This window comes from Magallana gigas, chromosome 8 (genome assembly GCF_963853765.1).
Source record: "Magallana gigas chromosome 8, xbMagGiga1.1, whole genome shotgun sequence".
Classification (NCBI taxonomy): Eukaryota; Metazoa; Mollusca; class Bivalvia; order Ostreida; family Ostreidae; genus Magallana; species Magallana gigas.
Window position 1 is genome coordinate 43890697 of NC_088860.1, and position 134614 is coordinate 44025310.

The 134614-nt window shown below is 34.5% G+C and overlaps 3 protein-coding genes and 1 long non-coding RNA gene across 8 annotated transcripts; 2 read left to right on the top strand and 2 right to left on the bottom strand.

Annotated features, from left to right (window-relative positions):
- Positions 1-14738: 14738 nt before the first annotated feature.
- LOC105330680 (oocyte zinc finger protein XlCOF6) lies at positions 14739-19029 on the bottom strand. Of its 2 annotated transcripts, none has more exons than XM_011432548.4 (4): positions 18893-19029; positions 16477-17272; positions 15948-16144; positions 14739-15794 (listed from the first exon to the last, which is right to left on the bottom strand). In XM_011432548.4, exons 2-4 carry the CDS (start codon positions 17225-17227, stop codon positions 15066-15068), a joined length of 1677 nt encoding a protein of 558 aa, XP_011430850.3. In that variant the 5' UTR covers positions 17228-17272; positions 18893-19029; the 3' UTR covers positions 14739-15065. The 2 variants fall into 2 exon arrangements, with proteins under 2 accessions (XP_011430850.3, XP_065924333.1); XM_066068261.1 differs by lacking the exon at positions 18893-19029 and adding an exon at positions 17696-18258.
- LOC105342939 (GRIP and coiled-coil domain-containing protein 2) lies at positions 19002-57440 on the top strand. Of its 4 annotated transcripts, none has more exons than XM_066068258.1 (29): positions 19002-19115; positions 20072-20140; positions 21002-21086; positions 21673-21749; positions 22448-22552; positions 22901-22984; positions 23576-23680; positions 24267-27830; positions 29000-29119; positions 29751-29870; positions 30274-30462; positions 30645-30752; positions 41072-41197; positions 41446-41608; positions 43733-43833; positions 44192-44254; positions 45478-45492; positions 46005-46184; positions 47768-47847; positions 50061-50114; positions 50409-50531; positions 50750-50852; positions 52546-52776; positions 52937-52972; positions 53136-53199; positions 53592-53680; positions 55351-55494; positions 55998-56106; positions 56375-57440. In XM_066068258.1, exons 1-29 carry the CDS (start codon positions 19110-19112, stop codon positions 56464-56466), a joined length of 6405 nt encoding a protein of 2134 aa, XP_065924330.1. In that variant the 5' UTR covers positions 19002-19109; the 3' UTR covers positions 56467-57440. The 4 variants fall into 4 exon arrangements, with proteins under 4 accessions (XP_065924330.1, XP_065924332.1, XP_065924331.1 ...); XM_066068260.1 differs by lacking the exon at positions 45478-45492 and adding an exon at positions 45523-45537; XM_066068259.1 differs by lacking the exon at positions 45478-45492 and adding an exon at positions 45706-45720.
- A 9800-nt stretch (positions 57441-67240) lies between these two features.
- On the bottom strand, positions 67241-72884 carry LOC136271020 (uncharacterized). Its single transcript, XM_066070085.1, has 2 exons — positions 72521-72884; positions 67241-72006 (listed from the first exon to the last, which is right to left on the bottom strand). The coding sequence occupies exons 1-2, from the start codon at positions 72882-72884 to the stop codon at positions 67241-67243; spliced, it is 5130 nt and encodes a 1709-aa protein (XP_065926157.1).
- Positions 72885-120394: 47510 nt separating this feature from the next.
- LOC136270690 (uncharacterized) lies at positions 120395-129027 on the top strand. Its single transcript, XR_010708520.1, has 3 exons — positions 120395-121877; positions 125920-126008; positions 127562-129027. It is a non-coding gene; the product is annotated as an uncharacterized lncRNA (long non-coding RNA).
- Positions 129028-134614: the final 5587 nt, after the last annotated feature.

The following is a 134614-nucleotide window of genomic DNA, read 5'->3' on the forward strand; positions in this document are numbered from 1 at the left end:
CAGGTAACAGCATTAAATTAATGAGTAAAAGATTTCATTTATTCTACACAGGAAATGCATTGGATAATCACATAAACGTAATGACTCTGGAAATGAAAAGCAGATAATTACACAATTAATGTTGTAGTTCTCCGCAAGACGTGAAATAATACCATGTCACATTGATATAACTAACGTTCTAGTCCGAAAAGTGTCGAACCCCATTTCACCAATAAACTTTGATAAGATAATCATGTGAAAAAAATGACAAAAAGAAAATAATATTTCAGAAGTATAGTTTAAAATAGAGTTAGAATAGAACCGTGACGATTTTGTTTTGCGATATTTTCCATGATGTTCAGTGTATATATATAGCCAAAGCCCGTGTACATAACTGTGACTGTCTGAATACGCAATATATACAGTGCACGTATAGCTGTTAATTATGACAAAATTATGACACTTCCGGGTCATTGCTACAGATAAACGTGATGAATACCTATGACCTATGTAGATTTTCTATACCTACGTGTAGGCCGATTTCTAGACTTTGATTCAAGGGATATGCATTATCTAGCTATATAGGGTTCTATAAATTGTGTAAGAATTCAACTGAATACCTATAAACATTATTTTGAAGATGAAGCTGTTTTTTGAAAGCCATAAAACATCATCATGTTTAGATCTATATGACCAAGCCCCGAAGGCATTTTTGTATATTTGGTGTCAATCATTGAGACAATTTAAATAATCTGCTATAGTTACATGTAAGCTAGAACTTTTGATCAAATGTTTTTATCTCTATTGCTACAATCAGAGAAAATAAATGTTATTTATGTCTCTGCTGCAATATTTTGGAAGCAGAGATTACCTATTCGTCTATGTAAAAACCAACGAATTAATTAAACGCGAAAAGGCTACTGCCGTAACCTATACATGCTATATACCGCCGTGTGACGTGTGTCTGTAACAAATCATGTGTCGATAACGTTTTCTATTCATAAAATTATCACGTACAATACATTTACACATAAAATTAATACATACACTGTACATTCAAAATTTGTCTTAGCGTAAGCATAAATAATAGGCTAATCAGATCCAAGTTTAGTAGTGATGATCTAACTTAAACCGGATAGAACCGGTTTTCAACGAAATACGTACGTTAGTAAACAAAGCGCCGATCTACATATATATTCGTCCGCAGTGCGTCATGAATTTATAATAAGACACTGTAAAAAACCCAGTATTTTTCATCTGATTGATATTCTTTAATGTAAAAATTATGATTAAACTTTCGGGTTTTATTCTTTATCAGAAATTGATTCAAAGTTTTTGAAATTTAACCTGCGATATCTTAGAACTATTTACCCTGCCTTTCGCGTAGGGATACGATTCGAGAACACTATAAATACCATCCCGAATATTCTGTTGACTACGCAGAAGGCATTCGATGGGGAACAAGGAGGTTTGGTTGGTCATGTGACGAATTCGTGTTTTGAAGGGGTTCTTTGGCTTCTTCAGATAAGTAACTCATTGAAAAAGTGTCGTGGTGCTATTTAAGTCTTCTATTATTTGCCATGTCTTCTTAATTTGGCTTCAATATTAGGATCAGACTTTTTTTGAGTTTTCAAGATGGCGGGCTTCATTTCATGGGATGCTAAATGGCTGACATGTTGGATTTATTTTAACGGACATCATGATTTTATTGTTTGATAGCTTCTATAAATAAATCTTTGATTTTAAGAAGTTTTGTGATGTGTTAATAATGGGTTGAATGAAAGATTAATGGCTACCCTTTTTAGGGTAGTTGGTATTTCCGATCATTTCTCTGATGCCTTTTTCAGTGAAAGCGTTCATACAATTGTATGGGAAAAGAAATCCCCGTTGATGGCGAAAGCAAGTATTACGAAGGATTGTTATAAATAAGTACACATGTTGCAAAGTAACAATATATTGTTTCTCATTTGCATGCAGACATTGTAGCCATATTTTGTGGCTTTATCTTCCATGTGCGTCTGCTTTTAGTACTTTCAGATCCTTCACTGAATATTGAAAAAGCATGAAGATGGTAAAACCTAAAAATCATAACTTGTAAAGTAATAAGTTGTTAAGTGTTTTCAACAAACGAGATAAAAAGCAGCAAATTAATTTGCGCAGAGTTATATATGAAATATGTCTTTTATGAATGAACTTTCAGACATCTAGAAAATTCTTGGAAGATAAATAGATTGTTGATTGAAATGAAAAGCACGGAGACGGTGAAAAGACGTTGAAAGCAAGTATAATGCAAGAATTTCAGTGTCCTGAATAATGAAACTTGTATGTAAGTAAACTCTGAACAGCAGAGATGCACAGACTTGTTTTTATAGATAAATATCTCAAATGCTCACATACGTAAAAGGTAGTAGTATATAGCACAAACGAATTATGCGGAAGAGAAAGGACATGGTGATTCAAGTAGCCATGATGCAAGTAAGCCCACTAAAATCATGTAAGTTGAGTAAACTAAATCTGTTCATTAATGATGGTACGCTAACCCGATTAAAGTAGATTGTACAATATATTGAAAATCGAGTTAATTGGATTAAATTTGGGAGCAGGGGACACCTTTTTCTGCAGGTACATTTTGCAGATCGTGTGAAGTTATTTGTGAAGACTGATAGACCATTGGTAAGCTGTTGATGCTAAATCTAACTGGTTTTAAAGGGTTGGGGGAGAATGTTCAAGTACTGGATATTTTTTTATAGAAGGCAACGTGGATGAAATGCAATAGCAAGGTATATTTAGATTATATAAACCTGTCCAGTCCATTTGATTCTACTTGCTCAAAGCGAATTCTTGATGTAACCGTGATCGGTAAGAGCAATTCCTTGTAATTGTCTGTAGACTAGATGAAAATGAATGGGGAAAATACAAATAGAAGTGCAGATAAGATAGTTGCTTTAAATTTTGTAAGTGAAATGTATGTGAATATTAAACGCCTACTTCATATGTTTGATAATTTAATTCATAAACTTTGTACATTGATAAATTTAACAGTGGGGTTAGGGTGGGGTAAACAATATATTTGTGAGAGAATTTCAGAGCCGTGTGAAAGCCACCATTTCAAGTAGAAGAGTACGTGGGTGATCGACTTCCCAATGCTTTAGTCCACTTTAAAATGAAATCCATAGAACGATCCAATCGTGCGACGGTCCAAAGCTTTGATGAACGTAAGCAGTTGTCCGGTTACTGGTACATCATTTATTACAAAGAATAGAAGTTTTTGAGCTGTCTTTAAGTATTCAAGGTTTAAAATCAGTAGTATTGTGGTGTTGCAAAAGGAAGATTGTTTTTGAGATAATTAGTAGAGCTCTCCGACGCTGAAGTTAAAGACGGATAAAGTTGACCCAGCCATGCCAAGGTGTATTGGTGAACATGAAGGTGAAAACTACCCTATAAAAGAAATATTTGGTGAACCATTTAATTTCATTGTACTGAATTTAAAAGATAAAACTTCAATTGGGGGGATGAAAGTGGGGAAGTGATTTTTATCTAGTTACAGATGACTTGAAAGGAGACCTCACTTTGGGTGAAACGCCCATGTTGATGCCCGAGATAAGTATTTCGGCGTACTTGCAGTTGGCCAGTCGAGTAATGGTAACCCTTAATATTGCGTAATTTTTGAAAGATGTTTATATTGAAAATGAGTAACTATATGTTTAGAGTCTCTGCTAAACTTCTAGACAACTTAATATCTGCAATTAGGTCAATGAATTAATTGATTTTTTAACGTTGGGAAGGGGGGATTATGTGGCTTTTATGTTAGCAATTTTCAGATCCTTTGGGAGTGGCCTGTGATGGTTGTGTATTGCATTGAACCTGGAAATTTCTCATAACCAAGTCTTGGCAGAACGAGGTAGTTTTAACCTTGCATTGAAACTTCTTGCTAAATAATGCCATATTATTAACTTGTTTATCTTGTATATACATATATATCAATTGATCTGCCTTAAAATACATTTTCGAAGTGTAACGTTCATAGGTGAAACAAAGTAAATGTTTGCATCTTATAAAGGGGGTTGGGAATACTAATGAAGTTGTTGCAGATTTGGAAATGCTGCCCATCTAGCCTACTGTGATTCCTCTAAGAGCTATAATGGGAAAATCTTCAAAAGGAATGGAATATATGTTGGTTGCGGTACTTTTGCAAGTTTAAAATACATACTTAGTATATTGTCTATAGAATGGAGAATTTATTTGAAGAAAAAAAATATGAATTGGTAAATACATTGCAATGGTGTCTGATTGTGCATATTTTGGGGGGATTTGGGGAGTGGTTCTTAGTCTTGCAGACCCCTTACTGAACCCTTGACCTGGTAACCTGATAATTCTGACGAGCTCCTTGTATTGAAAAATATAGATGTCCAAAAGACAAGGTCTCAACGTTCGAAGTGTTTTGGGTATTGTAAGTCTTTAAAAATGGTGGTGTGTTTTTTGCATCTTGAAAAGTGGTTTCTATTTAACTAAACTCGTTTTTAAATTAAAACTGTAACAATCTCTATATTCAGTAATACAAATGTGTGCGTTGCAATGTGTGTTTTGTTCAAATGTATCAAATAGATGCTGTGCCTACCTATTCCTAGTGGTGATAACACCAAGTCACAGGTGACCAAGTACTTAAGTACCGGTATATATATTATCTTTATAATCTGCTTGTAATGCATTGATTGAATTATTTTTATGATAATGACTTTCTCCTTGTATTAAGTTCATTGGTAGAATGCTTTTGGTTTTTTGGTCTGTACAGTTTTTAGGTTCAACAACATGCCCATTTAGCTATTGAACACCCTTACAGTTTTGAAACAGCTCACCTAAATTAAACTTTGCCTTTCACAACTGATTTAAAGCTTGTAGCTTGTGTAAACCGGAAACTTGTGAGTAATGCTTGAATGTTGTTTAAAATCTTCTTAGTAAATCTTGAATGATTAATATAATTCTTGTAGAAAATCTTGTTTGCTTCATTATATATTTTTCTTGAACTGTGTATTTTTGGGGGGGTTGGCACCATGCTTTACACATTTTTTCAGTGTGTTTGGTACTGTGTGACCGAGTGCATATGCCTGGAATTAAACTGGTGACCTTAGCTGCTTGTGGGAGCTGCAATGTTAAAGAACGGCAACCCAATTCTAATACGCCTAGCACTGTATTGTTGTACCTGTCCAAGAAGTAGTGTATACTTGCCCCATTATTTTTCACTTGTGTATGTAAACTATTTATAGTCATTTTGTATTTACCGATCTCATTGAAATGATAGTTGCATTTTACAAGTATTTTCCTTTTTGCGAAATTCTTATCACTGTGTTACATGGCTAGATTGAAATTTTGAAGTTGATTCTTGTTTTCTGAATTTTAAACCCATTTATAACAATATCATTTACTTTAATTTATATTGTGGTTATTAAGCACTCTTTTTTTTTTACAATTAAGCTATTTGGTTTTGAAAGTTACTGGCATGATATATTACACCATTTCAGCTATGCCTGAAAGGAGGTTTTTTTGCTAACCTATATTTTTAGATCTAGATGATTTGGACTGCCAAGATCTTATTAATGAGTATTGCTGTGAGGACCTGCACCTAACTGTGCTTAGTATGTACTCTTGTCCTATAACCGTTTATAGCAGGATATATTTGATGCAAATAATTAATATTTATACTTCTTTCTCACAAACATCTCTCCTATCAATTTCATGTGTGGTATTGAGCAACACTATTTTGTGCAATTTTTTCTCCCAAAACTTTCTTTTCAGAAGGGACTATTAGACTTTCAGATAGATACCAAATTAACAAGGGGAGATATGCTATTAGATAACCAACTTAATGTAATTTTTTGACAGTTGACATTCATTGGGGGGTGGGTATTATTTATGGAGGAACAGTATTGATATTAGTTTCAGATGAGATTAGTTCTCTGTGAATTTGAAAACCGTAGCTGTGTCGATGTCGCTGGATAAGAAGCACTTTTGCTGCCCAAAACAGACCTAAGGTACTCATTATCCTGACCACCGAGCTCTGTAAGCTTAAACTAGTACATTTTTTTTCTACAGGTTAATCTCAAGTTCTTTATAGTAGTGGGGGGAGGGGAGTTTTGATGGATGATATTTACTTAGTTTCCAGAATTCTGTCCTATCAAAGACCCACAAAGAAGTTGTAAATTTAGACCCAGTGTGCTTTATTGAAATACTGATTGAAGAAATGCCATGGATTATTTCACAAGAGTTGGCAAGTTTGTTTATTGTACTTGTGAACATTTTTTGTAACAATTTTTACTTAACTGGGGGGAGGGGAATTAATAACCACTGCCTGATTAGTTTCAGAACAAGACGTGTGTTGATGAATACTCAGCAAACCCTGTAAAGCTAGTCCACCTTTACCATAATCTTCACTTAACCAGGAAAAGTGTCCAAATGGTGGGATTTCTCTTCATGATCTAGAAGAAGTGTAAATAATGCCACAATTTCTTTTTTTGGTCAAAGCTGATAAAACACTGCCCAAGTTGCTTGTGTATCAACTGTTGCAGGGGGGAGGAGTCTGTTTTTCTTGTGTTTTAGGTGCACTGTAATGATGTACGACCTGCAAGTTTAAAGATTTTCTGCACTTCATAACCCCAGTCCACTGAGTAGCTGATATGGGAGGGGAACAGATGAGAAATGTATGGTAGTGAAAAACGTCTCGCAGTCAATATTGAACCCAAGAAGCAAAATGTCCACCAGGTTGCTAGGGAACCAGCAAGTTTCACTTAGTTTTGTAGGAACGGTGATTCATACATCACAGGGGGGACAATTGGGCCTTTTTCTCCCATGCCTACTTGCACACCTGTATCCTGCAGAGCATGGATCCCTGACCAAAGTCAGTATTAGAGCAAGATCTGCGCCTGAACAGGCAGATTGTCCACACACCTGACTGACCTCCAGGCTAGGTCCACTGGCTATAGTCTACACCATCATCCCAAGCTGTCTAAGTCATGCCAGGTTCAATTTACTATTCATCCTTATTTTAATCTGCAGCACTAGTGAGATTTCTTTATATTGCAGTTGATCAAAATGTTTAATTTCAACATTTTTGATATGTCTGTATTTGAAGACAATTTGGAAGGGGGGATGGGGTACTTAATTGGTTTTGCTTAGCTTCAGAAATCAGGTACTCGGAAGCCACCAGTTACCCATCAAGCATCGAACCCGTAAAGTATAATTGTAAAGGAACCAGTTGCTGTGAATAATATAGAAGCAAAGGACAAGAATTTTGAATTGATTTCACTCGTCGCCTAGTTATTTCCCTTGGATCAGAATCATAGTGCAGCTGTTTCAAAGCCATAGCTCTGGTAGTGTAAAAATTGTGATTCCTAAAAAAGTTGCCTTTTTTTTTTTCTTTTTTTTTTTTTTAGAAAATAGTAATAGTCATCAGGTGTAGAAATGATGCAGCATATTGGGGGGAGGGGTTCTTAATTCTCCAACATGTTTCAGAGTGGGCCACCGTGTAATGGGTTTCCATATCGTGAACAAGTCTTTTCCTGTATGCAGTTGGAAGAAGCATGAAAATGATTACAGAATCAAGTGTTTAAAGGAATGCCATGTTAATTGTCCATACTCACCACGTGTGTGTAAGCCAAAAACACCTCGTTTCTTTTTGGTTAATTTTGATGCCTTTTGTCGTAGAGCATGTTCTTGATGCTTTATTTACAGAATAGAATGTTGGCCATGGAAGTGTTTTCTCATAATTGTCATCAAGGTTAAAGAAAGCTTCACTGGAATTTTGTAATTTGATGCCTCATATCAACCCGAGAAAGGGGGGAATGAAATGCTAGTGTTATGGAATTAGTTTGCAGAAATACCACCTTCACAGTTTAAAGTATAGGAGGAAAAGTCTCTTAATGGACCCATGCAGTTCCTTAGTTTTTGCTGAACAATAAGAAAAACCAGTCAAATGACCCTAAGAAAACCACAATAAATAGCTCCTCTCCATTCAAGTTATGAAGATGGATACTAGTGTAAAGATATTTTGGTGAAGTACATGGAATTAGAGCAAGTATTTTTTTTTTGGATTGAAAATAACTCCACAATTATTTTTATTAATTGGACAATGCACACCATGCTTTATCATGTGTAGGGGGGAAGGACGTTTATTTGAATTTTGCAGAGAGAAAGTGCTGTAGGAAAGTATGCTGGATAGATCAGAGGGAATTTATGAAAGTGAAAAAGCGCAGCCTTCCTTGATTTAGTGAAGAGGTATTGGTGAAATTGCAAGTAGAAAATAGGCTTGAAAAATTTCCATATAGTTTAGGACACAGCTCTAACTTATTCAGGACAAAAACCAAGTTAATGCAAGACATAAAAGGTAATGACATCCTTCGAAGAAAAAAAATCACTGTCTTGAGGGGGAGGGGATTATCATTCTTTCAACATGTTTCAGAAGCCAGTTCATGTAAAGGATCTTGGGGCCTGTTATCAATTCTTCTAGATTGCACTTAATGAAGAAGTAGAAAAGGACCCTAGGACTTCAGATGCTAAAATGTTCAAGTGGATATGTGTGTAGTGAAGACTAATTATTATTTTTTTTTAACCATTATGTGATTTGGAGAGGATATTCTTTCAACTCTTTTTACAGAAAAGGAAAAGGTTTTCAGATATTGCATAGTAAACAACTAGGTAACGCCCAAATGCTTAAGATATCTCTACATAGTGAGCTTGGAAGGACCCACATTTCCATATTTTAGAGAAGTTCAGAAAGTCCAGCAATTTATCCAGAAACTATCTGGCAAGTTCAAATGTTCATTTTTTAAGTAATTTGAACTCTGGGGGAGGGGAATCCTAATTCTATTGAGTTAGTTTCAGAGACAACTTCATGCGCAACATTTAGGATAAGTGTGAATTCATTCTTGAATGGACCTATGCAGTTCCTAAGTTTCATTATACCAAGGGGGAAACCTGCCCTGTAAAAATCCCATCTCCAGACCCCACCAATTGAAAGTAATGAAGATGGAAAGTGTGAAGAACCTAATGATGAAAGCCCAGGAGTATTGCAAGTTTTTTGTTTGGATTAATGAAAAGAAATGGTTTAATAAACTATGCAACTAAATCTTCAAATATAAGATATGGAAAGGGGGGCATATCTTTTAAAAATTTTCAGAGAAAGAACCAGATGGAAGTGTTTTAGTGACAGTCATTTTAATGGGAAAACTACAGAGGTAACCTTCAAGAATAATAAATGAAGATCTTGGGATTTACTTTTTCAACCAATGTGATGCAAGAATTCCCAATGAAAATGTAGGACCATAGTTTTCTTGTGTAAAGTCCAATATGCTGTTTGTGCCATAAATTTAAAGGTAAAAATTCGATATCCAAACCCTTCATTAGACCAAGTAAAAATTTTCAACAGTTTCCCAAACATCAGAATTGCTTTCTGTATTGTTTTGGGGGGAAAGGGGAGCCTAACTTTGCCTGCCTAGTTTCAGATTACAGTTTGTTTAATCGAAACGCCACAAAGTAAATGGGATTCAAGTCTGAAGTCGTTGATGGGACCCCTACAGCCCAGCTGAAATGTCAAGATGTAAGCTTCTATGGGGATTATCAAGAAAGAAATGGGAAGAAAAGAATATGTAAAGTTTTGTGAAGATCAATGTAATACAATTGTTTAAATCAGCAAGACACCATGAGCTCTTTATTTGATCATAATGGACATCTTAATGGGGGGACGGGATGCCTAACAATGTCAACTTGCAGAGTTCTAGGCCCATGAAGTTGAATCAAGTCGGCCCAGTATGTGAAGAAAAATCTCTGGAACTTGGTATGAAATATGGTATTGTCATCTCATTAAAGAAACAACTAGTAATAGCCAAAATGCCATAAAATACTACATGAATGAATTAGAAGAGAATTAAAGAGGACATCAGATACTTAAAGAATTCATAAGAATATAATACAGATCTATATTTGAAAGCAATAGGAAGGGGTTTTCTTGAGAATTTTTGTAGAAATGAAGGAACAATGAAAAGACGTGGCTGTAAATCAAGGCAAGAATCTTAATCGGAAGAATGAATAAAGTATTTCATCAGGTGAAGTGTAGTGTTAATGTGACCATGTAGTTATTTGTGACCTTGCTTTCCTGTGTTTTGTTTTTGGATAATGAAAGCTCTTGCAGAAAATTAAAGAGTAGCCCGTTTGTGAAAAGGACCCATCATCGTGTTCCATCGTTATTGTTAAATAGTCAAGTCTACAGTTCCCTGTGTCGTGAATACTGTCCAACAGGACCTATTGTGAGTGTCCTAATTTTAAAAGTATAGAATTAATATGGTATAAATGCCAATTATTATTAGATTTTAATCGTTATTTAAAATTTTTGGGGGGTTTGGGGGATGATCAAGTGTGTCCAGTTTTTTGCAGGCAAACGAGTTCCTAGGAACAGAGTTTGAAGAATGTATACACTGTATAGTCCATCATTCATTATTTGGCTTTAGTAAGAGTTTTTCTTTTAACCTGTATCTACGTTGTGTTTTAGTTAAAAACTTTAATGTATAATCCAAAGATCATTACATAGTAAACTGCTTTTCTGTTATTGCTTATGATGCAAAGTAAAGATCTAACCTTAAAAGCTTTCCTATTGTATTGGGTTTAAAGTGTTTACATTGAGATTTTTCTTTCCTCCTTTAATGTACACTGACTTTATTGTGATGTGAATTAGATTAGGGGTTGGGTATGTTTGATTTGCATGTCTACAAGTAGGATGGACTTTTCTTGACAAGCATTGGATGTAGATCAGCTGAATTATACTCCCTGCTGCTATTGCACAGCCCTGTTTGTACAAAGAGCTACAGGTATTCTCCTCTTTTCTCATCAATCACTTGTATCTGTAACAACACAAACCTAATTTGATATTCGTTGAGTTTAATAATAATCAATCCCTTGCTAGATTTTTTTCTGTGATTGGGTTTTAGAAAAAAAATTTGTCTTTAACTTATAAATTGTGCTTTTACATGTATTTATTCAACCAACATTAATACTTTCTAAATAATTCAACATGCATGTTTTGATGTTTTTTACACTTTATCAAACAAAATAATTAGATCTTTTACCTTTGTATTCAAGATTTAATATCTATGTTCACTAGTAATGATAATGCCAATGTGTTCAAAGATTAGCAATGTGTATTGCGTGTGTATGTGCCATTAGATGCTCTCTTTTAGTTGACAACTTGGGTGCTCTGGCAATTTATCCTCACCAGAATGTAAGGAGTCTGTGATCTAGCGTCTATGTGTACTCTCTCGTTGCCTACACAGATCTTGTCCCCTGTATATCCAATCCAACACTGTAACATGTAATCTTGTGAGCTGGTTTCTGTATAGTGTGAAGATAAATAGCATTAGAAATGATTCTGCGGCTTGCTGAAGTCCACCATTTAATTTTACCCTATCTCACCACTGGCATTTCATTTTTCACTGTTTGTTGTTATACTACTCTTTAATATTTCTTTCGTGTGGAATAAAGTAGCCTTGGTGTATAAAAACAGTTAGTAATATTTATCTTCTCTGAACTAGTACTAGCATGATTTACGAAGTGTTGTATAATTATAATGCATAGCCATCACAAGATTGGTGGGGGAAGTTATGGTTTTACTGTATTATAGTGCTAATTTTATTTTCCACTGATGTTTTTGAAGGTACATGTAATAATACTAAACCATGTTGTAGCATGAACTTGCGCTTGAAACAAAGTTAAATGATGTTACCTGCTAAGTTTTCACTCCTTTGCTATTTTCACTGCTTTCTGGAAATATGACATCTACTGAATTATTGAATATTTTCTCCATAGAAACTAATATTTGATTATGTCAATTGTTGCGTTGTAATTTGACATCTCTAAAATTTGTATAATTATAAATTGACTATTCTAGAAATTGTCCTAATTAGGACTAAATTTAGGAAACAAATGTTGATTTATCAAACCATGTGTTTACATGTGATGAAGGTTTTACTGTTTAAAGTGATTTGAATGTGTCTTGTTCAAATTGTCCCATGGTTATTGACCACGGGACTTGGTGCTTTTATTTCTGTTTGTTATTTTGACAGGGTTTATGCTTGGCCTCAGTAAGTTTTCTTGTGAAACATATTCCAATTCAAATTTGTAAACATGTCACATGGTGATTTAAGTAGCCATGTTGTTGGTTTAAATTACTCTCTTTTCTGTTCATGTTTATTTATCTAGTTTTTGTTTAAGGGGTGAAATAAATGTGTTACTGTGTCTAAGGGTTAAAACATGTGGTAGTGTGAAGTGGACTGTCCTGTTAGCGAGTTGCTCTCTGTATGAGGGATTAGGATAAGGCTGTGTTTCTGTTACAGATCGGAGGCCTCGGGTGTGGACGCAAGTACAGTATATGTGCCTGGCAAGATATATACGTTAGGTGTTTACCCCAAAGATCAAAATTTGGCATGGTCAGAGAGTGAGAAAACACTTGCCTGCTGGTCAGAGCATTGGACAAATCTCACCTCCCCCTCCCCTCACAGAGGGGAGTTAGGGTTGGGTGACCGGCTCGCAGCATACAACTGACCACTTTTTGGTTCCCTCGTAATGATAAAGTTAAAGATTTGATATAGAATTAATGTTTAAAATTAACAGAAACCTACATGTAAATGTTACTTACAAGTAAAAGTAAAGTGTTTTGATTGAAAATTGGTCGAAGGTGTAACTATAAAAATAATTTTAAAAATTCAATTTGCATTACAAAATTTTTCTTCAAAGTGAATGTTGAAAATATTAATTGTTTTAAACGTACTATGAAAGTACAACTCTGTTTTTGAAAATCTAATGAAAAAAAAAATTGATGCAGATTTCAGATTGTATTGAAAATGAAATGCTAAAATAAAAGATATATAAACTGTTACTGAATTGTTGGTTTTTCTGTTAAAGTATGTGACCATGACTCTCTTGCTGGCTTGGGGGAAGCTCTCTCCACCATTGCAATGCATGGCATTTTCAGATATAGTCTAGAATGGAAAATGTCCTACATTAAGTGGTGTTTGAGCATTGCCTTTGATTCAGAGAGGAGGGCCTTTGTTACATCATTAATAACATGGCATTGTATACAGATGTTGGGGTCTAATGGCAATTCAAGCTTGTCGGGTACCAAGAGAAAAATGCAAGATGAGGGGGAGTACAGGGCTGCGTTCAAGATCGTAGCAGCTAGCCTAGCCGCTAGGTCGTAGATATCTAGGTCTATTGAACGGACCGCAAGGTTAGCCACTAGGTCTCGGATTTGAAGTTGGAAATATTCAACTAAGGACTAATTACATCGACAAAATTTGTTAATTTCAAGCGGAAATATACATGTTAAAATTCATTATAACTTACGGAGTGAACAAAATATCGCTAAATAAATAGATTTCAGGGTTGTTACAAAGTGGTAACTGAGGTGGCCATCTTGAATTTAATGCTTAGCTTAAATTATTTAGGCTACGAATATCTACGTAGCGGCTAGGCTAGCTTAACGTTCAACTACCTAGCCCTGCGTAGCTTCTACGATCTTGAACGCAACCCAGATAATGTGGAAATTATAATGGTACAAAACGTACTGGTACATTATTTCCAATACACGTACTAGAATACAGATTGTGCTAAATATTAGAACTGAAAGGAAGGAGGAAGTTTAGCTTGATCTACAGCCAATCTTAGAAATTGTTTTTCCAAGACTTTCAAAAAATAGGTCGGTTGAAATAAAAATGATTGACACTTCTCTTAAAGAATTTATCAAAGTTGTAATGCAACCATACACCTGCATCCAATACCCAATAGAATGATAACATATTTAATGTTGATGATGAAATGATCGCACTGTGTTCGGATCCTCGTTTAGAATATAAGGGTTTTTTTTTTATAAGATTTGGTGCGGTTCATAGTGTAGACAATCGTATCCTACTTGCCGGATTGGCCTCGTCAACACAGTACCTGTAAGTGCTAGTCAAAATCTGTGTATGAGAGATAGGGAATTTTAGTGAGCACTCAACAGATCAGCATTGAAGACAAGCACTTGATCCGCTGAACTGGCCTCTGTGAAACATCAGGCATGTTCTGCATAGTAGGTTCTAATGTCGGTGCTTGCCAAACCATTTATGTTGGGGGTTTAGGGAATTTTGGAGAGCACTCGCAAGCACCTGCTCTACAGAACATGCTTCGGGTCTACCATGATCTCTCCTTATACCTCAATCAGTATATTACTGTGGAATCATTAAAAATTTGTAGGAGCAAGTTTCATATGGTTTGCGTTGCAGTTTTTCCATTGGTTCTTTTGATTTAATGGATTTACCTGTAATTCTATGAAAAACAATTGTTTTTATTAATTTGTTCAGGACTTGCATTTATCATTTGATTAGGAAGCCCATTAAGAATTGAGCCACTACAAATTTCAATGATTCCACAGTTCTCTGCATCAGACCAATTTGTAAACAAGTATTGTGAATTGTGAGAAGTGGAGCGGATCTGGGAAGATGTCCTACGGGGTGTAAACAAAAAGACAGACAGAAACATGCACTTCCATTAATTCCTTAAATACATCCATCTACATGCAAGTGTATATAATACAAGTACTATCACTTTTTCATTCAAAGAAAAACATGAATAAACATTTCCCTCTACTTGCGATGTTTTGCCAAAAGAAATGATAAGAGAGTAGGGGTCTAATAAACCTTCGCTGTATTTTTTAGGAATTCAATTATTAAAAACATGTAGGATATTGTTTTAATATGTTTATTTTTTCAGTTAACCGCAATGACAGATTACCTGGTACATGTATGTTTAAAAAAAACCAAAAAAACTATTGCACTGTATTTGAGGGTAAAATAACACTATCAACAGCATTAACTGCAAGGTGTGCCATATAACAGGTCTATCCACAGCACTAATATAAGATGTCATACAAGATGGACAAAGATACAGGTTAATTTTTGATTGCCTGATCTTATTTCAAAGAACATTATCCATGACTTTAATCATGAATTACTAAGTAAGTTTTTCTAGCATGATGTAGAGACTATCAGCTGTTGTCCCTATAAAACTCACTAGCTGGTCATGGCCTCAACTGAACTTTCGGATTCATTCAAACTGTTTTCCGCTGAAGACAAATTATTTTGTGCCTGGTCTTCCTCGTCTCCTACATATTCATCATATTCATCGTTTTCTTCATCGTCATTCACATCACTCATTTCCTCGGCCCCTGCCAGTAAGTTAAGGTCAGGCTCCGAGTCTTGGATCAATATTTCAGTGTGATTTTCATTGGAGTTCATAACACGACTAACCATCTTTCTAACATGGCGGTTCATGTGGCGCTTCAGCACATAGCCCCGGCCGAATCTCCTTCCACATACCTCGCAAGGAAAGGGCTTAACTTTTTGATGAGTCTCAAGATGATGGTAAAGAGAGCTTTTGTCCGTGAAACTTTTCCCGCATTCTTCACAAGAAAATGGCCGCTCGCCACTGTGAATTCTGAGATGCACAGTCAGTGCTCCCTTCTGTCCAAATCCTTTCCCACACTGGCTACAGATAAACTCCTTCATGCCATCATGAACCGTCTTCATGTGGCGGACTAGGTTACAGCTCCATCTGAATGCAACCCCGCACTCATCGCACCGGTGGTCCCGCTCATCCGTGTGGATCTTCTTGTGGGCCCACAGGTTCCGCGAGTCACAGAAAGCCCGACCACAGACATCACACTTGAAGATTCTCTCCCCAGTGTGGGTCCTCATGTGAGTCTTCATGGCCGCTATCAGATAGAAGGCTTTACCGCATACCTTGTAAATAGAAGGAGTTCACAACATATACACAAAAATAAAATTTACAATTTTAAATAAAATATTATACATATTCTTTTTAAATTTAAAAAGAATATCTTCTTTTTCAAATTCTGTTTATCAAACACATGAAGACTCTTGTATGAGGCTTACCTCACACTTGTATGGCCTCTCTTCATCATTGAGGTGAATCCTGGCATGTTTTCTCATGTCGTACGTACTGGCAAACATCTTCCCGCAAGTCTCACAGGAAAATGGCCGCTCGGAGCTGTGACGCTTCACATGTTTTCTCATGGTGCTGGGGTCACGGAATGCCATGCCACAAACCTTACAACAGAATGGCTTCTCTCCTGTCAAATACAAAAGATTTAACATTATTTTGATGATTTATAAATAGATGCCTTACTTAAAGGTGTTCTAACAGTGCAAAGACTATAGCTGCTGTGTAGTTGGAATTAAATATGTGTAATATATATACACTTTTTAAAATAACAAAATATGGTGGAGAATTTTAATGTTCAACAGATGTGCTTATGTATACATGTATTAATAATTAATTTACATTATAGTACAATAATATCAGCCACTATTAAGCTTTTAAAACCAAGTACTCGTGATTTAAATGAATTTTATGACAGTGATTGTATGACAACAATTAATTCATGAAAAAGCAGTCACGTACCTGTGTGAATAGTTTTGTGTCTTTTCAGAGTGATTTTCTCTGCAAACGATTTGCCACATTCATCACATGTAAGTGCAAGCTCTTTGTTGTGGATGCGGTTGTGTCTCTTCAGTGATTCGTACAGCTCGTACGCATTGTTACAGAATGAGCATTTAAAGGCCTTTTTGTCATCGTGCTCATATCGCATGTGAGAGGAATACAACCGCCGTGAGTCAAACACCGCAGAACAGTGGCAACAGGTGTACATGTCGGAGATTCCGTGAACTTCCTGTATGTGTTCCTTCAGCTCGCTATGCCAGACTTTTTCATAACAGTGGTCACATGACACCTTTCCCCCGCATTTTCTGACTGGAGTTGCTGTCCCTTCGCCATCTTCGCTCAACGAGTCTTCCCTGGTTCGCCTTCTGCTGGTTGACTCACTAACAGTAAGCGAGCAGTTATCACCACATTTCTTTAGGTGGAGGAGATAAGTGTTGCTGTTACTGAAGTCTTCTCCACACATATCACAGTGGTTATCCACCTCCTTAACCACTATCCGTCTGGGCGGATTCTTCCGCCGGGATTTTCTAATCTCATTATCCACATGAGTTTGAATGTTTTCAATTGATTCTTTTGGAGATTTTTTATTCTTTTTTCCCACATGAACTTGAATGTTTTCTGTTGTTTCTTTAGGACAGGTTTGCTGGTTTTCGGTCGCTTTGATGAGGCTTTTAATTTTACTGTCTAGCTCTCCCTCTCTGTTCTTTGACATCCTCACTACCGTGAGGCAGCTGACAATATTTTATCCAGCCCTGACCTGGAATAGAGTTTAAAAGCTAAAGTTAAACATATAATGATATTTTGAGCACAAATATGTATGTTTATAATATATAGCGGTCTGTTATATGCAGAAACTACATTCTATTTCTCTTTGTAGCTATAGATCTCAGGAATTAACACAGCCAATTTTACTATTGTGACAGGTCTCTAACTTGAGAATGACGAGGCTCTACTTCAGAACCTTTCATCTAAACTGCCCAATCATGCTCTCATATACTGACTGGGCTAAGGGGTTCTATAATTGTGCTACCTCTATATATATATGCTTGTGTAACAGGATGGGATGGACCAGACCGGGACTCGCACCTAGCTCCCTGAAACTTCAGTCAGGTGCTCTGCCAACTATATGGTGCTTGTATTTGAACCAGTCTGATTTTCACATTCTTATATAATCTTTTACCTCAACAAGGAGCAGCCCAGGCTCTTCCCTAGGCATGAGTTAACCTGTCAGTTCCAGGGGTTTGTCACGGTACCAAGTGTAACCGATGGGAGAAATGATGACGGACCAGACAGGATTCGAACCTGGGCCTCCTAAATCTCTAGTCAGGTGCTCTATATATATAGCTACCAACTGAGCTATCTATAGCACCGCTATTCAATTGAACCGGTCTGACAGTCACATTCCTCCCCCTTAAATAATCTTCACCCTCAAAGATGCATCTCCAATTCTTCCTTTGGCAGGAGTTAACAATGTCAGTTACAAGGGTTAGTCGCAGCTAGCAACAAACAAATGTATTAATGGAATGGAAAACTAATGACGGATCAGACAGGGATTTGAAACTGGGTCCCTGGATCTAGTTAAGGTGGTATGGGACACCTCCATATTGTGATGTCTTGTTTATCGAATTAAACAATACAGATAAGTATAATGTTATTGACATACATTTTCTTACTAAACATTGTCATCCAACAGCCTAGCGCAGTGGGTGAATTTGAGCAATTCACTGCGAACCTGCAGTGCCCTGGTATATGATCAAATCAATCGTAACTATACTCAAATCTGACCATCACACATATGACAGTAATTAATATTATTTTACTAATTATATATAAGTTTATGTACCGTAATTCATTATATATACATATGATCTGCATGTAAGGAAAAGTTATTTTAAAAAAAAAGGATTTTGCATTACAAAATTGAAGATAAACATATTCCACCTTACTTCAAAATATAATGATCGAATTATAAAAAAAAAAAACATTTACGATAAATTTGATGTACATGTGGACTGCTGTGGTTATGTGGAGACTTACATGTACATTCACTTGTGGTTACCACCTGCCCAGCCATCTCCCCCCCCCCCCCCCCCCCTCCCACACACACACACATGCAATTAATTAGAGACCTTTATTCAGGCGTTTATTGAATTCAACAAGTATGATATCTCAAAATCCCATCAAGGAATAAACCCCGAAATCTGATAAAGCTTGTGAAGAGACATGCCGTATCCTCATAAACTGATATATGTAGGGGATGGGTGGGGCATATGTGATCATCTACCATGTCTACTGTGGTCGTGACTTTGTTTCAAAAATGTTATAGTAAATGGCAACTTATCGGTGATTAGCATAACAAAACAACATTATACATTACCCAGAATATGACACGTCTCGGGAAAAATAAAAAAAAAAATTGGCTGGTCGAGGGCATATGTCAGTGTCTGTCAATCCGGAAATTTCTGTGCGCAGCTGCGGCTGAATATTTTTTACTTCCGCTCACGTAGAGCAAAATGACAACAAGACAAGTTGCAGACTGTCTCTCGTGTTAACATGCCATGTGTTATATTTTAACGGGACATATTTGAAAGATTATGGCAGTAAGTTTAAACACGGATTTCAATTTTCTTCGGATTTACCGCTTGTGAAGATAATAGTGGTTGACAAGACATGAGAATTTGTAAGGTCTAACGTCATCATTCATGTTATATTATCCTATTCGGAAGGAGTTCGACATTGACCTATGCTGCTAGTATTTATCATGTGCTATAGAAAACTGGAATTGAAAATTGTGTTGTATGTATATAATTACCGGTTTATAAGCAGGGATTTGTGGAATTATTCCTGACCTATACTCTCTGAGTCTCTCCCAATGTTCTGCTTCCACCACCCCTTACTTAATATTTCGATAATCAGAAATACCTAAGTGCCTAAACTATATTCATCCACTAGAATAAAATAAAGTCCAGATTATCTATTTAGAAACACCACCTCTATAGCTACAGGTTTCAATACAAAGTCTATGGGGACAGGGACGCGCGTATATACTAACGTGTTAGTCCCAAGTATTTCTGAATGGAGAAAAGATGTTAACATTTTCCAATATAAATCTCCATAAGAAGATTGTGTTAATTCTTGTTAATTAATTTCTCTGGGTGAAAATAGGTGAATAAAGAAATCTTAAATTTTCGCCCCTACATAAATTTTAATTGTACAGCTTCTTTGAAAAGTATGTTTATTTTCATTAAAATTCAGTAAAATGTGATGGAAACAGTAACCTGAGCTGAGACAGACTATACTATAACTAATCAACCTTCAACCAAACCTATCTGTGCCTTGCATGATACCTAATACACATGTATTTTTATGTGTGCTTCAGGTATAATCCTGATCCAAATGCATAGATTAAATTAAGACCCAAGTTCCAGTGCTTTCAGAATTTTTTTTATAAGTATATGAAACTCAGAAAGGACAGAAAGGTGAAAGTAATATTGTAAAAAAATTATAAAATCATTATATGGTGTGTAATTTAAAACTTTTATTTTGTATTTTACAGGATCATCCACCTGAGGGTGGAACGCCAATGGAGGCAGAAGGTGGGGCTAAAAGTCCAGCAGCCTCCAAGGTACTGTATTACTCAGCTGTCCAGCCTCACGGCTTCATCTTATCTGAAAGTTATGCATCTCAATACTCTCAGTGAGATAAAAACAAGATCATAATGGTTTTCTCACACATGAGATTGCTAATAAAAAAACTTTCAATTGGGTTCACCTAATCACAGAGACCTTAATTTTTATATTTTATGTACAGCCAAAAAAAACCAAAATCTTAAAGATTAAAAACATACCTTTCTTTCAAATTTTGATATAAGATGGTAAGAGTTTTGGAGCTTTTTTTGCTAATTACTGATGAAGATTCAGTATAGGAACATAGGAGCTAATTAAAAGTTTGTAAGGCTATATGATACAGTCTACTCCCAGTAAGGTCCTAACAAGATCATAATGGTTTCCCTATACATGAGGATTTATTAAAACACTCTTGATACTTGATACTCACTTGTATAAGATTTCCCTGTATTCAATAAAGGAATAAGATACTGTCTTGCATTAGTCCATTTTAGATTTGCCCTCTTACAATAAGAGCAGTTGGTACAAAATAGAAATGGCCCGGGCCAGAATCCTGTTGTTCATGTTGTAATTTAAAGTACTTCTGCAATTTGTTCTTCTATATGTCTGTAGATTCCTAATTAAATGCAAGGAGTAGATGTCAAAGTAAACTCACAAGAAGCACCCCTTGCAAATTTTAAAATCTCGCTTTTATTTTCTGTGAGTTGAGAACTATAAGAATTTAGGATAAAACTTCTTCGCTCGAGATTTTTTTTTCTCGCGATTTGATACAAAACGGGGAAATCGCTAAATTAAATGCTCGGGTAAAATAAGGAATCTACAGTATTTCCATGATTCACAGATTCAGTGTCTATTTTCAGCTGGACAATTTGTCTCGAGATGATCTGACAAAATTTGTCAAGAAGCAGATGCTCCTTTTGCAGAAAACCAGGGCAAAGTGTGATGGTAAATTTCTTCTTCTCTTTGCTTTATATGAGTGTACTATCATTCTCATAAAAAAAATTACTATGTGTTTACAGGTAGATTCTGTTGACTGCACATCTATAAATACATGTTTTACAATATTAAATATTTATTGATGTTTACAGTTTACTATGGATCGTAAATGATTTTGACAGTTAATACTGTAAATTCCTAATTAAATGCGAGGAATTAATATCAGCGTAAAATCGCGAGAAGCATCATTCGCGGATTTTAAAATCTCGCCATTATTTACTGAGAGTTGAAAATTATAAGAAATAAGGAGAAAAGTTCAACGTTCGCGATTTTATACTCTCGTGATTTGATACAAACCAGTGGGATCGCAGAATTAAGTACTCGCGTAATATAAGGAATTTACAGTAATTGTGAATGCATGGTTTTAAAGGAAAGAAGTTATTGTTATTGAAAATCTGGATGTGGTAGATGTTTGAGAAGTCATAGAATAAGTTTTGATATGCTAATGAGATTGTTTACACTTTTAGAATAAGGATTTTGTTTTTGGTCAAGCATTTGATATAATCACATCTTACGTCTGTCTATGTTGATTTAGAGCTTGCAAAAAAGGTGACACAGTTGGAGTCTCAGAAAGAAGGTAGTGGGGAGAATGATGATCCGGATAATTTGACGGTAAGGTCAACCAACAATGACATTAGGGTCGGGGTAAAGTCAAACCACTGACAACCGCTACAGTGTCTATGTAAGGTTAGTTTATGATGACCAAGATAATTTGAGGATACGGTTTACTTTTGGTGACCTAGATAATGTGAGGGTAAGGTAAACTTATGGTGACGCTGATAATGTTAGAGTTAGAGAACAGAAATTAATGATGACCAAGATAAGGCGAGGGTAATGATAGCTAAGGGTAAGGTCAACATATGGTTAAAATAATTTGATGATATGGTCCACTGTTTGTGACCAAGGTACATGTAAATTGAGGGGCTGGTCAAAGTTATAATTGAATTATAGTAAAGTTTGATATAATTTTGATATTCCACCACGAAGACGGTGACCTTTAGGCATTAAATAAATATTCAAATGGCACAAGATCATTTGTGTCAGAAGCCTACCAAATTAGGTATTTAATATGCATAAAAGCAGAGTTAAATTAATATATATCATGATATATGTTGATGTATGTACATCCATAGAATCAGATAAATTTATTTGTATCAGACACTTTATTGGTAGACCTGTCAGAAATATTACAGTGTTTATTGAACAAATGAAAGTAAGACCCTTTACTGTTTTCAAATTATTTTATTATTAAGGGGATACAAAATGATTATTACTTATTTTGACAATATAAATTAATGTGTTTGTTTCAGAATCTGAAAACAAAAGTCAAGGAACTGGAGGAAGAAAAGCAGGAAATGTTGACGGCGTACAATGCTGTACAAACCTCACAGGAGCTGGCGGCCAGTAAACTCCAGGTACAAATTAAACAAACCAAACCTTAGGCACAAGTTAACCAATTTTATTGATTGATAATTAACAACAGGTACAAGTCGACTAATGATTAATGAAGATGAAGTCAGTGAGCTCCCCTGCTTCCTATGATTCCACTCCATAAATAAATTAAATGAATATTGTTTACCTATCATAAGATATACTGTAACTTTGTTAACTATGAAATATAAACTGTATTTTTTTTTTCGTAGAATAGGTGAAAATGAATTTTTATTTTCTGTCAAATGGCTGTTTATTCTGTGTTTTAAATAGTGAATGATATACATGTAATTTGGCTTCCTGTTGAGTGATAGTGGGTGTTCTGTTTGTAGGAAATGGAAGAGAGGCTGACCAATGTAAACAGAGACAAAGATGAAGTCTTCAAAGAGTTGAACCTCTCCAAGAGAGAGAAGAAGGTACTGTCTTCCTGTAGTCAAGGTAGCATTGGGTTTGAAAAGAAGTGGTAAAGAATAGTAAGATTTCCTGAGTGTATACTTGCATGTTTATGATTGTACCAAATAAGGGAAATATGAATGTATTGTTACATGTTCACAGTGTCTACAATATTAGAGAATTCTGTGGAAAACTCAAAAGTACAGAACGCTAAAAAGATTTGATTAAAATTTTTTTTTTGGGGGGGGGGGGGAGGGACTACATGTAAATAGAAGATAAAAGACTTCCTTGTGATGCTGCTCACAGTAGAATGAATGAAAATGCTCTCAGGATCTTTGGACATTTAAATGGATTTATATGTACAAATTTTACAAACACATTAACAATTTTACAAACACATTAAAATCTACCTAATCAATACAAATTTACATGATCTGAACAGTTTTAACCAGTATCTATTTTTTACATGTTTACATGTGTCTGAACACACAAACCCTGTTTACACATTTGTCTGTACCTATGCACACCAACATGTATCTATACACATAAAAGAATAGACATTGGCTTCTATAGCTGTGTATTTGTTATTCTATATCTGTGTATTTGTTATACAGGAGCTTGAGGACCAGGTGGAGTGTATGAGGATGAAGGACGAGACACTCAACTCCTCGCTACACTTCATGCAGCAGGAACAGAGCCAGCTTACTGAGGAAAATAACGTAAGTGTATACAGAGCCAGCTCACCAAGGAGAATAACAAAAGCAGTGTATACAGAGTAAGCCAGTGTACGCTAATAACATAAACAGATCCTATACTGTAGAAGCACATATTTTTGTTGGGTTAAAATTTCATTGTCTTTTAATCGAATAAAATTTTGTTGTGATTTAATTTCGTCATATCGTAATCTCCAAATTTTATCACATATCAACTCTGTATCTATTAATACATGGGTTAAAAATTCGTCATGGATATAATTTTGCTGATTTAAATACTGCCAACGAAAATAATGAAAAAAAATTCTCAATGAATACTTCTGCCTCTACAATAAATACAATTAGTAAAACCAATAGTAAGAGGAATAGCATTTGTTTGGTGAAAATTCCATGGGTGTAAAGTTCCTCGATAATAAAAAGTTCTAAGTTTTATCCTATTCTTGTATTCAGTAAAAAGAATGAATTTTAAACACAGAGACTAAATGAAGAATATTAAAAATTTGACCGTAAAATTGAATTCTTATGATCATGTGATACAAAGACTACATAATTTCTTTCATTTTAATCTACTACATGTAATTATGTTTTGTAGAAACTGAAGGAACAAGTGACAGTGCTTTCAGATGCTAGGGATGTTGTGATGAAGAAACTGAAAGCCATGAAACAGTACCAAGTCAAGAGCCAGGCCGATTTTGAGGAGCAAATTCAGCAGTTGACGGAAGGAAAGCAACAGTTATCCACCCTGATCGAGACTTTGGAGAAAGAAAAGCAGGAGGCAGTGGATCTAGCTACAGAGAAGGACAACCAGATGAAAACTTTGACCGAGGAGGTGGATAAACTCAAATCCTCAGTGGAAGAGAGAGGTGAACAGGCACCACAGGAAGATAACAAAGAGGAGATGGTGCAGCAAGTAGAGAAGCTGGAATCACTTTGTAAGGAGCTCAGAGAGGAGAATCAGAGTTTGGAGCAGAGGCTGAGGGAACAGAGTGTAGAGGTTGAGAAGTTCAAGGCAGAGGTGACGAAGAAGGAGGAACTGTTGGTCCACTCCTCAGCAGAAGTCGAGGGGTTGAAATCAGACTTGAGTTTTGTCACTGAAGAATTGAAGAAATCTCAAGAGCTCTGTACAAGTGAACAGAGGTTTAAGGAGGATCTACAGAATGAAATTGATAATTTGGAATTCCAGATTCATGAGCTCATGAATGACAAAGAAGATGAATCTCAGAAAGAGGCTGCCATTCAGAAAGAGGCTACAGAGAAACCTAAGAGCAAGGTTCAAGAGACTGCAGCAAAAAAGAATGGAAAGCCTAGTCCAAGAGGAAGTGGGGCTATTCCTAAAACTACTGACATTAAAAAGAGGCTGCAGCAGATTGCAAGGGAGAAAGAACAGTTGGAGCAAGAGATGAAGAAAGTTTTGGCAAAAGATGAAAGTCTGTCTTATGAGATCAGTGAACTACAAGAAGAGAAGGAGATGCTGAGGAATGATGTACAACAGATGAATGAGCAGCTGGGAGAATGGGAACACATGATGCACATGCTGCAGGAAGACAAGAACAGAATGATGCAGGAACTGGACGAAGCAGATGCCAAGGAGAAGAGGATTCTGGGAGAACTAGACAATGTGAGGGAGGTACTTGGAATGGAGAAACGGAAAGAGAGGAAGGTGAAAGAGGATGATGAGGAAGAGGAAGTGGTCGATGATAATGATGATGATGTGTTTGAAGCTGATAGTGGCCCGGGGATTGTTGTCACTGAGCTGGAGAAAGTAAAAGTGAAACTTAGTGAACTTGTATCTCAGAATAATCAGCTAAAGCAGGATTTAGATAGTGCATATGCCAGTAAGGGTGACAGTACTGTTGAAATCCAGTCTGCCAAAAGAGAGCTAGCTACAGTAATATGTGAGAAAGAATCTATTGAGAGAGAAAAGGAATCATTGTCTGTGATTATCAAATTGGCTCAAGAAAAGGAGCAGGATCTCTCAGAGGAAAATAGTAACCTTAAAGGGGTTATAGAACAGAATGAGGAGGAGAAAACAGAGCTCAGAAATAAAATCCAAGAACTGCAGAAGGACATCAGTGAGAGGGAGAGTGAAAAACAGCAGTTATTGAAGGCAGCAGAAGATTCCAGAGAAACTTGTCAAGAAATGGAGGAAAGAGTAAAGGAGAGGCAAACTTACACAGAGGAGCTTGAAAACCAGATTCTGGAAATGTCAAACAATTTGGCAGAAGCCAGGAAGAAACATGAGCAGTTCATAGCAAAGATGGAGGTAGAAGGAGAATCCAACACGTCAGTGCTGCAATCAGAAATCTCAGATCTGAAGTCAAGCATTGAGGAGTTGGAAAAGGAAGTGGAAGAAAAGAAACAGGAAGTGGAAGAAGTGAAAGGTCAAAGGTCAGAGTTAGAAAGAAAATTCCTGGATGTGTCTGAAGAGTTAAAATGTCTGAAAGAATTGTTTGAAGTGTGTGAAAAGGAGAAATCAGACTTGGTTACTCAGGTTGAGAACTTGTGCAGAGTACAATCGGAGAAAGAAGACATATCAAGTAAATATGAAAGTTTACAGACAAACTTGAATGCAATTGAAACAGAAAAATCCCAAATGATTGAAACAATCAGTCAACTGACTAAGGAAAAAGAAGACAAGGATTCATTGATAGAAAAGTATTTAGAGAATGCTAAAGAGAATGAACAGCAGATTGAGACTCTAAAGAATGAACTTCAGTTGTTGACTCGGAATGCTGAAAAAGTTGTACAAGAGAGCGAAAGTGAAGAGAATGAAATAGTTCAGAAACTTAACAGTGAAATTGAAAGATTGAAGGGTGAATTGTCAGATGCTCAAAAAGAGTTGGAAGATCTCCAGGAAAGATACAGAAGCAATGAGTGTGAGATAACAGAACTCAATACCAGGCTGAAGGAAAAGGATGCTCAGAATTCTGAACTGAAAGCTTTGTTGGATGAAACATCTGCAAAGGTTGAAACTCTGAATGGAGAAATATCTAGTCAAAAACAACTCAAAGATGAACTACAAAAGACCGTGGAACAGAATACAAATGAAATTGATGAACTGAGGTCTTGTTTGCAGAAGACAGAGATGGAAAGAGATGAGAAATTAAAAGTGGTAGAGCAGTTACAGAGTAATCTAGAAACAACTGATTCTGAAAAGGTGGAAAATGTGAAGGAGGTTGAACATTTGAAGTTGTCTTTGAAGAATGCAGAGGAAGAAAGAGATGAGAAAATGAAGGAAATCGAAAACTTGAGAAACAGTTTACATTCTGCGGAATCAGATAGGGATGGACTGAAGGAACTCAGTGAAAGGTTTGAAGAAGTGAAGGGTCAAAATGATAAACTTTTAGAAGAAGTGAAATTCTTGACAGAAGATTATGGAAAATCTAAAGATGAAAGTGATATTCTGAAGGAAGATATTAAGAGACTATCAGAGGAAATCAGTAGTATTAGAAGCGAAAAAGACAGTCTATCCTCACTTTTGGAGAATCTAAAATGTGATAAAGAGGAGATAGAAGGTACGCTATCTCAAAAGTCTGAGGAATGTCAAAAACTGTGTGCTGAGAAAAGTGCCAAGGAGACTGAGCTCGAACAATTGCAAAATCAACTCGACGAAAGTGTGAAAACATTCCAGGAGTTACAGATTAAATATGATGAAAGTGAAAAAGAAAAGACTTCTTTTGGAGCAGAAATCCAAGGACTTAAAAATGAGTTGGATGAATTGACACAACAAAAAGCTGTGGTCGATGGTTCTCTAAATGAGCTAAAAGCTCAGATTTCAGGAAAATCTTCTGAAGAGAACTCAATGTTACAGGAAATTCAGAATAAAATTGAAATCATTCAATCGTTAGAAGAAAATAAAATCAAAATGGAAGCCATGAATAAAGAACTTCAAAGTGAATGTGAAAATTTAAATAGTTCAATGGAGGAGAAATCCAAGTGTGTTCAGGATTTGTTGTCAAAATTAGACCAGGCAGAAAAAGACCTTGAATCTCAAAATACAGCTAACAAAGAACAGGCTGAGTTAGAAAACAATCTCAGGAGTGAGTTATCTGCCCTTAGTGAGAAGATGGCAGAGTTACAGAATGTGAACAGTGAATTAAATACACAGCTCCAGGAGATTAGAGGCAAGGAGACGGAAACAAAGCAACAGTCAGAGGTAAGTCTCTCTCTCTATCTCTCCCTCCATCTGTTCTTTGTCACTTTCTCTGTCTTACTCTCTCCATCTTCTCTCTCTCCATCTGTTCTCTCTCTCCATCTGCTCTCTCTCTCTCTCTCTCTCTCTCTCTCTGCAGTTTGTACTTTCTTTTCTGTCTGACAATTCTTATCTGTACACTGGTAGATCCAAAAGATCAATAAGGTTAATAAGGGAATTTTGTTTAAAACCTTATGTTCTCCTCATCATGTTGGATGATAAGAATTCTAGAATCGAAGCAAAACTGATCCCTATCCCATTTCTATTAGTTATTCTTTAGATTCATCTAAGTTTGTTGGAGGCAGTTGTCCGAGATTTTCTATTTTAATGAGGTTATATTGAATAAGATATTGTGGGTTGAATTAAAAGAAGATGTATGGTGCTTTATAGTCCGAAATATCTGACGTTTTTCTGGCTTTTTTAACGATTTTGATATTTTACCTGCCAGGAAAACGTCAGAACCGGCGCCATTACGAAAACTGGAAATTTCGCCGCCTCCAACTGGAGGCGGCATTCTCGGCCTGATTTTAAATACTTGCGAATCGTATCAAATATTTAACTCACAACATTATCAATAAAAAAATGACTTTACTACTCACTCATATCGCTTTAATGGGTTTTTTTACTCTACAAACCGTCTGTTCAACACATTTTTATCGAACTGTCCGGCGAAATTTGAGTCACGTGACTCGTTATCTCAAAAGACAGCAAAAATACGGTTGACTGTAATTGTGTGCTTCTATTATCAAAATACGGAATCATATTTAATTTTGAGCGATATGAGTGAGTAGTAAAGTCATTTTTTTATTGTTAAGTTGTGAGTTAAATATTTGATACGATTCGCAAGTATTTAAAATCGGGCCGAGAACGCCGCCTCCAGGAGGCGGCGGCGAAATTTCCAGTTTTCGTAATGGCGCCGGTTCTGACGTTTTCCTGGCAAGTAAATATCAAAATCGTTAAAAAAGCCAGAAAAACATCAGATATTTCGGACTAGGTGCTTTATAGCTGTTTCAGATTTAGTGTTTTTAAGAGGGGTACCCAGAAAATTCATGAAAATTAAGCCCCCCCCTCCCCCCAACATTGTTATGATTCCATAAGATGGTTATAACCCAACAAATTCTGATCATCACTAGGACTCAACTGAAGAGAATAAAAGTTTGCAGCAGAAGCTGAAGGAGAAGGAGGACATGTACAACAAGCTCAAGTCTCTGGCCATGAAGAGCAAGAAAGAGGCGGGTCAGCTCAAGTCCAAGGTAATTAGACACACACTGAGATTACAGCTCAAGTCTCTGGCCATGAAGAGCAAGAGAGAGGCGGGTTAGCTCAAGTCCAAGGTAATTAGACACACACTGAGATTACAGCTCAAGTCTCTGGCCATGAAGAGCAAGAAAAAGGCAGGTCAGCTCAAGTCCAAGGTAATTAGACACACTGTCACTGAGATTACAGCTCAAGTCTCTGGCCATGAAGAGCAAGAAAGAGGCGGGTCAGCTCAAGTCCAAGGTAATTAGACTCACTGTCACTGAGATTACAGCTCAAGTCTCTGGCTATGAAGAGCAAGAAAGATGCGGGTCAGCTCAAGTCCAAGGTAAATAGAGACACTGTTACTGAGACTACAAATCAAGTCTCTGGCGATGAAGAGCAAGAAAGAGGCGGGTCAGCTCAAGTCTAAGGTAATTACCTCAATTAATTAGAGAAAAATTATTTTTTCTTTTAGTTTTGAATATAATGAGTTATTTCTCTTTTTATACATGTATTGGGATGCAAAACTAAATGTTTTTTTTTTTTAGCTTATTTGTAATTTCATTTAATTTTTAAATGTCATTATAGAAACGAAAAAATTGATGACCTTCAGTTAAAATGTCTTGTTTATTGCTCTGTTGAAAGTATGACGAGTTGATGAAAGAGAAGAGCGAAGCCATTAAGAAATGTGAAGAGCTGCAGCACCAATTGTCTGCCCTTGAAAGTTCCCAGAGTTCAAACTCGGAAGTGACACGGAGCTTCCAGGTGAGAGACGTCTGGATTATGGTAGTCATTATGTCGATAATAGTCATTGATATGTCCGGTTTAGTCAGCGTTGTTGTCTGAATTAGTCATTGATGTTGTCAGGAAAAGACAATGAAAGTTTGAATACAATTAAAGAAATCTTATGTTGATTTATTAGTTAAAAGATTTGGGGAGTATTTTAATATTTTTTTGGACTACAAAGTTAATGACTTACTGAAAATGTGAAAAATTTTATAACGACAGAAGTTTAAAAAAATTAATTTCCACATGACCAGTTATTAATACAACATGACCAGTTATTAATAAAATGTACTGCAATGGACTTTACGTGAAACAATTTGTTAATCTTTACTTTCCTACAAAATATTCCATTATTGAACTTTAAATCTTTTAAATTTTCCAGCTTTTGCAAGAAAAGTATGATAAGCTGGAGTTGGATTTTGACTCAAAAACAAAGGAGTCAGAGAGTTACAGACACGACCTTGAGAAAGTCATCTCAGAGCTGGCTCAGGTCAAGGAGACAGCTGCCTCCAGTAAAGAGGACAAAGGTCAACTTACAAAAGAGATGGACAGGTTGAAAGGAGAGGTCAAGGTTAGTGTCGGTCAGAGGTGAAGGTCAGATTATTTAGTTGTGCTTGTGAAAATGTACTGCATTTATGAAATAAAAATAATTTTTCATGGAGCAAATTTATGATAATAATTTTCAGTAACAAATTAATGTGCCATTTGAAAATCTTAAGATTGGTAAAAAATATTTTTGGTGGTAATTTTCAGAAACAAGAAGGGGTCATTGCGGAATTGAAAGGAAAGCTGTCATCTGCTGAGAAAGAAAAAGAGGCATACAGAATTCAGAAAGAAGAAGTGCTGAAGGACAAGCAACAGGTAAAGCACTCATAATGTGGTAGATAGGAAAAACTAATCGTCCAAATGTCATTAATCTTTTCATGTGTCCTTGGATGTAGGATAATATGTACAGTAAAACACCGTTATAAAAACATGGTTATAATGAATCGACACTGACAGCAAAATGATTTTCATTCCCGGTTACTTTATTACATGTTGTAAACTTGACGGATATAACGAATTACGCTTATAACAAAGTCCCTTGCACTTCATTATAAGTGTGTTTTACTGTAATGCAAAATGTAATTAAGGTCTTCCGTTTCCAACGGAAGACCTTATAGTTTTCGTACGATTTCTTATTAAGGTCTTCCGTTGGAAACGGAAGACCTTATTGTTTTTGCTTTGTTTCTTTTCCTCTATTATTAAGGTCTTCCGTTTCAACGGAAGACCTTATTGTTATTGCTTTGATTCTTTTCCTCTATTATTATTATTATTCTTTTTTTTTTCTCCCACGTTTTCTCAAAAGTGCTTCAGCCGATTTTCATGAAACTTTTAGATCTTTTTTATGACAAAATTTGTAAGAAAATTACACGAGATTTTTTTGGTCGTCACTTCCGGTACCGAGTTATTAAAGATTTTATGTTTTTGCTTGTTCACGATTTTTTTAAAAAAGTATTCAAGATAGGACTGTCAAATTTTCAGAGAAGGTAGAGAGTGAACGGCCGCAGTGCCCTTCGCATATCCGAACGTCCGCCGTCACTTCCGGTCGTCACCGGAAGGAAATGAAAAACCTTAATTTTTCAATTTTTTAAACTTGAATTTCATTTATGTTTTATTCGATAGAGACGCCTAAAACACTTCAGAATATGAAATTTGTTTTAAAATCGATCAAAGCATTCCTGAGATTTTGAGTTCAAAAGTTTTGAAGCGAGAGTCCGCGTAGCTCAGTCGTTAGAGTGTTGGACTTGTGCCCAGGCGACCCGGGTTCCGTCCCCGAGTGCCGATTATTTTTCTTTCCTTATTTTTTTTTCTTTAACGATTTTATCTTTAAAATGGTGGTTTTTATTGTTTTCCGTTTTATTTTTATCATAAATAAAAAAAATAACAGCTTTTTAGTACAAATATAGTTCTCGTTTCTGTCAGCAGTTTGCTTAATTTAGACGCTCGTCGCATCGCCGGCATCAAAGAAATTCCGCCAAAGCGCCCTTGCAGTACGACAGCATTAGAGTTCACTGAGTCGCTTTGCCGGCATCAAAGAAATGCCGTCATCTCCATGATTGTATGCACACAACATTTATCAATGCACCAACGATATTCTACATGGTTTTAAAAGGAGGACATATTAGTATTTATTCACATAATTATATAGATACACGCATGCATGTATACATGCGTTTATTGACATATGTTGCTTATATCAATTTGATTTCCTGAACACTATAAAACACTATGAAATCTCTCTCTCTTTCTTTCTCTCTCTCTCTCTCTCTCTCTCTCTCTCTCTCTCTGACAATCAGGTGACTGCGATACGGTGTGAAAACTGACCACTCTTGTATCTGTGTTTGGGCCTATGTATTAACAGATGTAAACACCGATTGTTGAAATACACTGTTAAAACAAAGAGTCTGATTATTCACTTTTGATTTATAAAAATCATTACGGCAGGGTGGATTGGGATTATAATCATTTACAATCAGTCTTATAAAGTTTATATTGATTTACAAAAGTCTACAAACATGTACATGTTCGCCCAAAAGCGGGATTAGTGATTAAGCAGCGAGGTCAATAATTCATAAATTTCCTGTTATTAACTGATTGCTTATAACACTGATCGTTTAGACATAACACTGGGGTATCGAGTGGATTTGGGAAAAGAGGGGATAATTAACCATGCTACATTTGTTAGATGTATATTATTTTATTTTCCGACTTTGCAGAATTTTTTTTATCATCACACAGTGTTAGTCGGCAAATATAAACTTGAGACAAAAAGAAAAATAATCGATGTATCATAGAAGCAGATAAAAAAAATTAACAATTTCTTTACCATATCGATTTTTGATAAACTCATCTCTCTCTCTCTCTCTCTCTCTCTCTCTCTCTCTCTCTCTCTCTCTCTCTCTCTCTCTCTCAGTATAGCTAGATAAACAATGAATGTGCATATCCGTATTAATTAGCCTAGCGAAAATTTTTATCTGGGTATAATATATGTATTAATTTTTTAAATCGGAATTTGAATTAATAATTCTCCCCTGGAAATAAACCCCGTTTCCAAATCGCCCCCACTTGCATTCAGACTTTTGACGAGTCATCGGACAAAATGCTTTGCCCTGCGTATAATCTCTCTCGGATGGGGATCCGATCACTATTGATGAAATAGAGTGACTATTATTGATGAAATAAAATGTTTTTCTATTAACTTATATAGCAAGTTAAAAATGCTGAGGTGGATTGAAAATACGCTTCTTATAACAACAGTTTCAATCCAGTGTTTTCTCAGACGTCCACGTCAATTTGTTCCCGCCCATTTCAAATGTTTTGACTGTAACAGGTGACGCGCGTAATCTTCTGCGGTCTTTGTTTTGTATCCTTGCTGGTGAGAAAGATGTATTCTTATATGCTTATGACTGCCAGTTTACAAAATTACATATTAATTATATGAAATTCATGCACTTTTTTAAAAATCAGGTTCAGCATGTAAAATTTAGATTTTTTATCTTCTAGATGTAAGAACTGATTGTCTTAAAGAACATATCATTATTTTGTGATCCTAACATTAAAAAAAACGATGAAAATTAGTTAATTAGAAAACATTAAATAAATTTAACGACATGATGCATTGTTTTCCATGTTCCTAATGTTAATGCTATACATATATTAGAAAAGTGAATATTAATGCAAAAATTCATACTAAAGATTTTGAGAAAGATTTTAATTTTCAAATCAATAGTACAGTGGCGTACAGTGCTGGTCAGTTCTCTGTACAGTGCCATACAGTGAGGGTACAGTGCTTCAGTAGGACTGTATAGTGGAGTACAGTGGTAGTCAGTGAAAGGTACAGTTAATGTACAGTAAACGTCAGGCAATGTAAGTCAATTTTTGGGAATATTATTGGATTTTAAATTCAGTAATCTTAATTACTGCCTACTTCTCTCGCTCTCTGTATCAACATTTCAGTGATGATTGTTATTCTTCAGCTGGAGTGCACTTCGCAAATCCGAACGTCTCCGGTCGGCACCGGAAGTAAGCAGAAACATTTATTTTTCATTATTTCTTGTTTTTAAATATTTTTTTCTGCCATATTACAATGCAGACGCTTTAATAAATGCAGAATATGTATTTTTGTTCAAAAATCGATCCACATTAGAATAGTAAACTTTTGTCCAAGCGGCATGGCTTCAATCGCGGAGTGCCGACTCTTATTTCTTCCTTAATTGTGCTTCGATTCAAAATGTTGTCTCTGAAATAATGGACTTTAATTATTTTTGTTTGAATTTTATCAAAAATCACCGTAACATCGCCTTTTCCTAATATGAAGATATGTCTGTTGAAATCCTTAGAGAGGCTTACTGGAATTTTAGAAAGTGTTTAGAAATAAACAAAAAATGTCCCGATAGCCCTTTTAAGGTGATTTCAAACGGAAGACCCTTTCAAACAACGCTTATACATTTTTCTAACATATGTATTTTATTTAGAAATTGTGTAATATGTGATATTTAGAATTTGATATTCTACGTTTAATATAGAAGTCACCGATCGACCCCCCCCCCCCCCTTCCCAATTTATAAAATCATTTAGTTTTTAGGGCCCGATTTTACTTGATCTTTGATCTTGGGCCTTTAATTTCAACTAATTACCATTCTAGATAACTGTACTAATTACCAGACCAATTCGTTCATTAATAACAGAGTTATGAAGTTTTTGGCATTTGAGTTTCAATTGTCGTGTTTGACATGTATTATAAAAAAAAAATTCCCAAGCCCTTCACTCAATCCTAATGAAAATTCGTGAAAATGAACCTCGGACCCCATTCTTATTGTCCGTGAAATATGCAGCGGATTGCACAATTAAGACGAAATTCCTGAGATTAAACGGCGCTGTTTGCCTATACGTTGAAATTAAATTTACACAGTACACCCACCGACCCCCCCCCCTTCTTATTCACAAAATAATTTAGTTTTTCTGGCCTGATTTTACTGGATCTTTCATCTTGAACCTTTATTTTCAACCTAGTTCAAGTCTAGATTTACGTACTAATGACCATGCAGACTTATTCGTTCATTTTTAAGAGAGATATGAATTCTTGGGCATTCGAGTTTCGATTGGCGTGCTTGACATGTACTGTAGAAAAAAATTCTTACTCCCGAGCCCCTTACTCAATCCTAATGAAATTTCGTGTAAATGTACCTCGGACCCCATTCTTATTGTTTGCCAAATATGCAGCGGATTGAACAATTAAGGAGAAATTCCTGAGATCAAACGGCGAGTATAGCCTGTACGGGGACTTAAAATTTACACAGTACAAAGGATGTAAGCAGCCGCGTAATATTTCTGTTGCATGTATATTTCTTGTATTCCGACTAATCTGTATCTACGATAGCGTGTGAACTACTAATGAATGTTAGAACGGGAAATTACTGTCATCAAATTTTTACCGAATAAATTTACGTGTTACTGATTTCGTTATTTCTACATTTAAAAAGATTTTATCAATCCTGCTGAAATAAAACAGGCAAACATAATAGTAAACGACACGAAAAAATATTCTCAACACTGAAATACATGGGTAAAATGCATCAGTCATTGTTTTAGGACTTCCCCTAATTGTTGTTAACCGAATCCGAAATCCACACCTCAAAATTCTATTTTCGATTTATTTAAGACGAAAATCAAGTTCGGGTCTTTTCACCCCCCTCCAGACACACACACGCATCAATATTTCAAATGACCTCGCACTGTTACCAAACCTGAATAGTCAGACATCTTACACGTTGTTTTTATCTCATACAAAAACTCAGCTCCTCTCGAGCTCCCGGGCGGAAACGCCCAAAATTCAAAGACAAATTCGGGAATTATTTCGCGTCAACCATGTTTTGAGACACCTGCAAAGGCTCTGTGTTCTAATCTCCCCGGGGCCAAGATTTCTTCTTTCTCTCTATTTCTTCTCTCCTTTTTATTTAATTTTTCTAGCTAAAATATTCAACATAAAAGGGTTGCTGGATTGTAGTACAAATTGAAAAACACTCTTCAATTAAGATTTAGACGAAAACAGTCATTTATTATCAGGGTCTTCCGTCTTTAGCGGACGACCCTTCTATTCTTATTGTTATTAGGGTCTTCCGTTTACAAAGGAAGACCCTCTTTTTTTCTACGGTTTCTTTTTATTACAGGTTATTAGACCTGTTCTAAGGTCAAAAGACCTCTTATTTAATATGAAATAAAATGTGGCTGATCCTTAAAATTAGGGATCCAATGGGGTGTATAATCCTTCATCCATCGCTCTTTTAGATCACATGTGCATTTCCTGATAAGTTTTGTTGATGAAGATAAAAGACAAGGTCATTTCCTCTTCTAAAAATCGGACGGAAGACCTCCTCGTTGCTCGCAACGAGATCGTGTCTAGTTATTATTATTTTTTTTTTCTCCCACGTTTTCTCGAAAACGCTTCAGTCGATTTTGATAAAACTTTCAGATCTTGTTTATGACAACATTTGTAAGGAAAGTACGTGGGATTTTTTTGGTCGTCACTTCCGGTCCCGAGATATTAAAGATTTTATGTTTTTGCTTGTTCACGAGTTTTCTCCAAAAGTATTTAAGATAGAACTTTCAAATTTTCAGAGATCGTAGAGAGTGAACGGCCGCAGTGTACTACGCATATCCGAACGTCTGCCGTCACTTCCGGTCGTCAGCGGAAGGAAATGAAAAACCTTAATTTTTCAATTTTTTGAACTTGAATTTTTTTTATGTTACTATTCGATAGAGACACTCTAAAAACCTCTGAATATGAAATCTGTTTTAAAATCGATCCATGCATTCTCGAGATTTTGGGCTCCAAAGTTCTGAAGCGAGAGTCCGCGTAGCTCAGTCGTTAGAGTGGTGGACTTGTGTCCAGGCGACCCGGGTTCAGTCCCCGAGTGCCGATTATTTGTTCTTGCTTAACTGTGTTTTGTTTAACGATTTTATCTTTATAATGATGGATTTGAATGTTTTCCGTTTTCTTTTTGTCATAAATAAAAATAATAGCGGCTTTTTTTCAGTACAAATATAGAGCTCTTTTCTGTCAACTGCTCGCTAAATTCGGACGATTGTCGCATTGCCGGCATCAAAGACATGCCGCCGAAGCACCCCTGCAGTTTGACCGCATTAGAGTTCACTGGATCGCTTTGCCGGCATCAAAGAAATGCCGCCATTTCAATGATTGTATACACACAACATTTAGCAATGCACCAACGTTTTTAGTATTTCACATGGCTTAAAATGAAAGGTTGTTTTGTATTTATTCAAACATTTAGATATGTACATGTATGCATGTATACATGCGTTTATTGACAAATGTTGCGTTTATATTGAATTCCTCAACACTAAAATCTCTCTCTCTCTCTCTCTCTCTCTCTCTCTCTCTCTCTCTCTCTCTCTCTCTCTCTCTCTCTCTCTCTCTCTCTATAAAAGATCTACTACAGGTAACATGGAGTAATGAGGCTAGAGGCTAATGTACATTTGACGTCAAAAAAAGTAAATACGTATTTTTTTCTAGTTACGGGATATTGTCTACGGATGTTATTTTTTGAAATTCACTGTTCAATGATTTAATAACAAATCTATTGACTGTCTGGGATTTAAAAAAAACCGATTTTTATTATCAACTGAATGCTTAACATTGGTCATTTAGACATAACACTTGGGTATCGTTTGGATTCGGGAAAATGGGGAATAAATAATCTTACTATATTTCTAATGATGTAGGTTATTTTATTTGCTGACTTACCAGAATTTTTTATTATGCAGTTATTGTCGGCAAAGAAAAACTTGAGACAAAAAGAAATATAATACATATGAAAAAGCAGATAAAACAATTATAAATTTCTTTATCAAATCAGAGACGTAAATGTTATTTATGTCTCTGATCAAATCGATTTCTGATTAATCTCTCTCTCTCTCTCTCTCTCTCTCTCTCTCTCTCTCTCTCTCATCATACATATGTAGTGTTTAGCATGTAAATGTTATGGCATTTTATATATTTTATTTCTGAAAACTTTAAAAGTAAAAAGTAAATCCATAAATTGCGTTTGATGTAAGATTTTAAAAGATTATTGCAAATGTTTCTCGACTTGTTGCAATACTGCTGTTGTCATAGGCAAAATCCCATCGTGAGCTCTGGACCGGTAAATGTCCGAGTAAAAATAAACTGGCGACTTCGAGAGAATAATGCGTATATCTCCCCTATTGTAAGACCCATCAACTTAAAATTCGGCAGGAGTGTATCTCAGACATTTCTTTTATGAAAAATACATGCACGTTGCGAGTGTTTTAAAGATTAATTGATTTTTTAGGATTTTGAAGCGAGCTGGTAGTTTTCTATCTGGGTCAGAGTTCGACCTCTTTCTTTATGTATGGTTTCTTTGAAATTAATGTTGAAATGGGCTTGGCCCCTGTGCAGCCACGTAATATTTCTGTTGCATTTATATTTCTTTTTTTCCGTTTAGTCTGAATCTACGATAGCGTGTGAACTATTTATGAATGTTAGAACTGTGGAAATTACTGCATCAAATTTTTACCGAATAGATTTACGTGTTACTGATTTCGTTATTTCTACATTTATAAAGATTCTATCAATCCTGCTGAAATAAAACAGTCAAACATAATAGTAAACGACACGAACAAAAATTCTCAACACTGAAATACATGGGTAAACTGCATCAGTCATTGTTTTAGGACTTCCCCTAATAGTTGTTACACGAATCCGAGATCCACACCTCAAAATTCTATTTTCGATTTATTTACGACGAAAATCAAGCTCGGGTCTTTTCACCCCCCTCCAGACAAAAACACGCGTCAATATTTCAAATGACCTCGCACTGTTACCAAACCTAAATAGTCAGACATCTTACACTTTGTTTTTCATCTCATACAAAAACTTCTCCCGGGCGAAAACGCCCCAAATTCAAACACAAATTCGGGAATTATTTCGCGTCAGCCATGTTTTGAGACACCTGCAAAGGCTGTGTGTTCTAATCTCGCCGGAGCCAAGATTTGTTCTTTCTCTCTATTTCTTTCTCCGCTTTTTATTTAATTTTCTAACTAAAATAATCAACATAAAAGGGTTGTTGGACTGTAGTACAAGTTGAAAAACACTCTTCAATTAAGATTTAGACAAATACAGACTTTTATTATTAGGGTCTTCCGTCTTCAGCGGAAGACCCTTCTATTCTTATTGTTATTAGGGTCTTCCGTTTACAAAGGAAGGCCCTCTTTTTTTCTTCGGTTTCTTTTTATTACAGGTTATTAGACCTGTTATTGAGTCAATAGACCTCTTATTTAATATGAAATAAAATGGGACTGGTCCTTAAAATTAAGGATCCTACAGGTGTATAATCCTTCATCCATCGCTCTTTTAGATCACATCTGCATTTCCTGATATGTTTCGTTGATGAAGATAAAAGGCAAGGTCATTTCCTCTTCTAAAAATCGGACGGAAGACCTCCTCGTTGCTCGCAACGAGATCGTGTCTAGTTATTATTATTTTTTTCCACAAATGTTGTGCACGCGTTTTCTCGAATACTATTCGACCGATTTCAATCATTTTTTCACAGAAGATGGGACGTGATGTAAACTTCATACGTTTTTGAGATTTTTCCTGTCGGCACTTCCGGTACCGATTTATCGGCCATTTTTCACATTTTCACGACCTATTTTGTGCAGAGCTGATCTCAGAAACTATCAGAGATATGACTATGAAATTTTCAGGATAGGTAGTCTATAGTTTGAAGTTGTGCACTATTATGTTGTTTTATGCCAGTGGCGCCATTTCTTGGAGCTCGCCTGGGCTCGAAAATTGAGTACGAATTTTCATTCAAAATTTTCATACGTTTTCATCTGTATCTTTTTATCAGTTGATATTTTGTTAAGACATATATTACAAAAGTAGTAGATAATTAAAAGTTCTTTCCAACAAAATCAAGAAAAAGGGGCTGGCCCCTTAAATTAGGGGCCAAGACACTCGTAAACTCTATTACAAATAACTTAAAAACGATCAAAATTTTGTAATGCAATATAGAAGCAAAGTTGTTGATTGTAGCAATATTTATCAGGTAAAATCATTTTCACACCCATTTATGACGTAATTAAGGATTTTAAGGGGTCAAAGTACTTAAACTTTGATGCAATATATCTAGAGAAGGAGACATATTTTGTTAGGCAATGTAGAAAAGAAAATGTTTGCATTGATGATTCTAATCGATTCCACTAATCAAAACTCTAAAGTCTGTCCCCATTAAGGATCTAGAGGGCTGGCCCCTAAAATATTCAATCATTTGTATCTCAAAAATGAACAACAATTTTAGATCGGTGTAAGAACAAAAAATGTTAGTATTCGTGAGACCTTTCGATTGAACTCAAGAAAAAGGGGCCAAGACACTCGTAAACTATATCACAGATAACTTGAAAACAATCAAGATTTCAAATATCTTTGGTACCTAGCCTTTTTACAAAATTGATACCAGCGAGATTTTAGTCACTGTAAGTGATTGAGACACAACATTTTATAAATGATAGACAATCAATTGAAGATATATTTAACGGGTTTTTCTTTTGTCAACCGTCATTTCCGGTACTCACCAGAAGAGTTCAAACAATTCTTTTTTTTCACAAGTTTAACTGATTATCTTTGGTGTTTCATCTTCCATGATTAACAGTGGTGTACACTAAACAAATGTATAAAAAAAACCTAGCTTTTATTTTCATAAACCTGTTTTGTTCGTCCGTTTTCGGTCTCGAGACAAAAAACCTAGATTCACCAAGATCGCAGATTTGGCAGCGAATATCGATATTTCATCGTATCATATGAAAACAAAATCGAACGGAAGACCTACTCGTTACTCGTAACGAGATCTAGTTACATATAGATTTTCATTCATGACAAAATGCATTTTTTGGATTAGAGGTACATATTAAATAAAAATTTTCACATTTTAACTAACACCAATTCTATTGATCTAAAGTACCTCTCCTAAATGGACTTATGATTGACGCATGGTGTTTTGGCAATACAAATTGATGTTTATGTATAATTTTGGGATATGCAATTATACGTTTATGGTAGGAGTTATTTATTTTTAAAATTGTATGATTTTTCCATGAAGGTGCAAGTCAAACTTCAAGAATCAGAGGAAAGGATGAAGAAGGAAGGAGAGAAGCACAAGAGTGTGGTGGCTGGTCTACAGGGGCAGGTCCAGGAAATCCAGAGACAGTTAGAGCATGCCAAACAGGTGAGAGAGAGAGAGAGAGAGAGAGAGAGAGAGAGAGAGATTGCATAAGAGTTAAGGCACTTGACTTAATTAACAAGTCCAGAAATTCAGAGACAAATAGAGCATATAAAACATTTAAAATGGAGAGACAAAGAAACAGGGAGACTGAAAATTATAAAGTTTTAGATAAGGTATTTCTATGAAAATGTCAGAATCAATTACAATTTTTTTTACTCAACTGCTCAGTTGTCAAGTGTTTCTTTTCACAGGAGGCCAATCAGAGCAGTATGATGGACCTGGAGATAGCTGACTACGAGAGAACTGTCCAAGCCCTGAACAACAAGATCAGGGAGAGGGACGCTGCCATCACTGACCTGAAATCAGAGGTGGAGAGACTGGAAGAGAAAGCAAAGGCCCTCAAAGAGCAGATAGGTAAAAATGGCAGTGTGAACAAACTAGATAGATAAAGATATCAGTGTTAACAAGTCAGTAAAGATATCAGTGTTAACAAGTCAAATAAGATGTTTTGAACTAGTCAGTAAAGATGTCAGTTTGAACTAGTCAGTAAGTATGTCAGTTTGAACTAGTCAGTAAAGATGTCAGTTTGAACTAGTCAGTAAGTATGTCAGTTTGAACTAGTCAGTAAGTATGTCAGTGTAAACTAGTCAGTAAGTATGTCAGTTTGAACTAGTCAGTAAGTATGTCAGTTTGAACTAGTCAGTAAGTATGTCAGTTTGAACTAGTCAGTAAGTATGTCAGTGTAAACTAGTCAGTAAGTATGTCAGTTTGAACTAGTCAGTAAAGATGTCAGTTTGAACTAGTCAGTAAAGATGTCAGTTTGAACTAGTCAGTAAGGATGTCAGTTTGAACTAGTCAGTAAGTATGTCAGTTTGAAATAGTCAGTAAGGATGTCAGTGTAAACTAGTCAGTAAGTATGTCAGTTTGAACTAGTCAGTAAGTATGTCAGTTTGAACTATCAGTAAGGATGTCAGTTTGAACTATCAGTAAGTATGTCAGTTGTCAGTAAGGATGTCAGTTTGAACTAGTCAGTAAGTATGTCAGTTTGAACTAGTCAGTAAGTATGTCAGTGTAAACTAGTCAGTTAGTATGTCAGTTTGAACTAGTCAGTAAGGATGTCAGTTTGAACTAGTCAGTAAAGATGTCAGTTTGAACTAGTCAGTAAGTATGTCAGTTTGAACTAGTCAGTAAAGATGTCAGTTTGAAATAGTCAGTAAGGATGTCAGTTTGAACTAGTCAGTAAGGATGTCAGTTTGAACTAGTCAGTAAGTATGTCAGTGTAAACTAGTCAGTAAGGATGTCAGTTTGAACTAGTCAGTAAGTATGTCAGCTTGAACTAGTCAGTAAGGATGTCAGTATGAAATAGTCAGTAAGTATGTCAGTTTGAACTAGTCAGTAAGGATGTCAGTTTGAACTAGTCAGTAAGGATGTCAGTTTGAACTAGTCAGTAAGGATGTCAGTTTGAACTAGTCAGTAAGGATGTCAGTTTGAACTAGTCAGTAAGGATGTCAGTTTGAATTAGTCAGTAAGGATGTCAGTGTAAACTAGTCAGTAAGGATGTCAGTGTAAACTAGTCAGTAAGGATGTCAGTTTGAACTAGTCAATAAGTATGTCAGTTTGAACTAGTTAGTAAGTATGTCAGTTGTCAGTAAGGATGTCAGTTTGAACTAGTCAGTAAGTTTGTCAGTTTGAACTAGTCAGTAAGTATGTCAGTTTGAACTAGTCAGTAAGGATGTCAGTTTGAACTAGTCAGTAAGTATGTCAGTTTGAACTAGTGAGTAAGGATGTCAGTTTGAACTAGTGAGTAAGGATGTCAGTTTGAACTAGTCAGTTTGAACTAGTCAGTAAAGATGTCAGTTTTAACTATTCAGTAAAGATGTTAGTGTAAACTACCGTAGTCAGTAAAGATGTCAGTGTAAACTAGTCAATAAAGATGTCAGTGTAAACTAGTCAGTAAAGATGTCAGTGTAAACTATTCAGTAAAGATGTCAGTGAAAACTAGTCAGTAAGGATGTCAGTGTGAACTAGTCAGTAAGTATGTCAGTTTGAACTAGTCAGTAAGGATGTCAGTTTGAACTAGTGAGTAAGGATGTCAGTTTGAACTAGTCAGTTAGTATGTCAGTTTGAACTAGTCAGTAAAGATGTCAGATTTAACTATTCAGTAAAGATGTCAGTGTAAACTACCGTAGTCAGTAAAGATGTCAGTGTAAACTAGTCAATAAAGATGTCAGTGTAAACTAGTCAGTAAAGATGTCAGTGTAAACTAGTCAATAAAGATGTCAGTGTAAACTAGTCAGTAAAGATGTCAGTGTGAACAAGTAATGATGTTGGTGTCAACAAGCTAGATAGATTAAACTATTAGTATGAACAAAATCTATAGAAAAGTACACATGTGTTTATTTTAAAACAAATAAAAAGGTTTCACAATTGTTTTCAAATTTTTCTTAAACATTTTGATCAATATAAAAGTAACTATTTTAGACATTTGTATTGTGGTAAAATTTGACTTATATATATAATTCTGTTAATGACATTCAGATGCTGTTGAGGAGCAGCGAGTGCAGGCAGAGGACAGAGCGAGCAAACTGAAGCAGATGTTGGTCAAAACCAAGAAAGAGTTGTCAGATGCCAAGAAAGTGGTAAATGATTCTGTCCATAAAATGACAGGATGGGGCTGTTCAATAGGAATTCAAATTCAAATAGGAAATGAGTTTTTCCTATGAATTGCAAGAAGATTTAGTTTGACTGACTACTTTAAAAAAATATATAATTAGGGGCACTAATTATAACAAATGTTAATTGTTGCACTAATTTGAGAGAAAATTATCTACTCTTTGTACAAAAAATAGTTGTTTTTTTTTAAATGGTGATGAGAGAATAGATAAAGTAAACTGAGTTTTCTTTTGTTGAGGTTGACTAGATCACTAATCATTATCTCCATGTCCATTTCTCTCTCTCCTCTTTGTTTAATACACCACTTACTGTTATCTGTCGTAGGAAACAGAGCAGAGATCATCAGACGCTCAGTTACGTGGTCAGTTAGAGGGACTGAACCAACAGGTGGAAGAGTGCAAGGTAAAGTAGAATATAGGTCTATAGAAACAGGTGGAGAAGAGCAAGGTAAAGTAGAATATAGGTCTGTAGAAACAGGTGGAGAAGAGCAAGGTAAAGTAGAATATAGGTCTATAGAAACAGGTGGAGGAGAGCAAGGTAAAGTAGAATATAGGTCTATAGAAACAGGTGGAAGAGAGCAAGGTAAAGTAGAATATAGGTCTATAGAAACAGGTGGAGGAGAGCAAGGTAAAGTAGAATATAGGTTTATAGAAACAGGTGGAGGAGAGCAAGGTAAAGTAGAATATAGGTCTATAGAAACAGGTGGAGAAGAGCAAGGTAAAGTAGAATATAGGTCTATAGAAACAGGTGGAAAAGAGCAAGGTAAAGTAGAATAATATAGGTTTATAAAAACAGGTGGAGGAGAGCAAGGTAAAGGAGAATATAGGTTTAAAGAAACAGGTGGAGGAGAGCAAGGTAAAGTAGAATATAGGTTTATAGAGACAGGTGGAGGAGAGCAAGGTAAAGTAGAATATAGGTTTATAGAAACAGGTGGAGGAGAGCAAGGTAAAGTAGATTATAGGTTCATAAAACCAGGTGGAGGAGAGCAAGGTAAAGGAGAATATAGGTCTATAGAAACAGGTGGAGAAGAGCAAGGTAAAGTAGAATATAGGTCTATAGAAACACGTGGAAAAGAGCAAGGTAAAGTAGAATAATATAGGTTTATAAAAACAGGTGGAGGAGAGCAAGGTAAAGGAGAATATAGGTTTAAAGAAACAGCGGAGGAGAGCAAGGTAAAGTAGATTATAGGTTCATAAAACCAGGTGGAGGAGAGCAAGGTAAAGTAGAATATAGGTCTATAGAAACAGGTGGAAGAGAGCAAGGTAAAGTAGAATATAGGTCTATAGAAACAGGTGGAGGAGAGCAAGGTAAAGTAGAATATAGGTTTATAGAAACAGGTGGAGGAGAGCAAGGTAAAGTAGAATATAGGTCTATAGAAACAGGTGGAGAAGAGCAAGGTAAAGTAGAATATAGGTCTATAGAAACAGGTGGAAAAGAGCAAGGTAAAGTAGAATAATATAGGTTTATAAAAACAGGTGGAGGAGAGCAAGGTAAAGGAGAATATAGGTTTAAAGAAACAGGTGGAGGAGAGCAAGGTAAAGTAGAATATAGGTTTATAGAGACAGGTGGAGGAGAGCAAGGTAAAGTAGAATATAGGTTTATAGAAACAGGTGGAGGAGAGCAAGGTAAAGTAGATTATAGGTTCATAAAACCAGGTGGAGGAGAGCAAGGTAAAGGAGAATATAGGTCTATAGAAACAGGTGGAGAAGAGCAAGGTAAAGGAGAATATAGGTCTATAGAAACAGGTGGAGAAGAGCAAGGTAAAGTAGAATATAGGTCTATAGAAACACGTGGAAAAGAGCAAGGTAAAGTAGAATAATATAGGTTTATAAAAACAGGTGGAGGAGAGCAAGGTAAAGGAGAATATAGGTTTAAAGAAACAGCGGAGGAGAGCAAGGTAAAGTAGAATAGAGGTTTATAGAAACAGGTGGAGATATTTAGACCATTCCTAAGGAAAATTACAAGTACCTATGTTGCAACGGTCATCTAATTTCCACGGCTTATAGTCATAAACCAATATGTAGAGCTATATAAATATAAAAAAATGTACATACCAACAATATACCTGTAACAAAGTGTTATAAGATTGATCAGTAATGATCAGGTTTCTTTTCATTATGTCTGTATGTTGTAACAGATGCAGATGGGAGAGTTGGCTGCTGAGAAGGAGAAGTTACAGGAGAAGCTTCGCTCACTGACTGACTCGAACCAGCGTACCATCCGCTCTCTGGAGGGGCGGATCCAGACGCTTCAGGATGACCTAGAGGTCACCCGAAGTGAGATGAAAGCTGTCCAGTCGGAGTACGACGGATACAAAGTAAGCAATGGGGGAGGATTTAACAATTCATTTGGAGGATCTAACAATTTGTGGGTTGAGGATCAGATATTTTGTAGTTGTTATTAAGGTATTCGATGTATAACGACCACATTTTGTACCTAAGAAATGAATGGCCCGATATTCCTAATCATGGTATCATTTTGAAGGTGTTATCAAATGAAAATACTCCACCAAAGGAATTTTCAAAATATTAATTATGGGCCGACTAATTACACCTTGAATTTTGTATTGAAGTCTATGGGCAACGTATGTTTTAATGCGATATTGTAAAAAGTAACTTAAAATTTGTAAAATTATCTTGGTTAATACATGCATAAACTTTCTCTTTATAAAAATATGAATTAAAATGAATCATTTACCGCAGATATTCTGACGAAATTAAAATTTTCTTTTTTTCAACAAGGGGAGAAAACTCTTTAAAAAATTTTAAGGTGCAAAATGACCGGCTTCTTATAAGTTGTCAGTCATGTGAATTTGGTTCATTTCACTTTCATTGTTTTTTAGCAGTACATATTTAACTGGTTTTAAACCATTAAAAATTGTTCAATATCCCTTCATTATACATTGAATACCTTAAGGAAGGAGTCTTCTCGTTATCAAACATACTTCTTATTATAAGAAATTCAAGAAATTTTGACACAGTCAAATGGATCATATTACCAAATGATTCTATCAGTTTATTCAAATTTTTACATTTTTGTTTTCGTATAAAGGTCAGGTCAAGGTCACTACCTTTTTTCTCAACGTAAAGGATGGTAAAAATAAGTGTATCTCTTTGTAGTTCTGCAGACTTTTGTTTAAGATTTGAAGATTCTATTCTTCAATGAAGTGATAGAATATCAGAAAGTCTATCAGCTTATACTACTAAATTGAAATAATATTGAAACCAAAATTGATATTGCTTAGCCCACATTTCCTCTAATTTTCTTAAATTTTGAAGAAATTTTGATTATTTTTTTATGCTTCCAATAATAAAATATTTCAGATTTTTATGTATTCTGAAGACTTCATATAAAGATATAAATTGACAGATAAGCTAATATATTGACCATTTAATAAGAGAGAAAAACTGATTTTAGTGATTTTCATAAAAATCAATGTATAGAATGGGCGCTTTAAAAAGCTTATAAAAATGTAATTTGATAGGCAAATCATATTTTAAAAACATATTCTGAAACTCAAGTATCATATCATTAGTTCACATTAGTAAAAAAAAAATACATCATTAAATTTTTTAAAATGCTAAAAAAGACTCATTAATCTGCAGCAATTCTGAATTGCAAAACGTGATATATTCCTACGCGAATATTATGCCAAAAATATAGTCCTTTTTAGATTCTAAACATTGATTACTTTTTCTATACGAAGTTGTATGATAGTAAAAAAGAAAGAAAATTATACAATTTTAATTTCCTTTCATCTTGATTTAATGAATAATTAATCAAATTTATGTTTGACAAGTCGAAAACCAGAAAAGACTCCTTCCTTAATAACATGTAAATGTAGATGTTTATAATGTAGGATTGTGCAATTCATTAGTTTTTTCTTTGTTTATCTTTCAGGTGAGAGTACACAGCGTCCTAAAACAGCAGAAGAAAGGGAGTCAGGAGTCGGCCATCAGTGAGAGCGAGAAGATGGAGAGGTGAGGGATGGGTATTGAACTGTTCACCAGCATATCATTTCTTTTTATACAATATCATATTCTGTAAATAATAATGTTTTTAGCCCCTCACCTCTTTCTTAGAGTACTTTTTGTTTGGATGTTTAATTACATTTTTTATGTAAAAAAGCTTTTGCAGAATTTTCTTAAACATACATTTTTTCATAATTATTCATATGCTGTAAGTTTCTAATTAAACATAAGGATTAAATACCGTATTTTCCCGACGATAAGTCGGTATTTTTTTTCTCTGAAGCAGAGCACTCGACTTATCGTCTTGATCGACTTGTCTAAGGCTTAAGGTCAGAAAATTGTGAAAAAAAATATTAAAAATCTTGGTTTTAATCATCTTGAGCTGGCTGTGTTATTGAAAATTACATTGTTGAATTCAATGTTCATCTTTAATTATTATCATTTTCCCTCATCTGTTAACACTAGAATACATATTAATAACAGTTATTGAACAATGGTGTATTTTTTTAATCAATTAAAAGTTTTACCGTTCCGTTTTTATAAACACATTGTCACATGATTCCATATATCACTATAGTGGGAAGATAATATTGCGCAGTAAAATTGAAACCAAACTTGGATGGAAAAAAATATTGCAGTAGGTCCGGGGAATGTTTCATTATTCTATTAGTAAAGAGTTGTTAGTGGAAAGTATAAATAAGAAATATTTTATGGTCAAAATCAATCTTAAAATACGTAATCGGCAATTATCAACTCTATTGTTTATACGTAATCAGCAATTATCAACTCTATTGTTTATACGGTAGACTGATCCCGGTTGTGTTAATAATCTTGCTAAGGCTGACATCTATACGGCAATTTCACTCACTGTGTACATAAAGAGTACCATTATAAGAGTGATTATAGTTCATTAATAAATTATTGTCCAATTCTTTGATTATTGTTAAATAAAAAAATTAAGTAACGTATGTATGTCGTATATCGTCATTATCAAGTCGTACAAACGATCGATCTATTCTAACAGTGTCTCTTTAAAATAATAGCGTGTACCTGTATTACTGGATACAAAGTAAACAAGTTTCATCAAATCATAGTAATTGCTAAGCTTTCTGCACTTGAGATCCCCCTTTGAAGTCCGACACGAGACAGGTGCATGCCTCTGACACCGGAAATTGTTAAACAAACATTGACCACGCGCCAAGTCAACAGGTGGCTGGTTACGTAATGGCGAATACACTGGCGATGGTCAGAGTGGGTGATTATTTTAATGCATGGGAATAAAATATTTCTGTCAAAGTAAGTTTAATTTTGCATAACACGCGATATCGGGAATTGTTTACAATGCAAGCAACTTTGTAGATGTTGTCGGTATTTGAAAATATGATGCATAAGTATAAAGAGTAATTGTTTAAATGTTAATCATTAATAATAATTAGTAGCAATATCGGGGACATCGTGGCATCATACACTGATAATGTTACTGCAGTTTTATACACCATTTCAAGCGATAAGTTCGACTTGTCGTCTGAATCGACGTATCGTAGGATTTTGTTAAAATTTTGGCTAAAAATGAGCAATTCGACGAGTCGTCCGCATCGACGAGTCGTCGGGAAAATACGGTATCTGCATAAAAATGCAAAAAGTGACCCCGCAGAACTTAAACTTTTAAGAGCTCTTTTTCTAAAGGAGATCAATAAGGTCTAAAGATGGCCCTGACTATTCAGCCCTCTTAATCGTCAGCCATCTCACATTGTGTTACATTGTGTCCTTGCTTGGTTGCAATAGAATTATCAAATAAATGCAACTATTGAAACAAAAAGTGACATCACCTAAATATTTCACTAGATTACACATTAAAATAACAATCGACATTATAAGAAATGCAATGCATCGGTCATGAGTTCTGAGTGTGCAGTTTTATGTAGCAAACACAATGGGTAATTACCTTGCTGCTGATATAAGATATAGCAAACAAAATTTGTGCATGGCTATTTTTAAGTTGTGTTCAGCATTAAGTGATACATCATACATGAAATATTTGGAATCAATGGAAAGAACTGTAGAATTAATATAACTAGAAAGGATATCATAAGAGGTTTTTTTTGGTCTCTGATTTACTGCCATGTTTACATATTTCTGTTTATAAAGGCATTTTTGGACTTATATCCAGTAATTTGCTTTGATTTTCCTGTATCACTTTTTGTACATGTTTATTTTTATAGAGAGAGACTGGAGAAGGCTGTTGAACAACTGAAGAACAAAATCCAGGACCTAAGGTTTGAATACGATTGATCTACAATAAGTCTGACTTTAAATGGAAACCACCCTAAAAGAGCAATACATTATTCTTGATTTCATATCTAACTTCAGATCACAGTGACACAATCATGTTTGTGTTCAATGTCAAATGTGTGTGTGTGTGTGTGTGAGAGAGAGAGAGAGAGAGAGAGAGAGAGAGGAGAGAGAGAGAGAGAGAGAGAGAGAGAGAGAGAGAGAGAGAATGAACTAGACAGAGAGAGAACCAGACATGTGAATGCACCGTCAGAGCTTTCTTATTTTCTTTTGATCAGTGATAAATTGAAGACAGCCGAGACAGATATGGATATACAACAGGAAGAGAACAGCCATTTACTGGGCCGGTACAACAAACTGCTGACAGACCTCCAGGAGAAGGACAGCGTCCATAAAAGGAGGTAGGTGCCCTTTGTACTGATGATGCACAGAATACTTTCAGGTTTTTTTGGCAAATTTTCAATCAAAACTTTTCAAATTTTCGGTGATTTTTTATCATTTAAAAGTAAATAAATCTTACTTTGAATCAAGTTCTCAGTGACAAAATGTATGAAGTGATGATCATGAAGTTCTTGTAGAACTCGCAAGTGACGTGATTGTAAGAGTAGTGTGTTTGTAGACTAGAAGATGTGAACCATGAGAAGACCCTGCTGATGAAGGAACAGAAGGAGACCATTCATCAGCTCAACCTACAGAATGAAACACTCGCACTCTCGTTCAAGGTAATGTCTTATACATGTATTAACACAGAGGCATTGACTTACTCAAGATTAACAGACATTGTTCTTTATATATTTTCACCCCCCCCCCCCCCCCCCTTTCATGTCCTTTAGAATAATTTACTTAAACCTTAGTCACATTTCCGAAAATGACCAACGGCCGAGGGTTTTTGAGACAGAAATGGGATAATTCAGGCAACAGTCGGCAGCTCATCAGCCATTGTCTTTTTTTCGTTGGCCAACCAATTTTGTGTCCACTTGGCCAAGCTATAATTTTTTCTGCGTTGGTGGCTGATTTCTTTAGTTTAGATAGTCATCGAATAGTCCGTCGAACAAAACTTGCTTGTAAGACATCTATTTTAATGCATTGACACCTATAAAGTAGGGATGGCAATTGCTAACCGTTTAACCGATTAATCAGTCGGAACGATGGTAATCGGTTACCGATTCTGTAATCGGTTAATTAAATAAAAAAAAATTGACAAAAACCAACAATAAGGACTATGAACATTCATATTTTAACATTTTCATACATTGCTAAAAGCTTTAATTTAGGGATAATTGATTTTCTCCTTGAAAATTCGTTACATGTGTATTACTTTATATTAATTTCTTTTTTTATTGAAATGGTATTAAATTTGACTATGCTATCAAGTCTGCATACTTTAAGTCTTCTTGCATGTAAAAGTAAAGAAGATGGGGGAACAAGATAGCGAAAATGCCCATTTGGTTAAGTCGTAAAATACAATTTGAAATTTAATTTTTTTAAACTAAATATACTTGATTCTGTTATAATGCAAGTTTTCAAGACCACAATTTCTAACTATATTCAGTTTTGAATATTTTAACAAACGATAAGAAAAAAATCTTAAGTTTTGGTAGTTTCGAACCCACAACCTAAAAACCTTATCATTATTATGTTACCTAATGTCTGATGCTCTAACCACTGATCCATTTGAGTCACAACAAACTCCATTGTTAAATGCTATATGCGACTTAGACCACGAATTACGGACTTGTATTATTTTTCTAAAATGTTCAATTGTTGCAATACAAAATGAAATTTTTAAAGTATAGTGGGTCATCTCTCCACGTTTTTGTTGATTGAAATCGGTTTGATTTCCTTTAAACCTTATACTAGTATAGACCATGACAAAAATATGGAGCTCAGACCCACTTTATAAAAGAAAAGTCAATGAAGTTCTAAAAATGACACTATTTGGAGGTTTTGACATGCATCCTCCAGTTTAAATCAACCTATTCCAAATATTTAACATATTTAAGGGTTATAAATCGATGTCATGGTAAATATACATTGTTTTCAATAATTTAGAAAGTAATTTTTAGATTTGTTGATATTTCAATTTTATAGTATCTTCTCTATCCTCGTATAGGCAGTTTACACCTTATTCACCCATCTTCTTTATTTGAGAATGAAATCATAAAAATATGTTTCTAAAAAGTAAATTCTGAATTTCTGATACAATTAACTGGTTAATCAGTCGGAACATTTTGCAATTAACTGATTAGCAATTTTGTAACCGATTGTCAACCCTACTATATGAAGGAACAATTGACCCCTATTGATTCAAGTTCACAAAGTCCAAGGGTCAAACAACTTTAGAAAATAGAAGATTGTCTGCCCAATGATTATTAACTGAATTAATAAACAGAGTAATTCTGCTTGTTATTGAAGGATCAGATACAGTCCCTTCAGGAGGACCAGAGTCGGGCCATCAACATGCTTCAGATGCAGATTGATTCACTGGAACGTGAAAACACTCGCCTACAGAGGGAGCTTCAGCAGCAAATGTCAAAGGTCATCAGTGTAAGGTCAACTGCAGTCACTGAGCGACAGAGTCCCATCTCCTCGGCAATGGAGTTAGTGGTTCACGACATCCGGCACGAAGAGCGACAAGAAGGGGAGGTAAATTGATATTGCATGAGGGGATTTACAAAAAATTAAGTTTCATTTGATTTATTTCATTGCAAGTTATATGGACATTCAGTATTTTTTTTTCCTGATGGCATTTTCGCCATTTTGAAAGAACACTTTTTAAGTTGGATATATTTGTTTTTTGTTTCAGGGGTCAGAAATTGTAGATCCCGAGCCTTGTTCAAAGGTAACCAAAACTAGTGTTATGTTTCTCTTTGATTAAAAAATTTCTATTCATCCTAAATATTTACCTGTAACATACATTAGTTGACTCATCCTTTGCTAGGAAACTCTTAATACAATTCTTTGGCAACCCAAAGCTTAGTGCAGACTCTTTGCTTTTGTTGTAGGGAATTATGAGGCCGTCTCCTTTACCACTTGACAAATTACTGTCCACAGGACCAGAAGATACAGGTACGCTGCACTCTACATTCAGTAACACATTTATTCACGATTTACTTTGAATAAACATTAATACCCATTTCTATGATTCTACAAACAGTAGATAGTTATTTCAATCTGTAATATTCAGAATTGGTAAATAGGACATTAATCAAATGAATATAACGTACCCAAAATTCAATTCCAAATGAACACATAGTTGTTTAAATAATATTACCTGACTCTTCATTTTTTGGCTCAAAAGAAGTGTGCTTGAATGGGAAAATTTAAAAAAAAGTTATTAGAACACAGTTTTATGTGTGTGTGTGTGTGTGTGTGAGAGAGAGAGAGAGAGAGAGAGAGAGAGAGAGAGCAAGAGAGAGAGTTTATAGATAAGGGCAATAAATCTGCAATTTATTTTGTAGTTCATTCTAAAGAGTTGACAGAACTAGAGGTGGAGACACTGAAAGAGAACCTGTCCACAGCTCACAAACGTATAGAACATCTCACGGAGGTAAGAAACATATAGAATATCTCACTGAGTTAAGAACTGTATAGAATGTCTCACTGAGTTAAGAACGGTATAGAATATCTCACTAACGTAAGGAATGTCAAGAATATCTCACGGAGGTAAGAAACATATAGAACATCTCACTGAGGTAGGAAACTTATAGAACACCTCAGTGAGTTAAGAACGGTATAGAATATCTCACTAATGTAAGAAATGTCAAGAATATCTCACGGAGGTAAGAAACATATAGAACATTTCACTGGGGGTAAGAAATGTATATAGAATATCTCACTGAGATAAAAAATGAAAAGAACATCTTACTGAGGTAGGAAACTTATAGAACATCTCACTGAGGTGAGAAATGTATTGAACAACCCACTGAGATAAGAACTGTAAAGAATATCTCATTGAGGTAAGAAACATATAGAACATCTCAATGGGATAAGAAACTTAAAGAATATCTCACTGAGGTGAGAACCGTATAGAATATCTCACGAAAGTAAGAAATGTCAAGAATATCTCAATGAGGTAGGAAACATATAGAACATTTCACTGGGGGTAAGAAATGTATATAGAATATCTCACTGAGATAAAAAATGAAAAGAACATCTTACTAAGGTAAGAAACTTAAAGAACATCTCACTGAGGTAAGAAATGTATTGAACAACCCACTGAGGTAAGAACTTTCAGAACATCTTACTGAGGTAAGAAACATATAGAACTTTTCTTTAAGGTATGAAACATATAGAACATCTCTCTAAGGTGAGAAATGTATTAATATAACGTCTCACTGAGGTAAGAAATGTATTAAACATCTCATTAAATTGAAACATAAGTTTTGAACATCCCACTGGGGTAAGAAACTGATAGAGTATCTCACTGAGGTAAGAAACTTAAAGAATATCTTACAGAGGTAAGTATCATACAGAACATTTTACAGGGTTAAGAAAATAATAAAATATCTCACTGGGGTAAGAACTTTTAAAACATTTCTCTGAAGTAAGCAGCTTATTAAACATCTCACTGTGGTAAAAAATGAATAGAACATCTCTTTGAGGTAAGAAATGTTTAGAGTATTTCACTGAGGTAAGAAGTTGTAACAGCAAACAAAGAAAATTTTTCACAGAGGTTACAATTGTATAAAACATCTCAAGGAGGTGAAAACTTTTTTAGAGGAAGATCACCATTTTCTATTCGGAACTACTCTTTATTGTAGTTAAATAAACCTCACCCAGTGGAGACTTAAAAAATTGGTTGTTTCAAAACTAATTCTTATATCCTTAAACCTTACTAGTAAGAGGGAAAAAAAACATTATTTAAGGATGAACTCAATGTTTATCCAAGTTATAAAATTATAACTTTGGTTGGGGCAGTTTACACTTTATAATCCGCGAAGTGGATTATAAAAAAGCCCAAATTGCTTGAATCCAGGTTATACGAGTATAACTTGGGTAGATTTTGAGTTCATTCCATATAATTTATTTTTCTATAATTTACTGTACAAATTAAGTGTGTTTTACTTTTAAAAATGATATTAATCTGTTCAAAATTCAAGCATGATTTTTAGTCTTGTGACGTGCAAACCAAGTTATATAATTTTAACTAAATGTTTCTATCCAATCAAACCTGTGTTACAACCAGAATTAAATTATATAATGATGATGTTATTGCAGTTGTCAAGTGAAAATGAGGCTACAGTAATGCGATTGGAGGAGCAGGCAAAAATCCTGAAAGAAGAAATTCGTCGATTGGAGCGGAATCAGCAACGTGAAAAAGAGGCTGCCAACATGGAGTACCTCAAGAATATTCTCCTGAAGGTGCGCATGATGTCCTTGACCAGGGGACAGGTTGACGGTTGACAGTTGACACTTTCGGGGGACTGGTTGAATGATGACTTTTCCATTACACAATCTACTGTTGACCAAGGGACAGGTTGACAGTTGACACATTCAATGATAATCTTTTGTTGATTAAATGACAGGTTGACTTTTAATGGAAAATGTCAACTGTCAGGCATCAACCTGTTTCGCAGTCAACAGTAAATGCTTTCCGTAACAGAATCTACTGATTTAATAAAAAAAATATGAAAGATTTACATGAAAAATGAAAGAAATTTAAAAAATATGAAGAACTGGATAGGTAAAGGAAATCCCAGTGTTTCATTCCACCACAAGAGGGGCACAGTGATGATTTGATCTGAAGATTTCCAAATTTTATCTCTATGAATGCTTACAATGAATAAGTTTGGGTATAACTATTTAATAATGTCATTTTATAAGTTACATATAAGATACAGAGTGATATGGCCTTGACTTTACAGTTTCTGAGTCTGAAGGTTGGAGATGAGCGACAGCAGCTTGTACCAGTGCTGACTACTATGCTCAAACTCAGCCCTGAGGAAAAGACAACTCTGGATGCAGCCGCTCAGGGTAAAATTTATTTTGACAATCTTGAGTAGATTTACTTTGGGTTTTCTTTGAAAACCATTATTTGTCACAAGAAGATTCTTTGCAAATATCTTTCTTTTTCACGATTGTTTACTTATATACTATTGTAATACCGATGTCGAATAATATTTTGATACTGCGAAAAAAAATATTCTGCAATATTCCAAACCCAGGTTCAGTATTTTGAAGGGTTAAAAGTATTATATTTAATTATTAAACTAAATTTTCTCTCCTCTTTTCTTTGCTTCAGGAGAAGATAACTCTGCCAATCAACCCCAACAACAGCAGCAGCAAGGAGGCGGGTGGGGGTCTTACCTCCACCGCTGGTCGGGACTGGTGTGAGAGACAGACAATGGGTGGGGGTCTTATCTCCACCGCTGGTCAGGACTAGTTTGAGAGACAAAGGGGGGGGGGTATTATCTCCACTGCTGTTCAGGACTGGTGTGAGAGACAAGGAGGGGGGTGGGGGTCTTATCTCCACTGCTGGGCAGGACTTGTGTGAGGGACAGAAGTTTCTAGCTGGAATGGTGACCCAGTATCTCCAGTGCGTTCATCCAAGATATCCAGAAACTGGACATAGTCCTCAAATAAGAAAAATATTCTTTGAAACTGCTTTTCAGAATGATGGTTCTTAGGAACTGCCATATGTTGTGGATTCTTTGGATAAAGAGATTATCAGATTTATCTGAAAAGAGTTTTAAGAAGACATTTCTTCATACTTAGATTGAAAGGTATAATTTGAAAAAAAAAAACTAAAATCTTAAGAATTTCAACATTTACATGATAGAAAGTTTTAATGTATAAAAAGTCCGACGTTTAGATTTTGATCCCGTTTATTTTTTTAAATTTGTCCATTTCATGCACAGTTTGAGAATAAATTTTCTTCTCATTTTGTAAACATTTTTTTTAAATTCAAAATATGTTATCACTATATCATGAAGTTGGTAGAGATATTTTGTGAAAATTATCAAGCACAACTCACTTTCTTAATGTGTACACTGCATTCCTTTTCTAATTCAAATTATGTCCAGTGAAAACTTGTACAAACCCATTTTGTATATGTACATGACATACTATATTTATGATCAGACATTCCCTTCTAACTTTGTGAGATGTGTTGACGGATCCTGCAATAATGTACAAGACCATTCCGTTTGATGTCGGTTGTCAATGTCAACATAGTTTTTAAAAAACTTTCTAATAAGATCTGTAATGTTTTTTTTTGGTTTTAATTGATAAGGGGCAGTGAATTCAACCTTCCAGTTTACAGATAGGAACAATAATCATCTTAAAAGTTTGATGTTGACTATTGCATTTATTCTAATGAACTTTTAAAAATTTCATTTTTTAGACCCAAAAACATGTACATTTTTATATATTTGGCTGAAATTGAAAACTATGAAAATCAGCATATCACTAACATTGAAAAAAATGTACATTTAACAATTTTATTTATCTCCAGAAAAGGCATTTCCATGAATTATATTGTATTTAATTGTATTATGAATTCTGGTGTCATATTGTAACTTTTGTATTAATGTACATACACCCAGTTATTAAATTTACCACTTACAATATGACAGTGAACTGATGTGATTACATTTACAATGTGTCAGTGAAATGATGTGATTACATTTACAATACGACAGTGAACTGGTGTGTTTACATTTACGATATGACAGTGAACTGATGTGATTACATTTACAATATGACAATGAACTGATGTGAGTACATTTAACTTGTCTTTCAGAGTGCAATATTGTGATGTCATGATAAAGTGAAAGTGGGCACTCTTTTCTTTACTGCTGCAGTAACTTAATTTAAAAAAAATAATCACAAGGACAAAGGGGAGGACATACATCTTCTTAGTTTTCCATAAACAATTGACGCAGAAAAATGTAAACCAAAAAAAAATGCCATGAAATTTAAAAAACAAAAACAAATTGTATAACATCTGTTAAGTAAAATGTGTACAGTGAATTAAACTTGCAACAAATATGCTGAAAAAAGATTTAATGTCCACAACTCAAACATTATTCTTTCTCGTGTCTAAACAACGAAATAACCGTGATAATTAAACTATTTAATTTTTTTTTCTCTCAATATTGGACTTAAGAGCATGGATTAACATTTTACGAAAACATGATATCTTGGGCAAGACCTTTGTAAACGCTTACAGGGCGGGGCGTAAAGTCCATTAAATCTTAAATACATGTATGTCGTAAATACAATTATGTAAGTCAAATGGAATGCAATTTTCTGAATAACATTCTCCATCACTGTAAAATTAAGCGAGACAAATATGTTTTATGTTACACAATGGGACAAATGGAATAAAACAAATGTCTTCTAACTTCGTGTTATAGTCTAACATTTAAAGCAAAAGTTAACATGAAAAAATCCAAAATCTCGGTCTATTAATAGGCTGAAAGTTTTCAGTCACAGGAAACGATCTAATTCATGTACAAATCTGGTGATACATCAATATTGTGTCCTTGTCTGACATCAATGCTACAGAGTGTGCTTGTCGTCAAAAATTTAAACATAGTGGAAACTTAATCTCCATAAAGGCGGTTGGATAATATAAAAGAAGATATAACTGGACAAAAGTGCAACTCACGGAATGTCTGATAATTGCCGTGTGTCTGAGGCCCTGTACGTGGGTCTTTGTGGTTATGGGCCTATAGGGACACCGACAGAAGTGACCGTCAGGAGGGAGGTGTTGGACATGAGGGATATGATAATGAAACCTGTAGAGATATATCGAGGTTATAGACTAATGGAGAGTGGTAGTCATAGGGAAGGTTTCAGATTTAAGTCTTCTGACTTAGACACGATGTTCTGGATTACCAATCATAAAGTGATAACTGACTTATCCCAGTCCAGTGTTTATGATCTGTCAAAGCATACCATTATTCTCATGGAGGATACTGATACACCACCGGGGTTTGTCAGACTACAGCTTCTGACGCCACCACGAGATGGACTCATTGAATCGTCAGTTGTTCCATTCAATGACGGCGTGTACTTATCAAGTGAAAGATGGAGAAAGATTGCGTTAACTAATATGATGAAAGTTAGGTCTTTCAACAATCCAATAAATCATGGTCCTTGTGCTAGTGGTATCATTGGAGAAAAAGAAACTGACTGTGCTGTTTGCTTCCATTGTTCCTATTGGCCACGGTTAACCTGTTATTGGAGACAAAGATGTACTCTGCATAACTGGCCTCTAAACCACTTGTTTGATGACATTCTAAGAAATGGTTGTCATTTTGTGCCCATTGGACTTAAAATAGCGGGCGCTGAAAATGAACTGGAATGGAGATTGTCCTTTTCTCACGCAGAAGAAATACTGATCTATTCCATGAATCATACCCAATTTCTATGTTACGGGCTTTTGAAAATATTTCTAAAGGAAGTCGTGAATCGTGGCATAGAGGAACCATTCCTTTGTTCGTATTTCGTGAAGACAACGATGTTCTGGTTGATACAAATAGGACATATTACATGGTCCCCAAATACACTACTGGATTGTTTCTGGAAATGTTTCAAATTTCTTTTACATTGTGTCTTTCGAGGCGTGTTGCCAAATTTTTTTATTCCACAGAACAACATGATTGCCAGCAAATTGTCCACAGTCAAAGGTGTGCGATCACGAGAGTGTCTGTTAGAGCAACTGAACGGGTATTACGAAATGGGCGTGACCTGTCTGCTACAAAGTCCGACGGTTAGAAAAATGGTTGAACCTGTTATATGTAACATCCTTGTTAGAATAGAGCCATTTCTTGGACATATCAAGAGTGCTGCTGATACAGACGCTTGTATCATAAAGGAAATATATGGTATATCCTTTTTAAACAGAAACATAAGGGAGGATTATTTTATTCTGAGGTTTATAATAGTTTTGTCAAATCAGTCACTTACAGAATATGAGACATTAACTTTACAGAGATGCACAGCATATGTTTTAGTTAATACAGCATTCTTATCGCTCGATACTTCAACAGTTAGTACAAATAAAGTAGTATACAGGTCAGACAGACTGATTGGTAACTTGTTGAAGCTTGCAGGTAGTGTGGGTAATGTGTCTTGTATGTTGTATCTTGCTCTGTATTACTACAGAACATGTAGATATAGAGAGGCGCTTCATGTTACAGCTCTGGTTAGATCAAGACTAACACAGCCCTGTATCATGTATTACACAGTATACCGAGAAAGGTACAATGAATGTGTGGCTGGTTGGTCTCTGTCCAAACGTATGAAGAAAGCTTGGGTATACCATGTACGTCTTTATAGTGATGTTTATTATGTACAGGAATTTAATCTAGAACAGAATGTAAGCAACGAAAACGGTCATCTAATCCTGGATATTTCACCCTATGTATTGACAGACATGTTAAGTGTGTTATGTAACTACAGACTAGGTAACCGGTCCCAGTGTCTACAGTCACTGACAGACCTACAGACACTGCTGCTCTATGATGACGGGAAATACGTACCTTTTGATATCAGAGACCTCTCGTGGCAGATACTAGGGATCTGTCAGCACGTTGTGGGGGATCTACACGGGGCGTTACAGTCTTATCAACAGTCACTGAGACAGAAACCATGCCACAAAATACAGAATGCCGCAAAATACAGAATGGCTCTCGTTTTTAATCAATTGAGTGAAATGTCAAATTTGTAAGAATCAATTGTGTAGGTTTTCATTAAAATAACAAAATATGTTCAAATAAAGATATTAGCTTCAAATCTTTGAAGTCGGTCTATTGGTCAACAATACATATTATACAGTTTTATGAATACCAGTAATTTTTACACTGTCTTAGTTTTGTTGACTCAATGTTTTGTCGATTGTAGATATATTAGTTAATGTTCAGCTTTTGAATGCTTACGTTTAATGTTTTGTTTTATGTAACTTATATTCCTGACTGAATGCCGACATGGTAATTGTCAATAAATAAATTGAATTTTTATAATCAAATACAATGTATAGTATCCCCCTAAAATATAACTTACATTTGTCATAAGAAATTTTGGATTTATATACATGTACGGGTTTTTCCGTTTTTTCCCGATTTATACGACAGTTTTTACAAAATTAGTTACGTAAACTCCCCATGTTCTTATTTTATAGTAAATAACAAATCTAATACTCATGATTAACGAATTTCTCTTGATAAACACTGAATGATGATGACCAATTGTCAGGTTTTCCTCTTTTTTGTAAAAAGGAAAATCAAGCAAAAATGAATTCTACAAAGTGGTTGAAATTCTCTATAAAAAAACTCATTTAATGATGATGATCAATTTTCATTGTTTTGTAAAGAAAACAATGAAAAGGAATTATTTCTATCCTCTAAAATATGGAAACTGAAACTTTACTTATAGTTCATGTTAGCAAGAGCTAGGGTACCATACAGGATGTTATGAGGGACAAGTTCTCTAAATTAAATACATTTTTAAGCATGTAAAGCTTGATGATAGTTTTGCAGAATATACTATAGGGAATATGTAATGATATAGACTTGGGTTACATATATATAGAATAAGAGGAACACTCCATCGAAACTGCAGAAATATCTTTATCAAAAGATTTTAAAAGCAAACACAATAATAGAGGTTTCAGGGGCTGTGTAAATTTATCAACAATCACAGTACATTTACCTACATCACAGTATCTAGTACACTATATATTTATTTACATAATATCAAAATAATTAAGAATTAATTGGTAAACAAAAGCAAACTTTTAATGTTCTTGACAGGATAGTTTTTATTGAAGAATGATTGAAATAAAGAATAATATAATCTCTTTTTTGGCTTGTATATATTAAGTATACTTCTTCTGTTTATAAGTAGACACCGGAATTGGAGGATACCGTGGTCATCAGTTTAAGCATTTATAGCATGAGGACACTGAACAATCTCCACGTTGGCTTTTGTCCAAGATTAGGTACCACTTTGATAGCACCTGGGAAATCTGCAGTCACCATAACTTGGCGAGGGGTCTCCTCTATTTCTTTGCTGGGATCCGATCAAATCAAAATCTGTGCAAAAAATATACAATTTTATTGACATAGAAAAGGACAAGAGCGTACAAGGCCTGACAAATCCCCCCTTACCCAGGATTTTGAAATGGCATATGAATATATAAAAATCTTTACATATAAAAGTGTTCATCAGTATATGTACATATATAATATTGATCAGCATTTTCTGATATATAAATAATATACAATAATACATGCACATTGTACTTGTCTCTTTTGTCTTTTTTTTTACTTTCTAAACATTACATCATAATATATCTGTGCAAGCGCTATCTTTATCCAACATTGCGTGTACAGGAAATAAACATTACGTAATTGTCGTCATTATTAAAATGGTATTTGATATTTTTTTATAGTAATAAAAAAAAGCAAAAAATGTTATACTTTAACCCAAACGAAATAAAAAAAAAAACCGCCGTCAGTATGGTTCGAACCACCTCTCAATCGGGCAGTAAAGACTACGAGCTTCCGCCTATCACCGTGAGCTACATTGACACATTAAAGTGTAAATGAATAAATTGATCTGTTTGACAATAATTGATAAGTAAAACGTTTTTAGTGAAAACCACGAATTTGACCCATTATGGGTCTCTACTCCATTTTAGTAAATCAATAATAAAAATCATAATTTATAAAATACTTTCAACTTCATTCGAAAATCACAAATCACAAAAAATATTCAAGTTCACTTCGAAAAAATTAAAACTATATATAAAATAAAAAATCACAAATATTTGAGCCGTTTGTTTGATATTAAAAGAGGGTTTTTTTTCACTTTGTAGAACATCTCTATTTGTAAACAATTACACAATTGTCAATAAGAATACTACAAAAAATATGAAAATTGTATCACTCTCGGAAATTATGTACGTTCCATGTGTGTTTGTTGGCTTTAAGTTAAAATCTATTTTAAACTAATCGATCGTTTTCATGATGTCATGTTTTTCCGCAATTCATAAAGCTGAACACCGCTCGTAAATAGGCATTGTCTGCCATATTTCTCTTTCATCACTGATGTCCCTACAACCCCTATATAAGGCACAGACGTCTAGTAAAAACTTCTTCACTCTAGAGGTCTCACCTATGTGGACGTACATTATGACTCGCCGTGTTACTCGGGTGTCGCTATGAAATTATTAAATTTTACGCACTTTTTTCAAGCCAGGAGTATACTAACATCAAAATAGAAAAACCAGGAAAGGAGGCCAATTAGAGCAGTATGATGGACCTGGAGATGGCTGACTACGAGAGAACTGCCCAAGCCCTGAACAACAAGATCATGAGGGACGCTGCCATCACTGACCTGAAATCGGAGGCGGAGAGACTGGAAGAGAAAGCAAAGGCTCTCAAATAGCAGATAGGTAAAAATGGCAGTGTGAACAAACCAGATAGATAAAGATATCAGAGTGAACAAACCAGATGGATAAAGATATCAGTGTAAACAAGCCAGTAAAGATGTTAGTTTGAATATTTCTATAGTGATGCAGTGTAAGTCAATCGAGATGTCAGTGTGAACAAGTACTGATGTTGGTGTGAACAAGCTAGATAAGTTTAACTTTCAGTATGAACAAAATATATAGAAAGTACACCTGTATTTATTAAAAAAAATGTTCACAATTGTTTTCAATTTTTTCTTAAACATTTTGATCAATATAAAAGTAACTATTTTAGATAACTGTATTGTGGTAAAATTTGACTACTTGTATATACCTGTTAACAACATTTAGATGCTGTTGAGGAGCAGCGTGTGCAGGCAGAAACAGAGCGAGCAAACGGAAGCAGATGTTGGTCAAAACCAAGAAAAAGTTGTCAGATACCAAGAAAGTGGTAAATGATTGTGTCCATTGAACGACAGGATATACAGGGTGATCCATAAATTTTGATACTATTTTAAAACCTCATAAAATTCTTACCCGATGGGATAAACAGTTAAATGAGGTATCATTTAATTTCAGGGGCTAAAGCTTTATATCAATAGTAAAATACGAAAAGAATCTAATTGAAAAAGAAGCATAAACGTCATATTATTGGTGTTCAGTTTTTCATAGTGCCCCGTATTTACCAAAGGCAAAGTGCTACAAATTCGAGCTGCTGTAGTTTGAGACTCGTTCACCTTAAACTATAATCCGTTCTATGATGGACTGGTTTTTGTACACATATAAAAACGTTTTAGAGTAGACGGGTAGTAAAGAATTAAAGATCGAAGACAAATACATTCCACCATACAGGTTTATATAGTGAAAGAAGAACTAAGTGCAACTATGGACAACAAGGAATTTTAAGAGTACTGCCCGCCATTTTTCTCTTTCCTCACTGATGTCCCTACAGCCCCTATATTAGGCACAGACGTCTAAACAGTTCAAAGTACTTCGCTGTAGAGGTCTCACCTGTGTGGACGTACATTTTGACTTTTCATCGGTCGCGATGAAATTATCAAATTTTACGCACTTTTTTCAAGCCAGGAGAATACTAACATCAAATAAGTTGGTCAATCCATTATTTACAAACAGAATACGCACATAGAATACGAAATAAATGCATAAAATAGAAAAACCACGAAAGCAATACTACACGTCGGCCACGAGTTTCAGATGTGCAATCGGGTGTAACGGAATCGAAGGGTTTATATCCCAGGTATCTGTGTGACAGTGCCTATTTACATGTACGAGCGGTGTTCAGCTTTAAATGTGGTCAGTTCTTTATTAATATCCTTGAATAGGTTCTCATAAATGGATGGTTTAATTAACAAAGGCATAAATTCAAAATGTAATCGGGAATATATCCTGCTGCTTAAACATCCATTCAGCGACAAAAAGTCAAAGAGAATTACCAAGTGTTAAAAGATCTACCAAAGAATAATCTGGTACCTTTATCTAACATGGTATATATGAATACATTACTGACAGATCAGTCTATCTGAGGTTCTTCGAGTCTGTGTCATGGCAGAGAAAGGAAATACATATACTATTTTACAGAATATAACTGCCCCACATGGCCTAATTTGTAAAAATAAATAATACGGTAGTAGCGATAAGTTCTTAACAAAGCTGTTATTTAACATCAGTATAATACTTGTTTTTGACATTAAATTTAAAAAATAAAACACTTTGCATGGTCTTTAGATAATTTATTATCACGTTTTGCAGACTGGTGGTTCATTCTATTCCCCAAAATCAAAGATATTTTGGATGATGCACCCTTTCTACACATTTTTATACACAAAAAAAGAAACTAACATACACTAGATCAATATAATATTTTCCTCGTTGTATTTTGAGGTAGTTTGAAACTAAGGGAAGTGCTAAGTCTTAGAATAGACCAAAACCGTCTTATAATTATGTGTTTAAATGCGATAAACTCACACAGACTCTAAACAGACATGAGAAAATTTCCAACATATTGTTTGAAGGCTAAAGATTTTCAGATATGCGTAGTTAATGCGTAGTAAATATGTTAACCTGAAGCTCAATACTAGATACTCTAAATCACACTTCCGGTCTCAGGGTCATAAAAATTACATGTGATAACGAACAGTGTTCAAAATCAAAAAGCAATTTCAGACGTCCGTCTTCCAATAACAATTTTACTTTTTTCAATTCCTCCTGAAAACTACAAGGTAAATTGTTATGCAATCGTATAATGTAACATATTTGCTTTATTTCAAACTTTTTTTTTGTTTGGTAAATATCATAAAAAGATTGACAATCAAAGTCGTGCAGGTATATTTTAACTAAATGTTTACAATTTACGATTGGCTCCTGGAGCAAGGGAATAGATACCAGACTCTTGTCCCCAACCCCCTTTATGAATTGATGTTTGCCAACATAAAAATCAAATACTAAAGGCGGGGTAAAAGTCAGAAGAGTTTTAAATTGGAGTTTGGTCTTTAAAGTGAAGCTATTACAAATTTCTAAGCAAAACGGGTTTTTTTTTTTTTATTTACGGTGATTTTTATTAATTAATTAATGAATAATTCTCATTTTGCATTATGTTTACAGTTACAAAACTTTATAAAGTGATAATCATATCACATAAAGAGATTCTTTAAAAAAAAGTTAAAATTATCTTGCAAGTGTCGTGATTGTAAGAGTTGTGTGTTTGTAGACTTACGATGTCAACCACGAGAAGACCCTGCTGATGAAGGAACAGAAGGAGACCATTCATCAGCTCAGCCTACAGTATGAAACACTCGCACTCTCGTTCAAGGTCAGGGCATACTCCAGTAGATGCAGAAAAATATTTACTTAGTACTATAAACCTGTAGATACTCAGATATTTGTTTGTTTATTATTTTTGAAAAAAGAAAATATTTTAACACTTCTGAGATGTTGCGTACTGGTATGTTGGTGGGTTGACCACATGATCTGTTCACAATATCCTGAAATTTCTTTCCTTGACAGATATCAATTGTGATGTATATCGGCTATTTATTACTAAAATCCAGACCTCGTGAGAGGGTGAAAAACTGAAAAGTACAATAATAAAAGTCAGATTTTGTCTAATATAACAATTTCCAAAAATATGGCAGTAATTAAGCTGTGACAATACTGAATTTTATATGACAAAACTTTACCCGACGACATATACACAGATAAATGTGTGACTAGAACATGCTAGCTAAACAGGCCTATGCCTATCCTACATTGCGAACACGCGCTTACACAAAACAATGCAGTTGCAGAATTTAAACAAAGTAAGAGATATTGCATGACATCGTTAGATACACAAGATCATAATGGACATAAATTGACATGAATAAAATAAAACTTACTCCTTAGATAGGCCGAATTCCAGAAATTGATGCAAACAAAAACAGCAGGCCAAGCTCATGGCTGCCATTACCGATAAAACAAAAAACCAAACCGGACGGAACGTATTATTCCGTTTCGAGAGCAGCACACTCCCCCTCTGATTTCTACCAGAAATCACTTAACTCATAAAAAATATACAAGATAGAATTAACTCTGCATTACATACTTCTGTAATTACATAGTCCGATGCTACATATACTGAGCTAACTTCATGTCGTGGTACACAAGTCTTGACTTAACAAATCACAAATTCTAAGTACACAAAATGTCAATCTGTGTCTCCAAAAGGGTTATGAGTCGGGTGACTGGTCTCACATAAGTGACACGTTTATTGTCCTTAAAAACTGCAACCTCAGCTTTGCGGACCTTTCCGTCTTGGCTAGGGAATGTTCTTTGTATGATACCGGTGGGCCACTCGTTTCGCGGGGAATCATCTTCAATCAATAGAACTAAGTCTCCGTGTTTCAAATCCACAGCATGGCCCTGCCACTTCCTGCGATATTGTAGGTTATGGAGGTACTCAGTTTTCCATCTATGCCAGAATTCATCTGCCATCACTTGCACACGTTTCCAGGTAGATTTTAAGGCATCCTTGGAACCAAATGAAGGGAAAGGTTGAACATCATGTTTTGTCTTCATTGTCAACAGCATCGACGGGGTAAGTAGAGTAGGTGCTTCTGGATCACTAGAAACATCTGTTAATGGTCTATTGTTAACAATAGCACACACTTCTGCCATCAATGTGGTCAGTACATCATGTGTGATGTCTCTTTGCTGGTGATCAAGTAACATGGCATTCAAAACTCTTTTTGAAACACCGATGAGTCTCTCCCATGCTCCTCCCATGTGTGGAGCATGAGGAGGGTTGAATTTCCACACAATCCGGGAATCTGACAGGAACTTGGAAACAGGACCATTCTCGATGAATTCCGCATTTATGGAGAGATCGCTTACAGCGCCGACAAAGTTCGTTCCCCTTTCGGAGCGGAATTGTGTGACTTGACCACGAATTGCAATAAAACGTCTCAATGCATTTATGAATGCAGCACTGGTAAGTTCATCGATGACCTCAATATGAATAGCTCGAGTTACAAGGCAGGTAAACAATATCGCCCAACGTTTCTGATTTGAACTTCCACCCCTTGTTTTTCGATGCACAACTGGCCATGGGCCAAAAGTGTCAACTCCCACATACGAAAATGGGGGGCACGGTTCACAACGATCCTCTGGAAGATCCGCCATATGCTGCCATCCTGGCTGTCCCCGAAGTTTACGACATACAACGCAAGTCCTTATCACTGAAGAGGTCATCCGTTTTGAATTCACTACCCAGAATCCGGCAGAACGTACAGCTCCCTCTGTAAAAAGTCTACCTTGATGGAATACCTTCTGATGTAAATGACGTATGATGAGATAACTAACATGATGGTTCTTTGGTAGGATAATAGGGTTACGCATGTTATCGTTTAGCACATCAACAGACACATTGTTCAACCGTCCACCAACACGTAACAGTCCATCTGCACCAATTTTTGGGCATAAAGATCTGATAGTACTAGAATGTGGAATGTCCAGGCACTTTTCAATGCATCGAAATTCTGTGCTGAATACATCTCTCTGAACTGACGCAATGATGGAACGTTCACTCTCCTTCAAGAGTTCCGAATCACTGGGACTATCAGGTAAGTTGTCAATGTTTTTCTGAGACTGTCGAATCATAAATTTCAGACGGGCGACTGAACGTATAAGCCTGTCCCACTTGGAAAATCTAGTGAACCTCTCAGAGAATACTTCTGTCTGACAAGTTGGTGGCTTTGTCTCATGATTTGACTGTGCTACATCTATTATGTCTGTCTTGTTGCTGATTAACAATGGGCGAATTTCCATATCACACCCTGGGTCCACTAATTCAAAGTGTTCAATTGGAGCACTGAGCGGGCTGGTTGGTCCACATATCCAGCTTGTATCTTGCAGCATAGAAGGGTGTACAGGCCTGGTGGCAACGTCTGCTGGATTAAGTTCAGATTGAACAAACTTCCATTGGGTTGGCATACTGAAGAGACGAATGCGTGCCACTCTGTTTCCCACGTACACATAGAATCTACGACTTTCGTTTGAGATATAGCCAAGTACTATCTGACTGTCCGAAAAGAAATGAAAGTCCTGTGGTGGGATGTTCAGCTGATCTCTCACAATCTCGGCAATTTCGGTTGCTAAAACTGCCGCACACAGTTCGAGCCGAGGGATAGTGTGCCCATGGGCGGGGGCAACCTTGGCTTTTCCAAGCAAGAAACTGATGCTTGACGTCTCATTTTCCTGAAGTTTGAGATATGCCACAGCAGCAATAATGTCCTTCGAAGCATCACAGAACACAAGCACTTCACGTCTGGTGGCATTGACAAAGGAGCTGCTGTAACTCCTCGGCACACAAAAGCTTTCCAGGTGACTCAGGGAATCTACCCATGATGACCATTCATCATGCAGAAATGCAGGCAACGGTTCATCCCAGTCCGTATTTGTCGTCACAGACATCATCTCTCGTAACAGTAACTTGCCTCTGATGACGACAGGCTGGGCAAAGCCAATCGGGTCATATACACTGTTTATAGTAGACAACAAGCCTCGTCTAGTGTATGCTTTTTCTACTGTGTTGACTTTAAAGGTAAATTCATCCATCTCTGTGTTCCATAATAATCCCAAGCTGCGTTGTACTGGAAGGGTATTCGACACAAAGTCAAGGTTTTTCAAGTTCTTTGCCAGGTCTTCTGGGGCAAATGAATCTAACACTCTCCTGCTATTGGAGCAAAACTTGTGAAGTCGAATGTTTCCGCCATCTTGTAGTGCTTCCTTGGTACGATGCACAAGGCTAATGGCCTCCTCTTCAGTTGCGCAGGATAAAAGGCCATCATCCACATAGAAGTTGTTACATACTAAATCCCTCACATCTTCTGGGGATCCCTCAACTGCCCTCCTGAGACCAAACGTTGCCACGGCCGGTGACGGGCTATTGCCGAAAACGTGAACCGTCATCTGAAAGTCCACCAATGGCTGGTCTAAGTCACTGTCCATGTGCCACAGGAATCGTAAGTAACGACGCTGGTCTTCTGGGACCTTGAAATTGTGAAACATCTGCTCAACGTCCATGGTGACTGCTATCTTTTCTCTTCGGAATCTTAGCAAGACACCAAGCAGGCTATTGCACAAATCAGGGCCTTGAAACAAAACACTGTTCAAGGACACATCTTGAAACTTGGCAGATGAGTCGAATACAATACGCACACTGTCTGGTTTCTTGGGATGATACACTGCAAACATAGGTAGGTACCATCGCTCCACTGACATAGGTAACTCAGGTGCTAACTCAGCATGCTGGTTCATGAGTAGTCTCTCCATGAATTCCTTAACTTGTTCATATTTGAGGTGATTACATCTCAAGCTAATGTCCAATGATCTGGCTCTTCGAAGAGCAAGTGACCTGTTGTCAGGTAAGACAGGTCTACAATGGCGAAAGGGTAACGGAGCTTGCCACTTGCCATCAGACGTTCTTTGGAAACCAGCATCCATGATATGTAGGAACTTACGATCTTCTATCGATAACCCTGGTTTCTCATCCCCTGGTATACGTTGAAAGATAGGCTCCTCTTCCACAATAAATTCACATTCACAGGGCTGTAAATACGTGGATCTTCCATTCATGAGAATTGAAGTCTTATTTACACTTATCACATCTGGTTGATGCACTTTGCCCAGACACACATCTCCAATGACAACCCAACCAAGGGGTAACTTCTGGCCATAAGGAAGTCCCTCTTCTCCAACACGTTGATCCAACACGTGGTGTGCAGTAACTAGATCCCTTCCGATCAGGAGTTCAATTTCAGCACCGTCATCAAGATCAGGTATGAAGGGTGCAATGTCACGAAGGTGCGTATAGTTATCTGCCACTGCAGGAGACGGTATTTCATGCCGATTGTTCGGAATGTCATTACACTCTATCAAACAAGGTAAACTTAGAGTACATGATCCATCAAACGATTGGACGAAATATCCAGATGCCTTGCGTCCTGAGGAAACAAACTTTCCGGCACATGAAGATAAAACATATTCAGTTTGCCCACCACACTCCCTAAAGGCATCAAAAAAGGCAGATGTGGCTAACGATTTGTTGCTCTGGTCATCTATCATGCAGTACACCTTGCGCGCACGGTATTGTTCACCAACTGGGTACACATATACTGGTACAATCTTTGCGCATGACTTGCTGGTGCTGTACTTAGTTCCACATACTTCAGTACAGTAGGTGCCTAAATGGAGACTCTCCCCCTCGTGACTCACTCTAGGCTGCTCCCCCTCATGCTCACTTCTGGACTCAGGTTCCGGGTGAAGGATTGTAACATGCTCTGTAGATCCACACATGTCACATTTCACACTTTCTTTACAGTTTTTACGAAGGTGACGTCTTGAGCCACAGCACTTCAAACAGTAGCCGTTCTTGAAAAGGTAGTCCTTGCGTTCCTTGAACGTTTTTCCGCGGAATTTCATACAGTCTTTAAGCGAATGACTTGAACTAGTTCCATGGATGGGGCATTTCACACTGACAATGTTAGAGTTCACATCTGTCGTAACATCCGTCTTCTTAGCTGACACAGCCATTTGACGATAAGCATTGTGTAGTCCACTCTTGCTCCTCTGCTGAGCTGGGTGTGTGTTTCCATGGCCAGTATGGGTAGAGAAACTCTCAAACAGAAGACTAGGATCGTTGCGCACACGGGCGAGATCACTCAGAAATTTCGTAAACACAGAGAATGGTACTTGCGAAACATGATTGTTCATCTTATATCTGTCACATTCTGAAGCCCACTTTTCACGGAAACGCTTTGGCAGTTTACGTACAAATTCATTGATGCCACTGGATGTGTCATAGTATGAAAATGCTGTGCTAAACACAGGATCGCACTTCACTGATTCCACTTCTGCAGCTAGATCAGACAAGTCCAGAAATTTCTTGCGGTCATCATCTGAAAGAGCAGAAAAACTGCTAATGCGCTGCTTAAGTGACAGTTCAATAGTCTCTGCACTACCATATTCACGGTCCAGACGCTCCCATATATTATTGACTGCTTTCTCTGGGAATTTGTTGCTCGTATATTTTCAGCTGTGATTTTGGACTCTGGTCCAAGGTGATTCACTAACAGGTCCAAGTGTTCCAGAGTTGTTGCACTGATTTCACTCATGACATTCATGAAACTGTATTTCCATGTCAGGTATCGACCGGAATCATCATTAAAGTTCCAGAGTCTCCTAGGCAGTAACTGGTTCTTGGCAACTAATTTTGCCAAGTCAGCGGCTTCAGTCGGATTCTGCTTAGGAGTGGATAAAACGACACTTGGGTTTGTTTCATCTGTCTTATTTTCTGGTGCACACAAGGAGGGCTCGGTACATGGATGTGTAGGTTTTTGAGGAAGAGGTTTGTCATTATTATGTCCATGAACGTTCACTTCAGGAGGAACATCTGGAGGGGGGGGGGGGTACGATCATCTCTGTTATCATCCATATAACGAAGCACATGAAACTTGGATGACACAGGGGGTTTGTAACTGCCATGATCACTCTCCACGGATTTTGTGGCAGACTGGGAAAAGTCCAACACTTTACAGATAGCACTTAACCCGGATTCAGCTTCTTCCAGTTCACGCTTCACCGTCAACAAATTCCTGCTGGCTTTCAAGGCAGCTTCCTGTTTGATGAGCTCAGCCTCCTCGGCAGCATACTTCAAACGTGCTTTTGCTTTCTCAACATTGGCAGAATGTTGCATCCAGACAGCAGTAAGTTGACTTGATCCTGATTTTCCCGATATGACTGAGGGAACAATCGATGGGGCCTTTGATGATTCCATCTTTGGCAGTGCAGACTGCAACTGATTGACAAAGGCTGCTGTCTTGTCACATAGAGATGAGCGGACTAGTCTGTGAGAGGCCTCTTCATTGACCCCTTAAATAAGTTATGTACTTGTCACTAAGAAGCTCGTAATACTCCAAGTGCTTATGGATATTGTCAATGATATTTTGACCCTGTGCTAAGTCCACATGCTTTGTATTGGCAATGATATAGTCGATGTTTCTTTTAATGTCGAACAACTTTGATGTAAAGTTTGAAACACTTTGTTCATATTGCTGAAATCCAAGATCAGTCATCTTCCTAGTCTGGCGAAGATCCATAGGATATAGCCCGAATTAAAGGATTTTTCACTGTGATGTATATCGGCTATTTATTACTAAAATCCAGACCTCGTGAGAGGGTGAAAAACTGAAAAGTACAATAATAAAAGTCAGATTTTGTCTAATATAACAATTTCCAAAAATATGGCAGTAATTAAGCTGTGACAATACTGAATTTTATATGACAAAACTTTACCCGACGACATATACACAGATAAATGTGTGACTAGAACATGCTAGCTAAACAGGCCTATGCCTATCCTACATTGCGAACACGCGCTTACACAAAACAATGCAGTTGCAGAATTTAAACAAAGTAAGAGATATTGCATGACATCGTTAGATACACAAGATCATAATGGACATAAATTGACATGAATAAAATAAAACTTACTCCTTAGATAGGCCGAATTCCAGAAATTGATGCAAACAAAAACAGCAGGCCAAGCTCATGGCTGCCATTACCGATAAAACAAAAAACCAAACCGGACGGAACGTATTATTCCGTTTCGAGAGCAGCACATCAATCTTAAAACATTAGTAAATGTAACCCCTTAAAGATTAAATGAACCCTGTAGATTTGAAGTTCCGGGGTCTAGTCACTATCTTGAAAATCTTGTTTGTAAGACACTAATTGAAAGAGAAATAAAAACTAAATAGAAATAACAATCTAAAAAAGGTAAACAACCCCCATTGAATTTAGGGCACATTGTCAAAAGCCAGGGTCTCGTTTCATAAAGGGTCGTACGTCCAGACTTAGCGCTGCGCCGGTGTAAATATGGGACTAGTTCGAATATTTGCGTTTCATTAAAGAGCGTATCTTTACGTCCGACTAAAGTTAAGCCAAAATGTTACGTCCACACATAGGTAGGCGTAAGTTCGGACGTAAACATAAGTAAGCGTATGTTTTATAAAATGACGATTGCATTTTATCACTAATGCGATTTAAGTTACATGTACATGTATTGTCACATTCAAATAATGAGAAAGACCGAAATTCTAGAATTTGATTGCCATTGGATTTTCTCTGGAACTGATGTACACACCGGGGTTTCTTCCGAATAAATGTGCAAGAGAGAGAGAGAGAGAGAGAGAGAGAGAGAGAGAGAGAATAAGAATAATTGATATTTAAAAAAGTGCCCTAATATTAATTTTATGTGTTGCATTTTATAAACTTACATTATATTTTTTCTAAACCATTTTTTCCTTTCTACAACATTTACCACGAACAAGTTTACATCACATTTAGTAATAACTTTACCTTTAATAAATCTTTCATTAAAATTGCTTCCCGAGAAAATGGCTAATATTTTTTTTTGTAATTTATATATGAACAGTATATTTTTATAACATACGATGTATGTACCTGTAGATGCATTAATATGCATTAATATGATATTAAATGCAGATATTTATGTATTTATTTACAAAAATGCATTTATTTTGTTTTATATGGAATGCATACACCGAAGTACTGTAGGATAAAGCAAATCATTTCATCCCTCACAAGGTAAACATGTTTATAAATCATTTGAATTACCAGTATAAATGACTTGTGTCGACTAAAATCTATTGATATTTTAAAGCGGTTCGAACCTCTCTTTTTTGGTAACTATTTTATTTAACCTCTAGTCTAAAAACTATGCATCATATATCAATTCTGTTTTATGTTTATATTTACAGAGTTTAGTTAGTGACTATATTTTGTGGCAGAAGGTTTTCAAGAAGAAAATGAACAATTTTCATAACTCAATAGTTTTAGAGTTTTGTTACTTTAGCTTCCTATTTTTCAACTCAGATCAAACTTTCATAATCATAGGTTTATGTATTAAGAAATATTTACGTTGTTCCTAAAACATATTTAAACAATATTTTGATATTTTTTTCTCAATAAATTATGGCATATTTAGCAAATATTTCATGGAAGTCAAGAGAAAATTGTCTCTAATCTTTGCCTAAAATTAGCTAAATTATTTAATGCCATAATGTATCTCAAATTTTTGAATGTGACCAGTAATTTATTTACTTTTACACGAGACATTAAATTATGTCTATTTGTTTGCAAAGTGTTTGAAAAGTGGCATCACTAATATTTAATTCCTTTGCGGTATAATTTGATTAATACAAAATTGTATGACGATCTTTACATCTGCTGTTGTTTTTTTTAAATTAATTACTGGCATTTGAAGTCATTAGTAAAGCAAGTGGGTTTTTTTCATTTTGACTTAGATATTTCTTTTATAGTTTCTACATGCGTTGAACTTCAAACTATATGGATATCATAATTAGATAATAGTTCAAACTATAAATATTTGCTTGATTTCTTAAGATAATCAATTTTCATGTCAAATTTTAGCAATAATTCCAAAAAAATGATAATTTCTGTTTGGGGTTCCATGTTTGAAATAAAATTGCATGTAACATGGATCACAAATAAAGTAAATGTAAATTGTAGGTCCCCGTCTGTATTTCCAAGTGGTTTTCGGATAAATGACATTGCTAGTATTTCAGGTACCAACGTCCTTAAAAACAAAATAGATCTCACTTTCCATACATTAAAGCTGACACGAAATCATAAAAGCATTTGGTCGCCATATTAGTTCCGGTCGCTCCTCTACTGCCAATGGGGTATATATACCGGTTGAGAAAGTTACCGTCAGTTGCTTTCAGATCGATCGAGGCATTCACGTTGCATGGACTTCTAAATGCATGAACTACACATTGTAGTAAAATGTAGTAACAAGTTGCTGTCCTTTAAAAAAGGATTACAATACGTGGACCATTTGCATGTGTTTCCAAAGAAAACGTGAATTTTGTCAGAGATTCCATCAACTCTAACTCTCTGCTTTTAACCACTAAATTTGTACGTTGTATTACTTATACATGTATGTATAGCCCTGACTTTTTATCTCAGAATTTAAAGGATTCATACTTCTGATATAATTGTGATCTTCATGTATCTATGAATGAAGTTTGCATGTATAGTAACAGACATTCGGTGAATTCTACTATTTGCGCACACATTACGATTCGCACTATTTTGTTAACTATGCAGTGACAGCTTTGTGTAAAATGAATTTCATATGTTGATGCATTTTTCTTCATATCGAAACTTTTATACAGTGACATAATTATTCAATCATACTTAAATGCTTAAAAAAATTTAATCGGGAAGTTCTCTAGCCTCGCCTACTATAAAAATAAAGTTAAGTTACATGTGTATTTGAAAAATAAAATAAATTGCATATTATGCTATTTGATGCATGTTGTAGTTTCGGCATAACATTAACTTATTTCATAGTACTGATAGTTCATATCACATGCCAATCATTTCTTTAAAAGGAATACTTTGTCTTGTACTGATTGCCGACAACTTTACAATTACAGCGCCTTTGAACTTATGTGTGCATATGGCACGGAATCCTGATCCCGATTCAGATAAACGTGTGCTAGCCTAGTTCCCTGAGCTACCCATTACGCACAGGAACCAGGCTAGCTCATGCGCAGGCTGAATTTTCCCCCTTAGCATCCGGTTTAACCTCGCTTGTATATTTTCTGTGTGGATCTCAGGGTCCACGCAATAAAGAGTAAAGAAAACAACAATTAATGAAATACAAAATATATTTATTCTTCGAAAAAATGTCCAAGGTACTCGTATTATTTTGCACAGGCTGTGCTGCCTTACTTCGCATGCACATCGAACACGTTTGTCGTTCATACAGAGTGCATAACGTCTGCATCTTCTTGAAAACCCCGGCAGTACTACATCTAACACAGTAGCTAAATAATAGTAAATCCAAGAAAGTAACAACGTTTCCATCCTACAAAAACGCTCCTTTTCTAAAATCCATGCGATAATTGACATTGCTCGATCTACCACGGTGAGTGGTTTGCGCATGTGCAATACAAAAACGCTCCATTTCTAAAATCCATGCGATAATTGACATTGCTTGATCTGCCACAATGAGGGGTTTGCGCATGTTCGATGTTACAACATACACAGGAAAACGGTCTACAATTATCGAGGAATTTTTGAAGTATCTGCGCCTAGATTTCAGTCTGTCTTGTTTCGTCGTTTATTGGATATATCTTCAAGTGCAGTGGTTGTCATATTATTTTTGTTCAAAACACGTTTCTACACGTCTTTTCGTCCAACCCGTACGAAAAATTCCACCCTGACTTAAGGCGGACTGTAGGCGAAATTTGAAAGGCGGATTCCGTCCTTCATTCCTCTGAATGTATAACTAATATCAGAGATTCAGGGTGGAGTCCGGGCGGTATATGGCTCGAAATATTTAAATGAGATTAAGCGTATTCCGGGTAATAAAAATCCGCCTTAAAACAGACGGGAATCTGCTTTAATCTTAGGTGGAATCCACCTTATGATTAATTGGAATCCGCCATAATATAAGGTGGAATACGCGAGATTCCGCCCTAAAATAAGGTGGAATCCACCTAAATATAAGGTGGAATCCGCCTTAATACAAGGTTGCGTCCGAATCCACCTTAGGGTAAAGATGAACACTTTTTACAACGGACAGAAAAACTTTTGAATCCGGTGACTAAATCCTTTTAAATTAGCACCGGATGGGGTGGAATCTTTGCCTTCATTTCTTTTATAAATCAGTAGCCAGACTTAAAAAATAAAACCATCAATAATTCCTGTGTATTTCGGTTTTTAAACACATCATAATACATACATCACATCCAGAATATCTTTATACATATTTTCCTAATGTTTGCCTTCTACTTAATATAATAAGTTGAACTTTATGATTTACAGTCCACGTTTTCACTCTCTTGTACAGGTAGTTCCTTGACAAGTTTCTAGAGTAGCTCAGATCTTCATGTTATTTTAAAAGCATTACTTATAACCAAACACTCGATCAAATATAATTATATCAATATACATATATACCTTTTTAAGGTCTTCCGTTTCCAACGGAAGACCTTATAGTTTTCGTACGATTTCTTATTAAGGTCTTCCGTTTCCAACGGAAGACCTTATTGTTTTCGTACTGTTTCTTATTAAGGTCTTCCGTTTCCAGCGGAAGACCTTATTGTTTTCGTACTGTTTCTTATTATTATTATTATTATTTTTTTCCAAATTTTGTGCACGAGATTTCTCGAAATCTATTCGACCGATTTCAACCATTTTTTCACAGATGTTAGGGCGTGATCTAAACTTAATACATTTATCTTAATTTTTTCGTTGTCACTTCCGGTACCGAATTGTCGGCCATTTTGTAATTTTTGACGACTCATTTTGTGCAGCTATAAACTCGGAAACCATAAGAGATATGAATATGAAATTTTCAGGATAGGTAGACGATAGTTTGAAGTTGTGCAGCATGTAGTTGTTTAATGCCTGTTGCGCCATTTCTTGGAGCTCGCCTGGGCACGAAAATTGGGTACGAATTTTCATTCAAAATTTTCACACGTTTTGATTTATATCTTTTTACCAGTTGATATTTTGTTAAGACATATATAACAAAAGTGGCAGAGAATCAATAGTTCTTTCCAACAAAATCAAGAAAAAGGGGCTGGCCCCTTTATTTAGGGGCCAAGAGACTCGTAAACTCTATTACAAATAACTTAAAAACGATAAAGATATTGTAATCCATTATGGAAGCAAAGTTGTTGATAATACCATTATCTATTTGAAAAAATTATTGCCACGCCCCTTTATTACGTCATTAGGGATTTTTAGGGGCCAAAGTACTTAAACTTTGACGCAATATAACTAAAGAAGTAGACATATTTTGTTAGACATCATAGAAGAGAAAATGTTTGCATCAATGATTTAAAGCGATTCCACTTATCAAAACACCAATGTATGTCCCCATTAGGGATCTACAGGGCTGACCCCTAAAATATTCAAACATTTGTATCTCAAAAATGAACAACAATTTAAGATGAGTGTAAGAACAAAAAATGTTTGTATTCTTAAGACCTTTTCAAAGAAATCAAGAAAAAGGGGCTGGCCCCCCTTTTTTTTGGGGGGGGGTGGGGCAAGAAACTCGTAAAGTCTATTACAAATTACATAAAAACGATTAAGATTTCGTAATGCATTATAAAAGCAAAGTTGTTAATTGAAGCAATATCTATCTGGAAAACTCATTGCCACACCCATTTATTACGTATTAATGGATTTGTATACATTATCTGAAAGTGGGGGGGGGGAGAGAATTGTAGAATTGTATGGATTATTCATGGTATGATTTAAAACAGAAATCGCAAGGAAGACCTACTCGTTACTCGTAACGAGATCGTATCTAGTTATTATTTATTAAGGTCTTCCGTTTCCAACGGAAGACCTTATTGTTTTCGTACTGTTTCTTATTATTATTTATTATTATTATTATTTTTTTCCAAATTTTGTGCACGCGATTTCTCGGAATCTATTCGACCGATCTCAACCATTTTTTCACAGATGTTAGGGCGTGATCTAAACTTAATACATTTATCTTAATTTTTTCGTAGACACTTCCGGTACCGAATTGTCGGCCATTTTGTAATTTTTGACGACCCATTTTGTGCAGCTATAAACTCGGAAACCATAAGAGATATGAATATCAAATTTTCAGGATAGGTAGACGATAGTTTGGAGTTGTGCAGCATGTAGTTGTCTAATGCCTGTTGCGCCATTTCTTGGAGCTCGCCTGGGCACGAAAATTGGGTACGAATTTTCATTCAAAATTTTCACACGTTTTGATTTATATCTTTTTATCAGTTGATATTTTGTTAAAACATATATAACAAAAGAGGTAGAGAATCAAAAGTTCTTTCCAACAAAATAAAAAAAAAGGGGCTGGCCCCTTTAATCAGGGGCCAGGGCACTCTTCAACTCTATTACAAATAACTTAAAAACGATAAAGATTTTGTAATGCTTTATAGAAGCAAAGTTGTTGATCGTACCAATATCTATTAGAAAAAAATATTGCCACACCCATTTATTACGTAATTAGGGATTTTTAGGGGCCAAAATACTTTAACTTTGACGCAATATAACTATAGAAGGAGAAATATTTTGTTAGACATCATAGAAGAGAAAATGTTTGAAATAATGATTTAAATCGATTCCGCTTATCAAAACACGAATTTCTGTCCCCATTAAGGATCTAGAGAGCTGGCCCCTAAAATATTCAAACATTTGTATCTCAAAAATGATCAACAATTTTAAATAGACGTAAGAACAAAAATTGTCAGTATTTTTAAGACCTTTTCAAAGAAATGAAGAAAAAGGGGCTGGTCCCTTTAATCAGGGGCCAGGGCACTCTTCAACTCTATTACAAATAACTTAAAAACGATAAAGATTTTTTCATGCTTTATAGAAGCAAAGTTGTTGATCGTACCAATATCTATTAGAAAAAAATATTGCCACACCCATTTATTACGTAATTAGGGATTTTTAGGGGCCAAAATACTTAAACTTTGACGCAATATAACTAGAGAAGAAGAACTATTTTGTTGGACATCATAGAAGAGAAAATGTTTGAAATAATGATTTAAATCGATTCCGCTTATCAAAACACGAATTTCTGTCCCCATTAAGGATCTAGAGGGCTGGCCCCTAAAATATTCAAACATTTGTATCTCAAAAATGATCAACAATTTGAAATAGGTGTAAGAACAAAAACTGTCAGTATTCTTAAGACCTTTTCAAAGAAATGAAGAAAAAGGGGCTGACCCCTTAAATTAGGGGCCAGGGCACTCTTAAACTCTATTACAAATACCTTAAAAACGATAAAGATTTTGTCATGCATTATAGAAGCAAAGTTGTTGATCGTACCAATATCTATTAGAAAAAAAATAGCCATGTCCATTTATTACGTAATTAGGGATTTTTAAGGGCCAAAGAACTTAAACTTTGACGCAATATAACTAGAGAAGTAGAAATATTTTTTAAGACATCATAGAAGAGAAAATGTTTGAATTAATTATTTTAATCGATTTCAAATATCAAAACACGAATGTCTGTTCCCATTAAGGATCTAGAGGGCTGGCCCCTAAAATATTCATACATTTGTATCTCAAAAATGATCAACAATTTTAGATGGGTGTAAGAACAAAAATTGTTAGTATTCTTAAGACCTTTTCAAAGAAATCAAGCAAAAAGGGGCTGGCCCCTTTATTTGGGGGGGGGGGGGCAAGAAACTCGTAAAGTCTATTACAAATTACATAAAAAGATTAAGATTTCGTAATGCATTATAAAAGCAAAGTTGTTAATTGTAGCAATATCTATCTGGAAGACTCATTGCACCACCCATTTATTACGTAATTAGGGATTTGTATACATTATCTGAAAGTGTGTGTTTGTTGGGGGGGGGGGGGGGTATTCTGAAATTATATCGAATATTCATGGTATGATTTAAAACAGAAATCGCAAGGAAGACCTACTCGTTACTCGTAACGAGATCGTATCTAGTTATTAAGGTCTTCCGTTTCCAACGGAAGACCTTATAGTTTTCGTACTGTTTCTTATTATTATTATTATTTTTTTTTTTTCCAAATTTTGTGCACGCGATTTCTCGAAAACTATTCGACCGATTTTCAACATTTTTTCACAGATGATGAGTCATCATCTGAATTTTATATGTTTTTGAAATTTTTGTTGTCGTCACTTCCGGTACCGATTTATCGACCATTTTGTAGTTTTTTACGACCTATTTTGTGCAGAGCTGATCTCAGAAACTATCAGAGAAATGACTATGAAATTTTCAGGATACGTAGTCTATAGTCTGAAGTTGTGCACTATTATTTTGTTTTACGCCAGTGGCGCCATTTCTTGGAGCTCGCCTGGGCACGAAAATTGAGTACGAATTTTCATTCAAAAATTTCAAACGTTTTGATCTGTATCTTTTTATCAGTTGATATTTTGTTAAGATATATATAACAAAAGTGGTAGATAATCATAAGTTCTTTCCAACAAAATCAAGAAAAAGGGGCTGGTCCCTTAAATTAGGGGCCAAGGCACTCGTAAACTCTATTACATATAACCTAAAAACGATAAAGATTTTGAAATGCATTATAGAAGCAAAGTTGTTGATCGTACCAATATCTATAAGAAAAAATTATTGCCACGCCCATTTATTACGTAATTAGGGAATTTTAGGGGCCAAAGTACTTAAACTTTGACGAAAAATAACTAGAGAAGTATACATATTTTGTTAGACATCATAGAAGAGAAAATGTTTGAATAAATGATTTAAATTAATTCCACTGATCAAAACACGAATTTCTGTCCCCATTAAGGATCTAGAGGGCTGGCCCCTAAAATATTCAATCATTTGTATCTCAAAAATGATCAACAATTTTACATGGGTGTAAGAACAAAAAATGTTAGTATTCTTAAGACCTTTTCAAAATAATCAATAAAAAGGGGCTGGCCCCCTTTTTTAGGGGCCAAGGCACTCGTTAACTCTATTACAAATAACTTAAAAACGATAAAGATTTTGTAATGCATTATAGAAGCAAAGTTGTTGATCGTACCAATATCTATAAGAAAAAATCATTGCCACGCCCATTTATTACGTAATTAGGGATTTTTAGGGGGCCAAAGTACTAAAACTTTGACGAAAAATAACTAGAGAAGTATACATATTTTGTTAGACATCAAAGAAGAGAAAATGTTTGATTAAATGATTTAAATTGATTTTACTTATCAAAATACGAATTTCTGTCCCCATTAAGGATCTAGAGGGCTGGCCCCTAAAATATTCAATCATTTGTATCTCAAAAGTAAACATCAATTTTAGATGGATGTAAGAACCAAAAATGTTAGTATTCATGAGACCTTTCGTATAAAATCAAGAAAAAGGGGCTGGCCCCTAAAATTAGGGGCCAATAGACTCCTAAACTCTATTACTCATACCTTAAAAATGATCAAGATTTTGTAATGCATTATAAAAACAAAGTTGTTGATCGCAGTAATATCAGTTTGTAAAACTCATTTCCAAACCCATTGATGACGTATTTAGAGATTTTAGGAGACTAAAATCTTAAATCTTTAATGTGCTGTATGTTAAAAAGCAAAACTCTTTGTTAAGCATTTTAAAGGATATTGACAATCGTATACATTATCTAAAAGGAAGTGGTTGAGGGAGAATTTTGAAATTTCATTGATATTTTAATCGAATCGTTTAAAAAATTGAACGGAAGACCTACTCGTTACTCGTAACGAGATCGTATCTAGTTATTATTATTTTTTTCCAAATTTTGTGCACGCGATTCCTCCGAATCTATTCGACCGATCTCAACCATTTTTTCACAGATGTTAGGGCGTGATCTAATCTTAATACATTTTTCTTAATTTTTTCGTAGTCACTTCCGGTACCGAATTGTCGGCCATTTTGTAATTTTTGACGACCCATTTTGTGCAGCTATAAACTCGGAAACCATAAGAGATATGAATATCAAATTTTCAGGAAAGGTAGACGATAGTTTGGAGTTGTGCAGCATGTAGTTGTTTAATGCCTGTTGCGCCATTTCTTGGAGCTCGCTTGGGCACGAAAATTGGGTACGAATTTTTATTCAAAATTTTCACACGTTTTGATCTGTATCTTTTTATGAGTTGATATTTTGTTAAAAGATATATAACAAAAGTGGTAGATAATCAAAAGTTCTTTTCAACAAAATCAAGAAATAGGGGCTGGCCCCTTAAATTAGGGGCCAAGACAGTCATAAACTCTATTACAAATAACTTAAAAACGATAAAGATTTTGTAAAGCATTATAGAAGCAAAGTTGTTCATTGTACCAATATCTATTAGAAAAAATTATTGCCACGCCCATTTATTACCTAATTAGGGATTTTTAGGGGCCAAAGTACTTAAACTTTGACGAAAAAAAACTAGAAAAGTATACATATGTTGTTAGACATCATAGAAGAGAAAATGTTTGAATAAATGACTTAAATTGATTCCCCTTATCAAAACACGATTTTCTGTCCCCAATAAGGATCTAGAGGGCTGGCCCTTAAAATATTCAATCATTTGTATCTCAAAAATGATCAACAATTTTACATGGATGTAAGAACAAAAAATATTTGTATTCTTAAGACCTTTTCAAACAAATCAAGAAAAAGGGGCTGGCCCCTTTTTTTAGGGGTCAAGGCCTCCGTAAACTCTATTACAAGTAACTTAAAAACGATAAAGATTTTGTAATGCATTATAGAAGCAAAGTTGTTGATCGTACCAATATTTATTTGAAAAAATCATTGCCAAGCCCATTTATTACGTAATTAGGGATTTTTAGGGACCAAAGTACTTAAACTTGGACGCAATATAACTAGAGAAGTATACATATTTTGTTAGACATCATAGAAGAGAAAATGTTTGAAAAAATGATTTAAATTGATTCCCCTTATCAAAACACAAATTTCTGTCCCCATTAAGGATCTAGAGGGCTGGCCCCTAAAATATTCAATCATTTGTATCTCAAAAGTGATCAACAATTTTAGATGGATGTAAGAACAAAAAATGTTAGTATACATGATACCGTTCGTATAAAATCAAGAAAAAGGGGCTGGCCCCTTAAATTAGGGGCCAATAGACTCCTAAACTCTATTACTCATACCTTAAAAATGATCAAGATTTTGTAATGCATTATCGAAGCAAAGTTGTTGATAGCAGCAATATCTGTTTGTAAAACTCATGTTCAAACCCATTGATGACGTAATTAGAGATTTTAGGGGACTAAAATCTTAAATCTTTAATGTGCTGTATGTTAAAAAGCAAAACTCTTTGTTAAGCATTTTAAAGGATATTGACAATCGTATACATTATCTAAAAGGAGGTGGTTGAGGGAGAATTCTGAAATTTCATTGATATTTTAATCAAATCGTTTAAAAAATTGAACGGAAGACCTACTCGTTACTCGTAACGAGATCGTATCTAGTTAAGGTCTTCCGTTTCCAACGGAAGACCTTCTTGTTATTCTTCGGTTTCTTTTTCCCTATTATTATTATTATTTTTTTTCTTCCTTTTTTTGTGCACGCGATTTCTCAGAAACGGCTCGGCCGATCTCAATCAAATTTTAGGATGTGATAGATAGTGGTCTGAACTTGATTGGAAATTTTTTGTATTGATGACGTCACATCCGTTTTTGAGATATTGAGATTTTTCTAATTTTTATATGGGTATTTTGTCTTCTGTTGTTCTCCTAAACTATAAGAGATATTAAGCTCAAATTTCTACGGTTGGTAAACGAAAGATTGAAGTTTTGCATGATTGTTGTTTTGTATGTTTAGCACTACTGGCGCTAAAGCTCGCTATGGCTCGAAAATTGACATTAAAAAAGCGTCGTGAATTTTTGTGCTTTTCTCTCTTTATCTCTTTTCTGGAAAATATTTTGTTAAAACATGTAATGTAAAAAAAGTTTATATTTATAAGTCCTTTCTGCTGATATCAGAAAAAAGGGGCTGGCCCCTCAAATAAGGGACCTAGAGGGCTCTAAAGTCTTTTACCCATAACTCTTTACCGAGGGATATTTTGTAATAAATTATATAAGCAAATATGTTTATCTTACAGATATGAAGCCAAGCAATATAACGATTTTCTCATATGTTACGTAATTAGGGATTTTTAGGGGTCAGAAGTCTAAAACTTTGACCACCTATATCTCAAAACGGAAAAATATTTTGAAATGCAGTATAAAAGAAAAGATGCTCAAAATGATGTCCTTAACAACATGCAGCCTAAAAAATTTTGTTCAGCGGCCCCAATAAGGAGATAAGGGACCAGCCCCTAAAACATTCTTTCTCAGATATCTCAAGAATGGTAACAAATTTCTGAACACGTTTTGAACAAAATGTCTTTATAATTGAATGACCTTTTATTTGATACCAAGAAAAAGGGGCTGGCCCCTAATAATAGGGACCTAGAGGGCTCTAAACTATTTTTACTATAGTTCTTTACTGAGGAATATTTTGTGATAAATTATAGAAGCAAATATGTTTATCTTACAGATATGAAGCCAAGCAATATAACGATTTTCTCATATGTTACGTTATTAGGGATTTTTAGGGGTCAGAAGTCCAAAACTTTGACCACCTATATCTCAAAACGGAAAAATATTTTGAAATGCAGTATAAAAGAAAAGATGCTCAAAATGATGTCCTTAACAACATGCAGCCTAAAAAAATTGGTTCAGCGGCCCCAATAAGGAGATAGAGGACCAGCCCCTAAAATATTCTTTCTGAGATATCTCAAGAATGGTAACGGATTTCTGAACACTTGTTGAAGAAAATGTCTTTATAATCAAATGACCTTTCATTTGATACCATGAAAAAGGGGCTAGCCCCTAATATTAGGGACCTAGAGGGCTCTAAAATATTTTTCCTATAGTTCTTTACCGAGGGGTATTTCGTAATAGATTATAGAAGCAAATATGTTTATTTAACAGTTGTGTAGCCTAACATTATAATGATTTTTCTCATGTGTTACGTAATTAAGGATTTTTAGGGGTCAAAAGTCCAAAAATGTGATAACCTATATCTCAAAAAGAAAAAAATATTTTGAAATGCAGTATAATGAAAAGATGCTCAGAATAGTGTACCTAATAACATGGAACCTTACAATTTTTGTTCAGCGGCCCCAATAAGGAGATAAGGTCCGGCCCCTAAAATATTCTTTCTGAGATATCTCAAGAACGGTGACGAATTTCTAAACACTTGTTGAACAAAACTCTTACACCTGAAACAAAATAGTATCAGGCACTTAAAATGAAGATCCTCTTTTCCTGTTTTAAATCATGTATAGCTGTTAAATAGCAAAATCAAGATCGAACATAAATCTCAATTTCTAAAATCAGACGGAAGACCTCCTCGTTGCTCGCAACGAGATCGTGTCTAGTTATTATTATTATTATTATTTTTTTCCACAAATTTTGTGCACGAGATTTCTCGAAAACTATTCGACCGATTTCGACCATTTTTTCAGAGAAGATGAGTCTTGATGTAAACTTCATACATTTTTGAGATTTTTCCTGTCGGCACTTCCGGTACCGATTAATCGGCCATTTTGTACATTTTTACGACCTATTTTGTGCAGAGCTGATCTCAGAAACTATCAGAGATATGACTATGAAATTTTCAGGATAGGTAGTCTATAGTCTGAAGTTGTGCACTATTATTTTGTTTTACGCCAGTGGCGCCATTTTTTGGAGCTCGCCTAGGCACGAAAATTGGGTATGAATTTTCATTCAAATTCTTCATACGTTTTCATCTGTATCTTTTTATCAGTTGATATTTTGTTAAGACATATATAACAAAAATAGTAGATAATTTAACGTTCTTTCCAACAAAATCAAGAAAAAGGGGCTGGCCCCTTAAATTAGGGGCCAAGACACTCGTAAACTCTATTGCAAATAACGTAAAAACGATCAAAATTTTGTAATGCAATATAGAAGCAAAGTTGTTGATTGTAGCAATATTTATCAGGTAAAATCATTTTCACACCCATTTATGACGTAATTAGGGATTTTAAGGGGCCAAAGTACTTAAACTTTGATGCAATATATCTAGAGAAGGAGACATATTTTGTTAGGCAATGTAGAAAAGAAAATGTTTGCATTGATAATTCTAATCAATTCCACTAATCAAAACTCCAAAGTCTGTCCCCATTAAGGATCTATAGGGCTGGCCCCTAAAATATTCAATCATTTGTATCTCAAAAATGAACAACAATTTAAGATGGGTGTAAGAACAAAAAATGTTAGTATTCGTGAGAACTTTCGATTGAACTCAAGAAAAAGGGGCTGGCCCCTTAAATGAGGAGCCAAGACACTCGTAAACTATATTACAGATAACTTGAAAACAAGCAAGATTTCAAATATCTTTGGTACTTAGCCTTTTTTACAAAATTGATACCAGCGAGATTTTAGTCACTGTAAGTGATTGAGACACAAACTTTTATAAATGATAGACAATCGATTGAAAATATATTTAACGGGTTTTCTTTTGTCAACCGTCACTTCCGGTACTCACCAGAAGAGTTCAAACAATTCATTTTTTTCACAAGTTTAACTGATTATCTTTGATGTTTCATCTGCTATGATTAACAGTAGTGTACACTAAACATATGTATAAAAAACCCTAGCTTTTATTTTCATAAACCTCTTTTGTTCGTCCGTTTTCGGTCTCGAGACAAAAAAACCTAGATTCACCAAGATCGCACATTTGGCAGAGAATATCGATATTTCATCGTATCATATGAAAACAAAATCGGACGGAAGACCTACTCGTTACTCGTAACGAGATCTAGTTGTTATTATCATGATTATAAAGAATACCTTTCAACAATGTGAACAAATAAAAATAATAATTGCAATTAATGCTTCTAACTATTATCATACTTAAAAAAAAAAAGATTTAAGTTGTTTAAATATGATTTTCTTCTGTTGCCAAACACTACCCCAATGAATCATGATTGAAACAAAAGAAAATCTGCACTATAATATGAATGCTTCCACAAAAGTTCCAGTCTTTATAGCAAACGATTTGTAAGATGGGCGTAAAAAGAATCTCTAGTTATACATATGTCAAAAAGTCATACCCAGACCCACTTATATCATAATTTGAACAAACCTGATTTTACACCGTTACTTAAGAATGTGTGGCCCTTCATTTTTATAAACTTAAATCAATTTCAACCTATAATGCTTTGTGCCAAGTTTGGTTGAAATTCGTCAAAGGTTCTAGTGAAGAAGATAAATATGTAAAAAGTAAAAACAAATTAACAGACAGACAAACGCCGGACAGAAGGTGATTATTAGATAAGCTAACTTTAGCTTTTAGTTTAGGTTAGCTAAGATGGAAGGCTTCAAAGAAGTATATGAATCTTTTGGAAAAGTTTTCTTGTTATGCTACAAATGATATAAGTTTATTGAAATGCCCCAAACACTGCTTAATCGCGCCGGAAATAGTTATGTTGCTCTCACGGAAACCGGTTTTTTCACAGTCTCTTGAATCTGTAATATCATCCTCTCGTGCATTTATTCTGCACATTAATTACGTAAGGTTTGAATTTCAAACGGTCAGTTGCTGTCAGTGTGTCTGCAATTCATTTTAAATCAAAATATACTTTTATTGTTAAATTGATTGCTAAAAGTGTTTTGCTTTTCAAATACAACACATTATAGATTCCAGATTTTAGTCCCCTAAAATCCCTTATTACGTCATCAAAGGGTGTGGCCATGAGTTTTACAAACTGATATTGTTACGATCAACAATTTATTTCAATTATGCATTACAAAATCTTGATCTTTTTTAAGGTATGTGTAAGAGACTTTACGGGTGTATTGGCCCCTAATTTAAGGGGCCAGCCCCTTTTTCTTGATTTCATTCAAAAGGTCTCACGAATAATAACTTTTTTGTTCTTACACCTATCTAAAATTGTTGTTCATTTATTAAAATACAAATATTTAAATAAGGGCTAGCTTTCTAGATCCTTAATGGGGACATACATTTGTTTTTTGATTAGTGGAACCGATTAGAATCATCAATACAAACATTTTCTTTTCTACAATGCCTAATAAAATATGTCTCTTTCTCTAGATATATTGCGTCAAAGTTTACGTATTTTGGCCCCTTAAAATTTCTTATTACGTAATGAATGGGCACGACAATGATTTTTCCTGATAGATATTGGTACGATCAACAACTTTGCTTCTATAATGCATTACAAAACTTGTATCGTCTTATAGTTATTTGTTATAGAGTTTAGAAGTGTCTTGGCCCCGAAACTTTTTATTTTTTATTTTTTTTTAACTTTTGATTCCCTACCACTTTTGTGTGTAATATATGTTTTAACAAAATATCAACTGATAAAAAGATACAAATCAAAACGTTTGAAAATTTTGAATGAAAATTCCTACCCAGTTTTTGTGCCTTGGCAAGCTCCAAGAAATGGCGCCACTAGCGTAAAGCAACATAATAATGCACAACTTCAAACTATAGACTACCTATCCTGAAAGTTTCATAGTCATATCTCTGGTGGTTTCTGATATCAGGTCTGCACAAAATAGGTCGTCAAAAATTAGAAAATCGGCCGTAAATCGTTACCGAAAGTGACGATGGCAATAAATCCAAAAGCATTTAAAATTCAAAAAAATGTCCCATCATCTGTGAAAACATTGTTGAGATCGGTTGAATAGTTTTCAAGAATTAGCGTGCACAAAATTTGGAGAGAAAAAATAATAAACATTACGAAAACAATTAGGTATTCCGCTGGAAACGGAAGACCTTAATAATAATACGAAGAAATCGTACGAAAATTATAAGGTCTTCCGTTAGAAACGGTAGACCTTAATAATGTAAAGCATGTACATTGTTAGAACGTTACAAATGTAAGACTATCAGTCGCATTCAATAATACAATTTTGGTAGATAAATTACCAACATATGCATTTAATTAAATGACATTTTAAAAATCTCATACCAAAAACACGCATACATGTGTACAGAAAAGCATGTACTGATTACTTTTGAAAAACGTTGAAGTGATATGAGTAATTCTTTCGTTTATGATTTCCTAAATATAACCAAAAAAATGTAACTTCTTATAAGGAAATTATTTTTATTTTTGCAACCCTATTGGCGAAGTTAATTTATCGTAAGGAAATTACCCATTTTTAAAGCAACATAATAAATTATTACATACAAAGTAAACATCTAAGTACTATATAATGCAGTCTTATTAAAATTAGATCTTTGATCCGCTCCTAATAGATCGCTACATAAAAAATTGTGTTGAGATCTATAAGGAGCTAATTCAAATTAGATTGAATATAATGTAACAACCTCTTAAAAGAAAATATTGTAAAAAAGAATAATTAAAATGGTATTTGACCTAGGTTCTTATTTTTAACGACGATGTTACGTTGTAGGTTATCTTAATCTTACTATGTAATTTTTGAGAACAAAAACTTCAGAAATTTAAATCGAGAACAGTGTACAAAGATGTGAGGAAAATATAAAAAAAGAACGTCTAATATTTGTAATGGCGATAAAAAAAATAAAAGTACTTTAAGGTAATCAATGTATAACGACCACATTTTGTACCCAAGAGATGAATGGTTCGATATTCTAAAGCATTATATCATTTTGAAGGTGTAATCAAATAAAAATTCTCCACCAAAGTAATTTGCAAAATTTTGATCATTGTCCAAAAAATTATACCTTGAATTTCACTTTGAAGTCTATAGGCAACGCATGTATGTTTTATTAGGATATTGTAAAACGTAACTTGAAGTTCGTAAAAATCTTCTGGTTAATACATGCATAGACTTTTACTGCATTAAAATATCAAATAAAATGAATCATTTACCGCAAATATTTTGAAAAAATTAAAATTTTCTTTTCTTTCATCAAGGTAGGAATAACTCGTTGAAAAACTTAAGGTGCAAAATGGCCGGCTTCTTACATGTTATCAGTCTTGTGGATTTGGTTTATTTTACTTTCATTATTATCTAGCAATACATATTTAACTAATTTAAAATGATTTAAACTTGTTTAATATCCCTTCAATATATATCTAATACCTTAAAACATGTCTGATCATTCTTGTGTGTCGGAAACCATGTCATATCTAAATACTCCAATGAGACAATAGACACACACTGAAATCGATAAAGAAAAAATAGGTTAAAAGTAACATAAACCAGTTTAAAACAAAATTAATGTAGTTATCAACTCTTATCGAACACTTAAGATGTAGTTTAAAACTAAAACTTATATAACTAAAGCATCATTAATATTTCTTTTTCATTTTTAGCGGATTTGTTCAAAGCAAATCACCAATATCACTATGAATAGTGAACAACTGCAAAAGAAATTACAATTAACAATAACTTAATCAAGAAGGAAGGCAATGTATAGCAATTTCTGTTTATTTTTTCATGCTACATGTAACGACAAAATTGTTAATTTTCGGCACTTGCATGTCAGATTTTTTTTAAACCATCGACGTCTCCCCTCTTAAAGAAGAGCTTAGTGAACACAAAAAGCCATACTATATCTATTTTAAAAAATACATTTATATCTTGAATCAAATGTGATATTAATTTTTGTTATGCTTTTTATGCTACTTGGTCATTTTTTCCTTAAAAATTGATTTTAGGATTTATAGGCAGTCAAAGCACTGGTAAACATCCCCCTTATTAGGTTTATGATCACTGTACTTTTTCTTTACTGTCTGCGTATTCCCCTTAACACTTATCTAAATCAATGCCATTATCCCTACACAAGAAATCGATCAAACTAGACATCGCACCTGTTGAATCTACTAGACAGGAGGGCAGGTTTAATAGTGAAAGTAAAATGGTGTGTATAATTCTTTTGATTACGGATAACATCCATTTACACTCTTTTTATAAGGCATTTACATAATACCCCGGTACCCTCACTTCTTTTGTGCTCACAAATTAGATCAAATAAAACAACAAAAAGTGAAAAGTACTTCCGATATTAATGTTCCTTTCGTAATATATGTACATATATAAACGTCGATCATAAAGCAACTTGATGTTAATATTTATGTATTTCCCTGTATAAATATAATGAAAGTTATTAAAATCAGTTATCAATTGATCAAATCGTTCGCCAGATTTAATCACGTTTACCAAGAAGCTTGTTTTATTGATCTTACTATACTATCACAAACCGGATGGTTTAAAGTTCTGACAACTTTTGTTTACACCTTTCAATCAGCCAATCAATTTCGCGAGATTTAAATACGGTATGAAAATGTTGATGTGAGATATTGCGAGACTTCCCGTTAGTATAACAGTTATACGTCACTGATATCAAAGAGACAGACATGAAAAATTTTCAGCGAACACATTATTAGGTTAACTTCATGTAGCGTTTTCTGATTTGTGTGGTATTTTGAAATCATATTGTCACTGCAAATATTCCTACAAACGAGATAAATAATTACTACGCATTATATCATTCACATTTAAGAAAAGAATTTATCTTAAGGAAATACTCATCTGTATTTATTATAAAGTGTGAACAAAAGCAAGTAACATTTATGCGGACGAGGAAGAATGTAAGCTTACTACATAATGCCATTTGCAGTTTGCATTGTGATTTAAATACAGAACACATTCGAATATCTCTCAAGCCTTTCAATCCGATACATGTACCTGTAATATGCGATAACATTGTTCGTGTTTGTTTAATGATACCTAGATAAATACGTTGAAACTCGATATTCCTCGATAGCTACACACCTAAATCGATTATTATTAAAAGAAGGTGGATTTTTGTAAGTGGATATGTAAGGATATGTAAGGATAGATATGTGTAAGCAAATGAAATTTTCGGAATATCCGACAATTGCCGTGTGTCTGAGGTCCTGTACGTGGGTCTGTGCGGTTATACATGGAGACACATACAGAAGTGAACGTTAGAAGGGGGTGTAGGATAAGGAAACCCGCTCAGATGGAAAGTAAAATAACTCGAAGAACGGAGTGTACGTGTGATCCTTGTTTGTCTGAAAACCATGGTATGTGTATGTTTGTAAATAAGGACACATATATTGAAACTTAAATCAACATCAACCTGTTTTCAGTAAAATATTTGGATATTATTGGAAAACTAACAAAAATATCGAACAGTTGTAAATCAAAAAATGTCTGACAAATGCCGTGTGTCTGAAGCCCTGTTTGTGGGTCTGTGTGATTATATAGGGACACCGACAGAATTGACCGTCAGAAGGGAGATGTATGACATGGTTGATATGATAAACATACCTGTCTATAAATATCAAGGGCGTTGCATGATGGTTAGTGGAAGTTATAGGGAAGGATTTAGAGTTAAATCTTCTGACATTGATACAATGTATTGGTTTGTCACCCACAAGGTGATAACCGATATCTTACAGTCCAGTATTTATGATCCATCAAAACATTCGGTCATTCTTATGGAGGACAACGATACACCACCAGGGTTTGTCAGACTACGGCTCATAACATCGCCGGCAGATATAAACATCGAATCTTCAATTGTTGCGTTTAAAGAAGGAATGTACATTTCAAATATTAAATGGAGGCGAATTAATTTAGAATCGTGGAAAAGTGGAAGTGCACAGTTTGACAGTGTTAAAATCCACGGTCCTTGTGCAGAGGTAATATTGAAATCTTTACAAACTGATTGTTGTCTCTGTTTTCACAGCTCATTTTGGTCAGAATTTCTCTCTAACTTCACAACAAGGTGCGCCTTGCACAGTTGGCCTCCGCGTCAATTGTTTGACGACATTCATAGAAGTGGTTGTCACGTTGTGCCCGTCGAAAGTAAACTAGTAGAGGCTAATTCTGAATTGGAATGGAGGTTGTCATTTTCCCAAGCAGAAAAAAAACTTGTAAGTTTCCTGAATCGCACCCAATTTCTATGTTATGGTTGCTTAAAGATATTTCTTGTGGATATCGTCAATCGAAACACAGAGGAACCATTCCTGTGTTCATATTTCATGAAAACCACGTTGTTATGGTTAATTCAAGTAGGAAACATCACTTGGTGTCCTGACGGTTTACTGGATTGCTTTTGGAAATGTTTCAAATATTTGCTACATTGTATTTATCAAGGTGTGATGCCAAATTTTTTCATTCCACAAAACAATATGTTTGCCCGTAGATTAGACAACATGGAGGGTGTTCGTGCACGAGAGTGTCTGTTGGAAAAGTTGAACTATTTCTACGAAACGGGCATATCGTTTTTGCTTCAAAGTCCTGCTTTTCGATCAATCATTAACCGGTTTATGTTTAACAACTGTTTCAGGCTATTACCAGTTAGAGAGCATTTTAAAGATATGGTAGAATTAGACAAAAAGGTAAAAACAGAATTGTATACGTTCGATTTTTTTTTTGCAAAAGACATTGAAATTTGCTATATCTATTTAAGGTCTATACTTACTTTTTCACAGTACCCAATTACAGAAAACCAGAAATTAGCGTTACAAAAATGCACAGTTGATGTTCTTGTTCAAACTGCATTTATATATTTCGAACGATTTTCAAAAACAACAAACAGGAAGCTCTACCGATCAGACAGACTTAATTGCAAATTGTTAACGCTGGCAGGTAAATTCGGATACGTTTCTGATTTGCTGTATCTTGCTCTGTATTACTTCAGAACACTTAGATATGAAAAAGCAAGGACAGTAACAGACCTGGTTAAATTGAAACTCTCAAAACCTTACATCATGTATGAAAATGTAGACCAAGAAACATACAATAACTCTGTAGCAAAATGGTCCCTGTCCAAACGGATGGGTAGGGCTTGGGCAGAAAATATTTGCCTTAGTAGCCATGTGCAATTTATTCGAGAGCTGACTCTGGAACAAGAAATGAGTCGTTTGCCACATTTAATAATCTCACCTTTTGTAATGACACACATGTTAAGTGTGTTATGTAACTACAGACTAGGTAACCGGTCCCAGTGTCTACAGTCACTAACAGACCTACAGACACTGCTGCTCTACGATGAAGAAACGAACGTAACTTTAAGTTACGGAGATCTCTCTTGGCAGATACTGGGCATCTGTCAGCACGTTGTGGGGGACCTACATGGTGCGTTACAGTCTTATCAACAGTCACTGAGTCAGGAACCATACCACCAAATACAGAATGCCACAGAATACAGAATGGCACTAGTTTTGAATCAATTTCTCAGCGAATTAGCTTTTTATTTTCCCTTTGAATATCTTTTTTGATATCAAATACATGTTAATATGTCAGTTTTCTATACAATATTTTCTATATTGATCTAATTTACAGGACACCACGCAGATTGGATTTTTATTTTCATAGCTTTAAATCTATTTTTTGTATTAGCATCATACATGCATATAATCAAAACATTTCATCATATTTACTTCATATACGCTTTGTAAAAAAAAAAATGAATGGTTTCTTTATTTCTAAACAGATTTTATTATATTATTGTACTGTATAATCATTAAACCAACAGTAAGAAGATATATGTTTTTCTCTTGAATGAATAATTTATTTACATTAATAAAATGGTAGAAAATTGTCAACTCTGACAAACAATAAAGAATATTTGTATATTACAGTCATTGATATTCGCAATAAATCATGTATATGTTCGGTAAGATGAAGTTTTAAAAAATAAAAATAAATCCCTTAATTATTCAAAAATTGATGACAAGCTATTAAGTTAAATTTTTGGTGATTTTTAGTATAAGACATGATATAGATCATTTAACAATAAACTAAAACTAAAACAAATATATACCACCTTTCTTAAGAGGTCTCACAAGTCATGTTTAGTGTTCATTGCACATTTTTTATAATTAGTGTTGATAGTGAAGATTTTTTATTTCATGTTTACACAACATCAATTAGGAAACCTAACCTACAATCAAAAAACAGGTATGTTTTGTCTGTTACTATATATTCCATGTGGAAGGGGTTTTTTTATATAGAAAAAAATAATTAAAGTCATGAATTTTTGAAAATATATTTGTATTTACCATTTTATTAAATACTTTTATGCACAAAATGTAACAGTATTATGTATAGATATAACATATTTGTAGGCGGATGTTTTCGAAAAAAAAAATTCACATGATTTTATTAACTTCAACGTATAACCCTACAAATATACGGGGAATAAAATCAACCAAATTTTTAAAGAAAAAAAGTACAATGGTTTCACATGTTTTTACATTTTCAGGACAACCAGATCAACTGCATTTGATTTATAATTAGAGCAGAGCTCGCGGCAAAGCCGTTCCGTTGCTGGGGGTTGAAAATATATGTGATATGGTGTCAAACGATTATAATAACTAAACTTTCAGTTCTGCTTTTGTTATAAAAACGTGTTGTGAATGAAAGCCTGTATATAAAACGTGTTTTGAAAAAGAAAGGAAGAAAAAGTTTTAGGAAAACTATTTGTCGAACACAGTTTGTGTAATCGTTTCAAAAATTCTTTAAAAAATGAGATGTTTAATGGCAAGTTAAATTTTCAAAGGGTAGCAAGCATTGTTATAAACAGTATGTACTCATGATTCATATCAGGAATTGTATTTTTTTTTAAAAACCGAATCCGCCTACATAACACGTCACCTTTTCTTTGGGATAACTTCTTTATTTAAATCTTTCAAAATTTTTGAAGACTATGTGCAGGTTTAGAATTGTTACGTGCTGACAAAATTTAGTAATTAGTCAAAATTGAAGGCTTCTCTGAACTTTTCTACAGGGAAATGTGTGTCGTCTGATATTATTTAATGATACGAGTAGACTTGGACATTCAAAATAATATATAATCAGCAAAAAAAAAAGATCAGCAGGAGAATTTATGCAAAAGCGAGCATCTACATTTTACACCAGATGGTGCTGTTTCATATAGACACCGCTATGTAAAGTGAATTAAATAACCTTATTTACAGATATGAATATTACCTCTCTCGACAATGTAATAATATGCAAAATCCTTATTTTTATGTCAGTGGGTTGATTAATTAAATTGAAAAAAATTCCATTGCGCTTGCGTAAATTGGAATTCTGGGAAGGAATTAGACAGTCCGTGTTAGAGAAATTCGAAGGAGCTATGAAACTGGTCAGTTTCTAGATCAAACTGCACATTGATGTATTAAAAGACTATCATGGGTATCGTCTGTAGCCACGGTCCGGAATCCGTATGTGCAGTCATACATTGTATATACATCGATACATCTTTACCTCCCCACCTACAGACATACAAATCAGGGTGCAACCTTCATATACACATGCATAGTATTTCTGGAAACTATTTATCTTGTATTTTAATATATTGGGTATTCTTTGTTCAGCTAAAATTAGTATTTCACTAGCTGTAGCTTACCTTGTAAGTAATTAAGTTGCATTACAACCTCATAATACACAACTTCAATTAAAAGTTTTTTTTAAATCAATTTTCATACAATTATCAATAAATAAAATCCCCAATAACGAACATCTATCTCACTAGTTTAAGTGGAATTTGAGAAGCGCATATATTTTTGGGAGGCAGATATGTCGCTATATTATAATCTGCAAGTCAAGTGAATTATCATGGTCTTTCAAAGAAATAAGAAATTTGTCGACACTTGCAGTACTTTGATGATTTCTATGGCGATCGACTGCATTGCATAATGTAGTCGTATTTCCCAAGAACAAAATTTCCTTTGACTTCAAACTTTTAATTATAATACATTATGAATCATTCTGTTCATAACTATAGAAGTTTAGCGTGTTTAACAGGTTAATTTATAAGCCACATTCTCAGGTACGATTTCATATCTTCAATGTGAAGATGATTGACTTCGAATAATAGTCTTATTGTTTATAAAAGCACCCTTCCAACTGTTACTCAATTACATATGTTCTGAGAAGCGACACACGATTTTCGGTCGCACGTGGCAATTGAATTAACACAGACTGACCGAATAAACAAACGGGTGGGAAAATGAAATACGTTGAGGAGAAAATGTTACACATAAGAAGTCACCAAAATTGATTTTCGACAGATCTGGATAACTTTTCGCCAAATTAAAAAAAATCTAGCACTTGTCAGCGGGGCGGGAGGAGGGGGGGACGCAGCAGTGAGTTCGCTTCCACACTGAAACGAACAACCATGTAGAAAAACTACAGAGTGATTATTATGTGACCGATAGAACCTAATCCTAAAGGGAAAGGTCAGGTATAACACATCTCTAGTGAAATAGATAAACAAAAGTTTGTTTAAAACATCCACCATATACTTTATCTCATTATCTCATCTTAAGGTGCCTCACTACACCTTGAAATAGTTTCTCAAATCAGCAGAAAATTACTTGATTATAATAAAAAGCATGATGGATAAGAAGTATATTTATCAAATAGGCAATTTTAGATAAAAAATGGTATTTTCAAAAATTTCATTCAGTAAACATAAACAAAAGGCCCAGGTGGATTCGAACTCATGATATGCGGTTCACAAGTCTGATAGTTTAACCACTGAGCTATGACGATATACATCTGAATCGATTGATACAAACAGTTTAACAAAACATTTAAATCGCCATCTTGTGACGTAGTGTCTTAAAAAGTATAAGTCTCTGTGTAGTGAAGTACCTTAAGCCATAAAACTTGGTTTAATTATCTGGTCAGTGTTAAATATCCTGCAAGCGCATGGAGGCTGCCATGATAGCATCTCTGTGACGTCAGCATACCACTTCGATAAACTGACCCACTTATTATATAACATAACTCTGCAAGAATTGCTTAAGAAAATACATTTGGGATAGTACCTTATGCATTTAAACCTGTATATACTGAAGAAGTTGAAAATCTCCCTGCCGATAATAAACAATTATTCCAACATTAGAGGAATGGTGTTCCTGTAGACAGTGTGAGGTCATGCCCACTGCCGAGGAATGCATGTGTTGTAAACACTGCGATTATACAACAGAAAATATGGGAGAGATAGGTTGTATAACTGACCATGATCTATATGATCTTCTAATTCTTAATCCAGATGTTCTCTTTATTACTATTATTCAATTTATGATGTTTAAGAATCAACAAGGATTTATAACTTCCCTAGACACTGACCACACATGTGAACTGTTAAGAACTATGAATGGGGTATGCTGACATCACAGAACATTTGGAAGTTATCGGGATGCTGCGATAAAACCCGATGATAAGCCACAATGTATTTAACTCTAAACAGTGGAGAGCATCAAAATAGCAGCTCACATGACTTTGTCAAACTTTGATATTCAATCAGTGATTGTTGCTGAATTATGATCATGTTAAGAAGAATTTAGTGGTTGACATTATTTTTATGGTAAATATAAATATTTCAACTCTTCTTTACTTTTGCCTGACATTTCCCTTTAAAGTTGTGTAGTATGAGGTTTTAATGCAAATCGATTGACTTAAAACTCAGCTGAATATTTTATTTTAAATATGGCTTGTCAAAATGGGAGATTAACTTGTAGCTTGTTAACTCTGAAAAAGTCTAGAACAGAAGAAATAAAGTCTTTATGGCTTTCGCTACATCTTCTTATCTATGTGTACGAGTACATAAAGCTATTTTAGATTTTGATTCACTATATAAAAAGTGTTGTTTTTCTTAACCTAAAATTTAGATCTATAGAAATTAAGTATCTAACTTCTCAAAAGCTTTGATACCTTACCACTTGGAAATCATTTAGTGATGCAAATTAACAAATGCTAATGAAAAGACATCATTGGAACCCAAGGGTTTCCTATCCTTTCCGATGACGATAATGAGAAGATCTCAAATGTGAATACAAATCATACATCTACATGAATATTTATATGTGATATGATAGAAATAATTGAAAAATATAGGTCGTTTTTGTGCCGCACAAAACGGGCAAAAAGGATTTTTATACCCCACAAAAATTAATTGGGGGGAGGGGTAAAAAAAATCACCTTGTCCGTCCGTCCGTCTGTCTGTGCAAAATTCGTGTCCGGTCTATATCTTTCTGATGGAGAAACATTGGAAGTTCTTACTTCATAAAAATATTACTTATTACCTGACGAAGCGTCATGATCTTAACCCAAGGTCATTAGGACAAAAGACAAGGTCACTGGCAGGAAAAGTGCAAAATTTGTTTCCGGTCCACTTTTGAATTTCTTACTTTACACAAAGATTGCTTATGACCTGAGAGTGTATAATGATTTGTCCCTTAAGTCATTTAAGGAAAAACATTGGGAGTTTCTATTTCATACAAATAAAAGATTCCTTATGACCGATGATGTGTCATGAGCTTTATCCAGGGACAGTTGCGCAAGTTCAAAGTCAAAGGCGGGGGTATCATTTGTGAGCTTGTTAACAGTATATTTTAGATGGTCCAGTGGGAGCGCTGCCCTCGCCCCCTTCTCGCAACCAAAATTTCCCTTAAGTTAACGTTTAGAAAATTGATTGTTGGGGCACCCCCCCCCCCCCACTGATACACACACACTTTTATTATAATTAAATTTATTATATACATGTACATATATGATGTTCTTCTTAAAGTTATCCTAAACGTGAAGTAAATTAAACGAAGAACTTGCTGCCTGGTAAAAAAAATAATATTTTGAAATTGAGTCTCGTTTTGGATTTTTTGAACTTATTATTATCATATTAATAATCAAGTCTCATTAAAACCATTTCCCTTCCCCTTACACTCGTCAGGGTCTGATAGACCTGTATCAATAACAGATCATTTCCACTTGACTTCCACATTTGCATACAATCTATATATACTTCTAACTACCGAATATATGCCTTTATCTGTTTAATGAGTGGTGCAACTTTTCAATACTCAGTCTAGAGATTACATAGAAAACAGGTATGAATTAATTTGTTTGTCTCCATTTGAAGAGTTCCAATCACTTTTCTAAAGCTTTAATTGGTAAGAAAAAATGGTCGTGTAAAGATGAGCTTTTATTAATACAGGGTCTGTCAGGCTCTGACAAGTGTGAGAAGGAGGTGGTTTTAATCAGACTGATGGACAATCCTTTCGCGACACGAAGTTGCGACGGAAGACCTACTCGTTGCTTTGCAACGAGCTCGTCTCTAGTTTCAATATTCTTTTCCATTTTCAAAAAATCGCTGACACAAATCCTGTCGAGAAAAATAATAAAACTAGAACTTTTTTCTCTTCGACAAAATTAAGGGCTTTTCGACAGCCCAGTTTTCCCCTATTTATTTAAAATGTAAGGAAAAAAATAATTTTTGATTTATTTCCCAAATTTTTCAAAACCTCGGTGCAACCAGTTGCTTAAAATAAAAACTTATGAGTAGTGGAACGTCAAATTAAAGATAACTCCAGAACTTAATACATGTATGTAGCTATACTTTCAATTTCTAGAGGAATATTTTCAAAAAATCATGTAAGAATAATTATTCATTTCTCGGACACAAAATTAGGTATGCCATTAGTATGGTGTAAATTCTTAAAGCAAAACGAGAAAAATATTTCAAGATAAAAAATTGAATTTTTAAAAAGGTATCGTTTTTAAGCACATTAAACCCCTATAAGGAATCAAAAAGTAGTCCCTCGGACCATAATTTTAAGACTGTACTCTTTATTCTTAACAATAAACTGAAAAATTTAGAAATCAGATGAAAAGTAAAAAAGTTACAGCTCAAGGGCTGTTTTGAACGTTGACCCTTAGAGATCCCTTATTTTTTTCGAATTGTCTGCCCAAAAAACTTTTCTGGTCTGTGCATTTTGTGTACTAATAAACAATTGAAATCTTGTAAGGTTTACTTAAAAACTTTTTGAGAAAACGAACGACGCGTGTTTTAAATTTTAACATTAAAACTCCAATCTACTCGTTAAACCCAAAATAATATTATCGAGGAGGAAGAAAGTTTATATCGATTTCTATTAATTTTTTCATGCTTCATGTAACGCTTTTTTATTTTTGCAGGTCATTTTTTTATTCACAGTCGACGTCTCCCCTCTGAAAGAGGAGCGTATTAAACAAAAAAAACACACACTATAATTAAGTGATTTTTGTTCTGCTTAATATGCTACTTGGTCTTAAAATTCCTAGATAATGATTTTTAGGATTTTTTGGCAGTCAAAGCATTGTAAATGTATCCCTCTTTAGATTATTGACGACTGTAATTTTTCTTTACCGTTGGCGTATTTCCTTAAACGTTTATCTAGATCAATGTCAGTATCCCTTTACAAGAAATCAATCTTACTAGACATCGCTCTTATTGAATGTACTAGACATGTGGGCAGGTTTAATAGTAAAAATGGTGTGGTTTTTTTGAACTGTGATATCTTATTACATCCAATTGCCCTCATTTTTTTAGGAAGTGTCATTATACCCCAGCACCCTCACTTCTTTTTTTGCTCACCAATTAGATCCAATAACACAACAAAAAGACGTGAAAAGTACCTGCGATATCAAAGTTCCTTTTGTAATAAATGTACCTGTATGCATGTGTCCATCATAAAGCAACTAGAAGTTAATATTTATGTAGTTCCCTGTAAAAAAAAAATATAATAAACGTTATAAAGATCAATTATCAATTTATCAAATAGTTTATATATAGCCAGATTCAATAACGTTTACAAACGAACTTGTTTTTTTTAAATCTTATTAGTACTTTTATAGAAACATGACTTCCACAAACCGGATTAAACGTTCATAGCAACTTCTGTTTACATCTTTCAATCAGCCAATAAATCTCGCTAGATTTAAATGCGGTATAAAAATGTTGTTGTGAGATATTGCAAGACCTCCTCTTAGTATATACGTCACTGATATCAAAGAGAGAGCACAGAAAACTTTCCAGCGACTATGATATTGGGTTGATGACGCGACATTAAATAGTACATACCTCTTTAACATCATATCGCTTTTTCTGTTTTGTATGGCATTTTGATATCATATTAACACTGCAAATATCTCTCACAATCGAGATAACTTACTACTACGCATCATATAATTTACATTAAAGAAAAGAACATATCTTAAGGAAACAGTCATCTGGATCTATTATAGAGGCGTAAACAAAGACATGTCACAATTATGCAGAATTGCAAACGAGGAAGAATGTAAATTCACTATATAATGCCATATGCATAGTTCGCATTGTGATTTAAAATAATCAGATATCTCTAAAGCCTTTCAATACCACACATGTACCCGAGTAATGCGCGATAACAGTGTTCATGTTTGTTTAATGATACCTAGATAAATACGTTGAAACTCGACACTCCTTTATAGCTACACGTCGTAATCGTTATAATAAAAAGTAGGTGGATATGTGTAAATGGATATCTAATGATATGTAAGGATATGTGTAAGCAAGTGTAATTTTGGAAATGTCTGACAATTGCCGTGTGTCTGAGGCCCTGTACGTTGGTCTGTGCGGTTTTACATTGGGACACAGACAGAAGTGAACGTCAAGAGGGAGGTGTGGAATAAGGAAACCCGCTGGAAAGTAAAATAATTCAATGAACGGAGTGTACATGCAATCATTGTTTGTCTGAAAACCATGTTATGCGTGTGTTTGTAAATAAGGACACATATATTAAAACTTAAATCAACATCAACCTGTTTTCAGGTAAAATATTTTGATATTATTGGAAAACAAAAGAAATATCGAACAGTTGTAAATCACAAAATGTCTGACAATTACCGTGTGTCTGAAGCCCTATTTGTGGGTCTATGTGATTATATAGGGATACCGACAGACGTAACCGTCAGAAGGGAGATGCATGACATGGTTGATATTATAAACAAACCTGTCCATACATATCAAGGGCGTGGAATGATAGTTAGCGGAAGTTATAGAGAAGGATTTAGAGTTACATCTTCTGACATTGATATAATGTATTGGTTTTTTAATCACAAAGTGATTACCGACATCTCACAGTACTGTGTTTATGATCCATCAAAACATTCGGTCATTCTTATGGAAGACAACGATACACCACCAGGGTTTGTCAGACTACGACTCATAACGTCGCCACCAGACGAAAACATCGAATCTTCAGTTGTTGCGTTTAAAGAAGGAATGTACATTTCAAATATTAAATGGAGGCTGATTAATTTCGAATCGATAAGTGGCCGTGCAGGGTTTGAAAGTGTTGCAAGTCACGGTCCGTGTGCTGCATTTATATTTGAATCTTTACAATCTGATTGTTGTCTCTGTTTTCACAGCTCATTTTGGTCAGAATTTCTCTCTAACTGGAAAGCAAGGTGTGCTTTGCACAACTGGCCTCCGCGTCAATTGTTTGCAGACATTCATAGACGTGGTTGTCACGTTGTTCCCGTCGAAAGTAAACTAGTAGAGGATAATTCTGAATTGGAATGGAGGTTGTCTTTTTCCCAAGCAGAAAAAAAACTTGTAAGTTTCCTGAATCGCACACAATTTCTATGTTATGGTTGCTTAAAGATATTTCTAGTGGATATCGTCAATCGAAACACAGAGGAACCATTCCTGTGTTCTTATTTCACGAAGACCACGTTGCTATGGTTAATACAAGTAGGAAACATCACTTGGTGTCCTGACGGTTTATTGGATTGCTTTTGGAAATGTTTCAAATATTTGCTACATTGTATTTATCAAGGTGTGATGCCAAATTTTTTCGTTCCACAAAACAATATGTTTGGCGGTAGATTAGCCAACATGAACGGTGTTCGTGCACGAGAGTGTCTGTTAGAAAAGTTAAACTGTTTCTACGAAACGGGCATATCGTTTATGCTTCAAAGTCCTGCTTTTCGATCAATCATTAACCGATTTATGTTGAACAACTGTTTCCGGCTATTACCAGTTAAAGAGCATTTTAAAGATATGGAAGAATTAGATCAAGAGGTAAAAATGGAATTGTTTACGCTCGATTTTTTTGCAAAAGACATTGAAATTTGCTATATCTATTTAAAGTCTGTACTTACTTTTTCACAGTACCCAATTACAGAAAACCAGAAATAAGCGTTACAAAAATGCACAGTTGAGGTTCTTGTTCAAACTGCATTTATGTATTTCAAACGTTTTTCAAAAACAAAAAACAAAAAGCTCTACCGATCAGACAGACTTAATTGCAAATTGTTAACGCTGGCAGGTAAATTTGGAAACGTTTCTGATTTGCTGTATCTTGCTCTGTATTACTTCAGGACTTGTAGATATAAAAAAGCACGAACTATAACAAACCTGGTTAAATTGAAACTCTCAAAACCTTATGTCATGTTTAAAAATATAGACAAAGAAATATACAATAAATCTGTAGCAGGTTGGTCCCTGTCCAAACGGATGGGGAGGGCTTGGGCAGAAAATATTTGCCTTAATAGCCATGTGTATTTTATTCGAGAGCTGACTCTAGAACAAAGAAAGAGTCGTTTGCCACATTTAATAATCTCACCTTTTGTAATGACACACATGTTAAGTGTGTTATGTAACTACAGACTAGGTTACTGGTCCCAGTGTGTACAGTCACTAACAGACCTACAGACACTTCTGGTCTACGATGAAGGAACGAACGTACCTTTAAGTTACAGAGATCTCTCTTGGCAGATACTGGGCATCTGTCAGCACGTTGTGGGGGACCTACACGGGGCGTTACAGTCTTATCAACAGTCACTGAGACAGAAACCATACCACAAAATACAGAATGCCACATTATACAGAATAACATTCGTTCTCAGCGAACTAGCTTTTTATTTTCCCTTTGACTATCTTTTTTTTATATCAAATACATGTAAATGTGTCAGTTTTCTATCTAATATTTTCTATATTGATCCAATTTGCAGGACATCACGCAGATTGGATTATTATTCTCATAGCTTTAAATCTTTTTTTGTATTAGCATCATATATGCATATAATAAAAACATTTTATCCTATTTACTTAATATACGCTTATTTATGAAAAATGAATGGTTTGTTTCTTTCTAAACTGGTTTTATTAATCGTTAACGTTATTAAGGTATTCCGTTTCCAACGGAAGACCTTGTAATGATTCTGGTGAAAATTCTTCATAATTATTTTTTTTTCTTCTTTTTCTTCTATGCGTTTCTTTAAAATTTAATATCCCGCTTGTTTGTCATTGACAAAGCTCACTATAGCACAAAATATTGTGAAATCGCTTTTTCCAGTTTTGAGTAATTCCCCTTTGAATATTTTTCTATTGGTCTCGTGTACCTGCAAAGGCTCCGGGTTGATCAGTAGCATGTAATTTGTGTTTATAAGCATTTAATGTAGACATTTTGAACGCTGTCCTCCTAGTTTTTAATGTTTTATTAACCCACGTATACTCCTTAAAAAATTACATCGAAATATATGTTTCAAAAAAGCTAAATTTTACCTATATCTTTGCTCAATAACTTTTTAGTTGTAAATTTTTTCCAAACGCATATAGAACAAAAGTTGTGCAGAATATTAAAAGCTTTCATTTGATACCATTAAAATGAGGGGTCAAGATCCCTTAAAAGTCTTTATAACTCTAAAACGGTAAATTTTTCGATATGGGCGTTGCTGCAAAAAAATGTTGTTTGTGACTTAATTAATATCATCAAACTGTTTTTTGTGTTCGGGTATTGCACAATATGAGGGTAAACACTAATATACGTGTTGACCAACACTCGCGGCAATTTGGCCAAGTAAACGAAAGTCTGTGCGTACAAATGACATAAAATTATCACAGAGAGTATACCGGAAAATATACAGGATGCCTTCATTCATAAGAAAAGTTATATTTTTAAGAAAACATGCTTTTATGTGCGGACTATAATTCATAATTTGTTAAGTTCTTATAGCTAACAATCCTTTAAAAACGATTAACAGAAAATATAAACATTCTTTTTCCATTCTAGTAAAACTCAAATTACGAATCTAAAAAAACTTATGTGTAATACATTTAAGTTATTATACTGCATGCATTTGAAATCTATTTGAGATCTGAGCTGCCTGTGTATACCATTACGTAACCTAGCTCTTGCCCGCGGCCTAGGATATGATCGCGGCTGGACTACTTTGCGGTTAGCGGTATCTACACATGTACTACACCGTATCCACGTCTTACAAGTATGGGTTTATTAGGCCGTCAACACATAGAAATGTTCTTAAAAACATACAGATGTAAAAGTTTATTCTTTTTAAAATGAATAAGCTGATAGTGTGTTTTAAAATTAATAATCGTTCTGTTGATTAATGAAAGGAATGTCATTCCTAATCTTAAGCATAATAAGACATAGAACAAATTTGGATTTTGCAGTAAAAAAAAACAACTTATATTTAATATGTTTTTGTCGATATACTGCAAGCATTTCAAATCCTTCAGAGTTCTGTGAGTAATCAAACCCTCGCCCGCGGCCGAGAAGATCGGTCACGGCTGGACTACCTAGCGGTCAGCGGTTATCTAATACACATGAGCGATTTGCGTCTTTCATAAATGTTTTTATTATAACCGCAAAAACAAGAAATGTTTTAATTTCATGCGATAAAACTTTCTTCATCTTCAATTGATTTGATTAAACGATAGAGTGTTAATAAAGCCCCGTCAAAAATGAAACCTTTAAATGATGATCATTCCTCGCAAATAGCCGAGGAGATCCCGTGCGAGTGGACAAGTGATCCGCTGTAGTTTCTTGCGCTTCTACTTTATCACACGTGCATGTTTATTGATAATTTGTACAAACACCACTATTTAATTGTTTTATCTTTAATTCAACTACCTTAGTTTAAGACGAAACGATACATTTATCTTACTTGTACAGTTGATTTAGCATTGGAACTCCAGAGTTAACATTCGACCAACACAATATCGTGTAGAAAGTACATTTTAAAAAATTTTCTTAAGATTTGTACAAAAAATTAGCAGTGTGTACAAAGTAAAAGTGATTTTAGAAAATCAAACATTTTCTAAGTGGTCAACGTTCAAATTAAATCAAATTAAAATCAAAGTTCCGTGTTACATTTACATGTAATTGTATGCGGTAGGTGCTGGCACGATAAAAGAATTGTACGGAATTGAGGAATTCAGTGATAATTTCTAAAAGTATTCACATGAATTTTTAAAAGTTTTGTTTTGATTCTATAGTTGGCACTTGATCACTTTTGTGGTTTGATTGTAAAAACAAACCCATTGCTGTTAAACGTTTTACGTCAAAGATCCTAAATTTATAACAATTACACATTTATTTTTTTCTCATGTTAAAAGTTAATGAAATACGTTATGATAAAAAAAATTACCGCATGGCCAATCGGTCGCCCTAGAAATCATCAGAGTACTGCAAATGTCGACGGTTTCCTTATTTCTTTGAAACACCTTAGAACATATTCACTTGACTTAGCAGAATAGCAACATATGTGTCTCCCATAAATAGATGCACTTCTCAAAGTTAAACATAGTCGACCAAGCAGAATATTTTACATCTGACTTTTCAAAATGGGAGATCGTAAAGCCACTCTGAAATAGTAAAGAACAGAAGAAATAATGCCTTTGTGACTTTCACTTCATCTTCTTATAATTTATGCATATGAATCCATAAATTTTTGTTTCATTATATAATAAAGTGTCCTTGTTCTCTCTAACTAAGATCTGCAGCATTTCAGTATCTTTACTTAGAAATCATTTAGTGATACAAATAGACACATGTCAATGAGGAGAGTGCAAATATACATACATGTACATGAAAAACAAGTTAGTAACATGTATATATAATACGATAGAAATAATTGTAAAACATTGGTCGATCTTCGTGCTGCGCTAAAGTGTCAAAAAGGGTTTTTGATCCATTAGCAGCTCTGCCCCCCCCCCCCCCCCACACACCCCGACCCCGCCAACTTTTTCTTGCAATCAAAATTTCCCCAAAATTTACTTTTAGAAAATTTAATTTTGAAACATTCATACACCCCTTCTCCACACACACTTTTTAAATGAAGGCTAAAAAAAGTATTGGCATATTTAAAACAAAATTGCATTAACATAAATAGAAGTTAGAGTTGCTTCATAACCCCTACAAGGACATGTACTTCCCTCACGGATTAAGATTTTGAAGATTTTAGAATATATCCTTTTATATCTTGTAAAGATTTACGATAAATTATACTAATCTTTTCAAAAATAACGCTGAGTGGCTGCATGGCCAAACATTATACGGAGAGTTATCCCTTCCACTGAGCACCTCTCGTAAAACGCTTTTGGCGTCCTCGTTTATTTACAGTTTGTGTTCGTTTCAATCTTTTAATTTTAACACTGCATTCTACATAAACTATCATATGTCTTAACGGTAGAGGTGTAAGTATGAGTACAGGGAGTCGAAATGCTTATGACATATTAAAACACTGTTTTTCATGAATCAGCGCAGTGGATTTTGTGTTCATCGTACTATGAAAAGGCTTAGTTTGTATCCTGTCATCAGTTGTACACAAACGTATTAATTGCTTTGATTTTCATGTCGGAATATTTAAATACACATACATTTATGATGTGTGTTTTTAAGTTATCATAAATTAGATAATAGGGCATCAACACTTAAAACTTTTTAAAGAATATGATACAATGCTTCCTGTTGATTGCCTCTATTCTTATTGTTGCAGCTGTATGACTGAAAAAAAAAACCTGCAAACTTCTTCATTTTTCCCAAAGCAGGGAGTGGCTGTACAGTGCGTCGTTTCTCATTTTTCAAATTTTGTTTTTAGGTCTTTTAGCTGAAATTCACTATGACTATTATCACTGCCCGAAAAAATTCAGATAAAAGACTGCATCCATACCCGTCCCGATTCAAATTCCTCCTTTTTATGCATACAGTCATCATCTATTTATACAGACGTAGATTTTCAACACGATTTGTTTATGTTTCACAAATTAATATATATAGTTAACTACCAATCTGCAGTGGTATAAAAAAATGTTTGTAGTTTAAAAACGCTAGATACCCTCTTCTCCTTACATTCGTCAGGGTCTGATAGGTATCGATAATAGGTCATCTTCACATGACCTCTACAATTGTATATAACCAAAATATAACCCTAATCTATTTCATACATGCCTTTATCTCTTTTATGGGAGCATTAACTTTACAATAGTCGGCAGTTGGGGGTTACATAGAAAGCTGGCATAAATTAACTTCTCAACTTCTGAAGCGTTCCAATTCATTTTCTTAAGCCCTAATTAGGCAGAAGTTTTGGTCGTGTGAAGGTGACCTCCTATGTAGGATGACCTCCTATCAATACCTGTCAGATCCTAACAAGTGTAAGGAGAAGGGTGGTTTTATTAAGGCTGATTGACAATCCTATCTTGACTTGAAGCTGTAACGGTAGAACTTATCGTTCCTTGCAACGAGCTCGGCTCTAGTTGTACTGTATGATTATTAAACCAACAGTAAGAAGATATATGTTTTTCTCTTGAATGAATTATTTATTTACATCAATAAAACGGTAGAAAATTGTCAACTGTGACAAACGATAAAGAATATTTGTATATTACAGTCATTGATATTCGCAATAAATCATGTATATATTTGGTGAGATGAAGTTTTAAAAATTAAAGTAAAAACCCCTAATCATTAAAAAATTGATGATAAGCTATTAAGTTAAATTTTTGGTGATTTTTAGTATAACACAGAAACTAAAACAAATATATGCAATCTTTCTTAAGATGTCTCACAAGTCATCTTTAGTGTTCATTGCGCATTTATTCTATAATTAGTGTTGATATATTTATCAGTTTATCACGGAAGATTTTTTATTTCATGTTTACACAACATCAATTAGGAAACTTAACCTACAATCAAAAAACAGTTATGTTTTGTCTGTTACTATATATTCCATGTGGAAGGGTTTTTTTTATATAGAAAAAAATAATTAAAGTCATGAATTTTTGAAAAAAATATTTGTATTTAACATTTTTTTTAAATACTTTTATGCACAAAAAGTAACAGTATTAGGTATGGGTATAACATATTTGTAAGCAGCCGTTTTCGAAAAAAGAAATTCTCATTATTTATTAACTTCAACGTATAACCCTACAAATATACGGGGAATAAAATCAACCAAATTTTGCAAGAGTTGTTTTCTTTGTTTTAAAGAAGAAAAAAAAACACACAGATTTTCAACGCTTTTACATTTTGAGGACAACTATATCAACTGCATTAGATTTATAACAAGTTTGTTCAGAAAGGTTTTATGTAAAACTAAATTTTTACAATTGAAAAAAATAAACTATTGTTTAGTGATTTTTTTTCTTTATCACGGTATTTAATCTGTTCATAGTTAATCATATATGGCGACAAATGTCAGTATTTAAAAACTGCAGTTTCAGTGCAAAAAAAAAATTAAAAAAAACATTTTCCTTTGAATTTAGATATTAACAGTCATTGTATATTTCATCTTATGTTTGCATAGTAAATCTGTGACGTTCAATTTTCTATGAAAAACCGGCCTATTCACGGCGCGTGAGCACAACTATAAACTTTACGAATAAATCGTTGATTAAGTATATTTGTCAATAAAGATTTATTCTGTACAAATTTCCTGGCACTATATTTTTAGTCTCGGAAGAGAGCTAAAGAACGTGTTTATATGGCTGTTCAATGTATGTTTCATATCTCTGATTAAAAGCGTATATAATGGCTTTAAAGCGACGATACACAAATGCAAATAAACAACAAAATAAATATAAATTTAAGCATTGAATACTTGTTTTGGATGTCGTTGGACCTATGATCTACCAATGCTATGCAGACGAATTATCATACAGCTATCGTGCGGTTTTCAATTTGTAAATACCGTATACAGGGTATTTTCTGCGGCTCGAAATTTTTGCGGTAACGACCCCAAAAAGTGTCAAATTTTATTCTGCGTTTCCGATATCTGCGATTACATTAGATCGCAAAAATAAACTTTCAACGTATTATGCATGTACATTGTATCAAACTTTGACTACCTTTTTTATGCGTATTTCGGGACTCCGCTGCGAGTATTACCGCCGATACCGGGTGTATTGAGGATGTTGTTCTCGGTAATAATTTTCAATTATTAATCAGCTTGACACTTTAAATACGGTAATTGTCGCGTGATTAATGTTTATCTAACAAATTTCGATAAAATAAATTTCATACAAGCGCTTGAAATACAGTATCTACATTATCCATATGTGCAGAAGTTCAATTTCTTTATTCCAAGAGACAAATGTCTCATAAGTTATACATATGAACATATACATATTAAATAAACAGTAAGAAAAACAAAGTCTACATAATCAATTTGGATAATTCACATGGAGAGTTCGTTGCTTGTTTGCATAATATAAATATTTACCTAAATTACACAGTTCTTTAGTATTAGAGGTAGATAATAACTGTATAACTTTATAGACACTTGGTTTTCGGGAGTAGTATTTTTTAATATACTTATCTCTTAAACTACAAAGTGATGGACAAATAAGTAAAAAATGGAACTCATCTTCAATTACATTTAAGTTGCAAGATTCACATTTTCGACAATTACGTGTTAAATTATCATACCTCCCTGTTTCAATCTTTAAGTCATGTGAGGACAACCGTAAGCGTGTAATTAATTTACGATATTTTACATGAATTGGTTTCTTTAGGTAAACTTGTAAACAAAAATGATCAACAACATGTTTATATAATATACATTTTGATGCATTGCTTATATCGTTAACAACTTTTTGTTTAAAGACATCACACATTCTATCAAATATAATATCTAAAATTACAGACTCTTTCATAGTACTTTGATATAAATCGGCTAAGCCTAAGATGGACAATTCTTTCCTAATATTTGAAATCCATATGTCATTATTTTTCACCATGTCTTCGTAGCATGCTTTTAAAATACAGTTTTTACAGAAAGACACGTGTATTTGTTTACCTGAGATTTTCAAAAAAAAAATATCACGTTTTTGGGGTGTATTTTTGAAGATATATATATATATATATATATATATATATATATATATATATATATATATATATATATATATATATATATATATATATATATATATATATATATATATATATATATATATATATATATATATGTATATATATGTATATATATATATATATATATATATATATATATATATATATATATATATATATATATATATATATATATATATATATATATATATATATATATCTCATACGTGTGGTGTATATTACCCGTGTGATATACCTTTGCTATATCAAACAGGTGATGCTTTGTCAAATACTTCGGGTCCTAACTATATTTTTGACACAGCCCTCAGTGACCTATCTTCGAAGATTTTGCTAGTACTTTCAAAATAACTATATGTACTACAAAATTTGATATTAAACGGATTTTGTCAAAAATTTACATTTAAATATGAAGAAAAACATATAACTGTGTAGCACAGACGTCGGAACCGGGGAAGGAGGGGGGGGGGGGGGCTTAGCACCCTCCCCCCACTTCTTTGCAAAGTTATACATAACCTTAACCAAAAGACCCTTTTTTCTTGTTTGGCAAGATTTTATTTATAAATTTAGCCCCTTTCCAACTTTCAATTTGCTTTGTGTAGTTTATAAAACTGCAAATAACGTTAACTATCAAGGAGTTCATCCTGACGACGCAATGAAGGTTATGTTCATATACAAGAACTTACCGAAATAATGTTTAATAGACTTTTATTCCACCACCAGTAAGCATCCTTATTCACTATTTCCAATTTCGAATCATTAGGCTAGGCCTAGCGTTTGTTTTATAAAACATCAACAACTGTTCATCGTTCGAGTCAATTCAAACTAACGAGCATTCCCAACTTTGTGTATGTCAACAAACTTGATTATTCAATTCTTCCGATCAGTATTTCTATTTAATCAAGTAAATAAGCTCTAAGAAAAATTATTTAGAGCTAAAAAATTATTTCAAGATTTATTTCAGTGAAACTTTACATCAAAACAGTTAAATTTATATACGAGAGGACGTACTAAATTGTATTGCGCAAGGTAACAATAACCGCATAACAGAACGTTGAATCATCGTCTTTGATCTCGGGTCATATAAGGGACTGTCTCGTAATATAAATCAAATTTTATGAGATAAATAGAACATCTATAATTGTGTGATTTTATATTTGCTTTATCGAACTTGTTAAAATGGTTATATTCGCTCGGCAAGCCTCGCGAATATATACACCATTTTAACTCGTTGGATAAAGCAAATATAAAATCACACAATATAGATATCCTCTCTCTCTCTCTCTCTCTCTCTCTCTCTCTCTCTCTCTCTCTCTCTATATATATATATATATATATAAATACACAAGAGCCGTGTTGTAGGATATTTCATGTATCTCAGACTCACGTTTTGGGATCCTTAGGTGGTTTATGGGTCATATATATTTTGACCAATAAACCATGTAGTCTAAAATTCACAGAAAGGTTGGAAATGATATAATTAACATAAAAAAAAAATATATTTTGTTGACCCACATGCATATATAGAAAAATGTCCCACAACTCAAAATCTATTTTTAGAACAGCCGTCTAAATTTCCTTGCTATCAACATGTTGCGTTTCTATAAAAGAGCTGTAAGTATCTTGTTCAGTGAAGTTGTTCTTATTAAGCAGTAAGTAGTAAATCATATTTATAGACGAAAGAACGAGGGACCGTAGAACTTGTTTGTTCTTAAGCATGATATTTCATAAATTCGGGGACGCCATCAGCCTGACGCTTGCTTGACGAGTCTTGATAAAATGGGTAGGCAAACCCGGGCCGGGGCAAAATAAAAGCCGGGGCAGATCGATATTTTTCAATTTTTTTTGCTAATAATCAACCAATCTCACTGAAATTTTCAGGATATGTTACCAATTGATATAACTGTATTAGCTGTAAACATATTTGCACAACATTGTATTTTAAGAAATTTATCGACTATTGTTGATTTCCAAGTTGGTAAAATAGGTAGGCAAACCCGGGTCGACATTTTTCGGTTTTGTGGACTTATTTAAGAAAAAAATTAACACTTCACGTTTAATTCCCGTAAAACATATGAAATACTAACAAGAAATAGGCATTTATTGAACAGAAAAGTATAAATCTTCGATAATTAACAGTTTTTAAGAAAGCCCGTTGAAATTGCCCAAAAGTAAGAAATGTTCAGAACATCTCATTGAGGTGAGAAATGTATAGGACATCTCACTGATGTAAGAAACAAATAGAACATCTAATTGAGGAAAGAGATGTTTATCTAGAGCATCTGAATGAGGTATGAAGTTGAGGTAACAAACATAGAGAATATTTCAGTGAGGTAACAATTGTATGAAACATCTTTCTGAGTTAATATTACGAGGTTAACAAAATTAAATATCCTATTGAGGAAATAAATGCATAAAACATCTCACCCGAGGTAAAAGATATTCAGAATATCCCACTGAGGTAAAAAAGTACTAGACCATATTACAGATGTATTAACAAATAATACTGACATAAAGAATTCGTGTAACGTCGGGCTTTATGGGATTTGATCACGTGACCAACCCGTATCTATATCCCGATAGACATCCAAGAATGATACCTTATTTCTTAAGTGGACAGCTTTCTAATTCATATTAACAATAATAATCAGTGGGTAATTGAAAGAAATTCAAAAGTAATATGAATTACATACCTTTTTTAAAAGTAATTAATTAAATTACCATTAAATGTAATTGAAAAATAGGTCTATTACACATATCTATCAATTACATCAAAATTTGCAATTAATTATACTCAATTACCATAACAAATTATGATTACCCCATCCCTGACTGACACCGAAATTTAAAAAGTGAATCAATGCCAAATTAAATACTAAACAAAAACATAAAGCAACTGTGAAGTTAAACGTGTATAACTAATTAAACTTAAATCATATATGTTGAAAAAAAGATTTGATGTCCACAGTTCAAAACCTTTTTTCTACTCTCATCTTTAAATATTAATCATGATAAAGTAAATACAAAATCTATTATAAGCACATAATTAGTAGAAGAGCGTGAATTAACATTGACGGAGAAACATCTAGAATATCTGAGGCGATACCTTTCTAAACAGAGGGTGGGACGTACAGTCCATGAAACGTGAAATATCTTAAGTAATAACGATTTTCGCGGTTAAGTTAAGGCAACTTTAGTTTAATGACCGTCGATATTATGATCAATCTAAAAATTTACTTTTATGAAACCAGTGCGGAATATTAATATAAAGTGAATGTGTTCGCCATGATATTATTTTTCTACTTCGAAATCGAGTCGATCTTTGAAGCTGTCGTGCCATTGAAGCACGTGACAGTTAAAATATACTTTTTTACCTTAACAACAAATCAAAAAAATTAACATTACCCCGGAGTTTATCTGTATGTATGATACAATAATTCGATTGGCAATTAGTTCATGTTTATTAGCATTGTTGTCTTATCATACCTGCGTTCATTGTACATTGTACATAACTTTATGTATTGCAAAAGAGTATTTTTAGTATATTTCAGAATGTTTTTGGGTGTCTTCCTCTGGAACTCAGGTCTGTACTCTCATTATGTCACAAGTGTAAATATAAGCAAAGAAGACCCTCATATGGATAAAATAACGTGAACCGCAGGAGTTCGCACCTGAGTTCATTATAGCTTCAGTAAACTCCCTTGTTTATCTTCTTAAATCATATAAAAAAATAAGCAAATAATTCCTGTGGTATAAAATGCTAACGTTGCATTGACATTGTTGTACCAGACAATGTTTATGAATTGCTTCACGAAAACATAAAAATATATAATTCGCTTTATTTCACACAGAGCTCGTAACTTGACAATAGAGCAAATTCATGGACGCTACATGTACCCGAATATCTCATATGTAACCAGGAATTATGCATTACCTAAATATTCAAGATTAAAATTGTTTTGTAACTGCAGACAACGAAACTGAATAACAATAAAATAAGCAATGTTTAACACTTGGATTTCTCTTCTCTGCACTTCAACGTCATGTTGAAAGAGTACGAATCGTATCTGCCAGGTGAGTAAAAGCTGACATCAACATCCTCGTGAATGGGTTCGGAATGTTTTCTTTATCGTTGCTAAGTATGTAATACTCAAATAAAAGTTCACGAGACTTCGACGAGATTTGTTCAGTTCCTGTGTAAATTTGAGCGTAAGTATAAGTTTTCAGATAATGTTATCAAAATGCATAAGTACTTGCTGTTTTATATCATATCCTACCCTTGATTTATGTTAAAACATGAAAATCTATTAGAACATATGTCTTATTTCATCATTTAGGAGTTATTAAAACTAAACAATGATATTTAGAAAAGGGTTATTGTTCGTGTTCAACCACCATACACGTAGTTGAAAATGAAACATTGGGTTGCATAAAATCATAGCCATGTTAAATACTTTTAGTGTGCCATACATTGCTTTTTAGGGTCTTCCGTTTCCGACAGAAGACTCTCTCGTTATTCTGACTTTTTTTAACGCTATTTCTCGTGAACTACTGATTGACCGATTTGCATGAAATTTACAGGACGTATTGAGCATCGAACGTACTTGATATTATAAATTTTTCGCTGACGACGTCAATTCCGGTTCAATTTGGGGATTTAGTAAATTTTGAAGGATCATTTTGTCCACGTAACTTCTCAAAAACCTGTTGCGATAGAAACGTGAAACTTTCAGGAATAATAGATGAATGTCTGTAGATGATCCTATTTATTTGATGTTTTGAATATGCACAAGGCGGCAAATCCGCCAGAGCTAAAAAAAAAAATGGCACCAAATTTTTTCTCGTACATTTTCGGCCCTAGCTTTTGATGTATAAATATTTTGTTAAGACACCTAATGCAAAAGATTCACTAGGGCTTTCCTTCGATAACAGGAAAAACGGTCTGGCCCCTCAAATTAGGGGCCAAGAGGGCTCTTAAGTAATTTTGCAATAACTCTTTACCAAAAATTAATTTGATTTCAATTATAGAAGCAAGAATGTTCATTGTACAGTTGTTTACTTATACAGTACCATACCTAAGTCATAGGTTACGTAATCAGGGGTTTCAACGGACCAGAAATTTATCTAAACCTTTGATCATTAATATCTGAAAAAGGAGAAACATTTTGAAAAGCAACGTACAACAAAAGTTGCTCGGAATAATGTTCTCAACAATGTGCTACCTAAATGATTTTTGATGGTGGCTCCAGCAAGGATTTTGAGAGTCGACCTCTAAAACACATTTGTTCAGATATCTCGAGAACGGTTAACAATTCATGAACACTTGCTGAACAAAATATGTTTATATTTGCAAGACCTTTCGTTTAATATCAAGAAAAAGGTGCTGAATCCTCAAATTAGGGGCCAGGAGCGCTACACAGTCTTTGTATAATAATTCTTTCCTGAGCAATTATTTCATACCAATAATTAAGCAAATACAAATAAGTTTTTAAGCTGAATCTAACGTTAAAATCCGTTTAAGCTCTACAGAGATATCGGGGTTTTAAAATTAATTGTTCAGGAAATTTTGATTCCGCATTCTTGGTTCAGAAAATAGTGTTATGTTCAAAGTTTACCAAACTCGTACCAAAAATAATTCGATAATAGTTAAATCGTATTTAAACACATTCGGATTTGTACTTGCTAAGTCGTTCTTGAAATCAGCAAGATGTTTGTTAATTTAAACTCAAAATTAATTGGATTTTGTAAGCTCATACCAAGAATATTTCGATTTATTCATTTTGTTTTACTTACTTATGTTGATTGGTTTAAGGACAACTGCTTCTTAGAGGAACTTCTAGCTTTACTTTCGACATTAACTGAAGACCCACCAGTTGCTCTGCAACGAGCTTTGCTCTAGTTTCTTCTTCTTTTTGTATAAAAACTTAGTATATTGAGCCATTTTTACGTAACATTTTGCATAAAATAGTATAGCCTGGTTTACTATTGATGCTTTTACTAGGTAAGGCGCGGATCGAAAACTAATCTTTAGGGTGGATCGCTACTAAGCATGTTCATTGTTGCAACAGCAGAAAAATCCCTATATTTTCTATTGTCACATTTTTTCTAGAACTCATTTTATCCACCAATTAATGAAGATAAAGTTTAAAATCAATAATCGTACGCGTCTGGATTTTATATTTGATTACAAGTACCTAGATTCTATGAAATAGACTATAAACATGAGGCACGATTTTAACTGCAAAACTGAAAGTGTGAAATAAAACCACATGGTCTACATTTGAATAACATTAACATTCTCAGGAGTGATCAATTAATAAAAGCATTTGGTCGCCGTATTAGTTTCGGTCGATTCTTAACTGCCACTGGGGTATATACACCAGCCGGGAAGGTTACGGTCGGTTGATTTGGGATCGAGGCATTCAGGTTGGATGGGTAACTGTGTGATAGAATAACACATTGTAGTAATATGTCTGAAAAAGAATAAAGTAAACTACAATCAGTAATTCATCGATGATGGTTTTTTCTTTAAAAAACTTTTTGAGGTATTTTCATTCACAAATAGTGCTAATTTACTTCGCGTATTCATGAATTCAAATCAGCTTTGAACTCCCCCCCCCCCCACCTCCTCCCCTCCTCCCCTCCCCTCCAGTGATAAAGTGATAAAGTTCTTTATGTACGGACATCCATTAAAGCGAAAGAAGACAAATATGTAAAACCAGATTTGTGTTTTTAAATAAATTCTATTATTATGGCTGGAAATTTTCAGTCACAGGTAAACGATTTGTAAAGGAATACAAGGACATTATGTCCCTGGCTTTATGTCTGAAAACAGTGTTACTTAGTGTGTTCGTATTCTTGAATACAACTATAAAATGTGTCCGTAAACTATAAAAAAAAAAACTTAATTATAAAAATGGACTATTGCAAGGCTCGGCTCAATCTTAGAGAAAAGAGATTAAATATTTAGAGAAATTCGCGGAATGTCCGACAGTTAACGTTTATCTGAGGCCCTGTATGTGGGTCTTTGTGATTATATAGGGACAGCGACAGAGGTGACCATCAGGAGGGAGGTGATGGACATGGAGGAGATGATAAAGAAACCTGTACATAACCTACATAATGGCATGAGAATGATGACCAGCGGTAGTAATAGGGAAGGTTTTAGGTTTAAATCTTCTGACATAGACAGGATGTTTTGGTCTACAAATCATAAAGTGGTAACTGACTTATCACAGTCCAGTGTTTATGATCTGTCAAAACATTCCCTCATTCTCATGGAGCACACTGAAACACCACCGGGGTTTGTCAGATTACAGCTTCTGACGACACCACGAGATGAATACATTGCATTTTCTGTTGTTCAATTCAAAGACGGCGTGTACTTATCAAGTGAAAGGTGGAGAAAGATTGCGTTAACTATCATGATGGGAATTAAATCTTTCAACAATGCAAAAAATCATGGTCCTTGTGCTAGCGGTATCACTAGCGGTATAGAAATTGACTACGCAAATTGCCTCCATTGCTCTTACTGGTCACGATTAACCTGTTATTGGAGAAAAAAATGTACTCTGCACAAATGGCCTCCAAACCAGGTGTTTGAGGGCATTCTAAGAAATGGTTGTCATTTTGTGCCCATCGGAAATAAAATGGCAGGCGATGAAAATGAAATGGAATGGAGATTGTCCTTTTCTCAGGCAGAGCAAAAACTTGTTTATTCTATGAATCATACACAGTTCTTGTGTTATGGGCTTTTAAAAATATTTCTAAACGAAGTTGTTAATCGTGGCATAGAAAAACCATTCCTGTGTTCATATTTTGTGAAAACTACTTTGTTCTGGCAGATACAAATAGGACATATCACATGGTCCCAAAACAACCTGTTTGATTGTTTCTGGAAATGTTTCAAGTATCTGTTACATTGTGTAAATCAAATTGTGATGCCAAACTTTTTTATTCCAGAGAACAACATGTTTTCCAGCATATTGTCCACAGTGAGAGGTGTATGTACAAGAGAGAGTCTGTTGGAACAACTGAACGGGTACTACGAAATGGGCGTGACCTGTTTGTTACAAAGTCCAACGGTCAGAAAAATGATTGAACCTGTCAAATGGAACAGCCTTGTCAGAATAGAGCCATTTTTAGGACATATTAAGAGTGCTGCTGAAACAGACGTTTGTATCAGAACGGAAATATATGGGATAAGTCTTCCAGAAAACGACATTTGGAGGAATTATTTTATTCTGTGGTATGTACATGTAGTAGTTTTGTCAAATCAATCATTTACAGAATGTAAGACAGCAATGTTACAGAAATGCACAACAGATGTTTTAGTTGAAACAGCATTTATGTATCTCAATAGTCTTAATATAGAAAATAATTGTACAAATAAGAAAGTTTACAGATCAGACAGACTGATTGGTAACTTGTTGAAGCTGGCAGGTAGAGTGGGTGATGTGTCTTATTTGTTGTACCTTGCTCTGTATTACTATAGAACATGTAGATATAGAGAGGCGCTTCATATTACAGCTCTGGTTAAATCAAGACTCGCACAGCCCTGTATTATGTATAACAGAGTAAACCGATTAAATGTACAATGAATCTGTGGCTGGTTGGTCTCTGTCTAAACGTATGAGAAGAGCGTGGGTACACAATGTACGTATTAAAAGTTATGTTTATTATATTCAGGAACTGGAATTAGAACAGAGAACGTGTAAAGAAAACGGTCAACCGGTTTTGTATATTTCACCCTATGTATTGACATACATGTTAAGTGTGTTATGTAACTACAGACTAGGTAACCGGTCCCAGTGTCTACAGTCACTGACAGACCTGCAGACACTGTTCCTCTATGATGACGGTAGATACGTACCTTTACATCACAGAAACCTTTCCTGGCAGATACTAGGGATCTGTCAGCACGTTGTGGGGGACCTTCAGGGGGCGTTATTGTCTTATCAACAGTCACTGAAAGAGAGACCATGGCACAATATACAGAATGCCACAAAATATAGAATAGCCTTCATTCTTAATCGATTTAATGAAAGAAATTAGCTGTAACCCTCTGGGTTGTTCTTTTTATATTATTGATTGTATTTAAATTAATTCTGCCAAAATTTGCATTTTCGAAATGAACAATAATATTTACAATATAAAATTAATATTTGGCATCGTAGATTGTAAGTTTATTTGCAAGATGTATACAAATGTATAATTGTGTACCCTGTCCCTCTCACCGGCCATTTAATTTAGTAGATTATTTCAAACCAACAAATCCTAATAGTGAGTACCAATTACTGATAAGGACTTTTATGACACTTTTAGATAAATTAAGGCAGATATTATTTTTGTATATGACAAATAATAATGTTGAATAATTCAATATACCGAATGAACTATAATATAACACAATGTTCGGCCTCCTAATGCTGTACAGTTAACTATTCCTCTCCATAGATACAAACATAGATATTTTTATTATGATGTTTTTACCTTTTTCATATAGTATCTAGTTAGAAATTCTAGTAAAAAAATACAAAAAAGCCTGATTTAGAAGATTGATGGCTCAAATCATGAAATGAACAAGAAGGGATTATTTCCTTTCTTGTATCATAACTAATTGTCAGTTATATATGTAATTAGATTTATTTATTGAAAAAAGGAAAATGAATTTTAAATATCCTCTGAATAATTATTACAACTGTAATCCTCTTGATAGAACAGTTTTATGGAATAATGTTTGAAATAAAGGATATAATCTCTATCTTGGCTTATCTATATTCATTATACTTTTCTCATGGGCAGCTGCTTTAACACTATAACATCTGCTGATTATACATTGACAATGAATGATACCTTGGCCAGTTTGAGCATTTATAACATGAGAACAGATGCGTACTATGAAGTGCTGTATAGAACAATATTCACGTTGGCTTTGGTCCAAGATTAAGTACCACCTTGATAGCACCTGTGAAATCTGCAGTCACCATAACTTGACGAGGGGCCTCTTCTTCATTTTTTGCTGGAGTCTGATTCCCGTCTCTTGGAACGAATAACAATTGTGAACTGAAACTGACAATCAAAACTTTATAAAATAATATGAAACAACTTATGTCCAAAAAATATACATATTAAAGCTGTCAATAAATTGTAGAAAAAACATTTTGACCACAAAAACAATAAATCATTTATTGATTCTCTTTAAGGTAAAGATAAAAAAAAATGCATATATTTAGCTGTGTTACATGTAAGTACACATTGGAATTTAAACACTTTTTTACAGCTAAGTAGAATAGTTTCCTACCATAAATATCTCCCAGTAGTCACTGCGATTCCTTCTCGCTGAGGAGAATTTATAGAACTCATTTTGAGTCTTCCAGGTGTATACAAAGTAGTCTTCTGAGCCACAGATCAGATTCTTTGACTTTGGGCTTCACAATGAATAACAACAAAAAAACCTGCGTCGTGATTTACTATGCAATTCAAATGTCATATAAAAAAGAAATTCCTCTCAATCTTTGCCAAAAAAAAATTGCTTAATTTTCATTTTTAAAAATAATGAACAAAAACCGTTTATGGTCAATTTAAAAGTTATCATTAAATCATAATCATATATTCTAAAAATAGATTCAATTTTTTTCCATACCTAAAAATGACGCAAAAATTATATCATAATTCAAATTATTCCTGATCTCTAAAATCAATAGTCTCTCTCTTTTAATTTTCTTATAAATAAATTTTCTGACATTAAAATTTATTACAAATCTTCTCCAAGATAATTAATTAAATAATTAATTAATGTCACTTAACTTTTCATTGATCATTTATTTGTAAGACATTTGATGTTATAGAAATATCCTTGTTTAATGAAAATAGATGTACCTCTGTTGTATAGAAGATACGTTTCCCATCGTACGTTCCCGCTACAGCAAACTTGCCATTGTGACAGAATTTGGCCTTAGTAACGAGACTGTAAACCTCGTTCCACATGGTGAGTTTCTTTTCCGGGATGTTCCATACTCGGAGTGGACCGTCCAAAGAACCACTCAGAAAGTACCGATCATTCTGAAAATAGAGAGAAAAAAATGAGAAATGCTGCATATTACCGAGCAAAATTTGAGTTTTATATTATCAGTAAAAAAATATGCACATGTTTAAAATGTGTTGGATACACTTCATCAAGGGGGGGGGGGATCTGAACATAGGCATATTCAATCTATATGTATAGTTACCTTTGGATGAAATACTATGGCAGTCACAAAATCAATGTGTTAGAATATACAAAGACACTCTCTCCTGGATATGTGCCATAGTCGCAGGGTTTTATCCATCAATTAGAACAACATAAATCTACAAATGTTTCAAAACATTAAGCTAAATTATGCTTGCTGGGTTTCTTTGGTCTCTGGTATATATTTATATTTGTTTTACATTTAAGATTTTGTTCATTCTTTTTTATTGTAGCATGTTATGTATAGTATTCTTTTTTTTTTGCAAATACGTTCGTAACAGGTTTTGTTTATAAAGGTATTAATTAACTTTAATCCAGTATTTTGATTTTTATATTTCGTACTTGCTGTTTTTATAGAGAGAGACTTTAGAAGGCTATTGATCAGCCAAAGAACATAATTCAGGTCCTAATGGATGAATATGATTGAATTCCAATAAGCTTGACTTAAAATTGAAACCACACTTAAAGTGCAATACGTTATTCTTAATATATCTAAGATCCCATCACTGTCACACAATAAATCATGTTTGTGTTTAATGTTAAATAAGAGAAAGAGAGAGAGAGAGAGAGAGAGAGAGAGAGAGAGAGAACTAAACAGAGAAAACCAGACAGAAAATAAAAGTGAAAGAAAGAAAAAGTGAGAATGAAAAAAGAAATTCAGTCTTTTTTCGTTCTTTCTATCAGCGGGAAATTAAATACGGCTGAAACAGAGGAAGTCATTTACTTGGCCGCTACATCAAGTTGCTGGCGGACCTTCAGGAGAAGGACAATGTCCGCAAAAGGAGCTAGGGCACTTTCTACTTTCTGCCCCTCCAACTCTTGAAAACAGGAAATTCAACATATTTTTGGAGAACGTTAGTACATTATCCGTACTCAATATCTCGAAAATCCTCTTCACAAACATTAATTATATTGAAACATTGATAACCCTCATATGATTTAATAACCGCTATTGATTTGAAAGTTTAGGGTCAAGGGTCAATATATTTCAAGTGAATAAGTCTGCAATTTAGGAATAAGTACAATATTCCATCTGCATGAATCACTTATTATTTTGTAGTTCACTCCAACGGATTGACAGAACTAGAGGTGGAGACACTGAAACAGAACCTGTCCACAGCTCACAAAAGTATAGAATATCTCACTGAGGTATGAAACATATAGAATATCTCACTGAGGTAAGAAACAAATAGAATATCTCACTGAGGTAAGAAACATATAGAATAACAACATAAACTTATAAAATTTCACATAGTTTTCTAAATTTTAGAAAAGTTACAGATATAAAACTCTTTCTGTTCATTTGAATTATTGAAATAAATGCTTTATATGAAACTGAATGAAAATATGTAAAAACATGTAATCAGTGAAAATGTGAGTTTGACACTATGAAAAAACTGCTGCATGACTGGGCTTTTAGAAATCTTACAATTTTTGGTGAGGTCACTGTAGTCAAAACACTGGCATTACCCATACTAGTACAGTGTTTATCTGTCCTACCTGATCCAAAAACAAAACAATTTGAAGAAATCCAAAACATAATTTTTGATTTTATCTGCGTTGGTAAAATTGATAAAATCCGCCGAAATATTATGAATAATGACAAGCATAAAGGGGAGTGGGGATTCAAAGTTCCGCTTATTCTTTCTTTTGCAAAAAGTCTTAAACTGACGAGGGTTAAAACATGCTTGGATCCACAATGTAAATCCTCATGGAAAGTTTTAATAGCGGATAAACTCGAAAAGTGGGGATACTCAAATATGGGAACTTCGTAAAGAAGGCTTGTCGACTGCCATGCAAGATTTTTACAATTTTTGGCAAAGCGTAATGTACGCTTGGAGTTAAATTATGCAGCATTCTACCACAGCTCTATCAGAATTCTACCCCAGCCACTTTGGAACAATAATGAAATATTAATTAATAAACAACTTGCTTTTAAATCTTATTGGATCAGAAAGGGGATATTTTTTATCAATGATCTTGTCAATGACGACGGGAATTTTCTTTCATTCAAAAACTTTCAAGACAAATTTAATGTTAATACAATTATTTTTTACTTACAATGGGTTAATATTAGCCATCCAAAAATATTGTAAAGAATTGATAAAGAATGTCCCAAGAGAAGAAATATTTGATGGCAATTTTGAAAAATTAAAAAAGGCGCAAAAGTTATCAACATTTTTTTATCCTATATTTTTATCATCTGTCGGCTCGCCGAAACCCCTGTAAACGTAAAACATAAATGGGAAGAGAGGATGTCTAAGGAAATTGTAGAAAACGCATGGGAACAATATTTTACTATTCCTCATAATGTAACAACGAACACAAAATTGATAAGTTTCCAATTACAAATTTTACATAGAATTCTGTGCACTAACTCTCGTTTATATTTATAGTATTAGATGAAACTAAGGAGTCAATAAGTCAACTTTTTTATGGTTGTCTGCATGCACGAAATATTTGGATTACAATACACGAAAAACTAAAGAACTTGTGCGATATTGATGTATGTTTTAATGAACAAACAGTAATCTTTCGGTGTAACCATGCCAATCCTGTATACATAGAGCACTTAATCTATTGATATTGTTAGCAAGAAGTTTTTTTTTATTCATGATTATACATACATATACATGTATTAACAGATGTCAGTATATTGTACCTTCTACAAAATCATTGTTTGAATACATTAAATGTTTTAGATATGTTGACATCTACTCGTCCCATTCATTAAGCATACGAAAAGAAAATGAGGTCAAGGATAGTTGGCGGATCATCTCAAAAATATTAGTTACTTAAGTTTCCAATTTCATTCAACTTTTTGTGTTAAGATTGTACATGAATAGTTTGTGAATAAATTAAAAAATAATAATAAATAAATCATGGTTCTAAGCAAGCAGTATCAAAAAGAGAAATAGAAACTGACTTCGCTCTTTGTTTCTATTGTTCATATTGGTCACGATTAACCTGCTATTGGAAACAAAGATGTATTCGGCATAACTGGCCTCCAAAACACGTGTTTGATTATATTTTAAGAAATGTTGTCATTTTGTACCCGTTGGATTTAAAATTGCAGGTGATGAAAATGAACTGGAATGGAGATTGAAATTGACACCCCTCAAAAACCATTGTCATCCTCCGCTTCGCGTCGGTTGACAACGCTTTTCTCGGGGTGTCAATTTCAACAGCTACCCTCCCAAACAGGCACGATTTATATAATGTTACGCATTATGGGATAAATGGGTTAAACAAGTTTATTGGAACCTAATATTTAAACGAAAGTAGACAGTCTTTAAAAAACCCAGCATCTCGGTCTATTAATTGGCTGAAAATTTTCAGTAAACGGTACAACTAAATGTACAATGGTAAATCTGACCTAGTGATACATCAAATCTGTGTCTGTGTCTGACATCAATGTTACCGATCGTGCTTTTCACCATAAATCGAAACATACGAGGGTTGTTCGGAAATTATTGAGACAACACAAATATCTCTCTTTCTAAGCGGCGGATTTTAATGAAAATTGGTATGAACATTGAAGAAACATAACCGAATAAATGATCTAAGTAATGCTACAAAAAAATTAATAGTTTGTTTATGACAATACATATACAAGTCTGTGGTCGGGGTAGCCGGCGCAGGCACACACTCGGAGTTAAAAAAAAATTAAACATCTTTATTTTAAGTGTTGTTAGACTTACAATTCTTGATGAAAGAAATCAAATTATGTATGTTCATTTTGCTCTTTATTGTGACTAACTTTTGTGTAAGTTTTACTGGTGTATGACTTAAAATGCAAGAAATGTACTTATATATTTACAAAGCAATTGAAATCTGACTGAGACGGTTCATTGAATTTTGACGTCAAGGCGGCGCAGCGAATACACATGAAATTGGTGTGAACCTCGGAAAAAGACATTTTGGGCCAAGAAGTTGCCTAAATAAAATCTATACGATGGAAAAGGGTGATCAAAAGCTTCAGTAAGTCGAGTTTTTTTTCAACTGATTGTTTAACTAGACTTAAAAACAAAGGGACTAAATACATGTATCATATACTTATTTTTTCACACAAACTGATTTTAACAGTTAAAAGATATATAAAAATTGATTGTAAGAGCAATTTCACAGTAAGTTTACTTTTGGAAAGAAATAACTTGATTTTTTCTCAAAAAATCAAAAATAAAAAATATTTAACTGTTGCAATTTTAAATTAAAAAGAAAAGAAGAAAAAATGAAGATTTTTTTATGTTTTCCTTTCGTTTGTAAGGTGTTCATAAAATAGGGCCAAGGAAAAACTTTTAAGTAACATTGCGATGATTTTGTGGTTGAGCCGGGTCATTGGATGTAGGCAAGTTTGTAAGCTTACCAGGAATAAACAAATGATGTCATCAACTTCAACATTTATACGATAATAAAGGACATCCTGGTTTATATCCTGGTGAAATTTCAATAATTTATCTTATTACACAAGGAAATTAGAGTAAATGTCACAATAATTTCCGAACAACCTTCGTAGTGGAAACTTTACCTCCATAAAGGCGGTTGGACATAATCAAAAGAATATATAATTGTACAAAGTGCAAATCACGGAATGTCTGACAATTGCGATATGTCTGAGGCCCTGTACGTGGGTCTGTGTGATTATATAGGGACACCGACAGAAGTGACCGCCAGGAGGGAGGTGATGGACATGGAGGAGATGATAATGAAACCTGCACTGATACATGAATGGTGTAGAATGATGAAGACTGGTAGTCATAGGGAAGGTTTTAGATTTCAATCTTCTGACGTAGATAGGATGTTATGGTACATCAATCATAAAGTGATAACTGACTTATCACAGTTCAATGTTTATGATCTGTCAAAACATTCCCTCATTCTCATGGAGGACACTGATACACCGGGGTTTGTCAGACTACAGCTTCTGACGTCACCACGAGAGAAAGACTTTGAACCATATTTTGTTCCATTCACTAAGTATATATCAAATGTAAAGTGGAGACAAATCATGTTGACGTTGATGGTAAAAAACAATTCTTTCAAAAATGCAAAAAATCATGGTCCTTGTGCCAACGGTTTTATTGGTGATATAGAAAATGACTATGCCGCTTGTTTCCATTGTTCATACTGGTTACGGTTTCCCAGTGATTTGAAAAAAATATCATCAAACACCGTGTTTGATGATATTTTAAGAAATGGTTGTCATATTGTGCCCGTCGGAAGTAAAATAGCAGGCGATGAAAATGAACTGGAGTGGAGATTGTCCTTTTCTCAGGCAGAGCAAAAACTTGTGTATTCAATGAATCATACACAGTTTCTGTGTTATGGACTTTTAAAAATATTTCTAAAGGAAGTCGTCAATCGTGACAAAGAAGAACCATTTCTGTGTTCATATTTCTTGAAGACAACGATGTTCTGGATGATGAAAAAAATAGAATACACTGATTGGTGCCCAAGAAACTTAATTAATTGTTTTACTGCATGTTTGGCTTTTCTAATAGATAACGTCGGTCGAAGAGTTTTGCCGAATTTTTTCATCCCAGAGAACAACATGTTTGCCGCCAAATTGTCCACAGCTCAAGGTGAATCCGCACGCGAGTGTCTCTTTCAAGAACTCAAAATGTATTACGAAATGGGCTTGACATGTTTGTTACAAAGTTCAACGCTCACGACACTGATATATAACAATCTTTCAGGGATAGATCCCATTATATATAAGAGAGCTCACATTATAGATAAGTGTGCAGCTGATACAGATATTTGTTTAAAAAAGGAAATTAATTGGCTAAGTATTTTAGGAAAGGACGTACGGGAGAACTACTTTATTCTGAGGTTCACCATAATTTTGTCAAATCAGTCACTTTCAGAATATGAGACAATAACAGTACAGAAATATACAACTGATAGTTTGGTTAGTACAGCATTCTTATATCTCAATAGTTCAACAGTAAGTACAAATAAGAAAGTTTACAGATCAGACAGACTGATCAGTAACTTGTTGAAGCTGGCAGGTAGAGTGGGCGATGTTTCTTGTTTGTTGTATCTTGCTCTGTATAACTACAGAACATGTAGATATAGAGAGGCGCTTCATGTTACAGCTCTGGTTAAAAAGAGTCTCACGCGGCCTTATATCATGTTTAGCACAGTAGACCGAGAAAGGTACAACGAATCTGTGGCTGGTTGGTCTCTGTCTAAACGTATGCAAAAAGCTTGGGCAGATCTTGTATGTCTTAAAAAAGATATTTATTATATAAATGAGCTGGATTTAGAACAGAAAGTAAGCAAAGGAAACAGTCAACCATCCTTGTTGATTTCACCCTATGTAGTGACAGACATGTTAAGTGTGTTATGTAACTACAGACTAGGTAACCGGTCCCAGTGTCTACAGTCACTGACAGACTTACAGACACTGATGCTCTATGATGACGGGGAATACGTACCTTTACATACCAGAGACATCTCGTGGCAGATACTGGGGATCTGTCAACACGTTGTGGGGGATCTAAACGGGGCATTACAGTCTTATCAACAGTCACTGAGAGAGAAACAAAACCACAAAATACAGAATGCCATTAGATTCAGAAGTGCACTGGTTTTGAATCAATTAAATCAAGGAAACGGCGATTCGAATTATTGAGTTGCCTTCATGATGGTAAATCATGAGCTGCATAATAATGCATGTACTGTTAATTTACATATTCTCAAAATACAGAATAGCCTTCACTTTTAATCAATTAATTAAGAAATTAGCTGCAACTTTCTGATTTTTTTATAATTAATTGTTTTGAACTTATTGCTGCTATATTTCGGATATGCAATGTACAATATCCTCCTAAATTATACTACAATCGGCAACGTAATAAAGTGGTTTATATGCGAAATGTTTAAAAATATATAATGGTATAACCTGTGTAAACAGATAGACATGCTATGACCTTGAATTGTTGGTATATTACATTGGTCACTATGATACATATGTATACCTAGATACTGCGCAATGAATTGTGGTAATGATAACTAACGGAATGGACTCTTTGACTCTTTTGGCACTGCGTAGTATTCCTAAATGATGTTGTACAACCAGGTACAGAATGCGGGCACAAAAACATCCAAATTGGGAGTTTATAAATAAGTTGTCATATTCGGCGATTCTGTGTCTGCATCGATACCTCTAGTACTCTTTATTGAGCCACGCATTGCGTATTCTATATAACCTTTGTAACCATGAATTCATGTATACTTTTATAATGACATTCTAATTTTGTCCGTCATACTAGAGTAAAATCCAGATTGAAAATATATAAACAATTTTATAAACAAGTTATCAACAAATTGTCACATTTAGCGATCATGTGTCTACTATGAAAGCCCTGATACTGCAAGTTACCCATGTATTGTTTTTTCTATCTATTTAACCTTTATAGCCTTAGAGCCATGTATGAATGAATGTATTATGTGTAAGCGATGCTTCATACACAGGTGGGGGACTCAGATACTCAAAACCTGCATCCATACTCTTTGATAGAAAGTTTTGAAAGTTTGTTGCTTTATTTAGAAATAAAATATAACTCTGAAGTTTGAATACTACGCGTTCACTCATGGTCATCGTAGATGGGCCAAACTGGTCAGAACTGTCAATCATAAGTAAAATGTTATATAATCCCTTGTAAAAAGAATTTTATATTGGGTTTTGATTTAAGATCTTTAATTTTTAGGTTTATAAGAATTTTATTTTTAGAATTTTGAATTTTAGAATTTTTCATTTGGGGCTTATAATTTTGGTTTTAGATTTATAGAATTTTATTTGATTTTGGATTTTGATAGGTTTTTAATTTTTGGATTCAGAATTTTATTTTAGATCTGGAATTTTATTTGAATGTGAAATTTTAGAACTTCCTTTTAGATCTTTGATTTGTACTGCATTTTATTGATGTTTTAACTTTGACAAAACTATACGATCACGCTTGTTAATAAACTGCTTGGTAACCAACAATTGGACTTGGTTATTCCTAAGTTTGATTTGAACGTTAAGTGGAAAAGAGGACGAAAGGCTTACACCTGTCCCTCTCATCCGCCACAAAACTTTTCCAGCATGTGAATACACCAACCTTGGATATTTAAAAATTACAAAATTGAATGACAACTGTGTAATGAAGAGATGTTTTTAAAACACTTATGCCCTTGAAAACATATGCAAATAAAATGAACGGAAATTGCAAATAGTTGGAATTTTGTTGAGATACGATGCTAAATTTTATATAAGAGTCATGTGAGAGAACGATAGCGTTGTATATAACAGTATCTAAATCAAAAGTAGAACTTCCTGTTTTCCCATACCTTTATTTCTAGAATGAAAATTTTCAATCACATGCAGGTGAGAGGCACTATGAACATGGTGCCTGTGTTTCAATCTATGCTCGAAAACTGATGTTGTCTTTGTGTGATTGTAATTCTGTTAATTCAAAATTAAACGAGAGGAAATTAATATCCGTGTAAAATCGCGAGAAGCACATCTCGCGGACTTTAAAATTTCGCTTTAATTTTTCGGACAAATGTAAATACGAATACTATCCGAGTGTGTTTGTAATATAAAAAGAGTATTGCCAAACTATAGGTTAGATATCATAAATGAAAACGTACTTGGACAACTGTTTAATTAACATAATGTCTGACAATTGCCATGTCTCTGAGGCCCCATTCGGCAAACCTCGGCCGATTCCGTAACCTCAATGAGATATGAATCGGCCAAGATGTGCCGAGTGTCTGAGGCCCTGTACGTGGGTCTGTGTTATTACTTAAGGACACCGACAGAAATGACCGTCAGGAGGGGGGTGATGGACATGGCGGAGTTGATGAAGAAACCTTTACAGATACATTAAGGTTTTAGAGTAATAAAGAGTGGTAGTCATAGACAAAATTTTGTGGTATTCCAAACATAAGGTGATATGATCTGTCAAAACATTCCATTATTCCCATGGAGGACACTGATACACCACCAGGGTTTTTCAGACTACAGCTTCTGACGCCACCACGAGACACGTATTAAGTGAAAGATGGAGAAAGACTGTGTTAAGTAAAATGATGGAAATAAAATCGTTCAATAATGTAATAAATTAGGTACATAAATAAAAATAACACCGAATATTTAATTAGCCAATCCGCATATGATTCAGCACTAACGTTGGCTGATGATCGTGATAGTTTAATTAAATGCCGCTCTTGACTGTATAGATTCTTTTGCGCACTGTAAACTTTGATAAAACACTAGTCTCGTTCAACCAGACGCTTGGCTGTCTCCGTAAATCTCCGACGAGCAGAGAGACTCTCTGCTCGTCGGAGATTTACGGAGACAGCCGAGCGTCTGGTTGAACGATACTAATAAAACACAAGCATTTTGTATTAGGGTAAAAAGGGGCTGTGGTGAGGAAAACTAAACTAACCAACAGCTATACTGGAATCACGAAGGAAAGTTCAACCTGCTAGGTATCATATATGATTTACAAAAAGTTGAGTTTACTGAAGATAATCTTACAGAAAAAATTAGGTTGATTGTCTCAACCGCTTTTTGTGTCTTCACCGCTTTTCATGTCTCGCACGGTTTTGGTAGAGAAATATAAATTCTTTGCCCTATCCTTTCTGAGACAATATCTTCTTCATTGGACAATTCTAAAGAGGTTGGATCCGAGAAGCTTGAAAAAGAGGCAGAGAGTGGGAGATGAAAATAGGTATTTACAAGAAAAGCGCAATCGTGTAAG

What these genes read in the sequence shown, in the direction of transcription:
- LOC105330680 (XM_011432548.4), bottom strand. Translation starts at nt 17,227, where the DNA reads ATGTCAAAGAACAGAGAGGGAGAGCTAGACAGTAAAATTAAAAGCCTC. An exon ending in ACACAAAACTATTCACACAG is followed by an intron (nt 16,145 to 16,476) that starts GTACGTGACTGC and finishes TGTATTTGACAG; the next exon opens with GAGAGAAGCCATTCTGTTGT. An exon ending in AGAGGCCATACAAGTGTGAG is followed by an intron (nt 15,795 to 15,947) that starts GTAAGCCTCATA and finishes TCTATTTACAAG; the next exon opens with GTATGCGGTAAAGCCTTCTA.
- LOC105342939 (XM_066068257.1), top strand. An exon ending in AAAGTCCAGCAGCCTCCAAG is followed by an intron (nt 20,141 to 21,001) that starts GTACTGTATTAC and finishes GTCTATTTTCAG; the next exon opens with CTGGACAATTTGTCTCGAGA. An exon ending in GACAGCGTCCATAAAAGGAG is followed by an intron (nt 50,532 to 50,749) that starts GTAGGTGCCCTT and finishes GTGTGTTTGTAG; the next exon opens with ACTAGAAGATGTGAACCATG.
- LOC136271020 (XM_066070085.1), bottom strand. Translation starts at nt 72,884, where the DNA reads ATGGAATCATCAAAGGCCCCATCGATTGTTCCCTCAGTCATATCGGGA. An exon ending in GGATGATAACAGAGATGATC is followed by an intron (nt 72,007 to 72,520) that starts GTACCCCCCCCC and finishes CTGCTCTTTCAG; the next exon opens with ATGATGACCGCAAGAAATTT.